The sequence below is a fragment of the Melopsittacus undulatus genome, chromosome 3, assembly GCF_012275295.1.
Source record: "Melopsittacus undulatus isolate bMelUnd1 chromosome 3, bMelUnd1.mat.Z, whole genome shotgun sequence".
NCBI classification, from domain to species: domain Eukaryota; kingdom Metazoa; phylum Chordata; class Aves; order Psittaciformes; family Psittaculidae; genus Melopsittacus; species Melopsittacus undulatus.
Window position 1 is genome coordinate 99,393,297 of NC_047529.1, and position 141,372 is coordinate 99,534,668.

Sequence of the window (141,372 nt, forward strand, 5' to 3'; positions counted from 1 at the left end):
TGTGACAACCAACCATTCAGGAGAGAGACCTGCTCACCTCAAGACCAAGGAGCTAACTGCTGCAGGGAGTTCCATGCTGCAACACAGCAATCCCATTCACACAGCTCACCACATCCATAGTGGTTTTTAGGTAGGTGCTGGTAAGGAAGAAGCCAGAAGGCAGTGTGAGGAGTTACAAGGGACTGGCAGGAAGAAACAAGGGTAAGAACATTCATCCAAAGCAAAGAGGTGGAGGCAGGGACCTCCTGTAGAGGTGGTAGCTGTAGAAGGTGCAGCTAACAAGAAACATCAGGGGACTGGACACTCTCTACCCTTTAATGGCTTTAGGATAACACTGTGCCATCTCCCTGTACTCTCACAGAACGTTTGTGCTGGTCCTGTGGCAAGAACCGCACTCTTCCAGGAGAAGCAGGATTTGCTGTTGCAACTCATGCTTTCTCAGGCTCAATCCCCATATGCTCATGCTGAAAGAGGCAGCATTGTTCTGTCACTGGGATCAGGAGTGGGGTCTCTGATGATCCTGGATGGTCAGAAATCAAGTTCTCCAATGCACTGGTTGCAGCAATGCTCAGCGTAGGAGCTGTTAAACCTTTCAGATCAGCAGGATATGTGTTCTGCATCAAGTGTCCACGTAGCTTGCAGCTGGGGTGCATACAGCTGTCCTGCCACCAAAGCATCACAATTTACTCTGAGCAAACTTCAGTGCAGTAGTGAGGGCTCCCTGCATGCCCTTGGCATTTCCACTGCCCTTAGCGACGATGGGAGAGCCTCCTGCCTTCCCTTCCATCTGTGCACAGACAGCCACAGCCCAGTCAGCAGCAGAGAACACAGGGAGGCAGTTCTGGGGAAGACACAGAACAGTCATTTAGACTGGTGACCACTCTGCAATCTGGATAAAGCAAGGTAACAACATCCTCTCCTCACCCAGCCTGGGCCCTCCCTAACCTGAGGCAGTCATGTCTGTGAGGACAGATAAGGCTGAACTTACATGTTAATACTGTTTGCCCCTGGGGAACACACATTTACCCCTGGGCAAACATGGCCTGGAACATCTGTGCCCATCAGAGACTGAAAGCTTATCTGGTCCCAGTACAGTCATCTCATGTCCTCCCACTGTGTGATTACCTTCCAACACTGTGCAGAATCCCGGGAAAAGCCTCAATGGGGACCTGCTGAGTAGCAGGTCCAATCCCTCTTTGTGAGCAGGGTTATGCTTACCTTGGACACCTGACAGGCACAGAGCACCTCACCAGAAGCCTGAGGACTGAGCAGCAGGACTGATGTGCCAGGAGACTTGTCACACAGCTGGTTCACTACCTTCATGAGGATCTAGGAAAGGCAGGGAGAAGAGGGGTCAGACTACAACAAAGGTAACTGGCATGCAGCAGATCATGTGCCCGGCAGGTCCCTCTTACTGCAGGCAGCACCTCAGGCCAACAAGAATTACCTTGTAAGAATTACAAGTGGATTACTCACAGAGAGGGAATCAGCTGGGACAGTATCAACGATGACAGGTTGGCTGCAATGCTTTGCTAGCAGGCTTTGGGCTTTCTCTTCAGCCTAGAAGAGGAAACAAACAGCACTTGAGGGGCTACAGGTGGCAGAAGGGGCTGGATGGGGATCTATGCATGCAACATATATATAAAGGGAATGGAAGTGCTGCTCTGTGGGAGAGAGGGGACATGTATGTCAACACCAGTCAAAGTACAACTGGCAGACTGAAATCTCCACATGGAGACCTGTGCAACCCTCCTTCCTCAAAATCAAGCAGATATGAACCAAGGTCAAAAGTGGAATAGACAGTGACCTGTTCACTCCACAGCCTCTCTCCTGGACACACACATTGCCCTCAGGAGGGCTTCTGTGGCAAGATGCTCCTTTAAGAAAAAGATGGTTTTTGCTGAGAACACTAAGTGATCAATAAGCACTTCCAAAGGGCTTTTAATAATGCAATATCCATATGGCTGGGAGAAATGCTCTGCACTGCCACTGTCTTACTGTATAACTTCCTAAAGCCCACTGTCAGGGCCATCTTATCTTCTCCATGTATAAACAAGGAGGCAATGCCTATTTGCCTGTTGTTGTTTGCTGAAAGTGCTGGTATGGGGCTCTCCATCCTCACAGGCAGACACACACAGTGATTCTGCAGTGTCAAAAGCCCAGTCAGTAACTCACTGCATTTTAAACGATGGCCCTGGTTAATGCCAGTGAAATCAACCTAACACAGGGCTTGTGTTACACTGTGTGTGATTGTACCTGCTTTCTAATGGGAGCCTAGTGACCAAGTGGCTGTGAAGTGTGACAGAGACACCAGCTCTGTTGGTATGTGCCACACAGTGCTATCAGCAGGCTGCAGGTTAGCGTGCTGCTGCCACATTACCTGCTTCATCTCCAGCTTCTTGACAGCTGTGTTAGCTGTTCGCTGCAGCACTTTAAGGATGGTCTCCAGTTCTTTTCTTTGCCACTGGGGCATTGCAGTCTCAGTCACCACCTGCAAGACAATTTGCTGTGTAAGGACACTAAACTGTACCTAGACATTATCTGCTAGTTCTCTGGGAAGTCAGGCTGGAGCCTGGCTTCTTCACAGACTCTCCTACACCCCTACGTGATCAGGCCCAGCAGTCACTGTGGTGTGTAGCTTTCTTTTCAGCTGGGCACCTAAATCCTGAGAAACCTCTTTCAGTGCTTTACCCTCCCCACCGTTGTCTTCTCTCACATTCCCTCTGGCAGCCTGTCACCTGCAACAGAGGCACCTAGACACTGGCAGAAATTTTTGTGACCAAAGAGGCAACAGCAGATAGCAACTTGCCCCTGCTATTGACCATGGTAAGATCTGAACCTGGCAGGAAAGAAATCATGTGCCTCAAGTCTGTGCTGGCATCTTTCTGTTAAGGAGTGTAATCCTTACTTTGGTCAACTGGCCCACTTCTTTGGAGAGATTCTGCATCTCAGGAATAGAGGTGCTCCTTTGCTTCATTCGTAGAGAGAGAGAGTCCACTTCCATAGCCAAGCACTGGCCTACTTCCCGAGCCTGAGAGATGGAAAGAAAGAATGCATCAAATGCAGCAACAGATAGAATTTGTAGGGATGGAGAAAGTGGGGGGGCAGCAGCAGCAGGGTCATAATCAGTGGAGTGCTCTCGGGATCTGGTGGGAAGACACCTACAGAGGCTTTAAGAACAAATGTCCTAAAAAGACTCTATTCAAAAGTTTCCCTCTAGACTTGCAACTGATACTAGACAGTCACACCCTGGGGAACAAGCTGTCGTGCATTCATGCTTCCTCAGTATCTCACACCAGCTCATTGGGATTTCAATGAGAAAAACTTGGCAGCCCTGTTTACTTCTCAGAGCTCATTTTTCATTATCAAAATTATTCATTATCATATTTAATTATCAAAAGGAATCTTGAAACTACTGACTAAAGAAACAAAAGAAGCACTAAAACTAAAGTGTCATCAGCTGTTCAAGCATCTGCCCATGGCAGGGGGGTTGGAACTAGATGATCTTAAGGTCCTTTCCAACCCTAACTATTCTATGATTCTGTATTTCCTGAGTTCAGCTGATCTTGGTGTATTGTTTCTTATTGCTTTCCCCATCACCAATGCTACAATTAGTAATAACCCTCTTTCGCACACAGACAAAAAACCCTCAAAAACTTAATACAAGCTTTTTTTCACCAGTAACAATCCTTATGCTTTGGAGCATTTCCTCCCTTCCAGATTTCAATGCCCATGATGGTCCTGTAAGACTTTAGACCAGGACAGCAGAGAGTATATAAGACAAGCTGTGGACAGTGAGAATTGCTGTGTCTAGCATGGACACATGTTCCTTGTTTCAAATCACTCACTCTCTTTGATTACTCTCCCCTGTCTGATTAATACAGGTACACAGCTTGTCTTGGGGTCTCTCCAGGTCAGCACATCCAGCAAAGCATGCAGATGTGCCCTGCAGCTTTTCATTCCTCTGCACTAAGAAAAGCCTTCCAAGGGACACAGATGCAGAGGGGACAGCCAGCCAAAAAGCAACAGATTTGCAAGGGTGGGCTTCGCGTTTAGTCTTCCCAGTTCCACCGACAGTGAGTCACTCTCCTCTGACTGTAGCCTTGAAGGAAGCAGGCAAACTCGTGGGGCCCCCTGACACTTCCAGATATTTAAAGGACAGTGTGATCTCAGAGACACAACAGCAGGTTTCTTACTTTTTATAGAGACCGGAACCACATTTTGGAAGAAAAAAAGACTAAAGAAAAGAAGCAAAAGGGCTGTACAAATGAGGCCAGAGCCCTGTAATCATGAAGTGCAAATCCAACTGTGATATGTAGGAGGTGAGCAAGAGGTGAAACCAAAGCACAAAGGATCAAACCTTTGTGCACATACCCAGGGATTAAGATTTGTAGTCCAGAGGCGATACGGCTAGGTGATATATATATCAAACAGCTTCCTGGTATTTTTGTGCCAAGTGCTTATCTTGGAAAAGGGGTCTGAGGCACAGAATGAAGGCCAAGGAGACTAAGATGGGGGGGGGGGCGGGGTGGAGGTGAAGAGTGAGGTATGGCAACAGAGCTGATTTCAGGGGTGAAGAAGGAAGGCAGATCAGGTGCAGCAGGGATACTCCAGCCACAGCATAGGGAAGCTAACTGACTATGCAGGAACCGACAAAATTGATTCCTTTTGGCGTTATCTCAACATGTCAGAAATCTCAGCTCCCCCTTTCTTACCTGTTTGGCTTGTCTCCCTGTCACTGCAATGACACGGCTAATCCCTTTAACAAGCTGACGCTCATTGATGATAGACAGATCTTCCACAGCTCCAGTTCGCAGAAGGTGCCTGCAAAGTCAGCAGAGAACAGGAAAGAAAACAAGCTGCTCTCTGGGAACAGAAATCAGGAAGTCAGCTTTCCTTTTAGAGAAGGCTCAAGTCCAGCAGCTCCTCACCAATCCAAATAGCTTCAACCTTTTCCCATGCCTAAAATCCTGATGGTACCCTGTCATGCAGCAGACAGAAAGTTGAGGCTACTCTTGAGGAACCTACATGCTACCCACTCAGCAGGCTGCTGTCAAATGGTGCATAACAGCCAAGTTCTGCCTTACTTTTCTTTCCTTCAGCAGTGGGATGAATTGGGGTTTTTCTCTTCTACTTGGCTGCTACTAGATCTTGTAAAAAGTACTTTTTTCCTCCAACTCCACCATTCTCTTGTCAGGCCAGCTCACAGAGTGGCCAGTAGACTCCAGTCATAATGTGTTTGTGCAGACACAGAGCACTTTCTTTCTTGGCTCTTCAACACTGGGTATGAAAACAAGTACAGTGTCTTAGATGCTGTTACCACAAGTAATCATTTCAGCTTCACAACAATTGATCATCTCTGCTCCCATGCAGTTTCTTGTCCCACTACTCCCACAAGAATGATCTCATGACTAGAAAATTGTTCATCTTCAGCTGTATCTACTCAAAGGCCAGTTTGTTCCTGTTTGGGTTTTTTTGTGTGTGTCAGCATTGTATTGAGATTGATTAACTCTCCTTTGACTCTCATTACGGCTAAAAGCAGAAGAGGGCAAAGATGATTAATTAAAATAATCAGAGTGGTCTCAAGGTCTGACAGCCCTCTCAGATCTTCTGCTGGGTTCCCAGCAGACCTGCAACCCCAAAGCTTTGTAATGCTGGTGTAACTGGCCACACACTCCTTTCCCACACTTTGCTGGTGCTTTGCTGCTTCCACATTGGTTTCAGACTATGAAGCAAGGAAAAATGCTTTGTATTTCACTTGAGTTTTCTCACCCTGGGACTTCCAAAGCTTCATAACTAGTACATCCTGTCCTCACAAGATCATTCTGGTGACGAAACTTAGCTGCACAGGGACACAGACGGGAGCTTGCAAGAATGTCTCTACCTCAGCCACCAGTGCCCACAAACACAACTTCTGACTGCAAGCAAAAGTCACTTACGTCCCACAGCAGAGCTCCACAGAGGTCTGCAATGCAGCCTCAGAGTCGCAGGTCAGCACACTCTCCACAGGGACCCCCAGGGACACTATCCTCACTGGATCTGGATACCCCTGACAAGGAGATAGGGATTCAGCAGCTAACAACATGGTCTTTCAGGGGCACTTAAACACTAACTACTGCCTTCAGGTGTCTGCCTCATTTTTCCCCTGTTCTAGAGTAGCCCCAGAGTCAGGGCTGCACTGCTTTTTCCCCACTACCAGTCAGTACAGGGAGAAAGAACAACTGGGTGACACACACGCTTTTGGTCAAGAAAAATGAGCAGAAAGCCTGTGCATCACCAGCCTCCACATTTTACAGCAGTGTCCCAAGATCTCATCTCTCTCCCATTTTCCTTCCTGAGTTTTGGGAGTCATTTCCTTTGCAGAAATCCATTGCATCAACATCTCTTGTGACCCAGATGATCGCTGCTGAAGGAGAACGCTCATGAAGATGCATTCTGCCATCCTGTCGTACCTCATTCACTGTACGGAGTCCCTGAACTCTTCTTGCCAGTGTGAGGGGGACCTCAGCCATATGCACAGCCTTGTTTTGTTTGATCACATCCTGGACCACTTGCTCTACTTGCTGCAGCTGCTCCACAGTCACAGGGCCCTGAGGAAGTAAATCAAGACACTTTCAAGGGAAGCCTCCTGAGAAGTATAGAACAAAGAAGGGAGAACTGGGACAGCCCCCTCCAAGGAACAGCTTGGGGACACCATTTCCCCCTGCATCTCATCTTCCCTACTTGTAAAAGGGAATTGAGAGCATCATGACCCTCCCACCAACTCCTCCCATGAGGGATAATGATTTTTGATACAAGAGAATCAACCAGACTCTTCAAGAGAGATGCTGCAGTGAGTGACAGGTTACCAGGGCCAGGGCTCAGTCTGATCCAACAGCTTTCAGTTCCTGACTGCTCTCACCTGGAGGACATCAGGAATGTGCCACAGCCAAGCTGGTGATTCTTTCAGACACCTCTACACTACTCAAGTAGGTCTCATGACTGGTTTTGCTAAGTCCTTTCCCTCCTGATCCTCATTAATCTGCTCAGCAAGCCCTGCTCAGAGTCAGGCCAATGCAAAGCAGAGCCAGGCATGTCCAAGTTTCCTTGTTCAGATGAACCATGACCTGTCTCTTAAGGAGTGATTAAGGCAAGAGACAAAAAAGCCCTGGGGAGAAGGCCAGCACTGGGATGTTGGTAGTGCTGAGAACAAGCAAACACAAGTCCAGAGTCACCTTGGTGTCAAAGTCGAAGCGCAGCCGCTCTGCTGTCACATGGGATCCTCGCTGCTCTGTGTGCTCACCCAGGACGTGGCGCAGTGCGAAGTTCAGCATGTGGGTCGCTGTGTGGTTTGTCATGCATGCCAACCGCCGGGCCTGAAAGCATAGACAGGTTGGCAGGGAGTGCCGATTCTCCACAGCTCAGGGGAGCAGGGGTGGTAGTAAGACAGGGGAAAGGCTGCACATGAGGGAATGGGAAGAAAAACACTGGGTAGTACAGCTGTCAGATTAATTTATGTCACAGGGCAGATCTAACTTCTTTTGCCATGGGATCACCTCTGTAAAACAGCAAAGGGTAGGCTGGATACCTCTGGACAGACCAGTGGCTGACAGAAGATTAGAGTCACTTGTGAGGTCTCCTTCCCACTGCACAACATGATGAAGAGCAGTCTCAGGAATAGATGGGACAAGGCTCTGATGTGCCCAGGTTACTCAGGATTCTCAAAGTAAGGTTGGGAAAAGGTTAAAAGCAGTGAGTTATCACCTCATCCACAAAGAGCTGCACTTGATCACCAGCACGCAGGGTTTCCACAGCAATGACCTCATGGACCACGTAACCACCACAGAGACGAACTGATTCTACAGGGAAGAGTATGTCCTAAGCAAAAGGACAGAAAGATGAGCTTTAGGACACAGGGAAAATCGAAACAGATGCCTGCTTATCTGACTGGGAAACACAACCCCCACTGATCCCTAAATGACAGTGACAGGTTGGCAAATGCAGGGAGAAATTTACTGTGAATGCACCCAGAGAGTCTCAGACCTTCCCTGCATCCAGCCACTCACTGCACAACATGCTGAGACTGTCAGCTTGCAGTGGACGGGCAGAAATATCACCAATGCTAATGAATCCTAACAAGGATGCTTGTCCATGAGAAAATGGACAGCAGCTGCCAAGGCACTTGTCTCAGGCAGCCAAGGTGCCATTTCTGCCTCACTGGGCTGGCAACAGAAACTTGATCCCCACTTCAGCTTGAGAAGTGCTGAGCAAGGCACTATCACATTCTGCAAATCTAAAAAGGCAGCATCAGTGCCCACGGGTGATTCTCAAGAGCTGGAATGTGAAAGGAAAAAAAAACTGCACCCCATGTAACTTCCCAGGAGAGGGTCAAAGTTTTCCCTCTGGCAAGGTTGAAGGAATATGCTGCAGAAGTGGAGGTCATCCCTGATGCTTTTTGGTAGGATAAGAGTTTTTGCACAGGGTCTCAGGTGGGGCACTGCTTGCAGCTGTCCAGGACTGGCCATAAATGTTACTCAGCTCACAGACTCTCTGATCATTGATTGCCTTCTCTCTGCATTGCAACCTCAGCGGACAAGAATGCAGCACACTGAAGGGAGACCCAAGAAGACTTTACAGTCTTGCTCTACAAGACAGAATTCCAAAGGGCTGACAGAGACACCAGAGCAGCAGGCACACCTCTGCAAAGATATTGCTGCTTCTCATTCACCCTACCAACCCTGATGCAAAGCCAAGGGAACTGTCACAGGTCAGCAGCTCGTAGATTAACACAGCAAACCAGGCCATCATTTGGGGTATTCTGCCTGGCCTCAGTACTCACAGTGGCCTTGAGTTCAGGGAGCAAAGGGTCTTACCTGCTGCCCTAACCGTATCATGTAGCCTTTGTCACAGTCCTGCCCGCCCTGCTCTGCATAGAAGTTAGTCCTGTCCAAAATGACACCACAGTGTTGCCCTGCCCCAATCTCCTTTTGGAGAGACTGATCTCTGTACAGCATCAGGACAGTGGCCTGGCATGGGCTGAACTCTGTCAGGAGAAAGGAGATGACAGCAATTAGTGCATACACACTGTCAGATTGCAGCAGGAAAGGAGGGACCACTTCCCTGTGCCAACCCTGTCAATACCCAGTCTATTCTGAAAGCTGGCACTTTCCTTTGCATTGGTAGGAGTGGAACAGCTGTTGGCAGAAAGCACAAAGAAGCTGTCGTTTGGAACTACGTCACCCTCCACTTAATGACAGACCTGCTGAGTAGTAGGTAAGCTGGCAGGGACACCCAATCTAGCTCCACATGAGCCTGATAGAACAAGATGTGGCACAGACACATCTGCAGCTCTCTACACTGCAAGCTTGTTACACCTGCCTTCCCTCTATGAAGGGATGACTGACCTGGTGGACAAGAGATAACAGCGATGTTGCCTTCCTTGATGCAACAAGCTTCTAGCATGCTCTTCTGTAGGCTGCCTGAAGCCAAATTTAGGCAATATGGGCCGGGCAGGTAGACCATAAGGTGAGTACTGGCTGGGCAGCTGACCCCACACAGAATTGCTTAATAGTTCAATATTCCTTTACTAGTAGAGCTACTTGGTGGCTGATATTAGGGGATGTAAGATTTGAGATGGTTCTCTAATGACTAGACACTACAAGATGGGATGTACCCATATCCTGCTTGTGTATGGCAATGAACTGCTGGGGACTGGCTGACACACTGAAGAGTAGGGCTGCTTTTCAGAAGCATCACAGCAGGCCAAAGAAATGGACTGACAGAAACCTTGGGGTCTTCAGAAGCAAGCTGAACACAAGTCAGCAGGGTGCTCCTACAGCAAGGAAGACTGCCTGCCTGCTGGGCTGTATGAACACAAACACAGCAGGTCGAAGAAAGTTGTTATTCACCCCCATTTAGCATTTGTGAGACTACACCTAGGGTGCAGGAAATTCTGGCTGTAAAGAAATAGACTTTCACACTGAGTGATAAAGAACAGGGAACAGAGAGATCTCTGTCATTAAAGATACTGAAAACATAAATAGAAAAGGCTCTGAGCAACTTGAGCTGACTGTGTAGCTGATGTTCCTTAGATAAAGATATCCAAAGATCCTCTCCAACCTGAATTACTCCACAATTCAGAGACTGAGGAGGTGAGACAGCTCTAGCTTGGAGATTTCAGCCAATGTCACTGCTGGGCTTTTTTCCTCCATTATGCTCTTGCTGTAGGATATATAGTTTGATTTGCCTCACTTTCTGCTTAGTGTGGTTGCCACCAGCACCCTGGGTGTGAGGGAGCTAGCTGTACTCAGCTATCTCTAATTGTTTGTGACAGCCACACCACCTCTTACTCTCTGTGGTTTAGCTTTATGCTTTCCCTAGAGCACCAGCAACCTGTTACCCTCAATAAAAAGCCTGCACTGGCATCTAGTGGTCTGCCAAAGAAATAGCAAGTGTGAGGCTTTAAACTGCTACCTAAACCCTTTGCTAATTCTTCATTCTTCCTAGCACTCACACACAGAAGCCTAATTGCTGGCTAGCAGTCACGGCTAGAAGAAATCAACAGTCTCTTTTTCACCACTGCACATAATACTAGATCACAGCTCACAGCCTTGTCACTGGCTCTTATTGCTGCTAGTGTGTCCCCAGTGACAAGAAAAGCAACCTACTTTGGGACGAGGTACAGGGGCAGGGAAAAGATATGGCAGCAAGGTGGACAGGTTTGAATCAAAAAGTGCATACTCTGCACGCATGAGGTTAGGCAGTAGAAGTAGTCTTGTGAGTGATTCCAGTGCCCTCAGGCAGAACTTGCTTTACAGACAGGACCTGGCCACTTACCGTACTGCCCGTGCAGCCCAAGTGTGTAGGAGTACTTTGGAGAGTCATCAGTAACAGGCACGTTGTTGCTCTGCAGCTGAGCCAGCGAGTGCACATCAAGGTGTGTGTTTGTGTCTTCCACCTGTCCTGCCTGTGGGCCACGAGCTTTCCGCTACGGCAGAGAATCACAGAATCAACTAACTTGGAAAAGACCTCTGGAGTCATCAAATCCAACCATTACCCCAGGACTGCCAAGAGCACAAATAGAGCGCACCACTGAGGGGTATGAGCAAATGATGGGAGCACTCAAACTGATAACTGGAGGTATAAAGCTAGCAACAACTTCTTCACCTTCCTGGAAAAGGCTTGTTTAGATCCCCATTCCTTCAAACCTCACAAGCACTCAATACCATCCTGTACTAGTCTTGAGGCAGGCCGTAAGCAACAGCTAACACAACCCTTCTGGCACAGCTTGCTGTGTAGCTGTGCAATTTACAGACCATTATGCTCAGAAGACTAAGACCTTGAACCAACTACTGCATGTGTGTGTGTGTGTGTGTGTGTGTGTGTGGTGGGCAATGCAAGTCTCCCAGCACTACAGAGACCAAAGACATTTTGTAAACTCTTCATAAATCACTTATTGTTTGGGCTGTCTAAGCTGGCTCTGCTCTGGGTGAGGAGTTGGACTAAGTGATTGACAGGACACTCCTGAACCATAAAATGCTATGATAACCTTCACTTTGGCAACAGTCATAAAACACTTCTGATCTGAAGAGAATCATCAGCCAACACCTCTCAGTCCCACACCCAAAAGCAAAGGCATTGTGACCCCACTGAGGCCTCAGACCTACTTCCCCTTCAGGGAAAAGGCACATGGCCCTGTAGTGCATTCAAAGAGCCTCAGCAGTGACAGGAATCCTGCATCTGTGCTCACAGGAGAGAGGGAAGGCTCTGAATTATTTTGACAGAGTGAGTCTCTCTCTTACCTTTGCATCTTCCAGAGCAAGTTCATTAAAAGCAGCTGAATCCAAACTGATTCCCTTTTCTTCAAGCATCAGATCAATCAGATCCAGAGGAAATCCCAGATTCCCATAGAGAGACCAGGCTACTTCAGCTGTAGGACAAAAAGAAGGACATGAATTCTGTGTAAACACAGAAAGCAAAGGTATCTCAAGATCTGCTTTGATGGGACCAGTCTAACGTGTGCCTTGGTAACTGGATTCATATATGAACTGTAGTCATATGTGTTATGCCCAACCAGTAATGGGGAAGAAAAGCCATGCACTTGTTCTTGCATGAGACTGAGTATTCATGATGCCCCACAGCCCTGTTCCTGCTAAAATTCAGTGCAGCACATCTAGACAGGCAGCTGTGCTGGTTGGGTCTCCAGTTCCTTCTTTCAGCTGTGACTTGTAAGGACCTAGTTAACTGGGCAGTAAAACAGCAAGGGGATGTTTCTAATTTGCCCAGTGCCTAGTTTCTTGTGAGAACAAAGTGCCAGAAGACAACTGTAGTCTGGAGAAAGGAGCAACATCTTCTCTGCCAGGCTACTGAAAACAACTGTGAGACCCGAATGTCCACCAGTTTTGACTGCAATGCTTTGTGAGGGCCTGAATCAAACCATCTTTAAGTTCAGCTTGTCACAGGAGAGAGACTCACCTGGGAAGTTTGTGGAAGGCTCCATCTTCTGCACTGTCCGCTCAATGATGCGCCTCCCATGCTCAAGGGAGGACAGAAAAGCAGCCTCGTTCTCATTGATGATATCCATGATCTGCTCGAGGATCAGAAGAAGGGTTAGCCACAACACCCTGGGGAGTTTCCCAGCTCAGCTCTGCTACCATCAGCTCAAAGCAAAACAAGCAGGTGCCCAACACAGCGCCTGCTTGAACCAGCCTTTTTGTTCTCTAAGTGTCCATCACAACATCACTTTGATGCATTACTGAACAGTGCCAAAGTCATTGTGGCTCCTATCACTGCTCCTGTCAAGGAAATACTGAGCATCTGCCTCGGGAAAGTTTTAGGCTGACAAATGCTCCCTGTCAGATGTTCATGTTTGTGACCCAATTAAAACTACACGTCTGGAACAGCCAGCAGAATTGCTCATCACAGTTGGTGTCAGCAGAAGCAAGCCAGGACTAGTCTGAAATCACCAATCCACTTTGGACAAAGAGTACCCAGGCTAGGACAGACTGTACATGCTCTCAACAAAAGTAGCTTTTTTAGAGCAACAGCTGCATCATACTAGGACAAGCAGTTCCTGGTAAGGATCTAGTAGAGCTCCCACAAGAAAATCTGCCACAGATACCTCTCTCACCCACGTGTTCCCAGCATGTCTCAGCCCACCATGAGAACCTGGTTATGGAGGAGTCTATACAAACTCTTTCAGCTAAGTCCCAAGGAAGGGCTGGCTTTGCCTGACAGCAGTGCCTCACAAAGATAATGAGAGATGGGGCTTCTCTCCAGGAGATTCCATATCACTTACCTGGTCTGTATTCTTTGTCAGCTCTGGATAAGCATCTCCCTGTGGAGTGAGCTTCAGTTAGTGATAACATCCTCAGCATCTTCATCAGGGGATCTAACAGTGTGCTAAAAACATTACAAAGGCTTCTCAAGGATGTGAGTGTGAAGGGAGCCCTAGCACACAGCTCCAGGGCCAGCAGCACAGGGAAAGAATCACACTTAGGAATTTCAGCTGCTATCTCTTGGCTCTCTCCGTGACCTGCCTCTGCTAGCCTCTGCACAGCATCTCTTGGCAAACACATGCATTCACCATAGGAAGAGAGCATCATCTTTTAGGATGCTGTTAGTACTCACAGGGACCAATTTCAGATGGTTTAAATACGATGTAACAGCTTGGAAGACACAGCATTTAAGGAACAATGTGTGCTTGCATACACTTACACACATACTTGTGCTGACAGTACCACTGGTCAAACAAGGGCCCCTCCCATCACAAATGATCAAGAGACAAGAGATTTTTACTGTTGTGATGCACAGCACCAAATACACCATCTTGGAGCTTCAAGGTTCACATCCAAGATTGTCTCCTGACAGCATACAGTAAAGGGACATGGGGCTGAACAGGCCATGTATGATACTCTTTTCCCCCAGGGCAGCAGTTTTTACTCACCAGCACTTCCACTACAGTAGGCACCAGGGAGGCCAAGAGCCCAGGTGGGGCATGAAGGACTTCAGAGCAAAAGCGGACAGCCCTGCGCAGGATCCGACGCAGCACCAGTCTGAAAACAGGGCAGGATTTGCTGGACAGCCAAGTAAGCAACCCTGCCCAGCTCCCATATCCAGCACACCACAGCTCCTCTGGCCTTGTCTGCCACAGGCCAGCTGCTCCGGACACTCTACACCCACCCAAAGATAAGCCTGCAGGTCAGAACCTCTCGCCTTCCTGCCTCCCCAGAGCTCATGCACTCCCTATATTGGGCCCACACCAGAACCTCTCCGGGGCTGTCCATATTCCTTTCTAAAGCTAACTCACTCCACCCAAGGCCATTTTCTTATGTTCTTACTCTGCTCCAGAGAAGCCAGGGTAGATGCCATCAGTGATGCATACGCACAAGGTGCGCACGTGATCTGCCACCACACGGTAAGCCATATTCACACGGCCAACATCAGCATCCCCGACCAGACCTTGGTATCTGGGCCCCCTGCAGCCCTGAAAAAAAGCCAGTAAAGAGATAGATCAGCAGCAATTAATGGCGGCAGAAAGAAAAGTTTTAACACATGACGCAGCCAGCTACACTTGACATCATGCTTCTCAACTACCTCTGAACCATGTGCATTTAAGATGCACCCATTAAATTCTTCCAGAGCATTACAGACCAAGACTTCCAGGTCAGCCACTGCCGTGGCACTGAGGAATTTAAGAAACTGGAGGAAAAATGCATCAGCAATGCTAATAACCTAGCATATTTCCAGCCTGGAATTCTCCCCAGTTTCCCCAGAATGCTGCTCTGGACCCGGCTGGACATACTTCCTTTCTCAAACTACTACACAGTGACATATGTAGAGAAGGCTGCGCCATGGCACCAGGCAAGAAGTCTGCATTCAGACAGCTTCTGCTTACCTATGACTCTAAGCAGAAGCACTGTTACCTTGTGAATGGCATCCAAGATGGGAGTGAAGAGATCTGTATCGTAGTTGGAGCGTTTGTTCTGCAGAACTGTCACCAACCTTTCCAGGCCCATTCCTGTATCCACGTGATGCTGTGGCAAGGGAAGCAGATTCCCCTCCACCTCTCTGTCAGCCAGCCAGGGAAAAAATAATGCAAAAGAAAAGCAAGGGTCAGTTCAGGGGCGAAGAAAAGGAGCAGGTGACTCACAGAAAATGGGAGAGTGATGTGGGACAGAAACAGCTGGTGACCCAACAAAAGGAAGTTCAGGGATAAGACTTAACAGCAGCCTGCCTTGTCAGGCAGTCAGACAGCCAGGATCTGAACATCAGATAGTCAGGATAGACAGCAACATCGGGAAAAAGGCCGTCTAGACAGCAGTCAAAGGCCACTTTTCCATTTGCAGGTGTCTCCAGGCTGCTGCAGACCTCAAGAGACCTCTGTGATGCAGCAGTGAAGGAGAATAAGCAACAGAGGTTGAAGAAAGAGAGGACAAATAAAACAAGGGGGATCAAAACCCACACTGGACACATATCCAGAGCTTCCCTTCTTGCTCCTGTACTGTAACCTACTGGAAAGCAGTGAGATGTCTGAGAATACAGACATACAATTTTGGAGTCAGACAAAGGGGAAAGACTCTGGAGTTCAGACTAGATGCCTGGTACCTGTTGTACTGCATGAAGACCAGGTTCCAGATCTCCACTACATCGGGGTTGCCCTGGTTCACCAGTGCTGCAGCATTTCTGCCACCACCCACGTGGTCATAGTGGATCTCTGTGCAGGGACCACAGGGACCTGTGTCCCCCATCTCCCAGAAGTTGTCCTTCAATGGAAAAGGAAGCACGTGACTGGCAGGCACCCTGGAAAGGCAAACAACATGTGGGGCATGCACACAAAGCACACAGATCATAGAGATCTAGATCATAGAGAAAGCTGGAAGAGAGGAATCCTTTGTGACTACTACAAACACAATAACCAAACACATTAGGATTCCTTTGCTTTTATTCACACAAAATTATTTTCCTTAGCAGGAATAAGCTGGACCAAACCAGACAGGATCACATTCACTGCCCAGAATGGCTGGCAAACATAGTCTGGCTCCTGCTGACAGAGACAGGGTCTCCACTAATGAGCTGCCTTCCTCCTTGGAGTGAATACCAGCACAGCTAAAACCTGATCACAGTGGACAAGGGTGAACACCAACAGCAGCACAGAGCTGCCTGCCTTGGGCTCAAAACCCACATACAGCCTGGATGGAACAAGATACCAAAGCAGAGCAGCACTCCCTGCAATGGCTTCACACTGAAGCAGCCATTGCTAGCTTTCAGGGAATATACTTTCTGCAGCTCATGACAGAGAAGAAGCAAAGGATCAGCGATCCTTCACACGCTTCATCCAGGCCAGCCAGACTCAGGTACACATCTCCCCAGACTGATGACATCTGAGAAACAGCTTAAAGGTCAAGTGCCCCAGAGCACCCAGAGCCCAGGCAACTTTTAACAGCTTAAACAAAACAGAAACAAAACGAGTTTAAGACACAACTTTTGGCCCCTACATCTCATTCATGTCAACTAAAGAGCAAATGGGGGACTACAGAGACCAAAGTGTCAGCCCTACTGCTCAAAACCTCTAACATGCTTACCCCAGACGAAGCCATATGTCCCTGCACTCCTCATCTGCACTCAGCCCCAGTGAGGAGTCTCCACCAAAATAGGTGATGTAGAGACGATCTTTGGGGATCCTGTAGACCTCTGTCAAGAGCTCCCAGGCCATGCTACATGCCTCCTCCTGAGCAGGCAGGGAACACAAAAGAAGCACAGTAATCCAGGATGCAGAACGATGCAGAAAGGCTCTTTAGAATGAGAGTCAAGCTCCAAAGAAGTTAATTTCTGCTGCTCTCTCCCAATTTTAAGGCATATCGCAAAGAGCAGGATGAGGGTCAGGCAAGTGAGAGAGCTCACTGCTGCCTGTGTGAAACTGACATCACTACATTGTTGGGATACCTTCAGGATCACAGCACTGTCTACAACCATGTATTTACTAGCAGTTACTGCCAAAAAAAATAGCATCTTTTACCATTCTCCCATTTTCAAACCTTGTAGTAAGAAGCACCAAATGAACTGGTAATCTTTTTGCAACATACTGAATGGTCAGCATTGGCATTCACATAGAGAACTGTGATTTGTAAGTGCTGTTTGCAGCTTTGACAGGCTGAGTGCTTCCAGAGCCCGCAGGGCACATTTAGTGGTTCAGAACACCAGCTCACTACCCGTACTCCAGGCCACAGAGCTCCCAAGACATAACCTGGAGCTTACCAAAATACTTTCTGCACAGTCTTACGTCACTACAGCACAGCTCTGAAAGAAAGACTGTCATCCCCCACAAAGAAGGCTTGCTCCTATCACCTCACCTTAAAGTAATCCCCAAAGGACCAGTTCCCCAGCATCTCGAAGAACGTGTGATGGTAAGTGTCGCGGCCCACGTCCTCCAAGTCATTGTGCTTCCCTCCCGCTCGCACACACTTCTGGCTGTTCACCACCCGCCGGTGCTGCACCAGTTCGCTCCGGGGGTGCGCCGTGCCTAGGAAGATGGGCTTGAACTGGAAATCAGGGCAGAGAAACATCTGCTATTGCTGGATGCCACTGGCACTGGGGGCTGTGCCTTCCCAGCCAGAGGTGAATGGGAGGGCAGCAGTGTGATAAGTCCATGTGGGAGCCTGCCCTGCCACAGTTGTAGGCCCCTCACTACAATTGAGATGTTGAATTGCTAGAATGGGTTCAGAGAAGGGTGCTGAAGCTGGTGAAGGGTCTGGAGAATAAGCCTGATGATGAACAGAACTAGGGGTGTTTAATCTGGAGAAGGCTCAGGAGTTACCTTATCACTCTCTACAACTACCTGAGAGTGTAGTGAGGTCAGGATTGGTCTCTTCCAGGTAACAAGTGTCAGGACAAGAGGAAATGGCCACAAGCTGTGCCAAAGGAGGATGAAATTGGATATTAGGAAAAATTTCTTCACAGAGAGGGTGCTCAGGCATTAGTGCAGGCTGCCCAGGGAAATGGTGGAATCACCATCCCCTGAAGTGTTCACAAACCATGTAGATGAGCCCCTCAGTGACATGGTTTAGTGGTGGACTTGGCAGTCCTCCAGGGGTAGAGGTTGGATTTGATGATCTTAAAGGTGTTTTCTAACCCGGCTGATTCTATGATTCTACCCCGAGATACGCCGCGCTCCTCGGGAGCCAGCGGTGGGACCTGCGTGGGGCCGGATCCCCGGGGCAGACGGAAAGAGGAGGGGACTGTGGGGAGCACCTGGTTCATGCCCGCGTTGACGAACAGGAGGCGCGGGTCGCCGCGGGGCCGCACGGGGGCTGAGGGCAGCAGGCGGTGGCCGTGACGGTCCTGGAAGAAGCGCAGGAAGGCGGCGCGGACGTGCCCGGCCGGCGGGCCGTCAGCTGCCCCGCGGCGGGGGCTGCAGCACCAGGCCCACGGCACGGCCAGCGGCACGCTCCGCCGCAGCCCGGCGGCCGCCATGCTGGCGGAGAGCGGCGCTGCGGGAGCCGGAAAGGGCGGGGGCGGAGGGGCTGCCGGGACAGCAGAAAGGCATCACGGGCACGGTAGCGCCGGCGCTGGCTCGTAAGGTGCGCGCGCAGCCGGTGGGGGCCGGTCGGGGCTGATTCGGTAGCGAGAGCGCCGCCGCAGAGCAGCGGTTGCTCCCGCCTGTTCCGGCGGGCGGCCATGGCGAGGCGGGCGTCCTCTCGCTTGGTGTGGTGCCTGCGCCGGGTCGGGGCCAGCAGTGACTGGCTGCTGCTGGAGGCCGGCACGCAGGTGAGCCGGGACACGACGGGGGAGCGGGGTCCGTTACCGGCGCCCCTTGGCCCGAGTCTTGCTACAGCCGTCCGCTCCGTGGGGAGCACCCCGCGGTGGTGGGGCTCAGCGGCCAGAATAGGCGCGTTTCAGCGCCGGTAATGTGCGAGGGGGCGGAGGGCGGGTGTTCGGGTCTGGCTTGCCAAGCTGGGTACTCTTAGGGCCTTTGAACGCCGTCTCGTATGGGAGCTGGGTGTGTGACAGTAACCTAAGAGGTGAGGAGTGCTCAGCCTAATTAACAAGTTGATCATAGAATCATAGAATGGTTTGGGTTGAATTGTCCCTTAAGACCGCCCAGTTCCAACTGCCCCGCTATGGGCAAAGACACCTTCCACTTGACAAGGTTGCTTCAAGCTCCATCCCAGCCTGGCCTTGAACACTGCCAGGGATAAGGCAGCCACAGCTTCTCTGGGCAACCTATGCCAGCTCCTCACCCACCCTCATAGCAAAGAATTTCTTCCCAATGTCTAACCTGAAATTCCCCTGTTTAAATTTAAACACATTGCCCTGTGCCCTTTTGCTACAGTCCCTGATGAAGTGTTCCTTTATGGCATCAGGTACTGGAAGCTGCTATGAGGTCTCTGCAGCTTCTCTTCTCCAGGCTGAACAGCCCCAGTTTTCTTTGTCTTCGTGTGGCAGGTACTCCAGTGCCCTTCCCATCCTTGTGGCCCTTCTGTGGACTTGCTTTGACAAGGTTAACAGTACATAACATATTTGAGTTTTGTGACTTAAGGTATTGAGGTGTATATTTCAAGTCTGTTTTGGTTACTTTTCAGAATGGTCGAGGAATGACCCCTTTTTAGTGATCTGTTTGTTAATTGAAAAGCCTACAATGGGCCTTTGTCCTCTTTCCCTTACACCCAGCAGGCCAAGCCCTATGTTGTGGGCTGTAAGAGGGTTCCTGCTCTAGTTGTGGAAGTTAGGTATGGAATTCAGGTAGTTGGGTGTCGTGGGTTAGTGCTGGTCGTAATTCCCTTTATGCATTGCAAAAGGTACCCCTCTTCACAGCTCTTTAAGCAAACATATAGTTTTCTTACTCTCCCATCATGGATTTGAAGCCATGAGGTGTGCAAGTGCTCTCAGTGAATGACTTAATACGTCTGCAAAACTTGCAGCCTGAGCTGTGATAGTTGTGCAGATTCTCTTCACAGGATGTTATTACTCTGATTTTCTGCACAGTGATACAGTCCCTGCCACAGGCAACAGCAGGACTGCTGGCATCCTGGTGCTGCAGGCAGGCAAGGCCACAGGCTGGTGTTTCAGCTGAAGCCTCTCTGGGATTTAAGTGCCAGTGCCAAACTGCCTTGCCAAGGCAGTGACCTGCCAGGACTGCTGTGGGCAGCAGCAGCCAACTCCAATGGGCTAGCCAGTAATATCTGAGACCCTTGCTACAGTTTGCATGATGAACTTGATCAATGGGAAGTTTTGTGGCCAGCCATATTTGGTCTTGCTTGTACTGGTGCTGAGGAGGCCGTGATATGTGTGGCTGGGTGCTAAGGATTGCTCACATGGATTAAGCATTTCTGCTGCAACTGCAGGGACAAGTGCAGAGTTCATAACTGAATCCACCTGAAGTGTGGAGTCTTTACCCACCTGAGTGTCTGTGCTTTTTATAAATGCATTCCATGTTGACAGAACACCAATAGATATGAAGCATTAAAGAAGCAGGGACCAACATGGTTAAGTTTGCTTGCATGATCATAGAATGATAGAATGGCTTGGGTTGAATGGACCTTAAAGATCAGCCAGTTCCAACACCCCTACTGTGGGTAGGGACACCTTCCATTAGATCAGGTTTCTCAAAGCCCCATTCAACCTGGCTTTCTTAGTTTGTTTCCTTACATTTAGTTATAACATGGGAGTCCATGTTCTTGCTTTGAATTCAAGATGAGACCTGTTCAGGTAATGTGTAGTGAATGAACTTTTCTTGACTGTAGGATCCTGTAGGAATTGGGAGGTATGTGGGAGAAAAGGAGGGAAGCTTTGTCTAAAGTATAGAAAGCAGAGAGCACTTTTGTAATATTCTTCCTCAGATTTAACTGTGGGCTTCTGCTAAAAGGTGTCTGTGCTGCTTTGTGTGGCTGCGTGTTCCTGCTGTATTGTGTTGGATCCATGCAGTTGTCTAATGATAAGCTGAGACCCTGTGCAGTGGACAGGCGAATAAGAAGAGTGTGTATGATTATCGGATCTTGCAAAGGAGGCAGTGAAGGGAAGGAGAGCAGAGCTGTACCTTAAATGGCAGCCTGAAGTTAAATCAGATTTAATAAGATACTGTGAAATGGTACAATTAAATTATGTCCCTTTTCCCAGAAGAAGCTATTATAGTCTAATCTGATTATTCAGATCACTTTCATTGCTGGTTATGAACTGCATGTAGCTTAGACTCTGAGTGTGTGGTTGATGGTGTGATTTAAAACAGTATTGTGTGTTTAGGGCATGGTTGCATGTCCACATTTTTGATGGCAATTTTTTGGGCTATTTTTTCCTGATTTTTTCCTTTTCACAGACAGTTGAACAGATGCAAGTAGCAAAAGAAGAGGGTAAGAAGTAATCTTGAGACCCGCAAATAATTGCACTGGTTTGAAGAAGTTAGGTGATGACTAAGGTGGGACACAGCTGGAATGAGAGGGGCTTAGAGCAGTTCTGCTGCCAAGGAAGATTTCCATAAAACCAAGGCTGTAATCTGCCTTAGGGCAATCAAATTTTCCTCAGTGGGAGGAAAAAAAGAGAATACTTCAGACTTTGTAGGTTTTCATTTTCTACTCTAGAGTTTAAATGCTCCTTAGGAATAGCTGTAAGATGCTGATTTAGATTGATTGCTGCTGTACTTAAATTGAAATGACATAAACTGAATTTACTATCTTGTTGCTGATTGCAGTTACTAAACTACTTTATTTTTAGGTAACTGTAGGCCGAGGATTAGATCTCACGTATCAGCTGGTGTCAAAAACCTGCCCCTTGATGATCTCTCGTAAGCACTGTGTTTTCCAGCAAAATGCAGAAGGGCAGTGGACTGTCACAGATAACAAGGTACAGAGACTGATTAAAGACCTTATACTTTGAGATTTGCTGGAGAGAATGCCTTGTTTGGGCTCAAGCAATGTATTAGCTATGATGTAATATAATATAAGTGTGATAGAAGGTCCACAGGAGTGTGCCCTGCCTGTTGTGTACTTCCAACAGGAAGCTTCAGTCTGCTGCAATTGTGATGTAAACTGTATTGCTTTCTGAATGTAGATTTCTGTCTTGGGTTAGCATTTTTCAGACAACTGTAGTGTTGCCAAGGACGCTTTTAGCCTGTGAACCTGTTTTGTTAAAAAAAAAAAACAAAAACAAAAACCCCTGAATTTTTGGCAGTATTCAAAAGGATAATGTTCTTGTACTCCTAATGAAAGGATAAACTGATACTCGTTACTCCTTATTGTAGTGACACAGTCGCTTTAGTTATAATCAACTACAAGATTTTATTTTTAGAAAAGCTATGCTATATGTTATGTTCCAGTGTTTCTTCTGAAGGTCCTCCTTAGCTGAGTAGAAGTAAGTGTGGACATTGGAGTCCTCAGCTAGGTTTCACTGTAATTTCACTAGCCTGTTTTTTATATCATGATCTCCCCTTTCTCATATAGGCTGAAAGCTGTAAAATGAGTAACTTGCCTTAAAAGAGCACTGATAGAACAAAATTAGTCTACATGTTATGGGGATTTGAAGGCTGTTTAGGTTAACACCACGTTAGTCAGATAAGAGCTGCTATTAGTGGCCCCTAATAGTGGCTACTATGAAAGTTACACAGCTCTTAAAGAAAACTCTATTGGAGTACTTGTATAAGCTTACAGTAATTGAATGATTGGAAACAACTGTGGTAGATTAACAATTAACTCTTCCTCCATGTTCTCCCTGCTACCAGTTTAAGTCTTTGAGGTATGTTAGTTGTTAATGATTCTGCAGTTTATCTTAAATGCAGAGCAGTTTATTGTTTTTCAAAACTATTTCTTGAGCTAGTCTTGTATCTCATTTAAAACCCCTTTTCTGTTTTGAACATTAGCTCTAACATTTTCCTTCTTGTTTGTATTCTCTCTGTATTTATGGAGAACTGGTTTTTTTTCCTGTAAGCAGTGTAAGGTATGCTCCTTTTTCTTTTCTAGTTTCTTCTTGGATTTCAGGTGACATTAACTGTCAAGAATAATCACTGCAGTATTCTATGTTCTTGGCAATGATCTATTCTGGTTAATTTTTATTTCTTAAGGATTTGGGCAGTTTTTTTCCCATTGGAGTTTATTCTTTTCCTTCTGCACAAGTGCATCTATTAATGTTGTTCTTAGTGCTTGTACAGAAAATCTGTGATGCAGGAATAATGCACAGTAAGTAATATAATGTAATAACTAACAAATGGGACACTAAGCCAATAAATTGGATATTACAAAGTTTATTTAAAGAGGTGGTTTGTTCTGATTGCAACGCTGAAGGGATTGGATATGTTTATGGCTGCCAGAAATAACCTGTAGAGGACTGTGTAACTGCATATTAAATTTTGCTGATTCTCTCTTCAATGGCAGAGTCTAAATGGAGTCTGGCTTAACAAACAGCGTCTGGATCCCTCAAAAGCCTATACTATTGCTGAAGGAGACCGTATCCAATTGGGGGTGCCTTTGGAAAACAAAGAGAGTGCTGAATATGAGTATGAAGTAATTAAAGATGAATGGGAGAAAATCAGACCCTTTTTAGCCCAGAGAAATGACCTGGGGAAAGCTAAGTGTTCAAGAACTAAACGTAAACTGGAGGAATTGGAGACATCTGGATCAGAAGGCCCCTCAGATTCCAGATCCAAGAGAGACAGAGTGTCCTTTGGCAGGGAACTTTTGGGTAAATCACGGGAAAGGGTAGAAGAGGTCAAACAGTTCACAGAGAAGATTGACGTCAAGCTGCCTTCTCCTGGACCAAGTGAGGAGGATAGGGGTCCAGTGTGTAGTAGCCCTGCGCAGGCTGAGAAAGCTGTGTCTGTCCTGCATAAGGACCAGAAGGGCTCTGGTCTTGGAGAGTCATGGACTGTTTTGGAAAAGCTGAGAAGAACTTTAGTAGATATAACAGAGTTAAAGGTGAAAGTGCAGGAGAAGCAGGCAGCAGTTCTGAATGTGAAGCAGAAGCGCAGGAAGTGTGCTCAGAAGGATATCCTGGCAATGGAGCAAGAGCTGCGGGAGTTGCAGAATCAGCTGTGCATGGAGCAAGAGCATCACCAGCAAGAAGTGGAAGAGCTGAACAGGACATTCTGTGAAGAGCAGCAGAATCTAGAGGTATAATGATGGTAATCTTTTTGGCCTGTGTCTTTTAATTTATATTAATTTCTAATATGAGACATCCAAAATAACATCTTGACCCATACAGTAACAAATAACATTGCATGAAATATGCTTGTTAAAATTGTCATGGAAGTATTTCACTTCCAGGCCTATGTGCCAAAAGGAAGTGCAGAGACAGAAGGGATTGGGCTGCATGGGGAATTAGGAAAAAGGTGCAAAATGATATTTTTTATATTTGTTTACAAACAGGTAAATTACAGCAAGACAGTAAAGCTTTTCAGTTGGTAAAAAAGTGTGGTTTTAAATAAATCAAAATTCTTGGCCTGATCTCCTGTGGTTAGAGAGGACAAGTTGAAAAGAATTCACCCTAACTGTGAATTTCTTTTGGTACATGGCTATATTAATGCTCAGTTTTCATGGCAAATCCATTCGTTTTCCAAGCAAGTGAATTACCGTATTTTTTAATCCCGGGAGGGAGGGAAAAATTATTTTCAAAAAACCCTTTCTTGAAATCTGTGTCTTCAAGCAGTATGAGTATGTTGATAAGTAGCTTTTTTTAGATAACAAACTGAAGTTTTTTCTTTAACCCTTCACAGTAAATGATTGCTCTAATTTGTCATACACATGTACAACACACTAGAGCAGGACATCTCGGGGTTTGCTGAAAACCAGGGTTGTTTCTGTCAACATAACCTCTAAAGAGAGTGTGCAAAATAGTCGTTTCCTGTCCCTTGCTTTCTTCAAGTACTTTTTGTTTTATTTCCTCTTCTCCTTCCCAACACAGGGAATAAAGGGGCAACATGGAGAAGAAAATCTGAAGGAACAGCTGGCCCAGGTCCTACAAGAGGCAAGTAGTTATGCATCTAGATTTGGTCTAACTGTATAACTGATACTTAAATCTTACTGCTGTGGCCTCTTTGTAGAGATCTGTTTAGGGAAGTTTATGGAATTTTAACCAAATGGAATTTAAAAAAAAAATCACTCTTGGTCAGGAATGTTTTTGGAAGAGATTACCACAACTTTGGCTTTCTAGGCTTTTTCCAAAAGGTCTTTCCTTTTTGAAAACTAATCTGAAAGCAGCTTCATGCAGACACAGGTTTTTTGTGATCTTTATGTGTCAAATACCCCTGGATACTGTACTTTCAAAATGGTGATCATAAAGTCTAACTGAAGTGAAAGAGTAACCTGGGGGAGGGAATGAGCAGTGGCATGACACTGGGAAGGTCATAAATAATGGGCACTACATTCCAGTTTTAAGTTAAGGCTAAACTGCCTAACATCTCAACTCGTATAGACATGTGTTGCTCTATTAGGAGGAGATTAGGAGAAATGAGTGTGCTGAGCATCATGATTATGGCCACGTATATTTAATAGGATAGCTTATAATGGCCCTTCTATAATTTTTGGAATTGTATTGTTACAGCATCATGCTTTGATGGAAGAACTAAGCCGTAGTAAAAAAGATTTTGAGGAGATAATCCAAGCCAAAAATAAAGAACTGGAGGAAACCAAGGTAAGGAATAACCAAATTCTTAGTTCTATTCATAAGTGAAACATGGTATGCTACAGCAGAGGAAATGGTTTATTCACCATTGGTCTTGACTGTACTTTGCCTCTTAAGGTGAAAACCTCCTGTACTTTGAGGTGGCAGCTGACTCTAGTTTCCAGGATTGAGGAGGACACACCTTGCCCTGTTCCTAAATTGGGGTTGAACAGTCATTGCTCCATCTTTTGCAATCGTAAAGAAAGCCCAGAGCACCTGAACTGTGTTGTGCATAAGTGAGCTCACTCCACCTGTTCTTAAAAAAGAAATTTAAAAAAAAGTGTGCTTGGAAAGTGAGGTGCTTCATTTTCAGTTAGTGTGTTCAAGTAAAACTGTAGTGTTCCAGCTGAAACAACATGGAATTTGAATAATGAATGAGATAAACCACATTTCTCTCTGTCCTTGACACAAGGTGATGAGTGGAAAATAATGAGGAGATCCTTTCCTGTGTCTTACCCTTGGAAATGATCACCAATGGAAATTACCAAACTGGGAACACCTTTGGCTGTTTAGGTTTTTTTGTAACTCTTCCTTTTTCAAGTATAGCTTCAATTGGAAGAATTTCTCTGTTATTTTTAGAAGCTAGAGCAGGTACCTAGGAGCCTAATTTAACTCCAAACAACAACAACAACAAAATTATCGAACAGTTAAATGCAAGTAAGTGTTTAAAATTCTTATGCTTCCTCATTTTAATATTTGAGGCATTATGTCTGTTGGGTGTTCTGCTCTTTACATCTGATGTAAAAGAACTGTTCTGTTGACTTACGAAAACACGTGCCAGGAAGAGGTTGAAATAGATTCTGAAAAGATTGATCCTGCCAGTAGTTTCTTTAGACTGAAGGGAATTTTGGAAACAGCTGCTGTTCTTGCTTGTAAAGTCTCTACAGGGGATGGGAATATTCTCATTACTGACATGACTACAAAGAGGTAAGAGGTTACAGATCTGGGTATATAATAGACTTGACATATGGAGACTTGGATTTTTCTACTTGTACTACCTTCCCCTGCATGCACACTTCCTGCCAATATTATTGTTCTTTGTTGGTATGTGACCATATGTACTTTTCCACTAGGAGGAGAAGGAAAAGGTGAGAGCCCAAAAAGAAGAGGTGTTGAATCAGATGAATGATGTTTTGGAGAATGAGTTGCAGTGTACAATCTGTTCTGAGCACTTTATCGAGGTATGTTGAAACTGGTACAGGTTTCCAAGTGGAGACTTGAGAAGCTTTTCCTAGCTTTATTAAAGCAACAGTCAAGCTTATTTCTTTACTTGGCTAGTTTAACAGTCTCAACAGACACACAGTGAGTTCTGGGTAAGGGTGGGACCAGAAATTCAGTCTGTCTACCCTAACTCTGAGCAGCAATGTCAGCTTTAATGTTGCTACCTGCACAGAGATGAGTGCTTAATACTGGGATGCATATAGGCTTGCAGCAGATTTGGGTGGCTTTAACCTGCTGTTGGAAGCTTGCTTCAGGAAGAATAATTTTGTAGTAGACCTTGCTTTAAGTTGGCTGGGGTTGGACAGCTCCAGGTCTAGATGTAGGAGGAGGTCAGTAAAGGAAGGGAGGTGCAGTGTTCAGTCAAGTCTTGAACCTTTTATGTTGTTCAGATGAACTATTTCTTTGAGGAACTGTCGTACTTTAGTTTTATTTTAGAAGTGATAGGCTATGTCTGAAACATAGACTTATTTCTGTTTGTTTTCCTAGATCTTCAGTTTTATTATTAATTTCTACTACAGGCACCTTGATTTGTTAGTTGTCTACTAATTACTGAAGAGTTAGCTGAAATTTTAATTTCTGGTTTCTCAGTAATAGAAGATGCTCTTCTGCAGCATCTGAGTTTTTCCATAATTCATCCTTTTCAAGTTTGGGAAATTTATACTAGAATTAATGCTCTTTCCTCTGTGTTTCTGACTTGCTATGGTTTACGATGAATTCATTAACCAACTCACAGCACTTGTCTGCACTCTGGCATGGGCAAGTTTTTGTGTGTAATCCCTATGAAGGCTGAAGCAAAGGTGATTCAGGCTTCTCCCTCTGCTTCCCTTACAGGAAGTGTTCATCTAATGTTTTTCTGACTTCTTTATTTTTTTCTTGACAATGCTTGTGTGATCATACTCTGATAAGTATCCTTCTGTTGAATTCCATAGGCAGTCACTCTGAACTGTGCACACAGCTTCTGCTCCTACTGTATCAGTGAGTGGACGAAACGTAAAGTGGAGTGCCCTATCTGCAGGCAGGAGATCAAATCAAAGACACGCTCTCTGGTGCTGGATAATTGCATTGACAGGATGGTAGAAAAACTGGATGTGGGAATGAAAGAGCACCGCCTGACCCTTATCAGAGAGCGGAAAGGTGAGAGGTGGGTGGATGTGGCATGATGAGTACAATCTCTCATTCCATCTATTTTGTACAACTTTCTTTGGCACTTATATACCAAAGGGATGCTCAGAAAATGCAGCAGAAACACTAGAAAATTAATTTTAAGATATGTTGTATAACTAGCTTTACTACGCAGCAAAATAAAATTAAATTAGGAGAAAGACTTCAGTATGAATTCCACAGTTGAGCAGGACAGCTTAACCATGTTAATACTTACGCTGTTTCAAAGAGATCACTAAATAAATACAAAACTATATGGAACCAGGCACCTTTTGATTAAACTGCCGACTATATGATTGCAAAAACATCAGCAAAGCAGCGATGAGAAACTGAATTCTCTTCTGTGTGTTAGGTTTGTGTAGGGAATCTGAAGGGAATATTGATGTGTGACATAAGCATAAGGCTGAACTGGCAGTTCTTCTGCCATGGTATTTTTGTGAAATTGAAGCTATTGTGGCTTAAATGCATAACCTCTTGCCTAGTTGTAGCTAAAAGACTGTGCATGATAGCAATGGCTTTAAGTAAAACTCCAGTATGGGGTATTTCTAGTCTGCTTTTCTATTCCAGATTTGTTTCTGGAGCACTTGACGCTGGTATTTAGGTGCTGGAAAATGTAGAAGTGTCTTCCTGCTACCCCTGAAAACATTTCTTTTGCTGTTTTCCCTTAAGTAATTGTTTTGTTTCCCTCTTATAGAGGTGACTGCATGATCCTTCATTTTGCAGTGTGTCAAGCGTTTTACCTAATAAAAGGTGCTTTTGAAACATTTCCGATTCTCTGTTGTGACACAGATTGACATTCCAAAGCAGCGTTAGTTCAAACTTGAAATTACAACCTATTTAAGCAACTTGGCTGATTGCCTCAGTAAATGAAACACTGCTGAGAGGCTTCCCAGCTCGGCTTCCTGAATTGCTTTCACCTCTGCAGACCTAACTCTGCTCTTATATAATATGCACGTCTGCATTTTGTTGTAGCGCTACTGACATGTCTCATCCAGTAGCTAATGGTGATCAGGTGAAGCAGTATGTTCATGGGAGCCTGCCTCACTTCTGTCTGAACCAATGGTCTTCATGCTTGTTTGAGCTAAAAGGAAATAAGCTGACAGCCTGCCTTCATATGGGATACTCTAATTATTTAAATGGCTGTTAATAGGAAATCATTTAGCTTCACCAGTGCACTTCAGGAGGAGGGATGAATTGTTTCCATTAATCTTTTTATTCAGTGATGGAAACATTTTGTTTGCGATGTGGGTAACTATATGTCTAGGAAACAGGATTTCCTAAGGAGAAACCAGCTGAAAGAGGAATAGTCATGCAGGTGGCACTTCAGAAGCTCAGAGCTTCCTAAGAAGCCTTTCCAAGAGCCTGAGTAGAACAGGCAGAAATAGGACAGCTTAAATAGGACATGCTCTTAAATGTATGGAGGTTTTGATGGGGCCGTAAGGGTCCTGAACAACCATTGCTGGTTTGAGAGCTACTTACTACATTTCTCTCTTCCTTACCCGGCAAGGCACTGTTAGCCACTTCCATTGACAATTGTGTGCCAGTGAAGGGTTGGAGAATGTGTCCTCATCTGTACTGTGGAAAAGGCATACAGGAAACTTAAGAAAAAAAACCAGAAAACCTCCACAACCCTTTGTTCTTTTAGTGCTAAAAACTGAAAAGGTCTATGCTCTGCAGCTTGAAAGATCTATTGGAGACCGAGAGTAAGAGGCTGTAAGTTTCAAAGAGAATTAGTAATTTTAGAGTTTGTGAGTACAGTGGTTACTGCTGACTATCATATCTGTGTGTTTTGAATGCAGAGAAACAGAATGCGTTGGTGAAGACAGCCACAGACAATGACAGCAGTGATGCGTCTCCCATCTACTCCATCTTGTCGCTGAGCAGCTGTGACCATGAGGACTCTAAAGAGAATTATTACTATAATGAAAGCTACTACATTATGTAAACACTCTTACTGCAGACTCGTTTGTGTGTGTGCCGCCCAGAACCAACCTAGTGATGTTTGACTGACTGCTGGTTGAGTGGACTGGCCATCTCGAAGGAGAGACTTTGAAGAGGCTGGAGCTGAGAACTAGCAGCATTTGGAAGAAGGACCTTATTTTTTAAATGAATGTACAGGAGCTTGGTCTCTAGAACAAAATTGGGATTGTGAGAGATCAAACTGCCATTATGCTAGATGATTGACATACAAAACTTAAGAGTTCCATGATTACTTGTGACCTTCTCAGTGTAATGTAATAGTTTGTATGCATCCCTGCCCTTTCCTTAGTGAATGATATGTTTAAATGTGTACATCAGCTTCCCTTATTTCAGGTAGCAGAGGGAATGGCTCTGTTTGAGAACTTGACCATCTCCACCAGCAGGCACGAGAGGTGTATTAGGAAAAAGTGCCAATGTGGGTTTTACTTTTGAATTTCATCTGACAGTTAGAGTCATCCCAGGCCTCTGCCAGTAATCGAGGATGGCTTGTGGACTCTGTCAGCCTTAAGTGCTTAAATGCATTGTAAGCTGAGCTGCTGGCCATCAGTTTGCTCTATTGGCATTACCCATTTCCTGTTAAGATAGGATGGAGAAGACTAAATCTTCCAGAATTTCTTAGCTAGTGCTCTTCTCATGTAGTATCTTTGGTTTGTTACCCCTTCAGGCTTTTTCATAAAGGGTTTTAGAATTGAGAGGCAGCACATCCAGAAGTTATTAACAGTGACTTCAGAAACACAGTTCTTGTCAGCAGCAGAGAGGAACCTGTCTCTTCAGAAGTGCTGCTATCTGAATTAGTGAAATGTCCAATTGGCAGGGTAGGAAAGCAGCTTCTGTAGGCAACCACAAGGTACAGAAGGAAGCATTTAGTTATATTGTTTACAAAACATTGCTGTTGAGCTGTGGGTTTTACTACCCTCACAGCAAATCACTCAAACTGAACAAGTCTTAACTCATGAATTTGTCTGTTTTCAGTGGCACATGCTTTAGATTTGTTACATGGAAAGGACTGTTTTACACTGTGAAAAGAGGATGGGGGAAACCCTTTTAATCTGCAATATTTCCTTGGCTATTTGTATGTACTTTCTGTGTTTATTTAACATTAAGAAGGAAAATACAAATTCATTTCTGTATTAGTCTTTCTTGGTGCAGCTACTGAAGTGAATGTCTTTCTCCCAGTAGTCTTAGTCTGTGTTTTCTCAAAAAGAAAAACAAAAACAAAAAAAACCCAACATCTCATTTTAATGACTGTGCTTCATGTTTTGACTGCTGTAAGTAGTGTGACTTTTTTTAAAGTTATTTGAAAGACTTGCGTATTCAGGATTTGATGAAAGACAACCCAACTCTTCAAGCCTGTGGCTACTCTAACGGTAGTTTAGCAGAAAGAATCATACCTCTTCTCCTAGTAAAGAAAGATCCCATTAAAAAGGTGTGTGATGATGATGATGCTGTCCCAAGGAAGTAATGCATTCTGAAAGATTTGATTAGTAGAACTTAAATAGGAGGTAGGTCTGATCTGTGGATCAGGCAGCTTCCTTAAAATCGTAATGTAAGGTTTCTTTTGTGAAGGAGTCATTACCGTATCTTGAGTTTTCCTCTTTCCCATGTTCATTTTTTATAAGCGCTGATGAAAGTTTATTTTGAGAATATAAGCTCTCTAGAATATCTGAGAGAAGGAGATTCCTCAAAACACTTGTGAAATAGGCTGACATTGGAACCGGCATTCTTGGTGGAGAGGAGCGGGAGGAAAATAGTAATCTCAGACTGCAGGTTCTTCTAATGTGTATCTCTTCCCTGCTGCTGTGCTATTTTTGCTGGATTTATTTTGCTAAATATATTGATTTTGTTATACTGACGTTTAAGCATATTGCAGAGAAGGATAATGCTTCTCTTAGTAACACAGTAGTTGTTTGGTGTGATTTCTGAGCGCGTCCTCTTTTTACTAGAGTATGAAGGATGTAAGTGGTGTACCAGACCATTTCCACTGTTAACAGTAGGTGCATAGTACATAAAGGTCCACAGGGAGAGATTAAGTAATCCTACTGTTTACTTGCAAAAGCAGACCTGTCCTCCCAGCTCACTGCTGTCAGATACAGAGGTGATGACTAGACATACAGAAGTGTACAGCAACCTATGCAGCTTCTGGAAAAGATGTCTGTACGGTGCTCTCCTTTGGTCTAAGGTCTGGATCTTTCTTCTACTTGATTGTATACCTGAATGTCCCCTTAGAGATGTCATGGCCTGAACTGTTGCCTGTCTTGGGATGGTATCAAGCACTTCTAGTCTTGCATCTGGGATTCAGGTTACGACTGAGCTCATCACAGTTGATGCACAGCAGGCTTGATGGAAGTTCATAACTTGCTGCTTTCAGATGGAAGATAGCTTTCATGTAGTGTGATAATCAAACACTTCCAGAGCAGCATACTGTTCATCAACATCAGCAGGAATAGATGGGAAGGAGTGCTAATGGATTGCTGGACAGGACTATCACAGCAAATGGTGTGCAGATCAGTCTGACAGTCACTTTTCTCTTGCAGATGTAATCTACCACAACAGCGCATGCTGAGCCTTAGCAACACTGTCAGTTAACTTTGCAAACCATGTAATAGGTAATCTAATAATCCAGCTGTGCTCCCCCCGCCCCAGTTTAAGTGTCTTTCCAAAGCTATGCTCTGACAAGTCTGTTTTGCCTCCTGCTCACAGTCTTTCTTCCCTCTTACTGTTTTGGGTTTTTTTTTTGCCATAATGTCACATATTTAAACATGTATCTTAGAGCAACTAGATAATCATAACTACACTTCCTAAACAGTATACTCCTATCCCTATGTGCTGCTGTGTTTGTGTTTTAAGCTTAAGCATTTATGCTTGTGTACTGAGCTGTATGCCCCTGGGTTTCAAGCTTAATGAGAAGTACAAGACAGTTCAATCAGTGCTTGGAATTCTCATGGCAAACGATCTATATGCATGTATTAAGCTTTTACTGCATGAAAAGCTTTGTTGTCACTTGCTTACAAAACTTGTTCTGGCTCTGCTCAAGTAACGGAGCTGTGGTTAGTTAATGAAGCACCTGGTGCCGAGCAGGCTCTATGCAGGCAGTTTCTTAGGAAACCTGCGCTGCGTGTGGGACTAATGCCGTTTCCAACGGGCAGGGAAGGGCGGAGGCCCTGGCTGGGATTGGGGCGTGCTGCCTGCAGTCACTGCTATGGTGCTGGTTAGGCAAGTCTCCTTCAGAAGCCTAGAACCAAACCCCTGTTTTTCGTAGAAAGCGCTCCTTTTCAGTCAGTGGCAGAATTACATGGGCCTTGACACGCTTTTAATACATTTTTATATTTAGATTTTGTAACTGTGTATCATTTCACATACAATTCCAATATCTTTCACCCCTACCTCTCCTCCATCGGGAATGACCGAGGCCTCCGGCTCCCCGCTTTCCCAGACGGGGCAGAGCGGGTGGCTCAGGCGCCACGGCGGACGGGTCGGCCGCCATGCCGCGGCGCCGCCTGCGTTGCCTAGCGACCCCAGGGGTCCTTGCAGAGGGTTTGAGGCTGCCCATGCGCGCCTGCGGGGACAGACCCACCCCCTTGGTGCTGGCGCGGACAGTGCGTCACTGGCGCGCGCCGCCGTTCCGGGGAGGACCCCGCCGGGGAAGGGGGCGGTGCTCAGCGGCGTCTCCAGACGGGGAATAGAAACTGGAGGTGGTGGGGGAGGAACGGGCCGGGCCGCCGGGACCGTGCGAGACGGGGCCGCCGCCTCCTCTGCCTTCCTGAGTGCCCCGCACCAGCAGCGTGCAGCTCGGCTCCGGTACCGGCGGGCTGCGGGACCCCTGCCCCGGACCTGGTGAGGGGCGGTGCGGGCTCAGAGCAGCGGAACCCCTGCAGGTGGTGCCCCGGGGACGGGCGTCCCTCCCGGCTGCGTGTGTGCGGAGGGAGCGGGTGTCGGTCACCGGGCGTCGGTCACCGGGCAGGCGCTTTCGCGTGGTTTGAAATGTAGCGGGAAATCGTGCCCTAAGGGACCCGTGGCAAGGCGAGGAGTTAGGTGTGCCTAGAGGGGGCTAGGAGCGGTGTGAGCCCCTAGTGCGGCCGCCTCGTCAGAGAGGCTCTCGGGAGAAACGGGAAGTGGCGCCCAGTTTGTTTCGGATAAATAAGGAAAAAAAACCCCAAGAACCCAAGCTTCTAAATTGATGTAAGAGCAAGGAAATGTAAATTGATGTAAAAGATCTGCTGGTGGAAGGGAATAGGTTTCTTGGCCACAGTGGGATGATTTTGCAGTTGGAGTTCAGGGGGTGAATAGAGAAGCTGGTTTTAAGCTGCCTGTGTTTTTGGAAAAAAGTTTGATACCAGAGGTATAAAGAATCAGCGAGCTGGGGCATCTGTTCTAGCCCAGCGATTCTATGTAGAAAAATAAACATCAGTAGGATTTTGTTGCTTTTTATTGATAGCAGGGAGGTTTAGCCAGTGTTGTAAGCATGTGTGCCTTTTTAATTTTCACTTGTTTTCCTGTTCCTTGTTTCTTGTCTTCTGCAGGCCTTCCCAGATAACTTCTATTAGCTCTGTCTTGAGTGCTAGTCCTTTCTATGGGTTTATGCAGTTTATCAGCCACAGCCAGAAGCTTGATGTCTTGCCAATGATTTCTGGTCAAAATATAAACACCCCCCAGCTTGAGCACATGTATTTAATAGAACTCTGTTAGAAGTCCCTGTAGAAAAGTTCACAGAATGGTTTGGGTTGGAAGGGACCTTAAAGCTCATCCAGTTCCAACCTGCCTGTACAGGCAGGGACACTTTTCACTAGACCAGATTGCTCCAAGCCCCATCCAGCCTGGCCTTGAGCACTGCCAGGGATGGGGCTTCTCTGGGCAACCTGTGCCACTGCCTCACTACCCTCATGGGTAGAATGTCTTCCTAATATCCAATCTAAATCTACTCTCTTCCAGTTTAAAGGGGTTCCCTCTTACCCTATCACTACATGCCCTTGTAAAAAGTTCCTCTCCAATTTTCTTGTAGGTCCCCTTTAGATACTGAAAGACTGTTATGAGGTCTCCCCAGAGCCTTTTGTTCTTCAGGCTGAACAAGCCCAGCTCTCTCAGTGTGTCTCCATAGCTGAGGTGCTCTAGCCCCAGATCATCCTTGCAGCTCTCCCCTGGACTTGCTTGAGCAGGTCCATGTCCCTCCTGTGTTGGAGCTCCAGAGCTGAACTCAGGATTGCAGGTGGGGTCTCAGGCGAGTAGAGTAGAGGGGCAGAAACTTCTCTCAACCTGTTGGACATGCCCCTTTTGATGCAGTCCAGCATATGGTTGGCTTTCTGGGCACACTGCAAGTTCTTTTATTAATTAACATTTGCAGAGGTGGGCTCAGAGGTGTTCTGAGTCTCTTCTGAGACACTGGTTCCACTTTGCACATTCTCCATTAGATTGACCTTATTTCCTCTTTGCATGTGTGTGGTTGGATAAAATTATTTTTGATTTATTGCTAGACACCAACTATCATATATTTAAGTTATCAAAGTGCTGACATCTGAGTTATCTTCACCTGCTAGCATTTAATAGTAAGTAGGTGGTAGAGATTATTTGAAATTCAAGTCATCAGTAATAGAGATGCTTCTGCATAGGTTTCCTGTTTGTTTAGTTTAGGTTAGCAATTAAAAAAGGTAAGTTCAAAAGAACCCAATACCTTTACATAAAGCAAACTACAGTTGAGAAGCATGATACTGAAAAGTCCATTAAATGATCTATGCCACCATGCTGCTGTGCATTACCCTTCAGCATGCAGGAGAAAGTTAATTTGCTTAATGTTCACCAAGTGTGTTTACCTTCTTTCAGCAAAAATGAAGAGAAGGACAGAACCTGAATTTAGCAGCCCCCAAAAGAAGCAGAAGAAGATAGAAGACTTGGGATTAACCCTCAGTTCTACTTCAGATGATGAAACTCAATGTAGTAATCATACTACTCAAGGTAAGGCTGGAGATAAAGTATATTCTGCTGCTGGTAATCTAAGTAATAAGTAGGAATTGAACCAATCTCTCCTAAATTCTAACCGATAGCCTTCAGGGGCATACTTTCGTTAGGGGAAAACTAGATTATTGCTGTTTACAACCCTGGATTGGTGTGATTTTTTAAATTTTTCTTTAATAAGCTTTTTTTAAAAAACAAACAAACAAAACACAACAACCCTCATGTAAACAGCTTCGTCTGGGAACTGCATGAATTCAGAAATAGGAAATAGACATTAGGAAGGTGACAGTGCATGGTCCAAAGCAGTAAAAGTTCTTGTAATATATGAGCAGCATTAATCTCTTCAGTCCCAGCAGTTATTTCTGGTTTGGAAACTTTCAGTAATGAGGAGCTGTGGGTGTTGTGCCATAAAGAAACATTATAATCTCTCCATTGTTTAAAAAATAAAAATCAGTAATCTTCCCCATCTGCAGAAATGTGATACATTGAGATGAATGCAAAGGGCTGCGTTGACTGGGACTCCTACATTGTAGCACCATTGCTTTTGCTGGCTCAGTGTGGTTTGGGGTGGGAGTTGTGATAGCTCAGAGGTGTTTGGTTTCAGAAAGAAAAAGTAGGCAATTCATTTACTTAATTTGGAGTGTGCTTTCTCACCTCGAGCTTGGGGTATGCTAACGATGGGGCAAGTACCCTACACAGTTGGTGTTGCTGTTGCAGAGTGCTTTAAGCTCTCTCAGGATGGTACTTCAGGTTGCCTCATGGTCATGTCTGCTACTTCTGAGTCTTGGGATTTCCTGTGGTCATAAAGTGTTAGTGAGAAAGGGCCTCGACACATAAAGAAGCCTTCATCTTATGAAAATGGAAGGGGATGTGTATGGAAGATGAGTTTGGGAATAGTCATAGTGACAGGGTATGTGTGGCGCTCTATCGAGGCTGGAGGTGAGTGAGGAGGTCAGAGGTGAGGGGTGTGAGAGCTAGGGTAAGGAATGCTGTGTGAACTCAGGGCTAAGCTGAAAAATTAAAACCAGTATTTTTTCTTTTTCACCTTTTTGATTACTGAGTTCATACGTGAGTCAAAGTCTGTGAGCCTTAATGTTTATGAAACAAGTTGATACAGTTCAAGGACAACATTTTAGTTAGGGTTAGTTGTTTAGTAGTCTGTTACACCCATTGTGGTTTCTGATGAAAGCGAGAAGATTGGGTTACAGAAGTGATTGAAAGTCTGATCTCAACTGGACATGGTCTAGCTAATGTTAAAAGCAAGGAGAATTGTGATTTATGTAGTGGGTATTGCGTGTGAGGCACATCATGAGCCTCTGGAAGATAAGACACAGCTCAAAAGCAGGGAGCAAAGTTAGTTGAAACTGTGTACTGGAGAAGCAGAAAGCAGTAACTGACCCTAAAGCAAAAGCCTTTGTGATCCTGTTGAATTTAAAAAACTTTGTGAAGGAAAGAGAAATGTAGCTTGTGTGACAGACGTTTGAAAATCAAGATGGAATTGGTACACACAGAGCTTCCTTGGTTGTTGCCCATGAAGGCTTTCTTTGCTGCATCAGTTTCAGGTGAATTTCAGGTGACAAAAGCTTCTTTTGAGTGCCTGCTGTGTGTAGTGGTACTTACAGAATCATAGAATAGTTAGGGTTGGAAAGGACCTTAAGATCAATTAGTTCCAACCCCCTTGCCATGGGCAGGGACACCTCAACTAAACCAGATCACCCAAAGCTTCATCCAACCTGGCCTTGAACACTGTCAGGGATGGAGCATTCACAGCCTCCCTTGATTGTACCATTGGCTTGATTAACTTCTTTCTCACACCTTTGTCTCTGTCATGGTATTTTTAAACTAGATGGGTGTCTTCTAATGTTGTCTTTCACTTGAGTTTGTATGCATCAGGAAACTCTAGAGGTGAAAAAATATCTTGTTTACTGTAGTGAACTTGTGGATCTTTGCTACTGAGATATGTAGTGGAGTCAAACTGAAGTTTAATATGGGGACTAAGGGATTGAACTCTTCTTCCTGCAAGAGATTTGGTAGATGCTGTGTACTTCATGTGGATTTTTGGTTAAGTTAGGGATGTGTTTACACCTGTAGTTAGGTAGGAAACTCCAGTGTGTTTTATCAAGGTGTCAGTAATTGTCATTATTCTTGGGAGAGGATCTCTGTGGACTTTCTCAGCTCTTCAAGGCCACTGCAAAGACTAGGCACACTGCAGTGTGCTGTCATGGTGATGCTGTGGGCTTCTCTTCTGCTGTAATGGGATTTGCCCAGCCCTCTGTGGGGTGTGGAGTCCATTGGCTCACAGAGGTTTTGTGTGTGCCTGACACAGAGGGGCAGATAACCAGGTGTTGGTTCTGCATAGCCCATTTGACATACTGAAGTGTCATCTCTATGTGTGTTTTAGAGAGGATTTAATGAGTCACACTGTATAGTTCTTAATGTGATTAATGAGATGTCTTTCTTCCATTTTCATACTCACTTTTCTCACTTTTTTTTTTAATGTTTGTTTTCAGAGTCTTCCAGTAGCAGCAGTGGGTCTGAGAGTGAGAACGATGAAAAAAGACCAGTCTTCAGCAATGAGTTCAAACAAGACTCTCTTGTGGAGGGTACTTCATCTCGCTACTCAATGTATAACAGTGTCTCCCAAAAGCTCATGGTAGGTCAAAATAGTTTTGGACCGAACTCTAAGATCTGATGAGAGGAAAGTGAAAGGAACAGTCTGTTTAAAAGGATTTTTGATTCTGATTTGATCCTCCTTATACCAGGGTTCTCTGCTGCTTTGTGCCAGCTGCTGAGCAGCTGAGGGACTCTGGGAGAGCTTGACTGAAGGGGATCTGCTAAAAAATAGTTGATTCATGTCCGAGGCCTGGGAGCAGGGAGATGAATGTGAAGGGAAGGACCTCTGTGTTAGGCAGCTTGCTGAACTTGGAAAGAAGTCCTACCATGTTATTTTGCAATGATTGTATTAGCAAATGCCTTGTGAGAAAGGCCTTAAAGCCTGTGATTGACATTAATTTGTTTGGTCTTGGAGGCTGGCTGTCATACCCTTGTAGAATTACTACCTTAATTATTATGGTATTCCAAGTAGTGCCACTCTGCTTTATGTAGGGCCAGAAATTTCTTGGAAAGGCAGGGAACTGTGAACAATGGCAACTGTGACAACTTAACTTTAAAGGTGATCACGTGGATTGCACAGTGTTAGTATGGGGAATAAAGAACTTTTAGGAAGTTCTAATAAAATGGTTGAATGTGTCATGGTAGTTCCAAATTTAGCAACTTGTTCCTGAGCTTAAAGGCAATAGTAGGCTGTAGAAAAGATGAGTCTTTTTCGGCACATGCTGTTACAGTTATTTCCTGATATAAACTTTGTCACTGTGGTATCACAAGTATCTTGTAATCCTGAAGGAATTTCTATTCTTGATAACAGAAACAAAAATGTTATTTCCAAGGGCAGCAGAGAAGATGAGATGTATAGTTGTGTATTACTTGAGATAAACAGGAGGCTTTTATTTTATTTACTCGACTGGGGACTGAATTTGGGTCTCTCTTTGTTCTGTGCTGGTGCCATACTCACAGGAGCAGGGGTTAGCAATCTTTCCAAGGTTCTAGGCCTGCTTCTACCTGCCTTTGTCAAGTTAGAAGTCTGCTAGAAGCTGAGAAGTGCTGGCTGTTGCTAGGAGTGGGAACAGGGAGATACTGCCTCTGAAGGAGTGGAATGCTGCTGACCAGCAGGATTATATCTCTACATGAAAAAAAGAACTTTCTTGCTCAAATCAAAACTCAATGGGATCCAGAGTGTGAGAGGTGCTGATAGTACCTCTGCAGATCAAGCCTCTTGCAGATCTTTCAGAATGTGTCCATGTGCATTTTTGGCACTGGGCTGCAGTGTGCTGATTCTAGCAAAACACTGTCTTTCACTGCAAAGTTCTCTCTGAGCCAGTTAAGATGTATCCTTTCAGTTGCCACCATACAGGAGCTTTTGGTACTGGGTTGAGGAGGCTTTTGTTTGTAAGGCCTCATAAATGTGAATGTAAAGATTGATGTGATACCAAGTCTGGTTGAATTAGGCGGTAGCATTAGGTACGTAAAAAAGAACAAACAAACCAGTCCTTGATTACTAGATGTGCACTATTCTGTCCTCAGAAAACCAGTGTATAACAGGGTAGGTGGCTGTCACATTTGGTGTACATACTTCAAGGTCTGATTTAGAGCCAGGCAGAAAAGGCAGTGGAAAAACACCACGTACCTTTGCATAAAACCTATCAGATGTTCTTGTGTGGCTTGTCATACAGACTGGTAATAAACAATGTTTTTTGTTGCTTCTAACAGGAAGGACTATATGAATAACATTAATTCAAAGTGAAATTTAGGGATTATGTCTTTTATTTACTTATTGTCTTGTAGATACATAGTAGAAGGAGTGAAATTGATTGCATTCATGCTTTTGTTGTTGTTCTCTTGTTGCTAAAATTTATGAGGAGAAAAGCCTGAGAAACTAGCAGTTAATGATCATACTTCTTTTAACCTAAGAGATGGGTCTTGCATTCCTCCGTGAGTTTTAGGTGGAGTTTTAACTGATGCTTGAAATGTATGTGAGTGCATGTTCACAACCAAGAGTATCACCACAACATGAATTCTTTTGTGTACCAGCATTTTCTGTTTGATGAACCTTCTGTGCTTATTGAACACTGTTGTGAATGGCTGCAGGCTCCTCAGTACTTCTCCCTCTGAGCAAGCAGTCCTCGAATTATTGAACCTTTTGTAGTTTACTGTCATCTCAAACACTATTCTTCAGCTCTAGCTTTCTCGTGTGAAAGTGAAGGTAACTCAATATTAAGTTCTAAAACCACAACTGAGATTAAAAATGCTCAATGCCTTCATTTTAGGGTGATATGCCACTTTCCCTGCTATGTTTTGACCTCAGTACTACTACATAAACTCAAATGCACTTGCCTGAGTGTGCTCCCTTTGCTTTCTTTACAGGCCAAGATGGGCTTCCGGGAAGGAGAAGGTCTGGGAAAATATGGCCAAGGCAGGAAGGATATTGTTGAGGCCTCCAACCAGAAGGGAAGGAGAGGCTTTGGCCTGACCCTCAAAGGATTTGATGGGGAGCTCAATATCGATTGGCAGGATGAGCCAGAGGTAAGTACTTCATGTTTTGAATCCCTTTTCTGTTGCTGTGTTCAGGATTTGCCCTCAAGTATTATGTTCAGTGTTGTCTGGTACAACTGGCTACCATTAAGTGGCTCCTATGGCTAGACCCAGGCCTTATTTTGTGCCAGAACAGCATGGCAAAACTTGTTCTGTATCACGTCTTAATGTTTTTGCACAAAACTAGTTTCAGATGGATTGTTTCTGTGGTCTGTAGGATTTGTGTCTGAGTGTGTAGTAGTGAATGTGACTGGTAAACCCTAAAGAGCTTGAAAGCAAATTTAATTTTTATTTGTATATAATTTTTCATGCCTGTGTAGGTGAAATAAAAATTATTTTCTCTGTTTAATAGTCCTAAATAAAATGCTCAGATTTTTTTTCTGTGTTTTATCAAGCTTGTAACAGGAAAGAACATTGGGAAATAGAAATCACAGAATCATAGAATGGTTTGGGTTGAAAGGGACCTGAAAGCTCATTCAGTTACAATCTGCCTGCTATGGGCAGGGACACCTTCCAATAGACCAGGTTACTCTAAGCCTTGTCCAACCTGGCCTTGAACACTGCCAGGGATGGGGCAGCCACAGCTTCTCTGGGCAATCTGTGTCAGCACCTCACCATACTTACAGTGAAGAATTTCTTCCTAATATCTAATCTAAATGTCCCCCTTTCATTTTAAAACCATTCCCCCTTGTATCACGTCCCTCTCCAAATTTCTTGTAGTCCCCCTTTAAGGACTGGAAGGACAGGAACCCAGAAGGTCCTAGCCACTGTTAGTCAAGGGCAGCATCACTTGTCCAGTCGTATCTGGTGCATGTTATAGTACTTCACTCTTCATTCTTTGAATTGTTTTCAGTAGTTGAAAATAATATCGGAGATTATTCCTTGAGAGCCAGGAATTTGAGACCTGTTCTGTAGGCTCATTGGTTTAGGTCCCATCCTCCAGTGTGTTTCTGCAGCTCACAGCAGTTAACTGTTCTGTGTGATTAACCCTTGTGGATGATACCACTGTAATAAATATATGGTCAGTAGATCTTAGCAGCCTCTCTTTGTCGAGAAGTAGCATCATTTCAATTTTAACGGTGGGGGAAAAAAAAAATCCTTTTTGACATCATCAAAGTGTTTTAAGCCTGTATTTTTTTTTGTAACTCTCTCTTTTGCAGTGTCTCTAAAATGCACCTTAGGAACCTTCTCTAGGCTTTTGCTTTGTCTTGATTATCAGACTCTAATGAGAGGAGAGTGGTGTGGAGAGGTGTGTGTTTGAGTTTTATTTAGTTTTTTAAAAAATCCAAACAAATAATATTTTAGAGTAGGAGAAAAAGAACTGTATGTTTGGCCCCAAAGTCATAGCATAACACCTTATGCTGGACTTGGGAGGCAAACTTTCAGGGAGCAATTAGTTATATTTTGCTAGCAAAAATGTCTTTGGTTCTTCCCATGTCTTGCACTTGCAGCCTAGTGCCTACGAGGAGGTAGACTGGTGCCTCGAGTGTACCACGGAAATCCCTGATGCCCAGGAGCTGAAGGAGTGGATGACTGTGGGGAAGGTAATTTTTTACATCTTGGTACTTACCAGCCCAAGACAACACAGGACTGCTCAGCCTGAAACAATTGCCTTGTCACAGAGTTGTAGAACAACCTTGACTGCAGGAAACCTCTGGAGATTGCTGGTGCAGTTTCCTGCTTAAAACAGGTCCAACTACATCAAATTGCTCAAGGCTTTGTTTGAGTTTTGAGTGTGCCTAAGGATGGATGTTTCACAACCTGTTCATCTGTTTCAGTGTTTGATAACCCAGTTGACAAAAGAAAATTTCTGTGTGGCTAATGGGCATCTTTTTTGTGTGCAGATTGTGTCCATTGTTTCTTTTCCTATTGCTGCTCATTTCTGAGAGTCTAGATCAAGCTTCTCTGTTTCCTGCCATTAGGTACTTATAGACAGCAGTGGGATGTCCCTTTCTCCATTCTGAACAAATTGTTCTCTCAGTCTCTCATACACCAGGTGCTTCTGCATCCTTTTTGTCCTGGTGGCCCTTTTGCTGAGCTTATTCCAGTATAAGCCTTGTGCCAGGGGGAGGTGCTTGCTAAACTGGATGCAGTATTCGACATGTATTCTCAGGATGCCTAACAGGGAAGAATAATTCCTCAGCCTCCTGGCTGTGCTTTTGCTAATATAGCCTATTATATGTTTGGCAGCCTTCATCCATTATTGGCACGTGTTGCAGTCTGAAATGATATTCTGAAATGCATTCTGATATCTTTGCTAATTGTTACCTGTGTTCTTATCCTGTTCCAGAGGAAGATGGTGATTGAAGATGAAACAGAGTTCTGTAGTGAAGAGCTTTTACATAATGTCCTGCAGTGCAAGGTGAGTCCCTTCCTTTAGAGGTGAACTTAAAGTTGGGGGAAGTAAGTGAATATTGAAAAGGATTGAGTAGTTTACCTAGGTGATTGGCAAGAGCTCAGAACATCTTCTTTCACCTCCATGCCATTGGTATGACCTAGCATCCTGGCTATGACCTAGCATCCTGGCTGTTACCGTCTGTTCAGCAACCTGGTTTGCACCTCGGCCTTCAAACTGATGAATGAAGAGAGTCTCCTTTTCTTAGTTGGACCAAAAGGCTGAAGACTTGAATAAGCTAAGGAAATAAACTCCCTTTTCTTCTGTTGTATGTTCCATGTTCTCTCCTAGTTTTCTATCATGCCCTTCTAAGTTGCAGTGGAGTGTGAGTGTATGTATATGTACAAGAGAAATACCTTAGGCTGGGACTGCTTTTGAGGTGGCTAACCCCATTGTCAGGCTCTGGAACTATCAGTACAGAATTCTTCAGTGTCACTAAATTTGCTTAAGAACTGGGGTGGCTTAGAAGAAGAGTGAGTATCATCATGTGATATTAAAAACCATTCTGTATTGGTGAACCAAACCTACATGGAGTTTGCTTTTTAAGGAGAAAAGTGTGAGGGTAGCAAATGCTCATGCCTACCTATCCTTCAAACCTGTGTCAACCCAGCTCAATTTTGTTTCTGTCTGCAGAGTGTATTTGATGAGCTGGATGGAGAAGAAATGCGTCGAGCCCGAACACGATCTAACCCATATGAGATGATCCGTGGAGTTTTCTTCCTGAACAGGTTTGCAAAACTTCTAGTAGCATAGTCCCTTTCCTGTTTATATCCACTTTCAGCCATGGGAGTCAAGGTCGAAACTCAATAGATCCTTATGTATGTGATCACAGGGCTGCAATGAAGATGGCAAATATGGACCATGTCTTTGACTACATGTTTACGAACCCGAAGGACTTCCATGGGGTGAGGGCCTTTATTTAACCTTCAAATAGCAATGCTTTCTCAGAATGGAGAAGGTGGGGAGAAAAGAGAATCCTTAGGATACTAGCTGTGAAAATAGGTGCTTGAGACTTCTCTGAGTAGTGTAGTTCATGGTGTGTCTGGTTTGACTGCTGGGAGCTGTGTCTGGACCAGTAGAATTTCATCACTTCCCTTTGCAGAGGCCTTTGATAAAGGAGCGAGATGCAGAGCTGCTCTACTTTGCTGATGTGTGTGCTGGTCCTGGAGGCTTCTCAGAGTATGTCCTGTGGAGGCGGAAGTGGCATGCGAAAGGATTTGGCATGACATTGAAAGGACCAAATGATTTTAAGCTAGAGGACTTCTATTCTGCCTCCAGTGAGCTCTTTGAACCTTATTATGGTATGTAGTGCATGTGTGAGTGTTACCTGATGTTTTTGCTTATGCTGCAGCCTCTACATCAGGAGTGGGGCTGGTATTGGGATCTAAGAGAAATCTGTTTATAGGGAACTGTTTTGCAAGGTAGGATAGGGCTGTCATCCGAGAGAGTCTGGCACTGGTGAGCTTGCATATCAAGTCACATTTCTACACTTCTTTCAAGTCTGCTCTGGGAATGTGTGTCCGTTACCATAATTGGTACTTGAGTGCTTTGCTTATCTGAACATTGTAAAGTGCTTTAAGGTTACTTGACAGTATTTTTCCCAATTCATTAATGTCAGCCTGGAACACAGTGAGATGACTTACCACAGCATCACAGAATGGTTTGGGTTGAAAGGGACCTTAAAGATCATTTAATTCCAACCCCTTCCCATGGGCAGGGACACTCCCACCAGGCCAGGGGGCTCAAAGCCCCATCCAACCTAGCCTTGAACACTGCCAAGTATGGGACAGCTACAGCTTCTCTGGGCCACCTGTGCCAGGACTTAACATCCTCATAGTAAAGAGTTTCTTCCTAATGTCTAATCTAAATCTCTCTTTCAGTTTAACAAATTCTTGATGAAGAGTCCCTCCCTTTCCTGTAGACCCCCTTAAAAAATACTGGAAGGCTGCTGTAAGGTCTCCGCAGAGCCTTCCTGTCTAGGATAAGCCACCTCAAATCTCTCAGCTTGTTCTCACAGGGGAGGTGCTCCAGTGTCCTGACTTGCCCACAGGTCTTTTAGCAGTACCAGAGATGGAAATCTTGCCTTACTGGCCGTATGCTTCTATATCGGACCTCCCTTGGTCTGCTTTGGTAATTGATTGTGGACTCTTAGTAAAAACAAATAAACCAGGTTTGGGCTAGAGGCTGCACCTGAATCACTGTGACTTAGTGAGCTTCTCAGTCTGAAGAGGTTTAAGCTAACATGTTTTACTTTGAGACAGACTGAGCAGGTGTACACCCAGATGATTGCTACATCTCACCTTGTGGAAGGTAACTTGTTAAGCATGGTCATATGTTTGAGCCCTCTTTCTGCATAGCTTCTAGGAAGAGGAAGGGAAACACAAGGATTGCTAATATTCCTGCTTCTCACTTCACACTGTATAAAGGAAATTCTAGTGTGAATGTCTTGTACAGAAGAGGGTTTGCTTTTCCATTATTGTGCTTCCCCCCTGCTTCCGTTAATCACTGACTCTTTTTGACTGCCACTTCTGACACCTGACCATGAACTCTTGGAGAATAGTTAGCACTTCAGGATTAGATCTATTCAAGTGAAGGTTCATGGCAAGGGCAGCAAGGCAGATGAACACTTTGTTCTAACAGTTGCAGCATCTGGATCTTCATAACTCACTGCAAACTGGTGTTCTTATGGATAGAAGGAGATGCCTTGAGAAATGAATAGCCCAATGACTGATGCATTTTCTTCATCTGTCTATTACACTGTGAAGTCTAGTGAGATGTGTACAAACTCTCTTATAGTGATGGGAAGGAAGTAGACTACTGTGATACTTGTGAGGAATGGTCACATATTCTGGTGTCATGGCACTTACTGACAGGATGATTGACGAGGAATTTAGTTATCAGAGCATTATCATGCATCCTGAACTCTGCAGCTTTCTAGTCTTCCAGTTCAGTTAATAGAACTGTAGTTGCAGAAGATGTATAGGGACTAATACCAAATAGAAGTTCAAGCTTCTTCAGAGTTATCATTCTTGAGCTCTATACTACACCTTAGGCTAGCATTCTAAAACACCAAGCTGGAGGACAATGTATCTCTTTTTGGAAAGAGCCATATGGGAAAGCTGCAAACACTCATGCACAAACCTTATTTCCTTTTATAAACTTGTTCAGAGGGTTAATTTGGCATTGCTTTTTTTCAATTCAGGATTACATTGTGTTTGAAAATAGAGTATTGTGTTTCTTTGGAATGATCTGAATACTTAGCATAAGGTTGCTAATTCATAATGTAAATAATTTGCCTTGTCTGTGAAAACCTGTTATTAACAGGTGAGCTGTGCCAGTGAGGTTGGACCTTACATTATTTTTTAGTAGGTTCAACTATATGTTATTCCTACTTGGATGTGAATATTATGTAGTTGTGTCATCAGTTCTCATTTCGGGGAAGGGCAGTGAATGATTTGTCTTTTGCTGAGGCTAATGTAGAACTGATCAGTTGAGCATGGCTGTTACATGGCTTTGTCTAGCCTTGACCACACAATTTGGATAATTCTCCTAAATTAACTGGCATCTTCAGTGGTGAACAAGTTAATGTATTAATGCTTATTTGCCTCTCAAGGTCTGTAATTGCTGACTAAATGTTAATTGAATACAGTAGATCACCTGCACATCTTTTGTCAGAAAGATCTTTTGTCAGAACTTGCAAACATGTTAGTAATTGTCTTCTCTTTTTCACTTAGGAGAGGGAGGGATTGATGGAGATGGAGATATCACTCGTCCAGAGAACATTACGGCTTTCCGGAATTTTGTTTTGGACAACACTGATCAAAAGGGAGTGCATTTCTTAATGGCTGATGGGGTTGGTCCATTTCTTTATCTTCTTGCTCTAATGACCAAAAATGTTACCTCGGTCTGCATATAGTAGGATATTTGACGTGTGTCCGTGGTTACATTGTGAAATTCTTCAAGGCATGTAATTAAAATTCTCAGTGAAGAAAAAACAAGAAACTGAAGAAACAGAAATGATCTTGATTCTGTGATTTAGCTGCACAGAATCCTTTGGTTGACTGGCAGATGTGTGGATATACTAATCACATGCTATGTGCTTTGCAGGGTTTCTCAGTGGAGGGTCAGGAGAATCTGCAAGAAATCCTGAGCAAACAGCTCATGCTTTGCCAGTTTCTTACAGCACTGTCCATTGTCCGGACAGGTATGTTTTATGCATTCATCTTCTTTCTTATTCTCAAAGGTGTAGGTGGAATTGTGGAAGCATATTGACATGCTATGAAGTCTGCTCTGCAGTGAGGCTTAGTTGCACAGAACTGAACCTGTACATGTACATCCTGAGATGGTTGTCACAAAGCAAAGAGAACTGGGACAAATATCTCTGTCTGTCTTGCTTTAAGTACAGGCATGAGGTAAAATGCATTAGTTTAAAGCTCTTACAATATGTTATGTAGAAGACTTGGGCTAAGGTCACTGGTGTGATAACTGGACAGTATACCTGAGTTCTATGGCACTAGCTGGACCAACTGCTTCCTGAATACTCTAGCAGTACTCTCTGGTTGGAACAAAGAGTAGTGTTTATCCAGTTCATCCTTGTCTCTAACTTGTGGTTTTTCTCCTTTAAATATTCCATCTCTGTGATCAGAACAAGATGATGCCTCACATTGTCTTAGTTATACCTTATTGTTGCCAAATGATGAACATGACAGCTCCGTCTGGTTTTGATGATTCCCTTCTGCTGAATTTAGTTAGCCTTTGACACTGGTACAGAAGATAAAAACACTCGTTAAGTTATCATTTATCTTGTGCCCTATGTTTAGAAGTACCTAAGGCGATGATCTACTTGGCAGTAGTCTCAAATGTGATGTGGGAAAAGGAGCAACCTTCTTTAAGTGTTTCCTGTCTGGATAGATAATAGCTGTGTAAGACTGCTTTTTCCTTGGGGAAATTGTGAATCTTGTTTGAAGGCAAGGGGCACCATAGTCTCTTTTCTTTCTAGATGGTGAGTTATTCTGTTTAGAAAACATCTGTTAGTTTTCTTTTCCAGCCTGAGGTTTCCTGTTGCACATATTAGAGCTCAGGTTCCATTGAGACTTTTGCATAGCATGCTGCCATGCTATAGGGCACAGTTTGGGCCTGGAAGGAGAAGTTGGGGGCATGGAGAGAAGATTTGCTCATGAGAGAGCATGCATACTGATTTGATCCTGGTCAGGGAAATGCTTTTCGCTTTGCTGCAGAAATATGGGGAAGATGGTTCATGGAGCCCCACTGGCCCACTTCAGGAGTGTGGTTTAGTTGCTGTTTAGTTGTACAAAGATAGTCTTACCAGTTCTGCAGAAGATAAGCTTATTGAGGTGCCTGATATCGCCTTGATTCCTTATTATCTGTTGGAATAGGTGTGCTTCTTCTGGTTTGTTTTCTTTTTTTTTTTCCTAGGAGGACATTTTGTCTGCAAAACCTTTGACCTCTTCACTCCATTCAGTGTGGGACTTATTTATCTGCTGTATTGCTGCTTTGAGCGAGTGTGCATCTTTAAACCTGTGACAAGCCGTCCTGCCAATTCGGAGAGGTGAGATTCTTGAGCATGAGGGGACTATTAAAGAAACCCTATCCTCTAAATACAGTGGTGGATGGATTTGGGTAAGTCTAGTGGAAGCTCTGTGAGCTGCCTCAGTTGGCAGCTGTCTCGGAGGAGGAAACATTTCACATGCTTAGCGACTTATGATGTTTGACAAGGTAAAGAAGATACTGGCCAAATTACCTTTCTGGGGAGAAAGCAGGTGAACTGTTTTGCATGAAACAACTGTGGTTCCAGTCAAGCTAGCACATATTATATGTGTTATCATTGTACCTGTCAAATTTAGCAGAGCTGATTTACTACTTGAGGGAGATTTGTGGGCCTTTTCAATAAGGCTGAATTTCCCAGTCTTTCCAGAGCATAGGAAATGTGTAATGACTTTGTGATAGGTAAGGTTGCACCTTCCTAGGGATACCCAGGAGGAAGAAAATTGCTGTGATTTGGGAGACTGTCCCAGTAATGGGAGTGTGGCTAGAAAGTTGGTTGTGCGGAAGATGTGAATCCATGTGATCTCTCTGCCTTCCTCTACAGGTACCTGATATGCAAAGGCTTAAAGGTGGGAATTGATGATGTGCGGGACTATCTCTTCACGGTGAACATTAGACTCAACCAGCTGCGTAACTCAGATGTAGATGTGAACCTTGTTGTCCCACTGAATGTGATCAAAGGCGACCAGGATTTCTACGATTACATTGTCCAGTCCAATGAAAAGTGAGTGCCTGTGGGCAATGAGAGCTGCTGCCTGTAGGCAGATTAATCAATACGGCTTTCAGTAGCTTCTTGCACTCCTGGAGGTACTTTTTGATGACACTACACTGCTCTGCTTTTGCCTCCTAGGAGACTTAGCAGAGCAGAGGTACCTCATGCAGAGAAAAATATTATATACTGCTAGTGACTGGCCCCTGAATACTGTCTAGCAAAGAAAGGAGGCTACTGCCTAGTTCTTCCCAATGGCCTTCCTGACATTTTCAATCATGTTGGCAATGATTCATCACTGTTCTAAGGATCAGACTGGTTTCCTCCTGTTGTCCCAACACTCCTTCTTGTTTTGAACAGTAGAACAATCTTGGTGGCAGTTAACTTGCTTCCTGATTGACACTTGTTCTCTCTTTCAGCCACTGCAAAGTTCAGATAAAGGCATTAGCGAAAATTCGTGCCTTTGTTCAAGACACGTGAGTATATTCCTCTGGGTTTTGGTGAAGATTGAATTAAGCTGCTGTAAATGAATTGTTTTGCCCTTCTTTAATGTGTTCTTGACTTGAGCTGTTACTTGGTTTGGCCTTTGGATTCAGGGAAGTGAAGAGTGCTTTTGGGTAGCTCTGTCCGAGTTATTTGCAGAAACATGTAGGTGGCTGGAGGAGTCTTGAAAGTTGATGGTCTATTATCACCTTTGTTGAGAAGACTTCCAAGCATTGCATGATTTTCTAATTACTGTAAGTGGGTCTGCTTCTCAGCAGGAATATAAGCAGAGAAGTAACTTCCAGCTGGTATGTTCAATTCTACAGTAACCATCTGGGTGTGATTCATAGCTCTTCATTTTCTAGGGGCAATTCAAAGCATCTAAGTTACATACCTAGAATTACTTAAAACTGATGATGGGAATTCCGTGGGTAAAACTAAAGCCATTGCAATGCATAGCTGTTTCCCTGGCATAACTTTCTTGTTCAGGTGTCATTTAGAGATAATATGTAGTAGAAAGTTGAGTGAGTCTGGTAGCCAGGAGCCAATCCTAACACTGAAACTGTTTTATTTCTGTGGCTTTCAGTAGGCCTTCATTACTATTTGCGAGCTGTGCTATGTACCCAGTTTTGGGAGATTAGCGCAAGTTCATACTAATGGAATAACTTGTGAAAGTCTTGATGCCCAGTGATACTTCCATCAGATGGAGTGATAGCTGTTGATCAGTAGTGCAAGCCATGAAACAAAGCTGAACATGGGGACTGGAGGCGGGTGAAGGTTGGGAAAAGAAGACAGCATCCTGTTTTGTGTAACGAGTTGAGGAACAGTGCATGTTTGTCATTCCCAAGCCAAACACTGAAAGATGCATGTCTTATAGGGCTGGGATATGTAATGCTGCAAGAGTAGGGAAGCTTCACCATCTTAACAGTGTGCTGCCTTTATCTAGGACGCTGATGGAGCCACGGCAGGCTGAAATCCGAAAGGAGTGTCTCCAGCTATGGGGGGTAAGCAAGCTGCCAAGCAGGGAGGTTGTGAAGGTGTCTTGCTGTGCTGAAACAAGAAGGGAGCTGCAGTACAGATAGGACTTTATAGCCAGAGGTGTAGCATGCTGGCTTGTAGGAAAGTCAGAGACCATTTCAATCTTTATGTAAGCAAACAGGATGTTTCTGATTCATTATGTGTATGGCTTAACTGAGGAGGCTTCTTTGCTGCTGTTCAGAATATTTCATCATGCACAGAGTGAACTCAGCAGCTAGTTCCCAAGCAGCAGAGCTCTCCAAAAGGTCTTGTTGAGGAGTCTGCAGTTTCCTGAGCACTTGAATGCAGTGGGGCCATAGGTCTGGCAGGCAGTTTCACAGGCTAATTGTGTGAATTCAGTGGAACAGTATTTCATCAAAACATGCATAAAATCAAAGATATAGTCTGAAACTTTCTGAACTTGCCTCTTGTTTCCCAAGATATCTGGTATGCCTACATTAAATTTGCAAAGCACGTGAGACCTTTTATTTGACAGATTACCTCCTTAGCAACTGGAATTCAAAGAAAACTGGAATTCCAAGAAAAGGGATTCAGGGGCAGGATGTTCTGTCATGTATTGGAACCAGAAGGGTTCTTATGAATATGTCAGAATGCTAATACTTATCAATTATTTGAATTTGTTTTCAGATTCCTGATCAAGCTCGTGTTGCACCTTCATCTTCAGATCCAAAGTCCAAGTTCTTTGAGCTGATCCAGGTGAGGCTTTACCTGGAAGCTTGTTCCAAGTCCTTTCATACAAACTGAACTTTCCCCATAGGAATGAACAGATGAATAAGCTAGTTCTAGGGATCCTTGTTTTATGTAGAAGTTGTATTTGCTTACTTGTTGATGTATTGTACCTAATCTGCCTTTTCCATACTTTGCTTTTTAGGGGATGGACATTGATACCTTCAGCTACAAACCAACACCTCTGAATTCCAGTACACTGGAGAAAATTCGCCAAGTGTTAGATTACCGGTGTATGGTGTCTGGAAGTGAGCAGAAGTTCCTCTTGGGGCTAGGGGTAAGTGCTGAGAACAGTCTGTGAGTTTTGCTGGTTCATTTCAGTGCTGCTATTCTGCCTTGCGGTTTCAAGCCCATCCTTTCCTGTCTTTAAAGGCCAGAAAGGATCCCCATCAGCAGTCCCTCAGACTAGTTATTTTATGCTTCTTTTTTGTGACTCCACTGCTTTTCACACTAATTAACCCTGGCTTTGTAATTGCAGGCTACACAGAGACCTGTACACTTTCTAGTGTCTCTAATTATCTTCACTGTCCTTTTGAAGGTGTTCTATTTCTGGTTCTTTCTGTGCGTATGAAAAGTCACTGGCAGATTAGAATGAGTGTTTTTGTTCCTTTGCTGTAGAGATTAAGGTTCTTCCTTGAAAATTCTGACAAAGAAACTGCTTATGACAGCCTAGGACAAAAAGATTCTCTGAGGGCTGCTCTGCAGTTAGTCAGAGATCTCTCTTTCACCCCTGCCCTCATGAAGCTTTGGCTGAATCTGACTTGGCCTTCTACACACAGAAATCACAGATCTACACTTGGGATGGTCGCCAGTCAGATCGCTGGACAAAGCTGGATTTGAAAACGGAGCTGCCACGAGATACCCTTCTCTCTGTGGAGATTGTTCATGAGCTGAAAGGAGAGGTAGGAGTCTATTCTCTCCTTTACCAAATGGCTGCAAGCACAATGAGCAGTTTCACCTGTTCTCTGTAACATACTGCAGAATAAATGTTCCATCTGTGCCAGGTGCAAGGTTTCTTTTTTTGTATACGATCTTTAGAGAAACTCTTTTGGATTAAGTTAATTCTTTCTGTCCAGTGCTAGAGATACGGACTCAACACTTTGGACCTGACATGCTACTGCTGTTGTACATGCAGTAGCAGATGACATTGACAACATGACATAATGTGTTTATGGCTCTTTGAATACATAATTGCTCAGTAGTGGTTGCAGTCTTTGCCTTGGGGAAAAGATTCTCATGGTGTATTCACAGCATAGGTCATTGCTGCCTGGGACTTTGCCTGTCCTTTGGCATCTCAGATGGGGATTCTGCAGTGCACGCTTGCTGTGGTACCTGATTAGGAACAGAGAACTGGTGATGGCATCTGTGGTCCTGCCTTCTCTCTCTCTCCTCTGAGACAGAACTTTGCAGCTGGGCTACAGTAGTTCTTGGAGGATGGTGTGTTACTATACAATGTGTAGCAGGGAATTGTGTGCTTCTAGTATTGAGGAAAGGTGTTTTCTTGCTAGAAGAGAATGATGTCCTGTCAAAAAATAGGCTACATATCAAAGCTAAAAAAGCAAAAGCCTGATCAGTATATTTCTGTATTGCCCTCCACAGGGGAAAGCCCAGAGAAAAATCAGTGCCATCCACATCCTTGATGTCTTGGTGCTGAATGGAAGCGATGTTCGAAAGCAGCATTTCAACCAGAGGTATGTAGGATCTGGGAGAAGCTTCTTTCTTGTATGTGAGTAGGAGTAACTGAGAAACACCATACACAGTAGGAGAATGCTGAGTACAGGGAAGCAAGTGCATTCAGCTGAAACATTGCTATAAAGATGAATTGTGAATGAACCCGCTCTGAAGTTGAAGTATTTACAGCCTTTTCCAGCTGTATCGTCTCTGTGTTATGAGGGCAGGTCTTGTTCCTTTCTTAGTCTTGGGTGAGTCAGGCTCAGTCTGCGTAAACTGAGCATCCTGGGAATATGAATGAGTATAGCTGACAACTGGCTGAGGGAGAAGGGACAAGCCTCTGTTTCTTTCCCTGGGGGCATGGTGTCTCTACTAGTGCTGCTTTCCTGCTGATACACCAGTGTGTTCAGCAGCATGTGGGCTTGCAGTGGGAGCTATGGAGACCCATTCTGAATGAATAATGGGCAATATCACTTGGCACTGAGCTGGGAGGACAGGATGAAAAAAGTTGCTCAGTACTCATTAGGCTAGCAGTGGAGCATGTACTGAAGTGTTTAGTCAGTTATTCTGCTGAAACTGTTAGCTAGCTGCTGTGCCAAAGATCTTGCTAGATTTCTGGATTCTCCTTCTGTTTTCATTCAGGATTCAGCTGGCAGAGAAGTTTGTCAAAGCTGTGTCTAAACCTAGCCGGCCAGATATGAACCCCATCCGGTGAGTTGAGGACTCCTTTCTTCAGCCTGGTGTGCTTTGGTTTTGGTGTGTTGGATGATGAAGATAAGGAACTGAAGGAGACTTAAATTTCAAGCTGAAATTTACAGTTCTGTTATGTTCAGTGGAAAGAGGATGAAAGCCCTTAAAATATCCAAGATAAAGGTTGATAGTGGAGAAGTTGTGCCCTCCTTTCACATATCAGATAGTCTTGTTTTCATAATAGGTGGATTGGCTGGTGCTGATTTCAAATATGTGCTGTAGTAGGTCTATCACCCAGTTAGCTTAATCATTGCAAAGACTTCTGTGTCTTTGTCTGCCCTGAAGGATCAGCAGCAGTACAGAAATACTGACTGCTAATAGATAAATGAAGTGCTGACCAGTATTTACAATCTCCAAATGCTTAGCCTGAGGAGAAGGCTTTCCTTGCAATCCCATGAAAGTTCCTAACAAAGAGCTTCAGCTTTGGTTGCTTCCTGACCTTCCATTTCATTAATTTTGCTACAGTGGAGCATAAGAGCATCATTGTGCTGGGTATCAGATAGTTCCTGTGAATAAAACAGCTTCTGTTTCAGAGCTAGAAATGCTGTGATACTGTGAGAGAAGCTGGAGGAAGGGAAAGAGGATGTTCTCCTTGGTGGCTTAATGAATGATAATGAGTGGGGTCTCAGTGAAACTCCAAGACAGACAGTTGCAGTAACAGGAGGAGCTCAAAATGTTGGGGAGGACTGAAGGTGAAGTAAGGAGAGCTATAGAAATGGGTTGTGGGAGGGTCCTTTCCTACTCAAACTGTACTTTTTGTAGCCTGATGCTTGTAGCAGCATGTAGGAAATAGGTGGTGGGGGTGTCAGATCAGAGGCAGTGCTTTTGAAGCTTTTTGATTTTCTTTTTGTGTCTCAGAACAACAAAACCAAAAGCAATTTGTCGTAGTAAGAGTTATGGCTCTGAATAATCTTCACTGATTTTTACAAAAAGCTGGTTTTACCTCAGGGTAAAATACGAGTTTGTGGCATCCCTGAGGACATCGATGGGGAGGATCAGGCAGTTCAGTTTTACTGGGAGGATAGCATGCTGAGGCCAGAACCTGCCTGGGGCTGACCTTGGTGAACTTGCCTTGTGAGAAAACAAAAGCACCTGACTTTTGTTGCCATTCCTCTTCGGTATACCCCCTGAGGTAAAAAAGCAGTGAGGAGGCTCATATGCTGCTTTTGAGCATGCACTGTATGCACATGTCAGGTTTTCTCAAGCAGGAGAAGTATGGGACTGGATTGATGTGAAGGGTGGACCTCAGCCATGCCTGATCACCTCATGCTGTACAAAATGAACTGTTCGGCGCTCCCTGTAGCTAGGACACAAGAAAAGGACAGCTGAAATATCTTTAAATCACATTATTTGTCTTTTCTGCCCAGAGTGAAGGAAGTTTACAGACTGGAGGAAATAGAGAAGATTTTTGTGAGGTAAGTGAGCAGCACAAGTGAGACACTTGAGGGCCCACTGAGGTTATCAGCCACCAGTGCACAGGAATGTGAGGGCTGTGTTGATCTGTGCTTGAAAAGTCCTGGAGAAAGAGCTGTTAAAGCTCATGCAGCTGGTGGCTCAGAGCATCACCCTCCTGAGTTCTAATGCTGTAAATGTGGCCAGTGGCTTTAGAACAGTATGAGTATGAATGGCATTTGAGTTTGTGTGCAGAAGTATCTGTGACTTGAAAGATAAAGAGTTCATACCTGAAATGGGAATGCCTTTTGGACTGAGTGTGGTAGATGGTCACAGATCCTTCACTGCAGCACTTCATTTGTTATGTGGTCTAGACAGCTGTGGCTGGTTTCTCTAGCCATGTCGCGGGAGGCAAGAAACTGAATTCTCCAGGATGTGGTGATTTTGCCCTGTTAGGTGCAGTGCTGTGACCCTCTGGATAGGGCATGCAGGTTGCATGTTGGGTGCAGGAGGATACTAAAGGAAGAAGCGGAGAATCTCTATCACTGCCTTCTCTCAACATTTAGATTAGAGATGAAAGTCATCAAGAGTTCAAGAGGAATACCCCGGCTGTCCTACACTGGCCGAGACGACCGGCACTTTGTGCCCACAGGACTCTACATTGTACGGACTGTGAATGGTAGGAAGAGTGTGTCTCTGCTCTTATTTAACTTTCCTTTGTATCTTCAAGTAAAAAGTATTGATCAGGCTTGCTCCTGTTGTAACTGGGTAAAAAAAAATAATGGGAGTATTCCAATGATTAGAGATTAACTGCATGTAATGAGGGTAGCTTGGATTTGAATAAGAAGCTGTGGCTGCCCCATCCCTGGCAGTGTTCAGGGACAGACTGGACAGGGCTTGGAGCAACCTGGTCTAGTGGAAAGTGTCCATGCCCATAGCAGGGGTTTGGAACTGGATGAGCTTTTAAGGTCCCTTCCAACCCAAGCCATTCTATGATTCTGTGATAAAGCTTCAGGTATTTATATGATAGGTTTTTCTGTTGCATCTCAGTTAGCTATTGTTTGGATGATTTCATTTCTTCACATGACTGACTTTCTTTTTTAATGAGATCATAATTTTTTCATCAAGAAGATATTTTCCAGAGTAGTACTATGTGTAAGTATCCTATTTGGAATGTCAACTTTACATGCAGGGAGAAGGGATTTTTTTCAGTGAGTAGAGAACAGCTTGGAAAGCAGGTCTTCTTGGGGAAGGGGAAAAGAGTAAGAAAAGAATCAGTTATTCTTACAGATTCTTCCTTCCTGCTTGCACTGCATGTGTACTGATACTGTGCTTCCCTCCCATCTTGTCATTTTCTGTCTGATCCCTCTGACTCTTCTGCAAGATCCCTGGACAATGGCATACAGCAAAAACTCCAAGAAGAAATTCTTCTTCAACAAGATAACCAAGAGCACGACATACAACCTCCCTTCTGAATCCATTGCACCCTTTCAGTGAGTACAGGCCAGAGCTGCAGATACGGAAGAACAGATGTGTGTGTGTATGTGTGTGTGTCTGGGTATTTGGAAGGGAGTTCTGCTCTGTTCTTGTAGTCATTTGCACTGCAGGTGCAGCTTAGACACCAGCAGGGTGTGCTGCAGGAGCTGGCACCTTTTCATACTTTTAGCTGATTCTTGATCTGGATTCGTGGGGTTTGCAGTTAATTGCTATGAATAACATACATCTCAACTTTGCTCCCTGATCTGCAGCAGAGTGCAAGTTACTGATCCTCCCTGCACACAGGGAAATGGAAATTGAGCCCAGTAACTGTAATTTGCTGCATGTCTGTATTTTAAGATGCTTGGTTGGAAGTTGATAATATAAGAGCAAATCCCACTTCATTTAGCCCAGGCTGTGCAATAAGCTTTAGGCAGCTGGGAGCTGTTTAAAGAGAGTGTGGAAGAGAAAAGCAGTAGCTCCTTGGGAAAAGATGGAGTGGCTTGTCAGTGGACAGCCATTGACATTGTAGCTGCTGAACCCTATCTGTATCTGTCGAGTAGTAGGCTAAGTCCATGTCATTAAGTACAGCAAATTCTGAGTTTGTGATATTTCAGGGCTCTTGGGTGAAGATGTTCTGCACCCCTCATGTTCAAGTGGTCTTGAGAGATGCCCTCCACTACCAGTACCATGCCTCTGAGCTTGACAGGAAAGAGGGTTCCTGACATTCTCACTTTGAATCTCCTTATTTACCCTACAGCAGTGCTCTTAAGAATCCTTAAGCTTTCCTTAACCAGCTAAATTGAAGAACAGGCTTAAAAAGCAGAGGCACAGGATGCTTCTTCCATCCAGTGTCAGGATGGGCTTAGTGTTCTGCCTGTGGACTCTGAAATAGGTCAGCATGAACGGCTGAGGAGATGGAGGGAGTGCTTGGGTGGGACTCCAGAAAGGATATGTGGTGTTGTGGTTACTGAGTACTAATGTGTCTGTAATTAGCCACTGACATGTGCTTTTGTTGCTATGCTAGTACTGCTTTGTTAGAACACTGGCACTAAATAAGCTATGAATATTAAGTGTCAGTAGTTGTACAAAACTAAAGGCTGCTCTGTTGTCAGTAATTAGCAGCTCTGTTTTCATTATGGCTGGGACTGTGCTGATGCAGTGAGGGAGGAATGTGTGGGATGGATAGCATGACAGATGGCATTGTAGGACCAGAACTGTTAGCAGCCAAGTGGAGCTGGTTATTTCACACGAGGGGAAGAAGGGGATGATCCTAGCTGGTTTTGTGCAGTGTGAAGTGCTATTCATTTGCAAAGCTCCACAGGACAGCTATTACTGATTCTAGTAGGTTTGTGGTGAGTGATGAGATAGCCTTCCAGCCGCAGCATTCTGAATTCTTCATTAAAGCCTCTCCATTGCCTGCAATGACAGTTTCTTCTCAAAAGCTTGGAGCTGGGGGAGGAGGAAGGCTTTTCCCTAATGACATGTCTCCTTCCAGCAAATACTGAACTAAATCTTGACTGAAGCTAGAATTAACATGTTTGTTTCCATGGCTATCTCTTAGGCTTGGAAGTTGCCTTAAGGACTATAGAGTTTGTAAGGTGAATGAATGCACTGGTCTTTTTCTAAGGCAACCCTTAGGCAGAATATCTCTGTGTGCCACCCATTGCTAGGGCAGTTGTCTCTCTAGTGCACTTTGTGGCCAGGATACAGTGTTTTCCCTCCTCTCCCTTGCCAAACTAATGTTGCTCTCCTCTCTGCCCACAGTGTCTGCCATTACAGCCGCCTCTTTTGGGAGTGGGGGGAAGGTGTCAAAGTGCACGACTCTCAGAAAAGGCAAGATCCAGAGAAGCTATCCAAGGAGGATGTCCTGTCTTTCATCCAAGCGCACTTCCCCTAACTCTGCTCCCTTGAGAGGTGCAGGGGAGGCTGAGCCCAGCTTTGATTCTTCAGGGACTGATGAGACTGGAGCGCTCCACAACTTCTATCCTGGTCTTCTCCAGAGCTGATTTTCTGGAGGTGATTAAACCAGCATGTTGTATGCAGAAGGCACAGAACAAGGCTCTACCCTGGCAGTGTATATGAGTATGGCCCAGGTAGCGCCTGCTGCTGGAGTACGCATGGTGACCCCTGGAGCCATGGCTGAATGCCCTTTTGTTCTGACCTACTGCATGCATGAGGCCAAGGGGCTGGCAGTTTTGTTTGCTCCTGTTCAAACATTCAGTGAGGTTTGTGGAATGCTGTGTGTGTGCCAGAACTCTCCAGGCTTACGCTTCCCTGGCAGTGTGGGAAAGAGATGTCTTGGTGGCAGAGCTGGGCCACAGCACACTGAAGGGGCCCTGCATCGTTCCTGGTAGTTACCTGTCTCCTTGGCCCATCAAAGGCCTACACTACCCAGTGGAGCATGTTAACTCATTGGTGAATGCTGGGTTTGGGATGCAAGTATGTATTCTTGCTGGTGTCTCCAACATTTCTGCTTATCAAGGCACTTGGCTGCCCACTGACAATTCCTATGTGATGGTATCCTGTTGGACAAAGGCCAGTGCAGATGATGAGTAGAGTTCCTGGCACAGATTTGATATACTCTATGCCAAGGCTTTCTCAGACCTCTAGAAGCTGCTGTGATGAGGATTTCCCCTCTCCAGGTCAGTGACTGATCCTGAGCCAGCAGTCTGTGGTTAATTTGTGAACATGTCTATGCCTCATACTTCCAAGACCAAGGTGCTTTAGTTCTTGGTACTCTACACTATTACCCACATCTTCAGGGAAGAAAGTGGATGCAGAAGGAAGACAAAGGAAGGTTGCAATGCTGGAGGTCTTTAGAGGGAGTGATGGCAATGGCTTAGTTAAAAAAAAAAACAAAAACAGGGCTTCCGTGAAAAGAGATCTTGACTTCAACCATGTTGGTCAGAACTTCAAGCATCTCAACTTCAACCATGAAGACAGAAGAAATCCTGTCCCCTGACTGTGCCCACTGAAGCGTTACCTGACTTTACTTTTTAAATGTCAAAGCGGGCTTTGAAACTCTTCATGTCTCATTGAGCCCTGGAATGGCATCTGGGGTGAAGGCACAAAGCTGTAAAACTGTCAGCATGGTATTTGTGTCAACAGTGCTCCATGTGCACTTAGGAGCTGGGTTCATAGTTGTCTTCTGCTGCATGTTTTACCTTCACTTCTGGCTTCCATGGCACTGTTGCCAAGTCTTCCACATAGATCAGGAGATAACACAGTTGACTGCTTTTGGCCAAGCAGCAAAATTGCCCTGTCTACCCCCTTTTGGTTTTGTTCTTGGCTTTTTTTTAAACACAGATTGACAGTAGGGAGGAAACTGATTAGGGGTTGAACTGTGCCTTAAAGAAAGATATAGTTCTAAAACCTATAGCACTTGTTTAGATTCTTGTTTCTTTCCACACCCGTATGTATGATTTGAACAAGCTTTATGTAGCAAGACATGGAAGTTTTCACTTATAGGTCCATGGGTGTCCTGCACCCCACCCAGAGAAGCCAGCACAAGGGTGGTATGTTGAAGTCCGAATGCTTGGCATCATGTGTTAAGAGCTTTCGTGTTCATTCTCAGCACGCAGTTCCTACTTCTTTCCTTGTTATCCTACAAGTAGGCTGTTCTGTCTGAGCTTGGAGCACTTCCATGTCTTCCCAAGCAAACTGTCTTCATATAACCATGTATTAATTCTCTACCATTTAGTAGAAATGAAATTAACAGCTGCAACACCAGAGAAAATCATCTGTAGGTTTGATCACTGCAGAACTGCGCCCCTGGCTGAAGGAGCAGCACAGAAGCTGGCATAGTCTGTAAGTCAAAGGAATCTGGAGGAGGCGAAGCTTGGGAGGTAAGCTTACAAGCAGGTAGCCCTGAATACTGTGCAGCAGAGCTGTTCTGTTTCATCTCAAAGCTCTGGCCAAAGGAAAATGGGTCAGAGCTCTTCTTTTCACACTGGTGATTACTAGTGCCCAGACACAGGTCTACCAAAGCAGCTGAGGGACTGCCTGCTGTTAATGCAGCTCCCAAGTGTTGGTAAAATGGTATGAAAGAAACGGTGGCTCTTACCCCCAAAGGACAAGAAGTCTGTCACAGGCAGGTTTTTTCTTGTTGGCTAAGGCAAGGTAATTTCATGAGGGATGCAGAAGAATTTGTCCCAGTGGGCAGTAAGGAACCTTCATCTGTGGTTTCTAGGCCTGTGTGCAGCTGGCTTTTTAAACCAACCAGTAATTTGAGTTTGGACACTTCCATCTGCCTTGAAGCTGTTCCAATACCAGAAAAGCATGCTGCTTCTTTTGCCAGGCTCCTTTCGCAGGTGGTATGTCCTCCATTCCGGCTTTGGTCTCCTGTGGGCTGGCAAACACGAGGGTGACTAGGAAGCACACCAGGGTGAGTGTAGTCCTCTGAGGGTACATAAACCCCCATTAGCCTGCAGCCCAGCTCTTATGAACAAATACTCCCTGTGTATGGAGTTGCCTCCGGCCCCTCATTCAAATTTGCTTTTTAGTTTTATTTTTGAAGCACCGAACCATGATTCTGAATCCCCCTTCAAGAAGGCAAGCATGAGCCACTATGCTACTTGCTTCCCTGCTACAGGGTAGATATTGAGGGATTATGTTGGGAAGCGGAGGTGAGGAAGGTCTTGCTGAAGAGAATGTTGATGTACATTAATTGCACAATGTATTGTCATTAGGCTGTATATCATTTTGTGTTGACTCCTGCTTTCATTGTCTCTGTTACCAATACAGCCCTTTTAGTTCGCAACAGTGCTTGTTCACTTTGCTTCCCACAGAATTCTGTTTGGCAGCATGTTAGCGTGGAGACAGAAGTGCCTCGCACCATTGAATTTTCAAGGCGTGCCCCTTTTAATGGCTTTCCTGAAATGTCAGAGCACACTGAGGGCTACCTAGTGTATCTTGCTTCACCAGAGAGTGGACTACAGGTACCAGTTCCTAGCACTCCTATGCAGCATATGAGGCTGCTTTTCCACTCAGTGCAAACACTTGAGTAGATTCCATGCCACAACAAACCAATCTGCTGACCAGGTATGTTAAATGCCTAATCCCTTCTAGGCTTACTATGGTGCAGTGTGTGTCAGCAGGGAGAATGTAAGATGAGAAGAAAGCAGAGGCTGAGAGATATTACAAAACAGGAAAAAAAGGAAACCAAGGAAGTTACAAGGTTTAATTATTTTATTTAAAGCCCTTGCAGTGGCACTTCCATCCCTAGGACTTGATAGTTCAATTTGTTCTTCAAGTGTTGATTCTCAAAGGCACAGAATGGCTACCAAGCCTTGATGCACTGGAGAGGTAGGTAGCTCTCAAAGCCCAGGTACCCACATCTCAAGCTGGATGTTGCCTGCTTACAGAGAGATACCTACCTCCCCATCTGGTTTTGTGGAGGTAGGATTCCTCTGGTCCTTCAGGTCAGTGTGGAGGAGGTACCATACTTATTTAGATCAGCTCTGGGAACACCTGGAATCTTGGTCACAATACCAAAGTTACCCTTTGAGAGTTTAGTGTCCCTTCAGCTTATGGCTGAGTCACAGGAACAAAGGTGGCATGTATTCTGGCAGGGCTGGGCAGAGAGCACTTGTCTGAAGCCACAGAGGTCCTCTTCAAAATAGAGAATGTATTGCCTTCCTGCATCAGGCTGGATGGTCTACACTGCATTTGGAGTAAGACAGCACCATCTTCAGCTCTGCTTGACCACGCTTCTAGCCAGAAGTGTGCTTGGTTTCTCCTTTGTCTCCTGTCCCCCTGCTATTCTCAGAGCAAGATTCCCTGCAATGAGGCTTGGAAAGGATGAGCAGTAACAGCAATCTGAAATGCTGATCCTTACCCTTGGCAGAGGCACAGCAGTGAGAGGAGGAAGAGCTCTTTGCATGAGAGTCATTTGGTCAGCAGGGAGAATTCTTGAGTGCAATCACACTGTCCAGAAGGCATAAATAAGAGCAATCAGCAGTCCCACAGACACAGCAAGGGCAGCATTCTTGCGGTTCTCCTTATGAAGCGCACTCAGTTCTTTCTCTGGGAAACAAACAAAAGCCTTGGCTGTGAGTGTTCTCTGTGTTGCATCTGCATCTCCTTTCAAAAAATGTCTTTAACAGCACAATGCTACCTTGGTCATGGGCAACTCTTCTGAGATCAGTATGCAAAGCTGCCAATCAAAGATGTGCTGAACAGGAACTGAACTAGCAGGAACCCTTTCATTTGCTCTTACCCTCTCAACCTCAGTAGCTGCACTTGGGAATACTTCAGTGCCAAACCAGCTCCTGTTTGCAAATGATCTTGTTCTAGGAGCCTACTTAGGACAGCATGGGTCATTAGAATAATTGCTTGATCTCTTAAAAGAATGTGGAAGACTAATAAGAGAGCTATTTCTACTGTCTTTTAGATGTAGCAGTCTGCTAAATATACTGTAGCCACCACTGAATGTTGCAGAATCTGGGTTTCCTCTTGTCCCCCCAAGTGTTGAACAGGTCTGAGGCTGGACCCTTAACTCTGTTGGGGCCTGCAGCTTTCCCTGACCCTGGTTTACAAAAGGGGAAACACAGTTGCAAGGATGAAGGAAGTGGCTACCAGAAGGAGGAGTTCTACTGATCTCTGCTTCTGTTCCATTTGCTTTCCCAGAGTCTGATTCTCGCTAGCTCTGTTCCACAAGACTTTGCTTGGTGGTACAGGCAAGAAGTGAGGTCTATAGCACTACACCCTGCACGGCCACACAGCTTAACTATTGTGTGAGGCAAGGTTGGATGCAGACTCCAGACTGCTTTTGCTGCTGCAGGAGCTACATGGGTTACTGTCGCTATACTTTCCGTGAGCAGCCTCCAGTGGGAATACCCTGGTGCTGCAGGTTTCCATACTGGTGCTAGCATCAAAGGAAGCTTTTAGCTGTCCTTTCTGCCCCTGTTCTTCCCACAGGACAAGCCTGCTCATGCAACCACAGAGCAAACTGCTTGAAATCTGTAAGGTCACAGAGGGGGTGGTAAGGGTAAGCAGTCATGTAACCCCAGGCAGCTTAAACAGAAGGAGCAACGCTGTTGTCAGCAGTTGCTGTTTGTGGCCTAATATGTGTCAGCTGGAATAAGCAGAGATTTAATCAGAGGCCATAGCAGTGATCTAAACAGTATGCACATGCACTGTCTGTTCTGTTCCAAGAGGAGCAGCCATCACCATTAGGTGAGGCTGTTGCTGCTACCTGAGCAGCCTGCTACATTGCTCTGTTCATGGGCTAGTGGTGATAGGTGGCTGCTGGTAAAAGGGTGGCAGGAATGTGCAGGGTCTTATGCCATTTCTAGTGGTAGGTCCTTAGGGAACAGCTTTGAATCTGTTTAAAATAACTTAGTCATAGAATCACAGAATAGTCAAGGTTGGAAAGGACCTTAAGATCATCTAGTTCCAACCCCCCTGCCATGGGCAAGGGCACCACACACTAAACCATGTCACCCAAGGCTCTGTCCAGCCTGGCCTTGAACACTGCCAGGGATGGATTTTCTGGAAATAGCCATTTAACATGAGTTAAAATTACGAATTTGCTGACCATACCACAGTTTTCAACTTTCCAGACCTAAAAGGATACTTGTGCTTCCTTCCTCTGTGTGAGCTATGGTGCTTGCACTGCTGCGGAGTATTGTCAAGCAGTCAACAGCCTGAAGACATTAAAAGCAGCATCCCTAGTTGAATGGAAATGCTGTCAAACCTGTGGTAGCTCTGAGGGACTCTCATTTCAGCTCTAAAGCAGCACTTGCAGCAAGGACAGACCCTTGCTCCCTGGAACTGGAGGCAGCACCTTAGTGTGAATCCCTATGCTTGTGTGCTGAATGACCCCAGAAGCTGATGCAGTGAGAACTTTCCCCAAGGAGGGCAGACTTTGCTACACTCCAGAGAGCATGTGCCAGCTTGCTTAGCAGCCCTCAATTAAAAAGCAGGGGAATAGAGGGGGGATGTTAAAAGCCACTCAAGCCAGTCTAAAGACTGCTAACTTGGGCTAAGTGAAAGGGACATCTTTTCCCCCCTCATTAGCTGATACTGTTTTTTTTTTCCTCTCTGATAGCACAGCTTAAACAGGAGGATCCAGACTCCTATTATAATATGCTGACTAAATTTCCCTCAGTCTAACTTTCTTTGGTTGAACCTAAATTCAAAGGCAGAAGTCAGAGGTGGCGGGAGCTGGAAGATGAAGCTAAGCTGCAGCACTCATCCCATCCAGCCCAGAGGGACCATTTTTAATGAAGCTCTTACCATAGTTGTCAGCTTTGGTCATTAGTAAGTTTCTCTCTCTCTCCAGTGACTTTCTGTAATGAGAAGACAAGTTCATTTCCTGCAAGGCAAACACTGTCTATTTCTTTGCTTATATGATGGAAGAGAGACTGTTCCACTGCTAAGGATATTTGCTCACAGAATGAGCCCCTCACCCTTCACTGTAGAAGGGTGACAGTTTAGAACACCCCCCCACCCCCTCCCAGCTGTGCAAGAGATACAACAGTCTTAGATTATTTTCTCCTTCCCACAAACTGCCTCCTATCTCTCCTTTCAGGACAGTGTCAGTGTATGCAAGCAGGCTAGAAAGGGGGCTCTGCATGTGTCAGACAGCCTCCTATTCTGTTCCCCCAGGTGGGGTCAAATTCTGCCACAGTTATGGAATGGGGCAGGGTCCCTGCATGCTCTCGGCAGCATCCTGCCCTTCCAACACATCTGGAACTCCAGTTCTCACCAATTTAAGCTGGTGTCCCTTTGTCAAAGGTATCCTTTTTATACCCATTGGTCTGCTCAAGGCAACAAGCTGAATCCAAGCCCAGTGACAACCAGTTAAACAACCTGTGACTAAACAGAACACTCCAGATAATAACAGTAAAGACTAAGGGCAACAGAACCCTTGTCTTAAACTGCACAAGATGATTAATTAATATACAGTTTAAATACAATAACAAGCTGCCTGAAAGCAGCAGCATTTCCACTACAGCAGCGAGGACACAGTCAGACTCTGTGCATGTAAATAAACATGCTCTAACAAATTATCTCCTGCTTCAGAGCAGACAGAGAAAGCAGTAAGTGTAACCGAGTTTGTTGTTCCCCCTGGGGCACAACAAGAACCTGTAAGAGGAAAGAGACCCAAATCTATATGTACAGCTAGTTAAGTAAGGGATGGCAAGAAAGCAAGCTATGCTGGAGCAGCAGGAGAGGAAAGGGCTCTTCAGGGCAACTGGAGAGAAGCAGCATGGAGTGCAGCCAGGAAAGAAGTGAGAAGGAAGATTTACCAACATGACTGAGCTGCTACTTAACAAGTTGCTTTGTGAAGAGAGTCAAAGGAAGAGGGTTTGAGACGTGAAGAAACTATGACAACTGAACTTCAAAATGGTAAAGCAGAACTCTCCTTTGTGTGCTACTCAATCAATTTTTATCATGGTACCTTTCTCCAGGGTTTTTTTAATGGTCTGTATTAAGGCAACAGAATTTCTGATTCCATCTCCATACGAGGTGCAAAATTCACAAAGGGCTCCAGGAATCCCTATTCCTATTTTTTTTTTTTTGCTCTAGGTGCTGTATTTCAGAGAGAAATCATACAGGTATCTTCCATCCTGTCAAGTTAACACAACTGTAGGTTTGGTTGCTGGCCACCTAAGAACCAGATAAAGAATGCACACAGTAAACATAAGAATTTAGGCCTAAGAAAAAACTATTGAGATGAGGAGCTAGAAACAAGAAACAGGACCTGCACAAATATGGATGGGGATATAAAACCCCAGTAAAGGGTGGTGGGGTGAGAAAGAGTGGAAAGGATGAACAAAGAAGCTGAGGCAGGTAAGTATTGGGGTGTGGAGATGTCACTACTGCTGGGATCATTTCTAGCTGGGTTCTATAGGACAGTACTGTAAAGCAGACACCATGACCAACAGGATGGCTCCCTGGGCCTACGACTGAGCTTCCCAGCCTTTTTTTTTTTGCTAGGAACAGAGCAGCAGGATGGTGGTGACTGGAAGAATGTCCTCGAGCAGAGAGATCTGAGGTTCAGCTGGGAGATTTAGGATCTCTTCCTTCACAGTCTAGAGAGACAGTTCTGCTTCTGTCTGCTACAAATGCAGGTCAAGTTCCTGCTTGAGTACCAGCTCTAGAAGCCTACAGTTGCCTTTTTTATGTGACAGATTTCAGGGGAATTATCCCTCTTCCCTTTCCCAAGGAAAGATGGTCTGTGTCAATGTATCCATACATCCTGACACATTTGCAACACAGGAATAGAGCAATTTCCCTCAGTCTGGTTTGGCCCTCAGTATTAGTCACTGCATATGTCCCCAACTAAATTTAGGCAGCTTTGGCAAGGCTTGAGTAGCAGCATGCAGTGAACCTCTGTCAGACTCGCAGAGCTGTTTCCTAGCAGGCCAGGAGCCAGCTCTGCAAACAAACTGGCAAGTTTTGGGTGCTGCTTAGCTGGTTGTGGTGCAGGTTGGAGTCAGGCTGTTGGTAAGATAGAGCTCTCTCCATAACTTACTAAACTTATCACCATGGCAAGTTCCCCAGATAAGCTCCAGGTTGAGGCAAGAGGGTCTTGTCATGGGGAACCACACATTCCCACCCCTTAAAGAGCCCATGTTCAGTACTACAGCAAGTGAAGCACACAGCCACAGCTGTGAAACGAGACAGTCACCAATACCTTCCTTCAGGGCTGAGCTTCTCCCTGCGCAGTTTAAGATCCACCTCCTCCATGCTCTGTCTGCAATGTGCCAGCTTCTCCTCCAGCCCATCGATCTGTAAAACACCACAACAGTCCCCATCGTCTCATCTCCCAGCTAACATAGACCCATGCCCACTCAGATGCGAAGGGTGGCACCTCAGCCACTCCACCTCCTTCCTCCCCAAATCAAAGGAGGAACTGCCTCAGCTATGTGTAAGGATCACAGCACAAAAGGCCCACTGCCTCTCAGATCAGCCTTTATTATGCCCCAGGCTACTGTGACATTGTAATCCCAGCCAGCAAAGCCATCTCTAACACTCCCACTTGTGTGGCCAGCAGCTGGCCAGCACCTTTTTCTAAGATCTAATCCTGTTCCAGCCTGTTCTAGTTTCTTTGTATCTGGCTGCAGAAAGAAAGAGGGGATATAAAGCATCTTTATGGAATTAAAAGAGGATAAAATGAGAGGAACTGGCCTTGGCCAAAGCCTGAGGTGCAAGGTTTTTATTTAGTGCTGTGAATGGATACAGAAATTCACAGCTGTCTGTCTGGGTGAAGAAGGGACAAAGAGGAAACACTGATACCTACCAACAGCAGTCTGCACAGCATGCTCAAGAAAGCATTCCCCACCAGCACATTTGACCTGCACCAAGTCTGGCAGCAACATGTTCCCGTGCAGCTAAACACTGGTTATCTCCTTGTGTCTCCTCATCCGGTTTCCTAACAGCCACCCTGCTCCTGTGTCTTCCTGTGGAGGGAAGTAACTGTGGATAATAAGACGACTGATCCACTTGTGTGCAAATGGATTGCCCAGGAGGGAATCCTACCATGGACAACAGTTCTCCAAGGAATCATTCCTCTCTTCTGCCTGGCAACCAGAGAGCAGACATCTTTAGGAAAATGTTTGTCTTTCAGGCTTGCTTCCAGCAGGGTAACAGCGGAATTGGTCAGATAATATGAACACATCCCAGCCTGAAAGAAAAGGGCCTCAGTGCCTGGAGGTGGCATGACCTCTCTTTTTAGCTACTTAGCACAACACTCCTGCTGTGCCTAGTTCTCCAAGCAAGGCCAAGGCCAACTGCTGGCTGGCAGCATGGGCTCTCTGTGGTGGGGAGCCATCACTCACCAGAAGCTGAGAGGCAGCATGGTCCTGGGTACTGAGGTGAATGAAACACCATCTGCCTGGACATCAGCCTCAGAGGTGACCCAGGGCACAAACACACCCACAAACAATGATATGGGAAATAAAGACAGTGATCCCTAATTATTGCTGCTTTGGGGATGAGATCTGTCTTGAGCTCATTAGCAATCTCACACCTTCTGCTCAGGAAAGGCAGACAAGTGTTATAAATAAGCAGGATGGGAGAAGAGGCTTGATGTAAAGGGGAGAGAACAAAGCACTGTGAAGAAGAGTTTATCCAGTCAGCTGAACAGTCTCACTGCAAGAAGCACAGTATTGCTGGGGAGGGGCCACATGTAACAAGGCTCAAATTCATCTTTGCGTCTTACCAGACAGAAATTTCAGAGTCCTTTGTTATTTGGCAACTCTACCAGGGCTGTTGAAATGCCATCAGCACAGCTTCCCCTGAGCTCAAAGGAAGCACCAAGGCACATCACCTTATCCCAGAGCACAGAGAATGGTGGTTTGGTTTGCTTGGATGAGGACACGGATAGTTTTGAAGAATATTAGCTGCAAATTAATTTGGTCAAGGCAGATAGTTGTTCTCCACATCCAGATGTGCCAGGTAAGAATGTTAATTCCAGCTGCTCACCACCATCTCTCATCCACTACAGCTCAGTGAGCAAGATGCATTGCCCCAGTCTGCTTCAGGGCCAACCCAGACCTTCACCCAAGCCAGCTCTGACCATGCTTATCAGCAAGCTGATTTAATGTCCACTCAAATTTAAGAATAACCATCTCCCTTGCTAGTTCCAACCATGTGCAAATGACTGTGCCTCTGCTCCCTTACCTGCCAGAAACCCTCACACACACAACAGGAGGTAATTCAGCATCTGTTACCTGGCTGCTCCTTAGCCAGCAAACTTACCACCATGCACCATGCCTTCTCTGCAAACATGTTTAAAAATCATGTTAAATAATACAGTTTCATTAGAGCTTTGGCTGCTGCCAATGCCACCACTAAATTATCTGTGTCACAACACATCCTACTCTTTCCTCCAAAACTGCTGCTCCTTCTCAGTTTGCAGTTGCCCTCACTAGTACATTCTCTGCCCGTCATTCCACAAGACATAACAAGAGGATATTCCACCTACTTTCTGCTGACTAAAACTCTCCAGATTCCACATAATACTTTAAAATTTTCCACTGGTTTTACAGCTCTTAAATAAAACCCAAAATCTGTGTCTCCTGATGGACACCAATAGTTTTGTTAGTAAAACACATGCCCCAGAACTGCACCATCAGCTTTGCTGAGCTGTGGGTGCAAGGGGCAGAAAATAATAATATAAATGAAGTGTAGGTGAAGGAACAAGTACTTATTTCCTCCAGAATCTATTTTCTTTCTTCAGGCTAGTCTGGGGCATTAGGTAGGGCTTGTACAGAAGGCCAAGACTGAGGAGCTTCAGATGTTCCCCATTCACCGTGCCTCGGTTTCCCTCCTTGTAAAATTGGACAATACTATCTGCCTTCTGGAGGTGTCTCATTTACAAAAGAAGCCTCAGCCACTGACCAACTACAGGCAGAGCCCTATCTTGGTATGTCAGTGCCACTGCCCCACTTGGGATTTGGGATGTGTTCCTGCAAGCTAGGAGTCTCTCAGCAGCTCAGCCATGTAAGACAGTCTTCACTGTAGGGCAAAGGAAACAGGAAATAAGCACAGGCAGGAGTCAGAGTAATGCCTGGGAGTTACTGATTACTCCCTGGGCTGCTGAGCAAACTCCCAAGAGGGCCATAGCCTGAAAAGCTGTAGCACAGGAAAATCTGCAGAGCTTTGGCATAATGCCCTGCAGCAGCTCTCCAGGAGAACAATGCTAGAAGCGGGTGCATACCTGAGCTCATTGTGGATGGAAAGCTTTCCCTTCTACTAACTAATACATCAGAAGGTTAGTTGGGATATGTACCTAAGCCTACTGGAAACCTGCATGAAAACAAGGTGCCAAGCTCACTTAGCTGTACTATCACTGCACTTCACACTGGCTTACCATTTTAGTGGCAATCTCAGCACAGTGGCTTATAAATTGCAAATCTGAACCCTTGCTCCTTCTAGCTCTCCTCTCCATGAAGAGGATCCTCTGGAACAGAGCTGAAGGGCAGCATACAGAAAGCTCACATAACAACCCCTCAGCTTCACATGGCCTGTAGCAGGGACACAGGACTTCACTCTCAGCAACATCTTCAAGTAGTGTCAGTTAAAGAGGCAAATGAAACGGGAGCTTCACATCCAAGCAACACTGCAGAGCATGCAGAACTACCCTTCTGCTGCTCAAGAGCCACTCCAGAAAGTCAAGTCCCAGAGGCTTTGGATGCACACAGGGGTCTAAGACCAGATGCCTTCCTTGCTTCACAAGGTATGACAAGGCATTGAGCCATTTTTGCTGAATTCTGGCAATACCCACTTGCAATCTGGAGACCTTTTTAAACTGGAGAGACCTGAAGTGGATTCCAATCCAAACTGTCTTACACACTTATTACAAATCTCATTTATTGGGCTCATCTTGGGCAGGGAGCCTGAAATGGCTCACATTAAAGGCAGAGACAGACAAGAGAAAAAGCAGCGGCTTTGCTTACAGAGTTGAGCTGGATCACTTTTAATACATTCTGTAATGAATTAATAAAAGCTTTCTTTCCAGCAGAAAGGCTAAAAGCACTTTTCAAGAACTGGCATCCACCCTCCACTTTTATGAGTTCCCTAATTAAGATCCTGGCAAAGAGCCATATCACACATATGTCGACATCCAACAGCATTAGGTAATGAGGTTTTCATCTTCTGACCCTCATAAAACAGATCAAAGCCAACTAAAGAGATGGGGGCAAATAAAAAAAAAACCCTTCCCTGAGCAGCCTTCTTATGCCTTGTCACCTGCCAGCACACTTGAGCCATTCTTTTCACAGAAGAATTAATGGCTCCTGCATCCACAAATTCAGCTGGATAATTAAAATCAGTCCAGCAGAGTCGAGTTTTGTTTGAATTCAAACGCTAACTTGCAGGTCATGGACACACTTTCATTCTCACCATGCTCTTGGAATCATTTTGCATGATGGCAAACCATTTTGCAGACGCTGTGCCCACAGCATGCTTGGAAGTATTTACCAGGCAAAGCCACTACACAGCAGAAAAAGTCTAAGATAAATCCTACAGATCAACCCTCTGTGTTGGTAAAGGAGAAAGGGCTGGATCCTCCTGTCTGCAGGCACTGCCTAAGCACAGGGAGTTCTCTTTGCAGTTTCTAGCACCACTTTTTTGCTTCCATGATTTTTTTTTAGTTGTTTGAGGCACAACTGTATTTTTAAGGGCTACAACATCCTCTGGCCATGGAACAGCCACAGGCTGTGGGAGGAACCATCCTCTCCTGTTTGTTCTGAGCTTGTCAGCCACTTGTTTCATGTGGTAACCTTAAGTTTGTATTGTTAGTGTATGGCCATTCTTTGTTTAAAATTACAAATAGCATGCAGAGGATATGGACCTAGACAGTCTAGCCTTGCAGTCACGTTTTCGAGCTTAAAAGGACCCGGTATGCTTAGTTGTTTCTTGCATAGAAGTTTTCCAGACCTCTGATCATCTTGCCACTCTCTTAAACTCCTCCTGTTTTCACTATTTTGCTACATAACAGACCAGTCCTCCCAGTTTCACTTTCCTGACAAGTCTTGTCATGAAAGTTGTGTGCAGCTCAGCACTGTCCATAGATAGAGCTGCCTGTCGAAAGACTACAGAGCTATATAAAAGGAAAAGTGGTAAGAGTTTAAACAATCACAACATTAGGGAGACACATTTATATCAATTTAAAACAGGACATACCAATTACACCTGCAATTTGTAAGTGCAAACTAATCTGATAAGTGTGCATATAGAAAATTGCATCCATTTAGCATCATGACTTCAGTTAAACAAGCATGACTATGCCTAGATTAGGCCTTTCATAGCTACCCATGCATCATGTCATATTAGGACTCATTTGGAAAGTTTCCTTTACAATCATAACAGTTCAGAAAGTAATACTGAACCAAACAAAATGTTTAAATTGCGAAATCAGTATCTTGGTTGTCACATATTCTGACACCTGAAAAACAGCCCTTACATCCTCTGCCTTAAAGGAATTATGTTTTCATCCTCCCTAACTTCTATTCAGTGCCTTTCTCATCACTGCAAGGAGGAAGGATTTTATCTTTCAGTAGTACCTTTGCATTGAGAGGTTAAGTTTTCACCCATAACACTCCAAAGAACAGTTCTACAGTCCTGTCAAAAATAACACGTTCGATCAAGACAACATATAAAAAGTAAAAAAAAAAAAAAAAATCTAAAGCTACAAGTCTCCAAACACTTTGCCAGATTATTCTGTAGCAGCTAAAATCAGTCCCTTTTCATTCTGTGACCAGCAGGTCTCCGACAGGCTCACCCTCTTTACCACCTCTTTATCTGTAAGGTAGACTCTACCACCTCAACTCTCCTTGTCTGCCACATCTCAAAAAAACCACCCAAAAATCCATTGTTTCCACTCTTCCTGCTAGGCTCACTGAAGGGAAGCTTGGACAGTCAGCAAACTCCCTTCTGGGCCCTCTCTGGTGGTTATATTTGGGTTAGGGTGCCCAGAAATGTCTGCTTCTCCAACAAAAGCCTAACTAGATGAAAGAGACCAGAAAACTACTATAAACTGAGCTTCCACTCATGATATAGAAGGACACTGGCTGATGAAACATATATATGACATTCTCCAAGTCCTTTCCTTGTAATTTCTACCATGGCTATCTTGATCTGCTGCACACATACTCAACTTCAGGACAGAGAGAGGTGATCAGTAAGATTCATTGAAGAATCCACGGGACCAGTGGATTCAAAGGGCCCCTTTCAGCCATTTGTCAGGAAGTTCAGTGGTTTCCTGAACCCAAAGTTGCTGTCCCCAGAGTGTCCAAAACCCACAGACTCGAAGTACGGGCTTTCCACTGCCTCCTCCAAGTCAGTCTGGATAACACTGTTAACTGCAGCAGCTGGAATGAAGTAAGCTTCAGAGAGACCTTAACTGACATGTCTCAGTTTGTGACTGCAAATATAAAGTTTAAACAAAGCTTACCAGCAGCCCTCCTGCCATTCAGGAGATTATGAAACACCCAACAATAAAAAGTCAGCTTTAGAATAAAGTCATGCTCTTAAAAAAGTCTCTTCGCCTTCTCCTGCAGTGATTTACAGGCAGCTCATGTGCTGGTTTATCACCAGGTTCCTCCAAACCAGCTGCCTGTGCCCAGCAGGGTGCTGACCTCCACCACTACACACACAGGCCAGGCTGGGCATGTATTTGCTAGCTAGAGGCAAGAGCTTCCCACGACATCCTTCATGGGCGCACACACTTACTGCCTCTACCTGCACTGGCTCACAGGCTCACTGGGAGCAAGGGTACCGAACACCATCGTTCGGCCAAAGGCCTGGAGCAGGGGACGCAGCAGTCAGCTCTCCGCTCAAGGGAGGGATCGGCTCGGCTCAGCACAGCTTATCTCGCCTCAGCCTCCTCTACCATCGCACATTAAAATGGCGGCCGGGCCCGGTACCACCACAGAGCAGGCTGGTTGGAGCGGTGCCCCTGAGCCCCCACTGCCCCAGCCCTCAACGATACCCTCCACAGAAACACTTCCTTCAGCGGTAACAGCAGCCCCACCTCCGCCCTGCCAACCCGGCCGCGCCGCCCCTCACCTCCCGAGCCACGCTCAGCCCCTCTCGCCTCCTGCCCATGGTCCCGGGCCGGTGTCGGGCCGCGCATGCGCAGGCTGCCGCTTTGCGCCACCACCCGAGCGCGGCCACGTCTGCAGGGCCGCCGCCATCCTGGTGAGGGGCAGCGCTGTAGGGCGGGCTCCATCTTGGGGAGGGCGCTTGTGCCCGGCCCCATGCAGCGGGAGCGCCCGGTGGCGGCTGAGGCCAGGTGAGCCTGGTTTGTCGTGGTTAGCTAGCCGTGACAGTCAGACGTGTCCTGCTGCTTTGTGCCCGCTCTGTCCCCAGCCAGCTCTGCCTGCTCTAGCCGGGTCAGTTGAGGGATGGCTGGAGGAGGACTGGCAGGCCGGAGAGCTGATGTGGGACCTCTCAGAGCTGTCTCATCTTGCTTCTCCACCACTCAGAGACCCCTGCTCCCGCGGGGTGGGCGTCTCCAGTGTGCTGTATGGCCAGGTGCTCTGGGCTTGGCAGAAGGCAAAGTTGGACTGGGAGAGCTGGTGATTGCTCTCTTCTGCCAAGTAACAAGTGATAGGACAAGAGGTAATGGCCTCAAGCTGTGCCAGGGGAGGTTTAGACTGAACATTATGAAAAATTTCTTCACCAGAAGGGTCATCAGGCATTGAAACAAGCAGCCCAGGGAAGTGGTGGAATCACCACAATCCCTGCAAGTGTTCAGAAACTATTAGGTGAGGCCTTTAGTGACATGGTTTAGTGGTGGACTTGGCAGTCCTGGGGTGATGGCTGGACTTGATGATTTTAAAGGTTTTCTTCCAACCTAAGGAATTCTATAATTCAATAATGAGTTGTTTTATTTTTTCCCCAAAGGGAGCCAGCTTGGTCCTGCTTTGAGCCCCTCTGCTGCTCAGGCCACTCCTGCCCAGCTCGTGTATTGATGGGGTCCAGGGCTTAGCAGGGAGGAAGGCAGTACCTCAGAAAAAGAAGACACCACCAGGGCCGCTGCTTTGCTGCATGTTACAGTCATGAGAACTTCAGGTTGTCCTTGGGGCTCCCATCCCAGACAGTAGCTTCATGCTAAAGCAGATCCAGGAGAAGGCAGTGGTTTGATCTACAGGAGACAGCACTTTGTGACCGCCAGCCAGTTTATTGCAAGATGTTAATCACAGTGTTACATATGCATGAGAGCTTTTGTCCTGACCCAGGAAAGCTTTTTATGAAACACTGCTATCTTGTATTAGAAGAAAAAAAAAAAAGCACAAAACACCGCAGAAATGCATCTGTCTTCAGGGTAGGACATGACTGCTACATGACAGGAAACAGCAGAGCTATTTGCTGACCAAAAAAATGGAAGGCTGAGCAGCAGCGGCATTTATTAGAGATGCAGACTGAATTTCATTTTGGCTAAATACTCTTCTGCTGACTGAAATCTTGCTAGAGTGGAAGTAGTGCAGACACCTATCATGGAAGGAGTGATAATACTAATGCCCTAATTAGTGTGTTTCACCTTTCTTTCAAAAATCCCCTACATTTTTTACTATGGGAAGTGGTACGTGATGGTAACAGTATCAGTATCATTTTCTCTCTGCAGAAAATGAGGAATAGCTCTACTTGCTTTGCTTCCCAATTTGTACTTGCCTCTGTGTTACAGAGCCTACAGAGCTGAAACCAAAGGAGCCAGAACTCCCACCTCCAAGGGGAGACACAGATAATGGTGTTCCAGGCAGAAGCAGCTCAGTCAGAAGGCAGTAAAGAAGCTGAGTAGGACCCAGTCAGCACCCCTGGGGAAAGCACAGCACCAGGGCAGGGAGAAAATGAAGAAGCAGGAGAACATTGTTTGTTCCCCTCTTAGACAAGACTTAGTGATTGTAAATACAATCTTAATATGCATAGAGGTTTGAAGAAAACCCATCTGTTGTGGTTTGCAATGGGATGAAATAGCCATCAGTTCAGCAGAAAACGTTTTCTCCTTTACAAAGGAGAGTATTGATTCAGGGGAGGACTGTCAGTGCTCAGGTATGTACTTCTCCACAGACAGACATACAGATACCATTTTGTGGCAAGTATGACTTTTGTTGTCACATCTTTTGGGGAGGCAGAAAAGGGGGACTGGTTTTTCCCTCACAAAGCAGGCCACCATTCCCACCACTGCAAGCAGTTGTTTTCAGTTCACATGTTACTACTTCTGGCCCTCCTGAATACATCATCTGATAACCTCATTATTCCCATGTCCACGTCTTGAGTCTGCCCTCAGCTGGCACCCTCTCTTCAGCCTCTCCTGTGTTATAGCTTAATTTCCTTTGTAATGTCATTCATGGCACCTACATGCTGACACAAGAAAAAAAAGCCTACCCTATCCTTTTCCTCAACAAATTTATAATACTTTCCTTTTTCAAACCTGAACCATGGATCTGGAAGTTTTTGACATGCAATGACATCAGCTTTTGTGTTTTAGAATAGCCACAGGCATGAGTATGAATTTGAACTACTCCATGTCAAGTGGCTGCTGATGGCCACAAGCATATTTAAGCTGGAAATCAGAAGTTTCTGTTTGTGACAGCAATCAAATTATGGAGCACACCTCCTGCCAGAGGGGTGAGAGGAAAAGAATTAGTTTTCAGTAGGCTCTGGAACGGGATGGTCCAACATAAAGCCTGTAAGAGGAAGGCACAGAATGTGATGACATATGGATGAACACCAAATAATATATCCAGTAATGAGACTACATAAAGCTCTGATGAGGCCCTGCTCAGGGTCTCTGATTAGCCTGTCGCTACTGCATTGGGGGTCACATCCATGCAGCCAAAATGAGTGAAGTGGCATTAAAAACTAAAAGTCACACAAGTGTGAGTCTTCAGACTTCAAGACGAGCATTCAGAAGTCGTTCCATCTATGTGCCTAGAGGCAGGATCAGATGCTGTCCTTGGTTCAGCAGTAGCAGTCATTTTTTCTCCTTCTTGGTAGCTGGTGCAGCACTGTGTTTTGACTTTTGGGCTGGGAACGGTGCTGATAGTACCTATGGAGGAGGTAGGAGGGAGGAGGGGAGGCCGGGAGGAAGCAGAGACAGGACACCTGACCCAGGCTAGCCAAAGAGGTATTCCATACCATAGCACGTCATGCCCAGGATGTAACTGAGAGGGACACGGAAGGGCTGGAGCTCTGGGGGGATGGAGGAGGTATCAGTTGGTGCTTGGTCAGGCAGGGTGGGGTGAGTTGTGGGTGGGCAGCTGGTGACGTGTTGTATCCTCTTCACTTGTTATTTCCTTTATTATCACTATTGTTATTATTGGTGGTAGCAGTAGTTAATTGTGTTATACCTTAGCTATTAAACTCTTCTTATCTCCACCCGTGGGAGCTACATTCTTTGGATTCTTCTCCCCAGCTCTCCGGGAGTTGGGGGAGAAAGGGGGGGCGTGAGTGAACGAGCTGAGTGGGTGGGTTTAAACCACAACAGTTCTTTTTTGGTGCCCATCGTGGGGCTGGAGGGGTTGAGATAACGAGCTGTGTGGCTTGGTTTAAACCATGACAGTTCCCCCAATGCCGCCCTAGCAGGTGTTTGCCTTACCTGCCCTTAACACGTGCCAGTCATGACCTCCTCAGGACCTGCCACACTGCCCGCTGACTGATAGCTGGGAAGGTTTCCCTCCTATTTATAACCTAATTGAGCCTGTTGTATCTTGACCTGATCTCAAAAGACATGGGGAACAATTGGTCAGCATCTTTCTTACAACCTTATGTATTTGAGGTTTAGTATCATCTTCTGTTTTCTCCCTGCTGGACTCAGTCCTCTTCCTTCAACACTGCATTTTGCACCTCTTATACTGATGTTATCTTCCTCCAGTCCAAACCTAGATTGAGCCTCTCTAAGTTGGGGTATTGAGAAAGCAAAAACATGCCTCCTTTGTCTTACCAGCAGTATGCCTTGGTGATAGAGCCAAGGATGAACTTTTCCCTTTTATTCAATACCTTCACAGTGGCAATTCATATTCAGTTCCTGGTCCTGTAGCTCCTCAATCCATTCCCTCAGTGCTGTGGTCTAGCCAGCTGTTCCCCATTTCTTTACTGGTGCATTTATTTTATTATCATTATTATTTCTTTGGCCCCCAAACCAAGAGGGACTTGGAACTGCTTGAGCAAGTCCAGAGGAGAACATGAAGATGCTCTAAGGGCTGGAGCACTTCTCCTGCAGTACAGACTGAGAGAGTTAGGCTTGTTCTGCCTGGAGAAGACAAGGCTGTGAGGAGACCCTGTAACAGGCTTCCAATACCTACGAGAAATCTGGAGAGGGACTTTTTACAAGGGCATGAAATGACAGGGAAAGGGGGAACAGTTTTAAAGTGGGAGAGAGAAGATTTAGATTAGACATTAGGAATAAATTCTTCCCTGTGAGGGTGTTGAGGCACTGGCACAGGTTGATCAGAGAAGCTGTGGCTGCACCATCCTTGACAGGTGTTCAAGGCCAGGTTGAATAGGGCTTGGGGCAACCTAATCTAGTGGAAGGTGTGCCTGCCCATGGCAGGGGGTTGGAACAAGATGATCTTTAAGATCCCTTCCAACTCAACTGTTCTGTGATTCTAAGATTCTAATTTGTCTCCTAGTGTGACTTAGTTTTTGTATGCTTGGCCAGCTTTGTATTTTTCTAAACATACTTTGTTTCATCATCTAAATCATTGAGAAAACCAGTTAATAGATCTGACCAAGCACCCCTGGGACTCATCTCTGTAAGTGCTCCTGGTCTGACAGCAAACTACTGGTAACTAGTTTCAGAGCACATAATGATGACAAATATCATACAAGATGGTTTCAAAAAGCCATACTACTCTTCAGGATAGCCTGCATTGCTGGACCCACTCTCTCCACTATTCCATTTACTGTGGCAAAGAAAGTTAACCAGTTTGATGTGGTTTGCTCTTGGCTTTACTTCTGTTGGCTCTTTCTTACAACACAATTATCTTTAAGTGATAATAAATTGATTATTTAATAATATGTTCCACATTCCTTGAGTAGATGGAGGGATAATGACTGAGGGCTGAGGAATCAACGTTTTCAAGAAGGTTTAGGGTCACTTGCTGATTTCAGAGCAGTGCTGACTTTGAGGGTAATTTAATAGAGCAGACATTAAGTCTTAACTAGTAATTAAGTCTTTACTAGTAAATTAAACAACATCAGGAAATGTTCCCAGAATACAAACTCAATCATTAGAATTAAGTGTCAGCAAACCTGGCATGGTTTGGCTTGGTCCCATTAGAACTGTCCCAGACAATTTCCAGGCATGATTTGGGAGTTATCATCAACAGAGGACCATTCCCAGTAGGCTTTTGCATGAGGTCACTGTGTTTCAGAGGTGAAGAGAGTTTAATAATATGGATGTGAGCCATTTGGTGCTGGTTTGCAGTATGTGTCTAGGAGAATGTTTCTGTGCACTCCTGATTTACTGCCTTCCTACCTCTTTTTGCCTTCTCCATCTACAAGATTCACTGTGCTTTGTAAGCATAAATGAATCAGTCGTGTGACAAGTGTGAGGGGAAGCTGAGGCCAGACATCTCACTTTATAGATGTGAAGAGTGAGGCACTATCTGACCTAATCTCCTCAGCCAGTAAGTAGCTGGGTTAGCACTGAATCCAGGGGCCTGACCTCTTATCCTTGGCTATACCATGGGGAGCGGTTGTTCATACCCCAAGCATGGCCTTCCCCAGCTTGTCAGGCAATGCCTCATGAACCACGAGACAGGAGAGGGCCTTCTAGGGACCTTCTGAGAACAATTTTCCCCACCACAGCAGGTGTACAGCTCAAGTACCAGGTCTCCTCTCCAGTCTCAGCCCTGCTGCACCAAATGCAGCTGGTCATCATGATCATAGAAGGAAGGAAGTCACTGCCCTGTGTCAAAGCAGAAGCCTGTCCTGTCTGCAGGGGAAAGCTGAGGTGAGTGCATGCAGGGTGAGTCTTCCTCTGTGTGCGTGCACCCATGAAGAGATGGAGGAAAGCATCTTGCTGCTGAGGCAGCAAAGGTTGCAGCCAAAGATGAGTGATCTCAGGTACAAGATGACTCCCAGCACAAAGGAATACTCAGGAAATGTCACCAGGGGCAGGGGTTGATCTCCTAGAGAAACTAAAAATTGAGTGCAAGGGAGGCAGACAACAAGCTGTGAGATGCTTTTAGCTAGAACTGAGCTATGGAGCTTTGGTTTTCTCCGACTTCCTCTTTATAGGACCAACACATGAATTCTCTCCTTCTCCCCAAGACCTGTAAGCAGGGATGATGTTGGATCTTTGTGATGATGACCAGGAAATACAAATTCCAGTGCAAATATTTCTGCCCCTAGCAGGGACAACTGCAGAATTAAATGCCACCAGGGAACAGAACAGCAATAGAAAATGCTGACAGCTTTTTGTAGGCTAGAGGATGCTCCTGTAGGGTGTGGTGTTTTTTTCCACTGTGAAGAGAGATGTAGAGAAGCCAACGGACTGCATCTTCAGTTCTCTGCTCTCACCTTGACGGACTCCACACAGATTCTGGGAACAGCTTGAGATAATAGAATTAGTTAAATTAAATTAATCAAAACAACCTACCTGGAGACAAAACTGGCATTGGTGAAGTGCAGAGTTGGGCCAAGAAGAGCTTCTGTAGCCAGGGCTGATGTCTGCCTTCATCAGTGGATTCTGTTTGGATGAAATCCTGTGTCCTGCACGCCTCAGTCAAACATGAGGGGCTCTGATGAGTTGTGTGCCTCATGCATGATCATGACTGTCCATGCAGTGCAGTAATTGCAGTGGGAACAGATGGAGTCCTGCTTTTCACAGAGCCAGGCGCAGCATGTAATTGTAGATCTTATTCTGAAGCTGAATGAAGCTGAACTCCAAATTATGCTGTGATAGTGTGGAGGACACGGGAGAACTGGAGCAATGGCTTTTAGAGATGGTATCTAACAGGGATCCATGGGTCCAGTGAGTGTGACCCACTCTGAAAACCTGGGAACAGGGGTACAGATATACCCAAATGAATTACTGGAAATTGGAGATTCCCCTCTGCTTTAGTCTCTGCCCATTTACCCAGGACGTGTCAGCCCAAGTTTTCTTATGCCAGGTTCCAGTTTGGAGATACTTTTTGGTGCCTGTCCCAGACACTTACAGCTTGGGCATAGTCCCTATCTATTGAACAAGGGTAAGAACACAGTTATAAGAATAAATATCTGATTGAGTGTGAAGTGCTCAGATATACTGTGGGGATGGGTCCCTTATAAATATCTGAGAACAGAGTGAGAGATCCAAGCAGCTTTATGAAGTGCTGTGTTATTGGGGCCACAACCCTGTGGCTGAGTTTATTCTGCAGTTAGCAGAGGTGCATTCATCACAGAGACGGGTGCTGTGGTGCAGAGGTTATACAGGGTCCTGAGGTTGCCTGGGAAGTCACAGAGATCTGTGTATTTCTGAATCAGGGCATGACTGAGTGGAACAGTGTGCCCTGTTTGTAACGTTTGGCAGTGTTTACATCAGAGGAGGGAAAACACAGCTGCTGCAGTACCCCAGGACAAATTTGCTTCTGACCTGCATGTGGGATCTTAAGAGAGTCTCATGAGGACACCCCCCTGGGCTTCTGTGCTGCTTCAGAATTGGGTGACTGGTTTTATAGCTCTGTTTTTAACTTAGGGTCCCTCAGCTACATTCAGAAGAGCCTAAGTCCATTCCTAGAGATTTATTCCCTTGAACAGGCTCCAGAGAGTTGGGAACTACTTATTTTGCAAATGGGCTGTAGAGATTTAGGGTGACAGGTTAGCCTGGTGAGACAGAGGTTACACACACATCTGTGCTGGCATCAGAGGCAGCAACTGTGTTTCTGGTCCTGTGTGGGGCAAATGCTTTCTTGCTCAGTCATGTGGTAACCACAGTCTCTGTTCCTGCCTCAACCCCATTTTCACCTGTTCTACCTCTGCTTGGCAGTCATTAGGAGTTAATGAGCCAATGCCCAGTTCTCTTCTGTTTCCATCTTGACCTTCCCACTCAATTTATATGTGGCATTCACTCATGTCCTTGTCCCGAGGGCATTAAGATCCTCAGTTTTGCTTGGTGGTGCTGTGAAATGCATGAGAAGTTGAACCACATCTGCTGTTTGTCAAAAGCGCCATGATCTCTACCTGGTTCCCATGAGGAACTTGTCCTGCAAGGTTCCAGGTGCTGTTAGAGTAGTGAAGTGCTTAAGGGTTTTGCAGCCTTGCTGACAGAGGTGGGAGAAGGCAAATGTGTGCTTCTTCCTACATTGTTTCTTCTGCACGTCTGTCATGTGGTGGACAGACTGCTGAGTACTGTGGCTGATCCAGTCAGAGCTGTCACTTGTTATGAGAGAGGACAGCCACATAAATATATTCTCTGGCCCAGACACCTTGCTGTGAAGCTACGCTGAATCTGTCCCCATCTGCAGAAACAGTGAAGGGCTTGCTCTCTAATATCTGCCCTCTTGCTTGCACTCTCCTGTGGTTTTCTGGATGGTGGGATGCACTTTGAAAAGAAAGTGCTTTTAGCTAAGCACTGTTCTTCCCAGTCATCATCCTGCTTCAAGTCCCCTCTTGTTTAGCTTAGTGCTTGGTACTTGTGGGTAGGCCCCTGTGCTTCTAGGGGATGTGATGGACCCTTTGCTTTTCCTTTCCCCTGGGCAATGGGAGAGAGGCTTGTGAGGACAGGGCATGTTCGTGGCTCCCTGACCAGCAAGGGGAACGAGTTTGCTCCTACACTGAGATGTCTGCAAATGGGAGGTGACAGCCCTCTGTGTCCTTGCATGCTCCTATGTTGTTTAGGTAGAAAGAGAGTGATTATATCTTTCCAAGTCTCTGCTAAGCTCCAAGGGGATGCATAACTTGCTGCCTTTCATCAAGGGGCTACTGGGGAGTCTGAAAATAGCATTATTGCTCCCGCTATCATTTCTGCTTTCTCAAATTACTTCCTGGGTGACTGGCGAAGACAAATGCCCCAGAAATGGGAACCTGACAAGGAATCTGAATGCCCCTAAGTCTGAGATGGCCAGAGAACTGAAATCAGACAGACAGGCACACATCATTAGCTGCTAGCCTGCATGAAATGAATTGAGATTTCCTGTGCTGGGATCTAGCTGGCACCCTAACGAAGACTTCCCTTCGTTCCTGCAAGCAGACAATAAAATCCAACCCAGATACACCCCCAGCCTCCCCAGCCATTTCTATTGTATAAGTAGTCTGGGTCTTGATCAGTGTTTCTTTGATTATCTCTATGCACCCACATAAATATACCATGTGTGTACACACCAAATCCATCTATTTATCCACCTCACAAACCATTTTGCTGGGAGACAGCATGGTCTTCTGAATTTTTTATGGCTGTGCTTAGGTTGGAAACAATTCAAGGGTCAAACACTGTGCTATATCTCCAGTCACCTTGCCCGTCAGCACAGAGCATGGGTCTCTGATACTTTCTGAATCTCTGATCACCCACGGGGCACTAAATTACAGCTATTACACTGCAATTCACTGTACAATTTTATTCTTTGATACACTACCTGCCTTTGTCTGTCTGCATAGCAGTGAGAGGGGTATGCATTATTTACCAGGCTAAGTACACTGCTACTGCTAGTGCTGGGGGAAAAAAAGAGAAGAAAAAAAAGATAAAAGAACTGGAACAGGCTTGAAATATAAAAAGATGACACAAATACAGCTTCCTGGGAAATGGCTTTGTGGTTATATAAAACTTCCGTGAGATTTTGCAGTCCCTTTTCCCACCCTACACAGGGGTGTGCCCATGGTCTCCCAAAGCTCTTCAGGAAGAAGAGAGGTACAGAGGGCAGATGGGGAGTCCATTCTGGTCAGTGCTCTGGCTTCATGAGGACCCCATGGCAAGCCCTGTGCCTGATGGGGAAGGAGAATGAAAAGTGCAAGGTGAGCAGAGTAGGATGCTACTCCTCTCTTCATGAGATACTCCAGGGCCTTAAATCGATCTGTGTTCCTTCTGTTTTGGCCAGAAATCCTTCTGGGCACCAAGAAGCTATTCCTGTGTAAATTCAGTTGATGTATTCTAGCCTTTCTCCAACCTAACCATGGTTTGTGTTCCCTCCAGGTTGTCCTTTGAACCTACTGGGGCAGGGATTTAGGGAATAAAATTCCAGAAGATTTCCATTCAGTGCAGAGATGATCAGAAAAGATCATAGTGCTCTACTTTGGCAGCTTGAGGAAGGCAGGCAGTAGCTGAGCTTTGCTGCCCTGCATTGACTGCTGAGTCCTTTGTGCTTCCTTCCAGGGCAAGGGTCTGACTGCAAGGCAGCTTTTGGAGCTCTGCCTGGACAGAGCTGGCTGGGTGATGCTATCCATGGTTGACTGCTGAGAGGCAGGTTCAGGCTTCTCTGCAGTGTAAACAGCTGGCAGAGGTGCCAGGGCAGAGCTGGATGAATCTGGCAGGAGAGAAGGACTGAATGGCAGAGCCAAGGCCAGCCCAGAGAAGGAGAGCCTGTGCAAAGCAGGCTTGCTGCTTCTGTCTGGTGAGAGGAGGTGGGATGCTCCGGTGACCAAATTGTTGCTTTACTTCCCAAATGCCCTGCAGATGTTCCCTTCACCTCCCCCTCATCAGTGGCAGCAAAGCCAGACCACCTTACTGTGGCTCTGGTTTAGGTACTACACAGAACACACAGCCCCTTATCCACCAGGTTGTGAGTATGCTTCATGCGAATTCTGCAGGGAGAGTGAAAACAGCTGTGCACAAGCTGCCTGTTGGCAGAGCTGAGCAGAGTCACGCACTCAGACCAGCTCCTGGTCTTTTATTTGTTGAGATAAGCTGCAGCCAGAGTGGTTTTAAATCTAGTCTGTGGTCAGGAAAATGTTTGCTCACTGCCTGAATGTCATGAGGCAAATGTAGAGGGAAGAGAGAGCTGGGGCTCTGATTATTGCAGAGGTGGTTAAAGTGGCATTGGCCTGTATTGTGGCAGTCGGTGCTCTGATTGTTTCCACTCTCCCCAGTGACTGGGGGCCTTATTCACGTTCTGTTCATCTGCTTTCCATCTGAGCTGGCCCCATTATTGCTCAGCAATACAAAGTAGATTGCAGGTTGCTTTCTCCGTTTGGCCCCCAAAGCAGTCCTTACAGGAGATGGATTTCTGATTGAAATCCTCTCTGTCAATTGCTGCTGGGATTCTTCCAGCACAGCATGAAGACACTTCTTGTGAAATTGCTAGCAAGAGAGGGCTGTGTTTCCACAAGGCTCAGGCTCCCACTTCCTTCCTTTTCCTGGTGATGTGACACTGTCCCCGTTTCAGAGATGCTTGGCCCCTGAAGCAGGACCGTCAGAGCAGCCCATGGAGGAGTGCCCCCAATCCTCTCCCCTCAACAAGCAAGAATGTGGGTTGCGCCTCCCTAGATAGGCATCTTCCTGAAATCACTGCTGAGAACTGAGTACTTTCCTGCCGAGGTGAACCAGCTCTGAGTGAACCGCAGAGATACCAGTTGTCTTCCTGTCCCTTTGGGGGAGCTGGGCTCAGGCCACCTGATGTGTGCTGTGCAGGGTAATGTTGCCCTTCCTTGGGTCAGAGCAGTCCTGACTGTGGGAGTAGGAACTGAACCCACACTTGGATGAGATGCTTACAGGGTCTCTGCCCTTGCTGAGAGCTCAGTCAGCCTTTCAACGTTGCCTCAATATTGACAGTGTATTTTTTAGCCCAGTCAAACTGTATTCAAATATGGGATGCTCTAAGGGGTTGGGTGAAACTGTGCATACTCCTTAAATATGGTCTAAAGGCTGGATGGTCCAAGGTGCGCTGGGGAGGAATGCAGAAGCATCCTTTTTGTATCTAGTTCTGGAGGCTGCTCTGACAGAGCAATGTGGATACAGCCTGAGAAACTTTTTAGCTCAGCTGGGAGTGGTTCTGGCACAGTTTAATATGCTCGTGCTTTCTTTTGAGGGTAGCACCTCAATCATCAGGATGCTGGTTTGAAAGGGGAGTTCCCTTTGCTGCAAGGTTTTCTGTCTGTGGACAGCAGAGGCTGTGGCTGTATGAAGCAGGCTAATAGCCTTATTACTTTTTCTCTCAGATTGTCTGTCTGATTAATGTTAAGAAGTTAAACGTCAGCACCATTTTCTCTATTTTATCCTTCACCTGATGTTCTCTACTTCTGTCTCTTACCTGAGAAAATGTTTAAATGTCCAAAAGATCATCTGTCTTTTCCACTAGAGCAGCTGAAAAAATTATTCTCCTGCCTTACGTATTAGGGATAAAGTAGCTGCCCTGATTAGGCTCATTCCTCTTCTAGGAAGAATATGACCACTCCATACTCTACGGATGGCTCTGAACCTGGGGCAGCTTGCACATCTCCAACATGAGGCCAGATGCAGCTGGCTGCACTACTCTGGGCTGTGTCTCACAGCCATCGCCTTGGCTGTGAGCATGGCATTGGCAGGCAGTATGGGGACCAGGGCATGGAAGAAAGCAGTAGGGGAACGAGACTGCAGCACAAGGCATGCATTTTCTAATTTGGGATTTGAACTGTGTGTGGCACATGCAGGTGGGATTTCAATGATTTTTGATGACTTTACAAGAGGACTCCACTGTTTCCCCAGATTTCACAACCTGGAGAGAGAAGGAAGTTAGCCAAACTACTTAGCTCCAAACTCCAGTGGCCAGTCCTTGAAATGACATCAAGCTGATTACTTCAGAGATGCACTCAGGGCTAGGAAGAGGCTGGAGAAATGGCATGAAACAGCGTAAGACATCTATAGGGGAAACAGATAGACAAACAGGGTGATTTTGTGTACCAGCTGCTAAGACTGACAAACATGGCTTAGCCATATTTTGCTCTCAGGTGGAGCATACCAGGGTGTTTTCCACACATACTCATCTCTGCAGCTCATCTCAGAGAGGAGTGCTTTGTCTTGGTTGACATGCAACCCAGTGAGCACCATGCCTTACTGATCTCACTCGCACTAGCAGATGCTCTTTTGAGGGCTTTAGGGATAAACTGACCTGTATCTTACTGGAACACGTTGACCTTCGCCTGGAGCACCAGCCTCTGCTGTATTAAGGTTGTTGTAAATTCCTTTAAAGAAGGAGGATGAAGGCTGGGACTGGAGATACTGAAATACTGTGAAAGTGTTAGGTCCCAGAGCACTCCTGCCACTCTGCTCCTGTAAGGTGGATTCCTTCTCCTGCAGGGAAATTTACAGATGGAGGCTATTTGGTTCCTTCCCTGAAAAGAAGATGCTGATTCCCTGCTTTTGACTCTGGAGGTCTCTGCCAGCATCAGAGTCTGCAGTGGATTATAGACAAAGAGCCCATGAAAGGTTCCCTGTTCTCCTGGGATCCTATATGCAGATCCATGGGAGTGCACCAAAGGCAACACTTCCCTATGCAGGCTGTCCTGACTTTGGGCAGCCCTGGCAGCTGACAGCTTTGTCCAAGCACTCTGCATCCAGTGGTGCCCAGCATGTGGTAAGAAATAGATGGTGTTATGGAGAATCCAGCTTGAGGCTGTGTTCAGCCTACCTGCTTTTCCCTGGCAGCCCCGAGGGACTGTGGGGAGTAGCGGAGCATGGGGGTGAACTGATGATGTCAGGGTGAAACAGCAGAGCATGGGAAGCAGTGGCTGCAAGCATTTTGGCTCTGTGCTTCCCCACCGCGGGGGGCAGAGGGGCTCTGGGAGCAGACAGTGCTACAGAGCCTGTCTGCAGGAGGAGTCCCCAGCACCTAGCCCCGAGTGCATTACCCTGGAGGAGAGTGGGGCATGGCTGGGACCTCCTCTGTCCTTATCTCTGCTGGAGGAAATGCTTTTTCCCTACCAGGCATATATTTGGCATATGAAGGCAGCAGGTACACCAGGTGAGGTGAGACCCACTCTGTGAACTGTCTGGATTGAGTCAACACTTCTTCCAATGTGCTCACTGGGAGACCTGACTTTTAAATTAGCAAGAAGGATTTTTTTATGACTTCTCTTGCAGTCCCTCACTGGCTGCCAGCTCTGCAAGCAGCAGGGACCCAAAGCTGCCATTTGAAAGCCCCGACAGTGGGAGACTGGCAACAGAAACACTGGATGCACTGCTTGGAGAAGCCCTCAGAGCTGTTCAATTCAGAGACTGACAACTAGCTAATTTCTGCCTTCCCTTACTATTAGGAAATTATTCCCTTATTATTAGGAAACTGAAAGCAGACACCTTGCCCCTTTGAAATGTCTCCTGGCTTTCCTCTCCCAGTCTCCATCTCCAGTTACCAGCATCCCAGGCACCTCCAGGAAAATGAATGGAAGAGCTGTGCATGGCAAATCCATGGGCCTTAGCAAGAGAACAGACACCAGGAGCTGGTAGCAGTTTGGTTTGGAAGATAACATCCCGAATGGTAGCGCTCCAGGAACACAGATTTGGGCAATACCTGCTATGAAAGCAAAATTTACACAGCAGGATGGTAGTTGCAGTTCACAGGGAGCCAACACCTCATTAATTTTCTGCTGTGTGTAAAATAAAGCTGGCTGTTAATGATATTTAGTCCTTCTTTTGCACCTTCCCTTTGAGGAGCTTGAAAGCATTTTGCAGACACTAATTAGCAATGGGTTGCAATTCCTTGGGAAACAGAAAACAAATAATCAGTCTTTTATATCTTGGGAAACTGAGGCACAAGGACAGTGCATTTCCTGCATGATGCCAGGAGAACACAAAGCAGCAGCTGAATAGTTTGGAGGCCCTGGGAGGGGAAAGCAACCAGGCCTGTTTACTCAGAGCAGGCCAGTGTGGGAACATATGCAGCATAGAGGGATCCGTAGCCATTCCCTGAGACAACAGGCCCTGAGTTTGTAGGAGCAGCTTGCAGGACTGTAGGAAATCCTGACCCTTGCTACCTGCCTCTTATCTTGAACTGCAGTAGCTCTGGCTGCCCTTCTCTGGCAGAAAGCTGGAAGCAAGCATTGATGAGTAGAACAGTTTTGTCTGTTGAAAGGCAGGCTGAACCGAGTACCTGCCAGAATGCTTTGAAGGCTCCTCTGCTAAGGGTCAAAGTAGGAAAGAGGAGTGAAGAAGAAATCTCTCTGTCCCTGGGTGGCTGGTGCTTCTCTAGAGTTACTTTGTGCAAGCTTTTCTCACTGCAAGCTCAGGACTTGACAACATGTCTCCACTTGGTGGGCTGCAAACCCAGCACATTCGGCAGCAGATGAGCAAGAGACAAATCCTCCCATCCTACCCAGTGAAGGCACCAAATGGAATGCTTTTAATTGGAAGAGTGCCGGGAGCAGTTGACTGGTCTTTAGGTGTATCTGAGGTGGGTTTGATGCCCTGCCCATGCTTCAGCCTGGCTGTGAGAGGGACATGTGGGTGGGAGGCAGACAGTGTCTCTTTTGTGGCCACTCTGGAGATTGCTCTTTCAGAGCTTTACAGGTCCAGCCAGTGATTTGTAGGCCAGACAAACCAGTAGCTCATCCACCTGCATAAAACAGGCCATAGAACTTTATGCTGGTCCCTTGTATTGGGCTGAGCTGCAGGAACAGTGACACACATTAGCCATCAAAGACTGCTCCCTCTGCTCCTTTCCACCAAGATCTGTTCCTCACTGCCAGCTGGGAGGATTTGTCTCTCCTGAAGAAATGTTCCTGGCATTTGATTCCTGGCTTCCTCACCTCTGCAGTGACAGTCTCAGTGTTTCTCACCTGCCCTTTCCCTGAGCACCGCTTCCACAGGACCTGTTTGCCATGGGCTCTGCTTGGGTAGCCACCCTGAGACCTAGCATAAACCCTGCTGTGAAGGACAATGGGGTTTTGGACACAGGAGGGAGATGGGAAGTTATTTACCTTTCCTTGGTCTTATCTAGGTTCAGTAAAGGAGATCTTTCATGCAAGGAAAAGGCTAATTGTCCTCTGCTTTATTCAGGTGAGAAGAGATTCTCTTGGAAGAGTCTATTTTCTATTTAGAAAAATCTTTGTCAGCTAATGTTATTAAGGCCTGGTGAATGCATGGCAGCTTCTGTGTGAAATGAGTTTGGCAAGCTCATTTCACATCTAGGCTGTAGGTGTAGCTGTCAGAAACAGGAGCTTATCTCTCTCCTGGCTGTGGTCAGTAAAAAAACCAGCAGGCTTTGAGATCTGGGGCCTTAAGAATTGGGGTCCATATCCACTGCCAGGCAAGGCAGAGGGAGGGAAGCTGGCAATGTTCTTCTTGAGCTTGTCTTGAGACAAATCACAATGTTTCTGAAGGTTTCGTCTGCCTGCCTTGGGGGCTACACAAGAGAGCCCAAGAAGAGGCATTCCAAGGTCTGTCAAGATCAGTTTATAGGCAGTGCAATGACACCATACCTTTGCTAGCTTGTTTTAGAAAGGTTTACTGGCTAAGGGTTAATAGCTGCTGAAAAGCCTCCCCCCAGGTAGGCTCTTACCCTGATATAGCAACAGCATGGCTGCAGTATCCTCTGATCCATTATAGCCTTATCTGGAGTTCCTTATACATCTTCTAAAATCCTGTTAATTCATATCTTCCCAGAAGACAATCAAGCCACTTCTGGCTTCATCCTACTTAGCTGTGTATATAATCACCTACAGTAATCCACAAGGATGGTCTTGATAACTTTCTTTTTGTGTTAGATAAAAAATCCACTTTATCCTCTGTAGGAAGAACAATTTTATCTCTTTCTTCCTTTTTTGTTTAGACAGATTAATAATTTCCTGAGTTTATCACAACCCCCATGGGTGCTAGACTATTCCCCACGCCTGTTATACTCTGTACTGTTCATACTCATTACTGATACTAAGTTCAGCATTATCCAATAGTTTAATACCACTCCATCAGAAATAGTTGGGTTTTATTTGCTTTGCATTCTGCTCTTGTTTTCTTCCTATTGTATTTTTTTCACTTTAGTATGAGATAGGTTTGATTTGTTCCCTGTGGGCGGCCCTGTGATGTGACTTGGTGTATCCCTCAACAATACCTGGGAGCAAGGGCTACTGTGTTCAATTGCTCTTGGGGTAGGAGAGCAAGCAAGCATCTGCCATTTGCCTCAACCTGCAAAGATGAGTTGTTTGGTACCTCACCTTAGATGTGTCTGGCCCCACAGAGCCCTGGATTAGGCACCTTGGCTTTCTGATAGTGAGAGGGAAGGTCACAGCTAATGCAGACTCCTCTGGGACTCAGACATCCACTTCAGCCTCTACAATCCTCCCCCGAGAGCAGGAAGCAATTCTTGAAACACAGCCTCTCCTCACACTGGCTTTCAACTTCTCCCCTGTCCAATGCAGGAACCAGGAGCTCATCAAGCCATGCTGACAGCTAGCAGGTTCAAAAAGGGAAACGTCTCTTTGTCATATGTCATGTAGCTAAGCAGTCCTTGCTGTGGGGTGCTGTGTATGCTTAAACTTTACTTATGTTCAAGGGGAAGTCAGATAGGTTCATGGAGAAAGAATCAAATCAGTGTTCTAAATACACAGAAACCAAGGTATTTGGATAGATGAGCTTTGGCATGACTGAGTCAGCCTCAGGGTGTTTCTTACACTCCTGACCTCATGGGGAAAACAGGCTCAGCTACCAGTAATGTGCTTGGGGGTTCAAGCCCAAATCTCACAAAAGCCACCAAGCTGAACACCAGAGTTGGTGGCAATTGATCATTCCCCAGTCCTTCTCTGGGGCCAGAGGTAGAAGAGGCTTGTGCCTGTTCCTTCCTGAGCTATGGTATTGCAGGGAAGGCAGCAGCACTGTTTCTTTCCCTAGGGCTGTGCTTCTCAAAGTGGCTGGTTCTGGCAGCACTCTCTGAAAAGGCCTAGCAGGGGAAAGAAAGCAGGTGGAGGGTTGCCTGGTTGATGTATTGCAATGCTTTTAGCTGCTCATGGAGCAATAATTGTAGCTTATAGACTCTGCAGGGATGTTTTAAGTATCTGCATTTTGTACTCACATACGCTGCTTAATTCACATGTTAATTGTTCAGTTCCAAATAGAGATGGCCCACCTGTTTCCTTGCTGTGTTGGGCTGCCTAGGTAACCTTAATGAAATGTTTTGCATTCTTGGGATGAAGGATGGTCCACAGAGGCAAGAGCTGATGTGTGATCAGCCCTAGGCAGGGAAACGTGGCCTTAGCATGAAGGCCTAGGAGATATGTTGCAACTTTTCTCTTTGGGATTGATGGCACACAAAGTTTCTCTGCAAATTCACTCCTCCTGGAAAGAAAGGGTAATGTAACCCATCTCACAAGGAACAATCAATGCTGATCCCAGTGAGCAGTGGTAAATGAGGCTGAGCTTTTCTGAGAGAGGGTAAATATTGAATGCAAAATGGCACAGAGACAAGTCCAGTCTCCTCTGTAAATCCACAGAGGTCCACCTAGGTCTTTAGCATCTAGGTATTTACTCTTCAGTTTCAGATTACTGAAGTTATTGTATAACTTTGGCTTTCAAATGAAAATGCTAAAGGTATGGATGACATCAAGATGACTCGCTGAAAACTGGCCAGCTCTTCAGCCAAGGGGGGATACTTTGATCAGGTTTGTAAGATATAAAGCAACAGTTTCATCTGGCAGAAAGCAGGCTGAATTCTCCTTTCCTCCAGAGACATCAAGTTTCTGTGGCCTTGGGAACTGGCAGATGGCTGAACAAAGCAGAGATGGAAAAGAAAAGCAATTAAAATTCCTTCCATCAGAATGCTGGAATTATAAGACAAGTGTGGCTCTGCCATCCCTCAGCCTCATACCTGTCCTCTTTCTCTTCCCAGCACTAAGAGTTGCAGAGAAGGAGGTGGCAGCTACTGTGATGGTCATCCATAGCTAGAACAGAGCACATGCTGGAGGCATGGCCTCTCTCCCTACCTAGTCAAGTAGCAGAGGTCCTACACTGGGCCTGGAGGAGTTAAAACCCCTTACAGAGAGATTTTATTCTGTCAGGTGTAACAGTGGATATTTTCATTATTCATATAGATGGCTTTTCCTGTTCTGAATGCTGCTAAGCCTCTGTCCTCGGTAAAATCCCGTGACAGTGAACTTCAGAGGTTAATTATTCACTGTGTAAAAATAGGCTCTCCTTTTATCAGTTCAAAATGCATTGCCTTTCAGTCCAAATTACATGTCCTCTCTTCTGGTATTATTGGACAGTCTGTATAAGGGAACAATTTACTTCTGCCTTTCCAGATCTTATTTTGTACCCATTTTTTCCATCCCTTGTGTTCATCTTCTTTCTATACCCTCCTTACCCTACCTCAATTTCCCTATCTCTCCCCATTCAGTAGCTCTACTGGCTTCTAATTGCTCTTGCTGTGCAGTCTGTTCCTACTACATCATTTTGGAGGCAGAGCTGCCTTAGTCACACCCAGAAGATGGGACAGACCCTTGTGTGTCCCAGGCTTCAATCCCACTGAGATTTTATATTTTATTTTATTTAGTTTCCTTTTATTTGTGTTTTTCAAATGCTTAGCAAATGCAGCTTCCAGCTTTCTTTTCTGTAATCACGTGTTTTGAAAATCTATAGGGAGAAAGCAAGCCAAGATGCTCAGGAAATAGCATGAAATAGCATTGAAATTCCCCCTTTTCCTATCCATTAAATAGTATAAGACTTACTGAAGAAAGGTGAAGACTGATATCACAAGCTCAACTGGCTTTCCATGGTTTCCTCCAGGACTGATGAACACAGACACTCTTGTGTAATCTGAAGAGGTAACAGGGGTTCTCTTGTAATAGAGCTACTTAAAGAGAGGAGATTGCTAAAACCTTGCAGCTGTGATCATTTGTTAATTCTATTACCCGTGTAGGTGCTGTTGCATTTGAAATCCCTCACCAGATTGACCACTGATTGTGTTTTAGCAGTTCTTTCAGCCTGGTTTTGATCTTCAATAGCTGCTTACATCTTCTTTTGACTGCGCTGCTTTCAAATGGTGCCAGTCAGTGTGAGGAGTGTGGATGAAGGCTTTTTGAAAGTCCAAATAAACCACCTCAGTTTTCCTTTACCTGCTATTTTGCTGACATGCACAAAACATCCTAGTAGCTGTGTGAGGCATGAATACTTTTGCTGAAGCTGAAGCAGTGTTGGTTTGTTCCTGTTATATCACCACTGTCATCTAGATGTTTTATTCTTTGCACTTTAATTATCTTTTCAGCTAATTTGCCTAGTTCAGAGTAAGGCTCATTGGTCTGTAATTCCCAGGATCACCACTAATGCCAATTTTAAAGATAGATATGCTTTTACTGCCCTCTAAGCCTCCTTCAATACAGTAGCTTATTTTAATGAAATATAATAAGCATTAGAAGACCTGGATAAGCGACTGAGGCTCTGTGCCTTCCTGATCTGTGGATGCATTATGTTCTTCCTGCACCTACTCTCTTAGCCTCTCAGTTCTTTGCAATTCCTTTTCCATTTTGCATGAAAAGCATGATCCTGGACTAGCCTCATCCTCTTGTTCTCCTGTCCCCCAAATGTGTGCTGAGAGGGATGCTGAGGAAATATCACCTTGTTTCCCTGCAGTGTCTTCCCTTACTCTAGCAGTCTCTTTCAGTCCCTTGTAGTTAACTCTTGGCAATGTTTCCTGCTCCTGGAAATAGCTTGAAAAGAGATTTCCCAGCAGTTTTGATCCATGGAGCAACAGCTGTGGTCCTCCAGTGGTGATACAGACAAGTACCCAGCAGATATAAGGTCTCAGGTGGGCAGCGTGCACTTCTTATGCCTCTTTACATCACCTCTTGTGAGGTGAGGGGAGAAGCCCCAGAGAAGAAAAGCTCTTCAGGATTTGAAGACTGCAGGGTTTAGTGCCTGACTAAGGTGAAGGGCTGAAGTGCTTGCTGAGGGTCTCAGCCAGGTGAAGGACTGTGATGTGAACACTGGGGAGGGGGGGGGTGAGAGGGTAAGACAGAAGTCTTTTCTATTGGAGGCTCAAGGTAGTCCATGGGACCTACAACACCAGGTGCAGGAGGCTGAACAAGCTTTGCAAGGGCTATGTCAGGGGCTAGCACAAGAGTCCAGCTTCCCTCAGCACCACAAAGATGGTGATGCCCGTGCTGAGCGCCTTACAAATGACCTTATGGGTGAATAAAGCCTGGGACAGATTTCTTAGTAAAACTGGATCCTTTATGAGGCGTAAGTGGAAGCAGGTACATTGCCTTTTTCTTCACCTCCTCCCATGCTGAACTGATCTTTTCAACTAGGATTGATTTATCTACATAAGAATGACATTTAAGGGCAATCTGTTCACATTTGGTACATAGCAATTTATAATCCATATCTGCACCTTGTTTAATCCTGCTGCTCTAAAGCAAGTCTCTTTATCATCAGCTGGAAGGCTCAGTAAGTGAAATGATACATCTTTGCTCATTAAAAACACAACTTCCCTTCTCTATGATGAGTATGTAGCGTAAAACATTTTAGCATCCCATTTGCTTTTCATTTTCTCATGCTTGCTATCTGTCAAATGAGTCTTTTGCCTCTTAATATACTGATTTTGTACGTGTGTGCATCTGCCTTTCAACAGCCTTCTCCATTTCTGTAGGCTGCTGTATCAGAAATCCAGTGGTGGTTTTCAAACAGTGACTCAGATGACCCTCAGCTGAATTTTCTCCTACCTTGTCCTGGTAATGTCACACCTTTCATAGACGTGTCTGAGACCTCTTAGTATGACATTTAAACATATAATCTGTCTTGCCAGCACAAGATGAGCAGTGATGGCTAATAACACATTTAAATCCCACTGTGATCATCAGCAGTGTTGTACCTACCTACATCTGTTTCCAAATCTGTCTGGAGATGGGCAGACGTGGTTTAATGCTATCACCTGCTGTGCTCCACAGGAGGCAACCAGCTCATCCGACTTGGATTGTCTAATGGTTAAGGGTAGGATGGAGAAGGCACTGTATGTTTGGTACCAAGCAGGGACTCAGTGCTTCCACTTTAGCCAGTGGAAATGGGGTAAAGGCAGCCAGCACAGTCTGAAAGGCAAAGCAGTTCCTCAGAGGTAAATGCTACACAAGTCTATGAGCTATGCAGAGCTATGAGGCCTGCAGGCTGCCTTGGCAGATATGGGATTTAGTTGCCAAAATACTGATGCTTCATGCTGTTTGAGACACCTTGGGGCATCCAGGGTGTTCTCACTGGACACTTGGCTACCAAAGGAGCCCAGGGAGAATGGGAGTCCGCAGAGCCATTATACTAGAATGAATGTCTTAACTATGTGGGAAACATGTTACCTTGAACTTCTGTGCTGGGTTCAGCCTGATTTTGAGATGGGAAAAGGATTATTAACATCAAGTATTAAGTGGTCATAGTCATTGATATAAGACAGAAGGCATTAATATAATTTCAGGGTATGAACTCAGACAATGGCATTTGAACATCTTCACCCTGCTGCATGATGTCAAATTGGTTTGGATTGAGAGAGGAAAAGATTAAAAGAAATTGTAGAGAGCTGTCAAACTTAAAATTAAGAGACCTTATGAATGCCACTAGAAATGCCCCTTTTTGTAGGCACTGAACAAGCATCAACATCTGCTGCTTTGCTCAGCAGGATTTTTTGTTCAGAGAGGGGTAAAAACCCCATAAAATAGAGGCATGTTCTGATATCCCCAACAGATAGCCAGATACCTCATTTCTATCCATCCACCTAATGGCCTGCACACTGTCAGTGTCCTGAGGACATATACTGATGACACAACTTCTGGAGAGCTGGATTATTGCACAGATACTTCCTGGACTTTATTTCTGTGTCTGCATAGAAAATGATCTGGCAGCAACATGTAAGAAATCTGCCTGGGTGGCTAAGGGACAAATGAGGACAGTGTGTTTAATTCTAAAGTTGATGCTACATGCTGTCCTCATTTGTTCCTCAGCCAAGCTACTAGCATGTTTTTCTCTTAATTTGATCTGCTACTCCTAGCCTACTTTATTTCTAGCACAACATTTTGCCACAACAGTTACCCATCTGCCAGCTGAACAACCTTCCTTAACGCAGGGAATAAAAGAAAACATTTCCTGTGCTGGAGTTCCCAAAAGCCCTAGGCCAAACCTGTAGGTAAAGCCTGCAAGAAAAGCAGTCCTGGTGCCACCTGGGAGAGTTTCTGAGTATCCTTTGCCCACCTGACACTGCCTCCTTACTGCTGTTCTGGACCATCTCAATTTGCTTTTTTGGCTAGAGGCAGCTGTATTACACTATCAGCATACTCTCTCTCTTTAGATGGCCAGCTAAGAGCACCAGTTTAGGTACCAGACAGCCTACTGAACACACCAGGGTGGAAGCAGACTTCAAATGTGGTCAGTTTGGGAAGCATGGGTAATTTGCTTTTCTAAACCCAAAAAGACTTGCATGCAGATGAAAAGCATCTGGCATGGGGCTTTGATACACCCCTCAAACTGAGTGGCACTTGATTAGAGATTAGCAAAGGTAGTATCTATAGTCAATAAGGGTGATAAATGTGCTCTGAGCATGTCCATGGCCATGTCTGACCTCAGCAATCTTTAAAGCTTTTGAGCAACTTGTGAAGGATGGACAAATTAGCAGAGGTAAATGGAAAAGATCGTACAGTGAAACGAGCATTTTGTCCTGGGCAGATCATGGCAGAGCATTCTGGTATCTTTGTTTGAGAAGGCAGCTGATTTTCTAAACAAAAGAAATGTGGCAGATCTCTATGCTTCAGATACATTTTTATATGATGCCACTGAGAAACCCATGGAGCTGAGGTATTTGGGGATCAGTAGAGCTGACAATTAGGGTAAAAAATGGCTGAAGAGGAGATGACAGTAGAGTGTGTTTCACAAGAGGGCACTGACCACGCTTAAGGGTCTAGCATTGCTTTGTAAGGATGAATCTTATGACTGATCTGATGTTTTCATTAATGGAAGCATAGGTGTCCCCTGGTAGAATTTGATACTCAGACAAAGGTAGGAGACATCAGCAAGACAGAGGAAGATTGGAATGTAATACAGCAGAAATTGAGTCACTTTGAAGACTGGAATAATAGAGAGGTAATAAGGTCTGATACTACAAAATGCAGTGTCAGAAAGTGTGAGAAGCTGCTTATGAAAAGCTCAGCTATAGCTGGGGGTCCATGTCTTTGAAATAGTCAGGAAGATCTCTATCTGACTCTGCCACTGCATCATACTGGCTGGCTAAAATGATTTCTCATCAGTGTGTACAAATACATGAAGGGAGGGTGCAAAGAAGGCAGAGCCAGGCTGTCTTTGGTAGTGCTTCAGCAGGACAACAGGCAACAGGCTCAAACTGAAACATGGGAGGTTCTTGAGCATCAGGAAATACTTTTTCACCGTGAGTGTGACAAGCAGTGGCGCAAGTTGCCCAGAGAGGTGGTGGAGTCTCCATCCTTGGAGATATCAGAAGCAAGGGGATTGGACAAGATGACCTCCAGAGGTCCCTTCCAATCTCAACCACTCTTGATTCTGTGTGAGGACAATACAGATAGGAGAAAGGCAATTGCCAGTCCTCTAGAATAAGGTATTTCCTGCAAAGAGTGGGAATTATTACTGCCATCAGAAGGGCTCTTTGCAAATAAAAATAGGCTGGAAAAAGGCTTTGTAAGCATCAGAAAGGAATGATGTTCTGCAATAGCTTCTTACCAGGTGTAATGGAGAGAAAAAGCTCCAGTGGGGTTTAAGAAGGAGCTTGTCAATGTGTAAAAGGAACACGGTCATTTGCTTGCAGAGGGAGCAGGGGATTGGGCTGAGGGATTTAATTTGCAAACCTGTATTTTTAAATTGTCAAGAAGGACAAATCCTCCTTTTAGGGTATTTCTCCAAACCTGAAGCTTCAGAGAGGATCCCTTGGTATCAGCAGGCCAGTGTTATGTTTTATGTTCTTTCATTTTCTAGATCATAATTTTTAAGCCCTTACTGAAAGTTCAGCTCTTCCTAATGGCTTCCCAAATTGGGAAAAAGTACAGACATAGCAGACTTTTAATACAATCTTCTGTGCTTTTCTAGGTTGCTCTAAGTCTAGGTTTTGGGAAATCAAACATGTCACTGTAATCGTCCTGAGTTGCCTTATTGATGCCCCCTGCCAGAGATGTGTGCAGTATTTCCTGTTGTCGAGTGCTTATCTTTCCCCATAATATACCAAATGTCTTGTAACAGTGCTCTCTGGGAAAATTACTTTGTTCAGCAGTTTCACACCTCTGGTCAACTTGCTAAGAAATCAAACACTCTGGTGGCATGAACCGTGAGCTGAAAGTCCTAATTCTGCACGTTGCACCAGGAAATATTTGTATTCCCACTCAAAATTTTCCTGCTCAGCCATGGAGGCTCATGTGTTTCTTGGGTAGCTCTGCTTCTCCTGGACTTGTCACCAGCCTGCCTGTGGGGGAGGCTGCAAGGAGAGAGGTAGATGTGTGCAGGTCCTATGACACTTGGAAGTGACAAGAGCTGGGGGAGAGGAGGGTCAGGGACATCTCTGTGAGCTCCCAGGTGCAGCTCCATTGCTCCTCCTCCCTCTGCTTGCTTTGCATCTGTATATGCCTGGCTTGGACCTCAGTGTGTGCCTTGCAGTCCAGAGCCTCCTGAGCACTATGTAGCTTGTGGCAGGACTTGGAGCATTATGGAGCTGAGGTTTCCAAGAGAGCAGCTGATTCCAAGTAGGTCTGGACATACATACCTACCCCAGCCTCTGCTGTGAGCCCTAGGCCAGCCACTGCAGCTAAACTCATTACTAGGAGTTTCTAAACAGAGGAGGGAGAGAGGAAATTCAGGTACCTTCATCCGTACAAGGCTGTGATCAGTACATCCTTGTGTCCTGCTCTGCACTGGGGAACTGGTCAGTGTTACGTCTTATTTTGGGCCAATGGAGGAGCTGTAGCATACAGTTAACCACAAGCAAAAGGGACAACAAAATACCGATGTATCTGTCAGCTGTGAAGGATAATTTATCTTTTTTCCCTTGGTATGGAGGTGTGTATTTTACTGACAGCTTTAGCTGTTAAAGAGCAACAGAAAGAGGTTTATGCTAGGACATGATAATCCATGACACGCTGGGGATCTGTGCTACTCTGATCTCTGCCTCATAGATAACAGCAATGTCACACTGCATCTCCCCAGTCAAACAAAACCACCACCACAGCAGCAGCCCAGATGCTGCAGCTCTAAGTAATGGTGTCATTGCACTCGTGACTATTACTCAGATATATTCTTCTTTCCATGAATATGCTGTGTGCGTTCAGCTTTCCCAGCTGAAGTAAGTGGTCTGATCAGCTGGCAAGGCAGCTTACAGAGGCTGTTTGTTAGGTGTTGGTTCAGCTTTCTAGTGCTGATGGGAACACAAATAATCTGAAAGATTAGACAGGATCCCATTTGCATCACTCCTGACTCCAATGGCATTTGTGGCTATGGCCAGAGTCCCACCTGGCCAGTCTCACACTGGGTGAGAGGTGCAGCACCAGGGACCCCTTACAGCTGGTGCACAGAGCCTTCTCCATCCTTGCCTTGCTCTGGGACCCCCACTGGAGCTGAGAGCTGAAGCAGATGGGGGTCAGAGCTACCAGCCTTCACTGTGCACCATACGGGTGGAGAGGGAGCAGTTCACAAGCCTGGCAGTGTCTGCTCTCTGATGAAGGCTGGAGGAGCTTTTGAAGTCTTATGTTCCCGAGCTAACTTCTTCTCTTTGGACAAGGCCTAACAACCACATTTATTGTGCCAATCGTGCAGTCAGTGCAAAGGGGATACTGAATCCACTAGCAAATACTTCATTTACATCTTGTTTCCTCCCACTGTTTCCAGTTTGCAGAGCTCACTCCTGGCTGTGTTGCTGGCTGACTTGTTTGAAGTGCTACACTAATGCAAGCAAATGACGGTGACAGGCAGAGGGTCACCCAGCAGATCTACCCAGTAATCTGTAGATTCCTCCTCAGTGGCTGTAACCTGGACAGCTCTGGCTCAAGAAGCCTGTGAAGGCAGCATGGCACACAGCATGGAGGTATGTGTGGAGGTATTACTCTGTCAGGGTGCTCCTGTTGCCCCTTCAGAAGATGGGTGCATAGCAGGGTCCTGGCCACATACTCAGGACTTCTCTGCAAGCTTCCTGAATCCTTGGCTGCCTAGGAGTGCACAAAAGCTTTCCAGGTGAGAAGGACTATGGGATCAACCCAGGATGCTGCTGCATCTCCTAGCTTAGCCCAGAGGGACTTAACTGCAGAACCCATGTGCCCTGAGGCTCACTGGTGCCCATTAGAGCAACACCAATATCAGTACCTGAACTTCTCATGTAGAGGTGACTCCTGTTTCTAGGGACAAGATCTGGAGCTGTCTGTGCCCTCATTTTGCCCAAAGCCACACCATGCTTGCCCACTATCTGCACTATTAACTACAGCCTGGGCTGGGAGAGTGCCCCAGAGTAGGCAACAGGCTGTTATATGCTGAATAAATTGAGCCCAGACTGGGTCAAGCCTGAGAACAAGGGATGTCCCAAGCTTGGTACCTCCTACAGACACTGCAAATGTTTTAAGCCTGAACTGCCACCAGCACTGTGGACAAAAACATGTGTATCACAGAGCCCTAAGGGCTCATGACCCTCACAAACTTCTTCTTGCTTTTCTTGCAGCATACAGGTTTACAGAAGTGAGAGACACTTCCCCAAGGAGAGGTATACCTTCAGGTTTCTTTCTGTCTCCTTTGGAAGAATCCAGCACAGTCCAGTGCTGGACCCATCGGTTCTTCCTTTTAGTGGAAGCAGGCTGAGCTGCTGCTTTTTAAATCTCAGGAGACTGGAGAGAATATTTCAAGACTCATTGCACCAAAGCCTCCCTTGCTTCAGAGCTTTGATACACAAAATACGGAAACAAACCCAAGTTTCGCCTTTTCTAATTACTGCTCAGTGCTTGAAATATGTCTCTCACATTTCTGGCTGCCATGGGAAGGTGGTGATGTGGAAAGCTGATGTATATTAAAGAGAGCCGATTTGGCTCCCTGTTGCTGGCTCTGCTTCTCTCCTTAGCGCCTGCAGTACACCCTGAATTTCTGTAGATGTTGCTGCATGCCTGCAGTCTCCCAGCAAGGCTTTTCACAGAGGGAAGTCCACAAGTCCAGAGCATCTGGAGGAAGCTGCACTTTCAGAAGGGCTTCTCTGTCCCCACCATGGCTCCAGAAAGTGAAGATACAGGCGTAGAGGCTGATCTCTGCTGTCTGACAGTAAGTCTTGAGGAACCCACTAGCTAGGATAGATGGGAATGGGTGCTACAAGGTCACTGTGGCTAAACCTGATGGAGTTAAGTTTGCTGAAAATCATTGCTAACCTTGTGTGCATTGTCTGTGCCACTGGGTTCCTCAGCACTGGCCCCACACTGGTGGGTGATGCTGGGTCTGAAAACACGGCTGTTTCTAATGGCATCCTTCTTTCTTGGGGAATCAAAAGGTTTGCAGGTATTGCTCTCCTCAGTGTGTCCCAGAGCATTCATACAAGTCTGAGCCTGGCCTTCCTCAGCATTGCATGTACTCAGGAGCCCAAGCATGAGGCCTGGGGGTATAGGGAATGCCTTTTATAACCTTAGATTGATGTGGCCTCTGCAAAGTAGTCTGCAGTTACCAGCTGAAACTCATGGTGTGCAAGCCCACACACTCGCTGCGACAGGTCCTGCCCTGGGGATATTAGCTGAAGCCAGGTTAGAGATTGATGTGACTGCTCTTGATTGAAAGCTGGTAAACAGGAATCAGCTGGGTCCTGGAAACCTGGAGTAAATCCCAGCAGATGGGAAATACTCCTTTGTGACAGATGCAAGACCTTAGAAGCAAGGAACCTTCAGAAACAATTACCCTGAGATGTGATCTGTGCCAGGCACAAACAGAGTGACTGAGAGACTCTTGCATCAGTGCTCTCAGTGCCGTGTATCATTGGGCTCCTCAGCCCTATGGGATGGACAGAGGTGTCAGGGGGGGAGGAAGAAGGGAGTGTGGCAGCAGGCTGCACAAGGTAATGGAGATGGTGGGGCTCTGTCTTCTCATTTCTCTATGCCCCTCCCAAGTGAGTCCACCTTGTTTAATTTACACAGGTCTCAATCTGCAAACACAGGATAAATTTATCATGGGAGAAATTACTCTGGTTTAAGAAACCTGACAAAGAAAGGGTGATTAGTTTAAAGAAACAGCCCTGACTGAAAATCACACAGTCAGAGCTGGAACAGAGGACTGACATATTCATGTCAGACCTGACCAAGGGTAGTGGTCAGATCTGGGTCTGATCTTCACTATGTGACAGGTGTGGCACAGGTGTTTGGCATATTTGTTTGTAGGTAATGTTTCTTTTCAATGCTTATGTTCTGAAATGAAGGGTGTGGTGTTTTGAGAAAGCTGGCAGTGATTGTCACTGTCATGGAGCAGGGACAGAGCTGTGAGCCCTGAACTGAGGATGATGGTACTTGGAATAATCAGAGGCAGGTGCAATGGAGATGCCATTATAAAACTATGTCCCTCTCCTAAAATGATGGCTGCCAAAGGTCTTTGCACTAAGTGATGTATCTGACAAAGGTCAGGATGGAGGGCTTAGCCCTCTATGTGTCAAAGCAGCCAAGCCTGACTGCCGGAAGGGGAGTATCGATATGTTGAAGGGAGTGCAAATAGTTATAAGGCGTGAGGTGTCATTTGTGCCATTGGCAGCGAGCAGAGCATGGAAGAAATGTACTCCTCTGCCCTCCTCCATGCAGTTATCCCAGTTCTCTGCTCCCTGCCTGTGGCATAAGTCGTGGATGTCCTGACGAATACAGCAGGGATCACGGGGTTCTCAGGTTGGGCTGACCAAGAGGAGAACCTGTCAGTTTGATAAACTTGCCACTTGTGGTTTAACACAGCAGGCAGCTAAATACCACACAGCCTCCCTCTCAGTCCCCTCCCAGGTCCATGGGAAGAGAACTAGAAACAAAAGTAAAACTTGTGGATTGAGATAAAGGCAGCTTAATAAGATAGAAAAGGAAGGGATAAGAATAATCACAATAATAACAATAATAATTAATTAGAATATACAAAACAAGTGATGCACAATGCAATTGCTCCCCACCCACCGACTGTCAAATTGTATGGAATATCCCTTTGGCCAGTTTGGGTCAGCAGTCCTGGTTGTGTCTCCTCCCAGCTTCTTGTGCTCCTCAGCCTACTCACTGGTGGCGTGGTGTGCAAAGCTGAAAAGTCCTTGACTTAGGGTAAACACTGCTTAGCAGCAACTCAAACATCAGTGTGTTATCAAAATTATCATTCTAAATCCAAAACACAGCACTAGCTAGCAGGAAGATTAATTCTATGCCAGCCAAAACCAGGACACACTTTTGCCTCAGCCCAAATCCCAGAGCTGAGGGATTGTTGTTTGTCCTGCCTGCCTCAGGCTTGTGGAGACCGAGGTGCTCAGCAGAGCAGATTGGATGGTGTGCACTCGAATGCAGCAATTGTGGAGGAGGCACAACAGGGCATTCATGCCCTGCGGGCATATGGGCTCACATCCCGTGCAGGTATATGGGATCCAGCCAAATGCGCATCCAACTCAGCATCTCAGCAGCTGATGGTGCGTGCTTAGGAAGAGTGTGAGAAGAGGACAAGTGTGCAATGCAGCTTCTCCAAAATACTCTTCCAGCTTCCAGCAGTCAGACCAGAGGTCTAACCAAGAGCTGCTTGGTTAAGCTGTCATTAGGTTTGTCTTCCTTGACTTTCGTCCACCACTTTTTAAATTCATATTGATGTTTACCATCCTAAAACCCTGCGGTAAGAAGTCCCGCAGCTTAACAAAGCATTGCATGAAGAGCCACCATTTCTTTATTGTTTTGGACCAGCTACTTCCTACAATCATTTGATGCTCTCGCAGCTAGTTCAGGTATCAGAAGAGACAGCAGATATCTTTGCCTTTGGCAAATGCAGTGAAATCTGCACAGTCCAGTTTAGATCCTGGAAAGTCTAAGGGCAGGCTTAGGCTACATTCAGCTCCAAGGCTGTGGATTGCCCATCACTTTTAGGATTTACAAGTTATGTGGACTTGGATGTCACCGTGCAGCAAATAGAGATCTTAGCAGATACATCTGTTCTCACAAAATGCCAGGCCAGAGTCAAGGTACAAGCTGCTCAGGAGGTCCTTGCTCTGCAGGCAGAGCTTGAAGCAGGACTGGGTTGAAGAAGTTGGCCCTTATTTTGAGTAGCCCCCCAGATCACCCTTGTATAAGATGGGTGCACTGGGGAGTAAAGGAGGTGGGGAGCAGCCCTGGCAGGCATGGGCACCTGCCGGGTACCAGCATCAGTCAGGCTGCAGAATATAGGCAAGTTTGGGGGGAAAAGTGATAGATTTTTATTTATTTATTTGTTTATTTTTAAAGAATACTTTAGCACTTCAAAATCCTGCTCAGAAATCTGCTTTGTCAGAGGCTGGCCCTGCCTCGCAGAGTATGCTCCGTTTGGTTTCTTTGTGCTTCAGAGCAATCTGCTCCTACACATGTTAAGAAGCACTTAGCAACTGACTAAAAGAAAGCCTCAGAAAAGGAATAACCTAAGGATTTAATAAACTGCAAACGAAATTATATAAAAAAAATTCCCAGCCAGTGGAGTTTTCAGTGATTAAGAAAACACAATTTCCTGTAATTAAATCTTAACAAGAAATGTTATTAAAAACACTCTGTCCCAGCTTTTGTAATAATTGCCCATTCCCCCAGAACAGTAAACAGAATTAAAGTCTGAAACACACACTGTAATCCATGTGTCATTTTGATCAAATTTGCCTTAATAACTTTATCTGGAGAGAAAAGTTGAATCACAGTGTCTGAAATGGAAACCCCTGCACAGCAAATGTGACATGTGGCTGCTGCTGGGGCAGGGGACACGCAGGATGGAGGGCGTGCTGAAACTGGACAGAGGTGGGTGACACTGGCAGGGCTGCCCTGTCCATGCACAGGCTCTCTCCATGGCTGCTGCTGCACTCTGAAACCTGAGGATTACCAGGATTAACAGCTCATGGCTCTACCCCTCAGCATCTCCATCCCAAATTTCTTTGGTGACCCAAACCCTGCTCCACAAGGGTCATCTGCCTGTGTCTGTGGTTTCCTGTGCTAGTGAAGCACTTGTGCTCTGTTTCGTGCAGTGTTCAATGGCACTTCTGTCACCAGCATTTTAGTACTTGTGCTGGGCTTTGTGCCAATGCATCCCTGTTCCTTTCTCCTTGGGTCTGGCTGCTGGGGGGCTCTGGCTGTGTGGCCACAGTCTTGCCCCTGCTGCTCTCCATCCTTTCCCTCTGCTTGCCCGTGGCTACAGCTTGCTGTGCCATTTCTGCCTGTACCACCTTCCAGCTGCATCTCCCTCTAGCAGGCCCTTGGCTCTTCTGCTTCCAGGCTTCTCAACACTCTCCCAGCACTGGCTGACCCTGGCTGCAGGTAGTAGGGAGGTTTCTCTCTCTGTCCAATTGCTATCCCCAGCACAGCTGGCTCAGCATCATGCATTGCCCCTCCGATCCCCTCCAAAACCTCCTCCCAAACATGGGTGATGGGAATAACCATGGAGCAGAGCGCAGCGTGGGGAGCACTGGCACATCCTTACCAGGTGGTGGAGATGAGCCGTGGGCTCTGTCAGCCAGCTGACAACTCCCAGCCCAACCTGAGATCATTCTGACAGGAGCTGGGCAGCCCACTCACCTGGGGCAGTTTTTAAGCTGGTAATTGGCTGTCATTGCTGTTGTGTCAGGCTATGCCACCCGCCCTCGGCAAAGCCTGGGAATGGGATGGGGAACCTGCTTGCACAGAGGATGGAAGTTCCTCACGTGTGCCATGGAGGTCACAGGTAGTGATGGGGCCGTGGCTGCACATGCTGGGCAGGGCTATCCTGGGTGCTCCTGCTCTACATCTTGCAGAAAATAGTCCCTGCTATGAGCAGGAGCTGTCTGCAGCTGGTGTGAAAGGGGAAGGAATCTTGTGAGTAGTTTTGCTGCAGAGAGCTGCTGGAAGATTTTCCTAGGAAAAGCAGAGAGAACTGGAAAGTGGTGGTCTGGTACCAAAGGGAGGACTGTAGGCTTGGATTCAGAGTGGTCTTGCTTCAGATGCTGTTCCCAGCCACAGGAAGAGACTGGTTTCTCTTGTAAATGAACAGATGTGCTACAGGGCTGCAGAGCCTCTGCCAGCAGTGGCAGAGCATGGCACTGAGCAAAACCTGGCTCCACTATCTGCAGGGATTTCTGACATTTCAGCACTTGCTTACATCCCCAGCTGGAAGCAAAATGTAGAAACTGAGGAGGTTTGAGGGGAGCAGAGAAGCTTTTGAACTACTATGGCATTTTCTGTCAAAGGACAAACACCTGGACATGCTGTACAATTCTCTTCAGTAGGGCACTGCACTTTGCCACACAGCCTCATTGTGCCTTTGAGCTGTAGTTTAAGAATCTGCCATCCTTGTTCTCTTCTAGTGATCCAGCTAGATGTACCCCAACCCTTGTACATCCTATGAGATCCTGTAACTTACGGAGGCTCAAGTCATCTCATTGCAGGAGATACAGGCCAAACCAAGCAGAAAGGATTCAGTTTCTCAAGGAGAATCTGAAGTCTGAACTATGAACCTTCAAGGTTCATGGGTTCAAGCCAGAAAGACCCAATGAACCAGTTGCACTCTATCTCCTGGCCCTGAGTAGAGAACAGATCCTGCCAAGGTGATGCTTGCCAGCCAGCATGATAAATAAGAGGAAGAATGATATTGAAACACTATCTATCTATCTATCTATCTATCTATCTATCTATCATCTATATATCATCTATCTCTCTGCCTATCTACTTACCTGTTTTTCACTCTAACCTCCCATCTTCTACAGTTACACTAATCCATCCATCTTTCTCTAACAGAGAAATGCCCTGTTACACTGTTTGATGGCAGCATCTCCCTCTCTGAATAATGTTTCTGTAGGGGCAATCATCACAGTATCAAGGCATCACCTGCCTACACAAGAAAAGGCTCAGAAAGTGCTCTATACCTGTGAAATATGTCGATGAACCATTTTCTAGCTTTGAAAACCTCCAGACAAACACAGAGCAGATGCCATCTCTCTAAACAATGGCTTCTTGCAGAAACTAAGTTATTTGCTGTATGGGATCCAGCAGTCCCGCTACCCTGCAAAAGCTGCACGTTCCCACTGGACTCAGTCCTGCATTATTTCAGGAGGTGGCAGGGCAGACTCCACAGCCCACATACTCCATCAATGCATTTTGCTGGCCAATTTCGTATCTGTCAGAGTCTAAAATGCCTTCTGCTGTCAGAGCGTTTGAACAAACTGCCAAATCCTCGCTCCGTGTCACACTGCTGGCATCTGTTGCTTGTTCTGGCAATAAACCAGTTTATACTGTCACGATCCAACCCAACAGTTCTCCTGAGTCTGTGCAGGATGGCTCAGGAAGGCAGTTTCCTTCCCGTAAGGTTTTTATTAAAAACAACATTGGAGAGAGGAGTTTCTGTGCTGTGATAGTGAAAGCAGTCAGGGAATTGTTGGTTTTATATAGCATATTGTGCAGCCCTTATTTTATGTGTGTTCTTCCTGCAGGGGATGGCCTCGATTCTTCTCTTCCTACTGCAGGTGTAAATGAGGAGTCTTTTTAGTGGAGTTACCCTGCTGTGAAGCAGGTGTAAGCGAGAGGAAAATCAAGCCCCATCTAAAAAGAATTGGCAAAGATAAGGTCTTGGGAGCATGTTGGAGATTGCTGCTTCAGTAGGTACTTGAGGAATATTCTCTGTCAACCCAGACAGCAGGGCCGTCAGCAATAGAAACCACATTCAAATAAAATCTTCCTCAGCTATTCAGTGGAAAGCAAGGCTATGGCAGGGCCGGGCTTCAAATAACCAGGGCAGCCTCCATGGGAATCTGCTGACCTCTCAGGGGAGGGCTCAGTGTGACCAAGCAGCTCTGATGAGAAACTGGAGGATTCTGCGGCTGGTTTGAGTACACAATGGCTTTTGAAAACAGGCAGCTCTGAACCTTCCAGCAAAGGAGAAATTACTTCAAAAGAACCAGTACCATGAGTGAATCAAACACATTGCTTTGAAACAGCTTCTTGTGGCATTTCAGCACCTGAAATGTGCAGGAGATTGAGTTGCTTCCTGCCTGATGTGTCCGCAGCAGTGTGTTTAGCTGTGAGACCCTGGTAGTTAGGGTCCAAGGGTCTGGGAAAAGTTTGTTTGGACTAAAGTTAGTGTGGGGGCCTCTCAGCTGTTACCTGCTAGAAATCCAGCTCAGTGGAATGAGATATTCCCAGTATTTCATCTTGTACCCCTGTATTTTGAAAGTCTGGCTTATTGCCCACTGGGAAAAGATGTGATTGGAAGCCCATCTGGTTTCAGCCACTACTGGCTAGTATATCTTGTCCGTGTTGTGCCTTTTCTGGAGAAGCCTAATGCTCACCTGCTGCCTCAGGTTACCCCCGCCCCCCCCAGCACCCCTGCCATTATTAAATAGGACAGTGACCTTTTAGAAACTAATCCTACAGTCTTGCCCATCTAAAATCCTAAACCTCAGAGATCCACCCCTAGGAGACAGAAGTCAGACCAGACCTGTGCTGATACAAAGCTGCAGCATTAGAGGTGTTTACCCATCAAGGTAAATGCTGATTCCTGCACTGGGGGTGTCTAACACTGTTGCCGTGGTCCTGCCCAGCAATGTACAGGCTTCCCACCTCACCTCCTTCCCCTGGCCCTGCTAACAGACAGTGCTTGAGCTCACTTGGCTGTTACCTTACTTCCACGCTTCCGCATCCATTGCTCCTCCTTCTTGTAGGCAGCACAGTCCCCCCTCTCTTCCACATCCTCTAGGGAAGCAGCTGCATGATGTGATTAAAATAGAAGGCTGGAAGGAAAGGTGACTACTATGAGTAGCAGGTACTGACAAGAAAACCTACAGAGATTGTGTGCCTGGCTCAGTTTCATTGGGGTTTTAGCTTTGGGCTGGTGTTGATCTGAGGTCATGTTTTATAGTCATTAAAACAAAACAAAAGAAAAGTGAGAGGTGTTGGCCCTTTTTAGGAATTCCCCTCCTTTGTGTTACTGCAAAATTCTAATTATCTCCCTCTGCACTTTGCACTGATCTTAGGACATTAAAACTGAGATCTTGAGCTGAGGATCATGCTCTAATTTGGCATCGCTGTTGCACAGTAATACAGCCCCCTCGGCACTTTTTGCAAACCTTCAATTCTCCTTCTAATCCTGCACTGGCTATAGGGGCAGCAGAGCTCTCTGGCTGTGGCTGTTTTGAACACCATCCACTGGATCCCTGCCTGTCCTAGGAGGCCCTGCAATCAAAATGACATTCTTCAAAGTCAGCATGCCCTGCAGATGTATGCATGTAATTAGTAACCTTCTTATCCACCTGAATTTTTGGTATCAACCCTTCCTTCCCTTTGAAAATGCCTCAGGAATGATCCCCCTGTGGCCTTTATCATCTAGCAGAAGCCCAGATATCCTACGGATTCAGAAGGAATGTGAAAATATCTGTTTTTCTCTGAGTGGACCCAATAAAGGAAAGATCTGTGGGACTTTGAAGCTGAGGAATTCCTTGCCAGAGGATGTTAAGCTGCCAGAGTTTATACGGGTCCATAAAGAGACTGGGCCCAGAGGCAGCTCCCAATGAGTATTTGTGCTCCTCCTTAGCCTTGACACCAGTCTTTCTAGCCCAGGGGTGGGCTGGGCTGATGCACAGCTTGCAGGCACACAAAACCAATGTGTGTACCCATCTCCTGCTTCTCTGCCTGCCCGAGGGCCAAGTACATTCCTGCAGAGGAGTGGGGAGAGCAGGTAGGTGCACCAATACATAAAGCCGATGCAGGTCAACTTTAACGTGCTCCTTTTCTGAAAGCCACAGACAGCCTTTAAAGCACAAATGTGCCTGTCTGCTTTCATTCGTTTGAATTTTGCCTGGCTCTTTGAAAGCTTTGAAAGGGCTCCAAGTTTGTACTGTGTTATGCATGTTCAATAATGCATTTCCTGCTCACAATGTTTAAATTGTTATCTTCATTGTTATTTATTAAAACATCTCCAAGAATGTCTGGACATTCATGGCTCTGCATCTCAAGTGATTCATTAAAACACCCACTTTCTCTGTCAGAAACTCCACTCTTGCATTATGTTCTGATCTCCAGCATTGAGTGGGTGAGAGATCCCATGCAAGGCAGGATAAAATCTTTATCCCAAGGCACATCTAGAGGGCAGAGGCATCTGTGAAAGCCTTGCGATGGACGTGAGCATAGACTTTCAGTTCTCCCCTCTTGTTTACAGGTAAGCCAGCTCTCCACTAGTGTTAACCCCTGCTTGCAAGGCCTTGAGCTGCAGCTGCCCTGCCCTGGGCTCTTCAGCAAGGCTTAGGAATTTCTGTGTCACACCTTGATAACCTGGCTACATGGCTGCTGCATCAATGCCACCTGATGCCGGGCTCAGAAGATGGGCAGGCAAAGCTGGCAGGGAGAGACTGCATTGATACCTGCAATAATCATGGTGAAAACCTCATGTAAGAGCAAATGTAGGATTTGCAAACCCAGGGAAATGCGCTATCTTCAATCAGCAGTCCCCTCTGTTTAGCACTTGTGAGATCACATTTGGAGTACTGTCCAGTTTGGGAATCCCTGGGAACAGGTACCAACAAACTGGAAGTAGCCAACTGGAATGAGGTGGTTGGTGGCTGGAGCACCTGGCATGTGAGAATTGTCTAGAAAAACAGGGAGCTGTTTGCTGTCACCAGCGAACAAAAGAGCAAATAAGATGGAGCCAGATTGTTCTCAGAGATGCACAGCAAAGGACAAGGGGCTTAAACTGCTGCAAGGGAAATTCTGATCACACATAAAGCAAAAAAGGTCATCCCCATGAGAGGTCAAGCTGTAACGGGTTCCTGGAGAGTCTGTGGGGGTCTCTGTCATGGAGTTATTCATGGGAGGCTGGACTCAGTGACTTCCCTGAATTCTTATAGCTGTCTTAACTGCTGCTTATTGGAGGCAACATTTAATAGACAGCTCTTCTCATAAGAGTTCCCCTCTTGATCTCCAGACAGAGCTTGCTCTTCAAGCTGCACCTCTTGCCTCCTGCCATCCTTACACAAAACACAAACGGTCAAGGAAGATGTTTCTTCCTTCACAGTGACCCAGACTTCCCCTGCCTAGATTTTGGTCTCCCAAATGCAGGCTCCACTTTGCTCCCTTGCAGATAAGACCTCCCTCACCCCAGCCAGGTGTCTCAGAAGGAGCTTGGCCTGATTGGTTGCAGAGTTCCCCAAATCTCTAGAAGAATGACTCTGCTACTAGACTTTAGCTTGTTCTCTCTGTCCTCCAATTCAAGAGGGAGCAGCATCAAATAAAGCTAGTAGGAGCTGGGCTTTAAAGAAGAAAAAAAAGGCATCTCTTCCCAGAAGATGTAATTATTCAGCCTTACTCTTTGCTGCAGAATGTTATGCTAAACTTTCCATTAAGTCCAAAAGAGGAAAACCCATGGGTAGTTGCTAAGCATGAAGAAACTGCCTCTGTTGCAGGAAATCTCCATGTTGAAAACGAGTGGTGAGGAAAGAGATTAAGAGCAAGTTTTGTATATGCCTTCCCTGTTCTGCCGTGGCTGCTAAGGGACAGGACCCTGGGATCCTCTGGGAACCCGTAGGGATGTTCTTATGCAGGTAATAACATCTTCCTCACTGTAAAACTCATCCCATTGCAAAACAGCTAGCAAAGGACCTACTGACCATCTTCTCTTAATTAGCTAGACAAGGAGCAGCCTGGGTCCTATGTTTCTAAGGAGGGCATGCCACTTTGCCTTCCCCAGGCAGCTGTGCACCTGCTTGCTCTTACCTGGTCAGCAGAGATTTATGAGGAAAGTGACATTTGACTATAGGTGTGCAAATAAGCACCGCTCTGGTTTGCTACAGGAACAATAGCATTAAAACCCCACCAGCCCCAAACCACAACAAATCCACAACTGGAGGTCATTGTTAAATCCATTATTTTTCAGCTTCCTGCTGAAACGAAAACCAGAAAAAATTATCTTGTGTTGAGTAAATGACTCAGTTTGAAAGCAAACATTCTGCTTAGGGACCTAATAAAATAGGTCTAATGGGCTATTAGAAATCTGTACAAATAAATGGTTATTTCAACAAGAAAACCTGCAGCAGCTAATTCAGCAAATGCTGAAACAAAGCCTTTGAACTTCTTGGTTTCATTCCCCTCAGCTGCAATAATTTGCTGATTTTTGCAGTGATCCATGACTTGGCTTGGTTAACTCAAAAATAGATCTTTCAGTGAGAAACAGTGACCCTGAAAATTGGTTCTTTCTCCTGCTCAGGACCACCCCTGAAATGTACTACAGCTCCTGCCACACCGAGTTTCAACCGCTGCAGCAGCACTGTGTCCTTGACACTAATCAGCTCCCCAGAACACCCCTGAGACACTGCTTCCCTGGTGAAGGTCTTCTGAGACAAAAACAAGGTGTCACTGGGCTGTCTGCCTCATTCCAGCCTTGTCCTCATCAAGAGTCCTTCTCATTTTGCTTCTGAAGTTTCTAGGCGGCAGTGCTTGCCATGGCCCTTGCTGCCTGGCACGGGAAGTGGCACTGCAAAAAGCAAGAACAAGGGTTGTAAAAGCCTTGTGGAAGTGTGTGTTATTTAGGAGGGATTATGGCATGTGCCTCATCTGGCTGGAGGTTCTAAGATCCTGTGATGTTCATGGAGACTCACAGGATACCTCCACATAGCAGGGCTCAGCTGCCTTGAGAGTGGACAGCATGGATGCTGAGCATTTGTTTCTAATCTTGAAGTGCTAGGTGGCTATGACGATGCTGGGATGCTATGAATTTGGAGGGTCACTCAACAGCGGCACATTTCAAGAGCAGGTGAAAGCATTTGATATGTCTGTGCTGTCATGGTAGCTCAGGGCTTAACTCTGAACGTCAGCTCAAACTCCCTGGGTACCTTCACTGTGAGTCCTGAGGAGCCTTTCACTTGAAGGCTGCATGCAGATGGCATGGACACAGCTAGCTTGAGCCCCTGGCAGGGTGAAGATGGGCCCTGCTCAACAGGCACGAGGAGATGAGCCAGAGCAGTGACATTTTGCATGCTCTGCTGCAGACGGATTGTGTGTCCTTGGGAAAGCAATTTCCTCCATCTGTGTCTTGGCTCCATCTCCGGTGAGCGGAGCACGAGGAGGGTCACCCGTGTCCCTGGGGCTGAATTCATTAGCGACCATGAGGAGCTCAGTGGTTTCAGTAAGGAAAGCCCTGGGAAAGGCAAAGTGGTGATGAGTCACTTGTGAACACCCCCATGCTCGCAGGGATCCGGGCGCTCGCTGAACCAGCTTCCAGGCAAGCAGGAAGAGTCCCTTCTCTCAGCTGTGCTTCCTCTCAGCCCCCTCTCGCCTCCCAGAGCTGAATGCAGAATTAACACACTTATCACACGCTGTCTGGAAAAAAGAGATCTCCATTTAGAACAGGCTGTATTTGCAAACATCTGAGCCCAAAATAATGCAAACAAACTGTTGCATGACAACTCTGCTGGTGCTTTACATCCAAAGCCCTTTGCTTAGGGTGGAGAATGCTACCCCTTTGCCTTGCTTTTCACTGTCCTCCGGCAGGTGGTGCAAAACACTTCCACTCTCAAGTATCCAGTTTTTCCAGCAAAACCTTTTAAGTGATACCAAACGAGATCTCAGCCAGTGGCCCATGAGCATCACCAGCTACCCCAGTGCCCACGCCTGCTGCATGGTGCTTGCCATGGTGGTTTTCTCTTCATGGTGTGGCTGGGATGTCTTTGGTGCTCTGATCCTCAGGAACAAGCTCCTTTTCCAAAATGGCATTGGTAGTGCCCCTAGCCATACCTTCCAGAAATCCTGGTGGGGATGGGGAGCAACATGAGCTGCCATGACCCTCAGAGCTCCCAGCTGACACTATTAAAGGCTCTGCTTCTCAATGTATGTTGTGGTGGGGTTTATTTTGCCATGGTGGGGGTCTGCCCTGTGGGTCTGAGGCCTGGTGAGGTGTCTGCAGTGGAAGAGACCCCTGTGTGGAAACTTTGGGGGATCTAAGCCTGTGTGGTGACTTGGTGAACAGTCTGTTAGACCCAGTTGCCTGCTGGAACTGACCCGTTCAGATCCCTGGCAGTGGAAGGGTCACTCTCAGGTGGATTATTTGCACAGGCAGGAATGGATGCTAAGGTGCAGAGGCAAGTGGGGAGAGCTGTTTATTTTTAATCTATGCCAAGCCTTCAGAGCCAACTGCCTTTGCCATGCTTCTTCCTCAGTTCTCCCTTTGTCCCATCCTCCCTCTTGTTGTCACTGTCACAGGCTCTCAAGGATGATGGATGAAAGGCCTTAAAAGCAGCTGGTTTCACATTTCATCATTGTCACATAAATCGCTTTCCTCTTTGCCTGAAACCGCTCCTGCTACCAGCAATGCCCTTGGCATCCCAAGGTGTGCTCTCCCTTCTCCGGCACCCAGCCAGGGACAGCACGTTGGAGTCAGGGGCTCTGTAGTTTAACAGAACCTTGGATGCTTCAAGAGGAGGGATTCATCACAGCCCTCTGCTTCTAGCAGTTGGAGATGTCTGGCTTACACTGTGGGGCAAAGGGGTGATGTGAGCCTGATGGGGACATCCACTGGGAAGTGACTGAATAGCTCTTATGGGAGAGGGAAGGGAGCTGTGCTGGTGGCACAGGGACACGTGGGAACACCTTGGAACCAATATGTGCTTGTGCAGTGCAGCCTCCTGCTAATAGCTCTCTGCTCTGCTCACAGGGAGGGGTGGCAGCTGCTCTTCTGCTGCAGCAGGCAAGACAGTGACTCCTTTGGGGTTTGGCACTGGGTCTGGTGTCCCCTGTGGCATCAAAGACGGTTCCTACCATGGGCAGCTGCAGCACCCTTGATGTAAGGGGCAGAGGAAATCAAGTCCTATAGGCACTGCAGTGCTGGCACCGCTAATGCCCATGGATAACCACACTGCATCTCCTTGTCACCTCTGTGTGCCCAGGCATGGCCAGCTCTCACCCTGCATCCCCCTGTGCTGGCAGGCTCGAGTCCAAGCCATGCCTCCCATTCAAGCCCTGCTCCTCAGGAGGGATCTGGCAAGGCACTGGTGAGAAAAATATTTCCACTGTTGCTTCCCAGGTTTCCTCTGCTTACAATGCAAGCAGGTGAAGAGCTGGGTAGCAACCCCCTTTGCAGTCAGCTGTGATTGAATGCTAAGGAGGGGAGGGGAGGCGAGGGAAAGGAGAAGAAAAGAAATGATTGAATAAAAAGAGTAAAATAAGAATCAGTGTGAAGCAGGAGAAGACATTGTAAATCACATCCTGCAAAAGGAGGCAGAGAGCAAATGCTTCAGCCTGGTCTGAGCCACCACCAGTTATTTATTCAGATAACATATTATTAGAGAGGAGACACTCACATCTGATAAATATCTCCCAGTCCCAGAGAAATATGAAAAGGCAGCTGGCTCGGCTCCTATCAGAACCATTCCAGATGTTTTCAGGTGGTGTCAGACGTGCTGCTTGGCATGACAAAGCAAAGAGACAAAAAGAGAGTGAGAGAAAGAAGGAACAAGAAATGTCATCATCTTATTTTTAAAGCACAAAAGGAAAAAAATTGTGTCTTCCCATATTCAATGTTTCCCCTGGCAGTTTGTGGTGTAGTTGTCATTAATAGCTGAAACAGCAAGAGAGAGGACTCCTATTTACTAGTGTTAATCAAGCACTAATTGGTAGTTTAGACATTCTGAAATTATTGTGGGGAACATTTCCACAGTGTCAAGAGCCCAAGCTCCATTCTCAGAAGTGCCTCCCAAATCCGATTTCAGCATCTGACTCATTTAGATACCACCGAAGATTTTTACCTGAACAGTCACAGCTGAGATTGGAGCATAAATTTTGGTGCCAGGCACTGCAGCAGTGGCCATGCCCCGGAGCCTCCGATGAACGTGACTAAAGGTGCAGTGGGAAGCTCAGTCACCCTTTTCCACAGCTGAGGGATGGAGGATGCAGGGATCAAGGATGATTCCGGAAACAACCCAGGCTGGTGTGTGTGTCCACAGACTAGCTGTAAGCATGCCACCGCACCGTTCCTCGCAGCGTGCCTCTTGGGTGGTGCTTGCTGATGCCTGCTGGCACCTCCAGGCTCCTGCGAGGCCTCTGCCACTCGTTTTGTGCTTTGGTGATTAACCAGCCCTGCTGTGAACCCTGATGAAGAGCAAGGAAGGTTGTGCAAGGTAATGCTGTACCTGCAGAGACGGCTCGTCTGTGGTTAACACTGTCTGAGGGGAGGCTGGAAGCTGTTGGAAGACCACTCTTTCTGCCTTGGGAGAAAGAAGAAGTAAGCTGCAAAAGGAGCATCGAACATAAACACAAGTGGTATTGAGGAGAGGGAAACATGGAGCTGGGATGCAGCCGGAGACAGTTACCATAGTTACTCCCCATCCCTGCAAAAAGGGAGGCTTAGGCAGCTGCCCACTGCTGGCACAAAGAGCAGAGGTATCCCTCAAGAGTCCAGGCAGTGGAAGGCAACTGGGGGGGCATTTTTCTGGTTTGGGATGAGGTGAGGATTTCCAGGCTAACTGGCATGTCCTAGTCCAGTTGCGGAATTGAGCTTAGATCTCTTTAAGGCCACTGGAAATGGTACATGGAGGATCCCATAAACTCTTCACCCATTTTGATTATGCAGATTGTCTCTCTGCTTTTGAGGTCCCTGGTGCCAAAGAAAACAGCCAAGCTCGTGCTGTGCTTTGGGCCATCAGTGGAATGACACAGAGCACACTTTACCTGCACTCAGTATGAGCCTGAGCCCCAGGAAAGCCAGCTGGAAACTTGAGTTGTGCTGCTGGATGACTACGGAGAAAGGACAGTAACTTTTCACCAGCAACAAAAGACCTTTGGGTCACATCAGCGTACGTGCAGTGTCACCTCCTTAGCCACTGACTGGTTTTTCTCCTCAAAGGGTAAGGAGCAGCGTGCTGGTTTGGGACTTGGGTCTCAGCGATCAGCCCCAGCATCAGCTAGATGCACTCCAGACGTGGTGTACTGGGTGCCACAGTGGAAAAGGGCTGTTTTGAGCTCAAAGACAGAAAGTCTGTGGATGCAGAGATCTGAAGCAGAGGTGTCCAGAGAAGCTGTCAGCTGGGGATGATGCCAGGAATCCCTGACCCTGGGAAGGGGCTCAGCATGGCACATGGGCTGCCAGGTCTCAGCACCCTCCAGAGGCTGTAACTGAGAGCCCTGGTATCAGCTGGCTGGGACCGTAACCATGGCAGCAGCGGCTTCTGCATCACAACATGGCTTGGGGACACTAAAAAAAAAAAAGAAAAAGGACAAAAATAAAATATTAGAAATTCTAATAATTCTATGATCTTGCTGGCAGCTGAGGTTTGCTGAAGTGCCTTTCACCTAGGCAGGGCCCACCCCTGGGCGCCAGCTGAAGATATGATTTCTAACGGAAGGCAACCATGTGCTCTGGGAAATCAGGTCGTGAGCATCCAGCTGGAGCTCGGGAAGGGGCTCCACCGGCTCCTGTGCTCTGCAAGCTCTCATTACACTAATAGGGAGCATGGAGGGGCAGAGACACCCTTGCTGTGCACTTAATAAAGTGCCTGAAGCTCCTCTACCTGTTTTTATTACAGCAGTGTCAGCGCCGCGGCGGCAGGCGGGGGGTGGCTGAATTGCTGTTGAGCAACACGTTGAGACATGGAGCCAAGCAGAGCGCTGCATTGTTCAATTAGTTTTTGACAGTCCTTTCCCCAGCATCTCACCAGGCTGCAGCTCCTGAGAGGACACATCCTGCCCTGCTCCTGACCCCACTGCAGCCCCCTTGCACTTGGGGCTGATCTTGCTGGCATTTCACTACCCACAAACAGAGGTGAGAGCCTCTCCATCATAGAGTGACACCATGTCCTTTTCCCTACCCTTTTGGCCTTGTTATTCTGTTTGCCCTCCTTCATCCTGTATTTCTGTGTAGGGTGAGACAGGATTTTTGATTATCCTATGATCACAGAGGGCAGGAAGAAGAAAGACTGGGAGATACCTAGAATTAACTGATGCAAACTCAGGGATATGCATATACATGCCCAGCTAGGAGCCAGCATGCACATGCCTGCTCTGATATCTGCATACGCATGGCTACGGTACCTCTCCTGCTGTGAGGCAGCAGGGCAAGGGATGCAAGCAAACTCATAGCACACATACCTTTATCTCTAGCCAAACAACAATGTCTTTGAGCTTAAACTTGCTGAAAGCATCACAAGCTGAGATCCTCCTGCTCCCTGTTAGACTTCCTCAGGGCTCTTGGGCTGCTTTTTTGGGTGCAGGGAGCTCACACTTAGAACCCCATCTTGCACTGCAACCGTTGAAAGCTTCTTGGGTCGGAGACATGAAGACAGCCTCCTGTGGGAAGGGAGGGGGCAGGCTGTCATCTCTGATGAGGAGAGCACTGGGAAGAAAGGAAGAGTTTCCTGCCTGACACCCGCTTGCTTCTTCCATCCATCGCTTCTGTTATGGACTATTAAAAATTAACCAAATCATGTTCATCATTAACATGCATAGCTTTTGTTCTCCAGGCTCCCAGTCCCCATTTGCAGGGCTTTTGTTATGTATTTTTCAGCACTTTGTCTCTTTAATTGCTCACTTCTCTCTGATGTGCAGGGCTGTGGTTTGCAAGTCAGCTGCAGGGAACAGAGGGGCATTTTTATTGCTCCAGACTGGAAGTCAGTGGAAGAAAAGCCTCTGCGAGCCCCAGCCCAAGCAGGCCCTGCGGTCTCTGGTGCCTGTGATGGATGCTCCTTGCCTGCTGGTGGGCAGACAGCTCTGGAGTCTTCAATCCACTGAGGGGAAGAGGGAGGGTGTATTTTCTGAAGCAGGCTGCCTTTGCTCCTTTTCATCCCCTTGCTGGCACACACAGTCCTGCGGCTTTTCTCACCCCCTGCTCCTGTAGCTGTTTCCAGCACTCTGATGTGCACTGTGGGGCTGGGCTGTGGGTGCTGCTGTGCTGGAGACTGTGCTCAGCTGCTGGTTTCACTGCAGGTGGTTGCATAGGAAAGAGCAGCAGGACCGGGATGGAGGTATCCCCACAGCTCTTTCCTGATGTTAACCTCTTCCTCTCAGTCTGAGAGTTGCCTTTCCTGAGGTTTGGCTGGGCCAGGCAGGCCTCCTAATTGCCTGTAGGGTCTGGTTCTCCATGCGGAATGAATGCAGCATGGTAGTCCCAGCAGCTGGGATGGGAGCTGTTTTGGTGCTGATGCAGTGACTTAGGACTCTGGTCACAGCTCCTCAGCACGATGCTGAGCAGAGCTGACAGGCAAAAGTGAAACATCTGCTTCAAACCCTTGTTCTTTGCAAGCAGAGCAAGTCAGCAGTGAAGAGCTCACCTCTTGGAAGAGATGTACACAGGAGAGAGGAGCCAGGAGCTGGGGTCTCTCATTTGGGAGCAGGAGGATGTTTGGGATTGCATTTACTAAATTTACTGAGTTTACTGTGAGGGTGCTGAGGCCCTGGCACAGGTTGCCCAGTGAAGCTGTGGCTGCCCCATCCCTGGCAGTGTTCAAGGCCAGGCTGGACAGGACTTTGAGCAACCTGGTCAAGTGGAAGGTGTTGCTGCATGTGGCAGGGGGTTGGAACTGGACCTTTCAGGTCCCTTCCAACCCAAACCATTCTATGATTCTGTGATTCTATGAATCCTGCCCTTTGGTAGCTTGGGCAGAGAAGAAAGAGTCTGTTTCCTTTGGGGTATGGATAATTAGTAGTGCTAAGGTTGTGACTCAGCTCTTTGATCAACAAGAAAAGCCTGAACATCATGTTTCTGCATTTAATTCAAGTGTTGCAGACTGCAGTTCAACAAACCATGCTATTAGGATGGGCAGAGATAATAATTGTTTCTTCTGCCCTGAACCTCTGCAAATCACCCTGGTGTAGGAGGATCTTTAGTCTCAATTGCCCTAGTTAATCTCCTACTGTTTTTTATCAGAAAGGTGATAGATTCCCAAAGCACCCATGGGTAAGAGCACATCAGTCTTTGGGAAGGACTTAAGTCCCTCTGAAGACCATGTACATCTTTTCCTTTACTTCATCAGGCTTTGGATCAAGGGTCAGACTCATTGTGATCTCTGCCTGGCAAGGTGAAGGGCCACGGTGATTAAAACAGCCAGGCAGGGACCCAACTGCTGTGGTGATGGCAGGAAGTTTTAGGAGGGGAAGGACTGGTGTCATCATTCCCTCTAAGAGCTGTAATGCCCAACATGTAGAAATTTAATAATTAAGGAGGTGCTTTCACATATGGGGTTTTTTTAATAGTCTAACAGCGTGAAATCAGCCATTCAATAATTAATTGACAAAGTGGAACTGCACATGCCAGCACCAGAGCTGAGGGTGTGGGCTCAGCCTCTGCAGACAAATGAAGTGAGAAGTAATTGCTTGATGAAGAAAAGGAAGATATTAACATCAGATTTGTCAGGTCTCTCATAGGAATTCATCATAGTGGGTCTGGGACTTCAAATGGGATTTGTGCTGCTAATTCATCACTAATTAACACTCTAAATTGGCCCACGTGTGGGGGAGGGAGGGACCTGGGGCTGGGGCTATTCTAGACTTCAGTGAGAGCAAGAGGAAGGAGACAGAGAGAAGTCTTTATTTGTAGGGGATGATTCAGAGGGTGTAAGAAGGAGACAAAAATGGACTGCTTGTGCTGGACAACATCTGCATGCGTGTCATTGGGAAGTGTCTAGCAATGTTGGCATCCAGATGGATGGGATTTGGTTCCAGCGAAAGGTGTCCCAACTCTGCTCCTGGCTGTCTCCAGTCTCCTTCCTTGTCATCATTCTCAGAATGTCTCTGGTCTTGTGGATGTTATGACTGCTCTGCCTGGACAATATTAGCAGTTCATCCTGACTCTGGTCCTATGCTGTCCGAGCCTCCTTCCACATACAGTAGAAAGAAGTAGGTACCACAGTGAGGGTTGGCACCATTTGCACACAGGCTGGATGTGGCTCTGAAGTGCTGCTGTAATACACTAAATAGCAAACCTCTCAGGTGCCACCTGAAAATGCCAGCTCTACATGCAATAAGAGGTGGCACCTCGAAGTTGCCCCAATAATTTGTCTGTTATCTGTCTCTGTATATATGTTACGTGAATTAGGTCTCTCCTAATTACTTGCTACCATGTGGGACACCTCAACTAGAAGAGACAGTGAGGGCTCAGTCTGTGTGCTCTAACCTGGCAGCTAAGGTGTGCTCTGCATACTCTGATTACCTGGCTATTAGAGGAGTGTCACTTTTTCCATGATTTTTTCTTCTTTTTTTTAAAATTTTTAAAATTTTTCTTTATGAGAAAGCTCAAAAGCCTATTTCAGCATGATAAGAACACTAAAACCTTGAAAAATGCTCCTGAGAGGGCAACTTACTCATTCCCAGCTCTAAGTTTATTCCCAGGGCAACAGATTAGTAGTGTTTAGGGCTGGAAAGGATCACTACTTTAATCAATAGATTAAAAAAGATCACAGCCATTAGTGCCAGGCTTTGATTTTTACACTGCCACTACATTTTATGTGGCTGCCTTCCCATCTGTGGCATTTTAGAGCAGTCAGGAAATGTCTGTGTTACCACAATACTATTTATGCTCTAATCTTATACTATTCATCTCCCCCTTTGTTATCCCTTATCTTGTCAGATATTCCTGGATCTGTGTCCTGCTGCGTTTCCATCACTCATAGGACGTATCAGGTAGAAAACAGTTCCCCAAGGGGCTGGCGGTGTTTGTGTGACAGCTACAAGGCAAAGCAAGGACAGTCTCTGTGCTACGTGCTCTTTAGTCCAGGACCAGCAATTCCTAATATTGGCTCAGGGCTGACCAGGGAGGGACATTGTTTCCCCAGGACTCAACTTAGAGACCTGAGCTAACTGATCCTCTCCACCTTCAAGGTGATGGTATGCGCAGAGCACTGGCCAGATTTGGAGCACCGGGACTGGCTGCCAAAGTCTTCTTAAATGGGACTGCTGGAAATCAGTCATAGAATGGTTTGGGTTGGAAAGAGCCTTTAAATCTCATCCAGTTCCAACCTCTTGCCACAGGCGGGGACACCGTCTACTAGGCTGGGTTGCTCAAAGCCCTGTTCAACCTGGCCTTGAACAGCCAGGGAAACAAGCTCATATCTGGTGAAGAAAAGGTGCTTTTCTGCTTTCCCCACCTTATACGAGCTGAGCTACTTCTCTGTCCCCACTCTGCCTAGTTTTGATCTTTGGCTCACCCAATGGTGATAACTGAAGCATTCTTATGAAGGACAAAGCCACAGGCTCCAGGTGATACACACTGCTGTCAGCTGCTGCTCGGAGGCAGGGAGCGCTGCAGAAAGGGCAGTGGCAAGAAGTACCTCTGTGTGTCTTGTCTGCAAATAGAAAAGAAATGGATAGAAAGAACAAACTCATTTTCTCAGAAAGTCAGCTCCAAAGGTCCCCTGAACTTGTGTAATCTCTTTGCTGCCTCAATGTGACTAGATATGTGTGTGGATGGATGGGGATGCTGCAGCAGGACAGAAGTGAAGGCACTGACAAATTACAGCATTTCTTTGGGTAGTTTATTCCAGAGACCTTGCTCCAGCTTCTAGGAAGGGAGTTACCCTTGAGGGAATGCAGTGGGATTTTAAAGTCTCAGGAGGTAAAACCTTCCATAAAAATGCAATTGGCTTCCAGTCAGGACCCTCTAAAATGCATCTTGTTGTGCTCAGGGCTTTAGGTTATCTGTGGATTGTGTGCACAAACACACCCCTTCCTCATATCTTAGGCACTGAAAAGGAAAATTTAGGTGGAAGCTGTTTTTATGACTTCTGGAGTTTTTGAGAGATAGAAAAACACAAGGAAACTTCACTGGAGAAAGCCACAAGTCCATTCTCTGGTTTCCTGGTGCAAGTCTCTGTATAAGGTTTCTCTGGTTTTGCTACAGATGGTGGGCAATTTCTGTCCCAGCCTTAAATTTACTGCCATTGAGGATCTCTACTCTGTTATGTTTCCAGATGGGAAAATGAAAAATGCCCAGATGAGGTCTCCAGCTCCATATTTCTGTCTCTGGAGAATCAGTCTTCATGAGGTCTCCTTGGCCATGCTGATGTAGCAGAAAGCCTTCAGAAAACTTCATTTTCTGCTAATCAACAAAACTTCTTCTGCTCAGATTTTCTCCTTGGGTTTCAGGGTAAGTTGGGAGTCTTAACAGGGTTTGGGCATCATCTGTAAGTCCTGAGCAACTGTCATAATTTATGAGTAACTTCTCATAAATCTGCCTTAGCTACAGCATGATTGATTTCCGTGTTGGCTTGTGTTTTCTCTTGTAGTGACATAAGTGATACCCTATTTCCCATGCATGAATAATCAGACATGGATTTGAGGAGAGTCCCAGCACAACGAACACTGCATCTTTTGTGACAATCCTGAGGGCTCCGTGAGGTCAACAGCTCACCTGTAGCTTGATGACAGCACTGAAGCCCTTCTTCCAGAAAGCACCAGGAGTTCCTGGATGGTTATCAACCACCAGTGCTGTAACTCCACAATGGTGCAAAAGATGGTTCTCTCTAAAGCTGATCTGGGATGCACAAGTCAGGACTGATCCAGAGGGGAACCTCACAGCAGACTAGGAATATCTGTAACTGATTCTACAGCCAACCTCTTGTGGCTGCTGGGTTCTCCTGGCAAGTTTCCTGTCCTAGAGTCAACCGAGGACTTGGGTGGAGGATGTGAGCAAACTTCCTTGTCAGTGAGTACAGCAGGTCAATGCAGCCCTGGAGAAGAATCCCAACATCTCCAACTACTTCCATAGTGGAATTTATAAGACAGCAGAGACAGTTGATTGCTCTGTGAATCTCTTCGAGAGTTGTGTTTTGGTGCAGCAATGAAGGTGAGTACAACCTGGAAAGAAATGACTGGATAAAATGGTTTTGCTTTTGGTGTGTGCTGGGTAAATGGCAATTGGTGGGAAGAGTGTCATGACTGTGGATATTCCTGTCCCTCTGGGTGGGACTTCTGCTACTTGCCATATACTGTGTCCTGCAACATTTGAGCAAGATACACGAGGGTGAAGGTCTCTGGTTCCTGGAAGGCACAAGATTTCCAGTGAATGTTTGAATCAAACAGGACTCAGCCAAACTGGGGCCTGTTGAACTAGAAGGGACTCCAGATAGGGAGGTGGGACTCCACTGGCTGACAGGGATGCTGTTTCCCTGTCTATCACATCCCAGAAATGCTTCCCTGGTCTCAGACAAGAGCTCCAAAACATATCTGAAAGTGCTAAAAGTCCTGACCCTTGCCTGTTTTAAATAGTATAAATCAGACTCGCACTTTCCTAGCAACATGGAGGCTGGAGAGTCCTTGTTTTATTATTGCTTCACTGTCCAGCAACTCTGTATTAAGCCTATTACATTTACATTCCTGGTTTCTGACTGAGGAAAGTGGGTAACAGTGCGGTGTACCTGGCAAACATATCTGCAACATTAGTTTAGCCTTGTGGCTCCCTGGAAAGACCCAGTGAACTGCAAGCAAAAGCAATATATTGGAGTATTGCAAGAAAAAGCAATACATTAGCTAGGTACAAGTGATAATGTTTCCCTGCAATAGCCAGCTCAAGCAGCTCTAATAGCTTTCTACTGACTTTCTGCTGAATGAATGACTCTTAGCTCGAACAACAGAGATGTATCTCTGGGTAAGGGAGGTTCCTTCATAGCAGAGGCTGCTGTGAGCTCTGTGAGGAACACTTCCAAAGCAGAAAATCTGCAGTCAAAATGACCCTGACATATCCACTTTGGTGACATTGAAAAGAAACCTTACAGCTTCATAAATCAAACTGCAGCGAGGAAAGGAGGTGGAGGTTGCGAAGCCTGAAACTGGACGGTTTAGCCAATGGAAGGAGCTCCTTGGGCTGTAATGCTCTGAAGTCAGCATTATCAAACTTCTAGGAGTAAGCGATGGTGTCCTGGCTGTGTCTGATAGTAAGAGGATGGATGGGCTAGTAAAGTCCAGACAGGCAGATCTACAGCTGAGCAAACAGGAGTGAATGTGCAGTATATATCAGGGAACTCAGCCTCTTTTCCTCCTGGGGGGAAGCAAGCCATCTGCCATCTCACTGAATCCTGTTAGCATTCAAAATAATTGGAGTATATTTGCAGAGCAGGGAGAAAAACATATTTTTTATAAGTGACACCAAAAAAATCAACTGCAAGAGCCTGACCTGCCATGGCTTGCACCAAGGCTCTGGCATTATCCCCAGAACATCTGCTGTGCTCAGGGGAGCATGGCATGTGGCACTGGAAGGGACCATCCCTACCCTAGACACTCCTGTCAGCTGCTTAGCTGCTTGCCTGCCACAGGGATCCTGCCCAGGAGCGCTCCCCATCCATCTCCCTGGGGATTGGTGCCTTCTCCTTCCCTCCAGTTTCAGGGATTGGGTGGGTATGGTGCAGGTACCACGGAGAACCACTGGAAAACATCAGCAAGAGGTGGAGGAACATCCCATGGGTGATACCACATTGCTGACACCAATGGGCACAGTCAACAGAGCAAGAGCAGCTAGGGACCAACAGAAAGGGGAGAAAGCTGTGGTGTGCCCTGGTCCCTTCCACAGCCCAAGGGTTGAAGGGAGCAGGGGTGCAGTGTGTGAGGGACCATGGTGTGGGTAAGGCACAAAGGGCAGGAGTGACTCAAGCCTCCTCAGTCCATTGCCTCTTTGCCCTCAGCAAAGTGTGTCCTGGCTAAGAGGTGCCAGGGTGGAGCAGGATAGGGGTGTGATGTGGGGAAGAGTGTACCCTGGGAGAGTGTACCCTGCTCTGAGCATCAGCCAGGTTGCTGGTGATGGCAGCAGGGCTGTAACTCTCCCCCTTGTAAACACTCAGCAGTTCCTTCGTTTAGGCAGATTTAAAAGGATATCCAATGTGCGTTTACAAGCTCCCAGCCCATTAAGGAACGGGTTCATAAAGCAGCGAACAAAGGCTAATCAATATGCTGAGTGCGGGGGAGGGGGAGCCTGAAAGCATTCACTTATCAGGGGGAGGCTGCTGGCCTTATAAATAAGGAGGGTCTCTATGATGGGAGTGGACCCAGGGAGCAATTCAGCACCTTTCATCTCTGGTTGCCCCTAAACGCCTCTCTCCAGTAATGAGCTCGCTGCTCCCCTTCCTCCCCAGTGGAGCCAGGCGAGGAGGAGGAGGCAGGCAGAGCTGCTGCTAATGGTGACTTGCCACAGGGATCAATAGATGGGAAGCAAATTAACTGGGCTCCCGTGGGAAGGGATTTGTTGATATGTGGGGTGGTGAGGAGTGACACCGGATCGCATGGCTATGCCGCTTCACAAATACCAGCCTGTAATGAACCCCTGAGGGAGTGGGAGGAAGGGGACCCTCCTGCCTGCCTAGGATGCTGCCTTTTCTCACCCTCCTATCACCATGCACACTGCTTTGATGTCCCCCTTAACAAGTTCTCTCACTGCCTCTCTCCCTCTGTAAGGTGCTGCTCCCTCCAACAGAACTTCTCCTGTAGATGCTCCTGGGCAGAGGGAAGGGTCCTCAGAGCTCAAACCCCCCATGCTTAGGGCCTCTTACAGAGGGTGTCCTGGGGGAGCTTTGCCATTTGAACCACTTCCTAAGAGGCTTGCAACAATCCTGCCCTGGAAATGTGGTGTCTGCTTGAATAAAACAACCCTGGCCTTTTTTCTTAGCCTCATGGACACCATGGCACTGTGCTGTAAGGTGGGGTGGCAGACAAGGAAAGGTTCAACCACCCACCTTCCTCTCCTAGGCCTGGGGGAGAAGGGACTGCTTCTCCAGGCAATGAAGCTGGAAAAGCACCTCTTTTCCCTGTCAAGCAGCCAGCACAGGAGGCTGGAAGGGGAGATTGCTCCCAGCCTGCTGCTCCACAGAGCAACCTCATGGATGAGGCTGCAGTTACAGAACAAGCATCTTCATGAGAAATAGCAGCAGCCTATGTGAACTGTTGCTTGACCCTCAGCTGCTCCAGCTGCAAAATTAGGGGAACAGCCCTAACTGTAAGGAGGTTCTCCTGCCTTCACTCCTCACCTGCACATGGGGAGGCTGGCATTGTGGCTGCTAGTGCTGGGGCTCTGCATCTTGGCTGGAGCCAGCAGAGCAGGCAACAGAAGGGTAAGAAGCGATTGCCTGCTGCACCAAGCCTGTCTGGGAAAGGGCAGGAGCTGCAAGTTGTGGCACCTACTGGAGGGTTTGAGGGGGAAATCTGCACACAAGTAGTGATTTTAACAACTGGAACAGATTCAATTACCTTCATCGTCATATTAGGCAGCCCTGGCAGGAGGGTGGGTGGATAGGAAGAACAGCAGCAGAGGAAAACAGTGGGCTGAGAAAAGCAAGTCTTGAGCACATACAGAGAGCAGGATGACCCTGACAGACTATGAGTCATGTCTGCAGAGCAGATCTGTATTTAGTACCTCTCCTTCACTGCAGACTTTGGGGTGCAGCGTAGCACAGCATCAGTCTGCTGCTGAGACAGCAAGGGACTGGATTTCCCAGGGCAGTCAGACAAGAGGAGGGAGCCTTGGACTCCTGGAAGCCACCACTGGCCTCCTTGCAGGGCGGACCTTGTGTTTGAACAATGCTGAGTGCTCCTCCTGGAGCTGACCAAGGAGACCCCTGTGGTCTTGGAGCTGCCCCAAGGTAGAAGTCATGAGATGGGCCCGATCCCAGTGAGTGCTGTGGGGGACATCTGAGTTCCCCTGGGAAGCTGGGGAGAGGGATGGCATGCATGCGCTGGAGGTGCATCCCTGAGCACACACAGGTGTGCTCTTGCTCTTGCCACAGGTGGAGGAGGACATGGGACAGAGCCCACCAGCCTCTTCTGTGTCAGGCAGCATGGGCAGACTTCTGGTAGCAAGTGATGTGAAGGAGCCAGGGTGATGTCCTGAACATGTTGCCTGTGCTGCTGTGTTGGGGAATGTTCCCCCTGTGCTGGGAAAGGCAGCTTCTCCTCAGCTGCCTGACAGCTCATGCCCTGGGGGGCTCATTTGGTGCAGCTCCAGCAGTGAGTTCAAATCGCGTTTAATTTTGCCCACATGCACGAATGCGAAAAATCCTGTTGTTTCTGCTACTCACTGCTTGACTGGCTGCCCAAACAAACAGGCAAGATAAAGCGACCCTTGGCATCTCTGCTAAGCCATGGCCAAGGCTCGGTGGAGCAAATGAACCTGCAGACAGAGAACAGAAAAGGATTTGCTCTGCTTTGGCCGTCATCCTTCCAAACACTGTTGGCACCCAAAGGAGTGGGGTACCCTCAGCACCCTTCTTGCTGGGGGGTGTGCAGGAACAGGACCAGCTTCATGACTGGGGGGGAAGGGAGTCTTCATTTGGGACACCAGAGCAGTGAGTGATCAGGATCTTGATTGCAGGAATAAGAACAACATCTCTTTGGGGGTCATCTTTTGTCCAGCTGCTTGGACTGCAGCTTGTTCACCTGCCCTCATCTTCGCTTCCTTCTCTGCCCATGCTTTAAATCCCTGGTGTCTGTGGGCATGCTTAGGGAGGTGTGCTCAGGACCATGCTCTTAACATCTTGAAAATGATCCTTCTGTCTCTCCCTCACTGCCTGTTTTCTCATCCCTCCATCTCTCCTTCCCACCTCATTGCTGATCTCCGCCTGCCTTCCACAGCATCCCTCCTGTCTCTCCTATTTTATCTCATCCTCGCTCTGCAACAGAGCTGGGCTTTCAAGCAGCCTATTGTCAGGAACCTGCCACAGGAACCATTAGTTGAAAGCCAAGCGGAGGCCTGTGATGCTGAAAACATGAGGCACGGTGGTGGAGAGCAGGGAAGGAAGAGCTGGCCTGTATTATACAGCTCTACTCCTCTGCCAGGTTCAGTGACCCCCTCTCTGAGTGTCAGTCAGACACAAAGCCATTCCTCATTAGAGGAATGAATTCAAGCAGTCTCATTTGCATTCCCTAATGAAGAGCAGGGCCCAGCCACATTGCCCCGCTATTACCCTCCCCCCCCCCCCCCCCCCCCCTCCCCTCAGCACCAATCTGGGAAGCACAAGCGTCTTCTGGGGTTTCTGTTCCTCTAGGAGCTGGGAGTGAGGCCAGAAAAGGGAGGGTGAGCACAAAAAGAAGGGACCTAAGAGAAATGTAAAGGTGACAGAGTTTGGAGAGCTCCTGGCTCTTTCAGGCTGTTAGGAAGCAAGTGGGAATGAGTGTACTGTCAGCATTGCCTTGTTGACATAGCAAGGGCTGAGTGTGAGGCTACCTCACCTCTTGGTCACTGCTACAGGTGAAGAAAAAAGCGCTGCATGCAAGAACAGAAAACAAGATTGGATTTGACTCCCTGCCTCTCTGTGCAAAGCCCTTTGTGGTCAAAGTGGTGCTTGGATTTGGAGACAGCTTCTGCTGGGACAGTTTGGCAGATTCTCCCTGACATTATCACTCTTCCTTCAGCAGCAGTGCAGCCTGGCTCCTTTCCCAGCACCACCTGAGCAGTTTACCCACACAATGTTCTGCCCTAGCAAAGAGCCAGTGTGTGCTCCCAGGTCTGCTTGCTCTCCCTGTGGTACACATGATCACAGAGAGCCTTTGCTTGGGCAGAGGGAGGGTGCCCACAGGATGAGTGTGTGATAATGAGATGATGTAAGTCCATATAAGCAAGTGCTCAAGACTGAAAAAGGCAGCATCCTGTCGCTCTGCACCTGTTAAGTGCTTTGAGATTTTTGACTATAACATTCGATATAAATGCAAAATAATTATTATTTGAAAAAAAAAATTATTTCCTTCTGTTATACTCACATGCACCAAGGAGTACGTTCCCATTGCCAAGCATTTGTGCATAATAATACCTACAGAAGGGCTTGTCTGATGTGTTTATTCAGTGTAGATAAGTTAAACGCTGGGGAATGAATGGTTCTGCTAATTGAATTTATTCTTGTAAATTTAATGCCATTCTAGCCAAATACGCCATCAAAAATGTGCATGATTTTGTTCATCTGCATAGTCACCACTGCAATTCAGAGGACACATCTGAAATCCTAGTGCATAGCTCAGGGAAATGGTCTTTCCAGCAATCCATGGAAATACTGTGTGGAATTTCAATATTTGTATACCCAGAATGACTACTTGTGTTCTTATAATAGAAGGATCAGTGACTGCAATTGTAATGCTGGAATGTGCCTGCTGTGAGAGAAAGCACAGTTTCTTAGTTTTTCTTACTCCTCACATACAGATTCCTTTGAGGCTTAGGATCCCTGTGCTTGTTCTCTGTCCAGAGAGGATTTTAAAGTAAAGAGGAAAGTGCCAAGGAAAACTTATAGGTTTTTCTATAACTGTGTTTTATGTACATTACAAGAATTATATCCGGGCATAACTCAGCACTAGTCAGGCATATTTTGCTCTAATTCAAGCTGGTTTATAGCTCTTATGGAGAACTGACAGCAATAAATGAGCTGTTTGTGCGGACGCTATTAATTGATTTGGAAGTCCTGAGTACAGAGTTTCTTTTTATATCAGAGTGCTGGTAAGGTCTGTTATGTCCCTTAAAGCTCCTCATCCATGTCTCACACCACAGTGGGTCATATATCTGCTGCAAACCTGATGTGATCCTTTTGAGCCTGTTGCATGGCAGTTCAGTGAGGTGGCTCAGAGGTGGAGAACGCTCCTGCTAGCCCAGCAGTAGGAAAGAAAATAAAGCAAAGCAGAGAACATCATTATGCCATTGCCCACTGCTGTGTGCAGTATACAGCTCTGGCTCTCCAGCTCAATTGTGTTTTATATAATACAGCTAAAAAGGACTCGAGCAGGGCAGCAGCAGGGATGACCAAAGGTGGGGAATGATTTGAGTGTGAAAAATGATTAACTGGCTAGGACCCCCCTGCCTGGGAAAGACAGGTAAGGAGCTATGAAACTGTGAGTACTTTGGAGAAGGAGAAAAAGGAACAATTATTCCATCCCAGCATCAGGACTGGACGGTCAGAGGGAAGTGGCAAGTGACAGTTTCAGAAGAGAGCAGAAAAGATGGCTCCATGGTGGAACATCACGGAACGCTGGGCAGTGAGCATCTGGAACATCCCAAATATCACTGGACAGCCCAGTGGAGGAAAAGTCCATTGTGAAGTATTAAACATGGGAATCCCATGTGTGACCCAGGATATTTTGAAGCCAAAGGTGGCAGGGAGAGTAATCTGGGGGAATCCCATAGCCCTCATCTCTTACCAGCTGGAGACAGGGTGCTGAGTGGGATGGGACTCTGGTCTTACCTGGTAGGATCATTATTGCACTTTCATGTCCATTGCTCGAAAAACACCCCATGGCAGTCAGCTCAGCTATAGGAGCTCTAAACTTCAGGGAGTTATGTGACTATTAACCGCTTTATCTTCATGCCATTAAGTATCATTAGGTCCCTACTATGGGTTTAGCAAAACTCTGATGAGCCAAGAGAGAGAAATAATTGCAGCCCATATGCCTGAAATCATCCATCCCACTAAGGGCTGCAGTTCAGCTCATGAGCCATAATCACACCAATTAGCCTTTGTTCCATTTAACATTAGGAGGCCCACAGAATTACAGTTTTTGTAATTAACCTCCTAAATAGGGATGCATCCAAAACAAAGAAGATCCCTATGTCGCCCAGGCCTGTGTAAAGGCATGGAGAGAAATGAGGGTTATTAAACAAAAGGAAAGAAGGACTAATGTCCACTGAGCTCTGCTGTTGCCTTGCAAGAGGAAGGGCTATCTGAACCCTCTGGGCCTGGGAGCCTCCACAGTGGCTGTTCCGTACCAAGGGTGTTGGATCCAATGCCAGAAAAAGGAGGGACCTGGGACTGGGAACGGCAAAAGGGGGAAGCTCCCAAGACCTAAGTAAAAGTGAATAAAGGAAGCTCTCTCCCCTAGAGAGGTGGGCCCCAGCCCCTCTGGGAGCAAGTACCTGGCTGAAGACCCATATGCTACTTAGGACCTGGTCTCTGCTGTACAATAGAGGATTAGATGGCAGAAGTGGCCTTGGAAGGGGAGGAAATCACGGAGCAGCTATTTAAAGGTAAAATGGTGAGGATTCACCGAGCAGCAATGGGAAAGTAATTGAGCTAAACTGAAATGTAATTGGAAAATAATCATGGTGAGCAGCAGTTTAACACATTTTATTGTAATATGAACAGAAGTTGTTTTATGCGTTTGTGTTCAGCCCCATCCCAGGGCTCGTGGTGTGCTGTCTATAATGCAGACAAAAGACTTTTTTCTGTGGCTTGGGACTGAAGCCAGAAGCAGACTCTGCTCCCTCATGCCCACTGCCACTTCTGTCTCCATAAGCAGTGCCAGGGCAGAACGGGAGGAGGAACTTCATTTCTCGGTGGGAGAAGGATGGTGGCACCACCCGCAGCAGGAGGTGGTGGCTGCTGGATGGGGGCACAATGCAGGGGTACCCCCCTTGCTTACTCCATGTTAGTCAAGAGTATTTTCTGTCCATGCTTCCTGTGTGCTGTTCTGCTCCAGAGCCACTTATGCAAAGCGTTCAATAAATACCCCCTGAAATGTGGAGGAGATGAACAAGGTAATGTGAAGAATAATGAAATGTCCCTCAGCCTCCGGGGAAGCAGTATTGACCAGCCATGGAGAGAGCTCATAATGAGGCCCACTTTACCCAGAGAGAACAGTAATAGCCTTCCCTTGTGCAGCCCCCCCTCGCCATCCCTGCAAATTGTGTTTGCTCAAGAAAATGATTTGTGCAGGAAAGGAGCCAGGCAGCAAGTGCAGGCTGGCGGGGCTGGTGTCAGGATAAGGAGGAAGGTTAGAGGGAGAGCCAAGGGCCAGATGCGGCTCCCCAAGGTCAGTGACAAGCACTGCTGTGTAAAATCCCCTTTGGACCCTGTCAGGATCCCAGGGGCAGCAGACCTCAGGAGTGAGGGACCCAGAGCTGAAAGCATGGAGTAGATCATGCTCAGGGAGTGCAGCCCTTGTCCCAGTCATGTTTTCCCATTGCCTCACCCATGTCTCTGTGTCCAGACCTCTGATCTTTGTGCAGATGTTGTGCTCTCTGCACCACCAGTCCCTCTCTGTCCTGACTGTTACTGCAGCCCCTGTGTAATGCCTCTGCCTCATCCCTTGCTGTGCTGCAGGATGCCTCTGGGTTTGCACAGGGATGTGCTGGCCACCCTCCTGTGGCCTCTTTACCCACCACTGTCTGCTGTGAGCTCCCCTGAGCAGTGGCAGAGCACCCGGCAGAGGAGGTGTTCATGGGCAATCCATCAGCCCCAGCAGGAGTGTAACCCAGATACACAGTGTGCACAGTGGTATGGCTCCCACATGCAGTGGCTCTTGTCTTCTAGTCCATAACCTGGGGTTCCCAGCAGTCTCTCCTGCACCACAGTGCCTCTCATTCCAGTAGTCATGGAGATTTCTAGAGCTGCTTACCTGGTTTTAACTGTACTGTCTGCTCAAGGCAGCATCCCATCTATGTTAACCCTTATTGTGTTATCCCTTTGCCTTCCATTCCTTATTTCCACTCCTAGCCCTCTTGTTATCTGTGGAGGAAACAGGCCTCTATCACTTTGCCTTGTTTTTTTTTTTTTTCCTGTTCATTTCTCTGCCATTTACTGTCAGAGCTTCCTTTGACTGCTCCTTTCTTGAGCAACATCCCAGTTGGGACTGTCATCTTGTTAGACTGCAATTCCCTTTGCCTTGGTCCAGTGTACAAAGGGCCAGAACATCCCAAATTGAGCTGGGATTCTTGTCTCACAGACACCAAGGTTACTGCAATCTAAGGAGTATTTAAGCCTCTGTGTATATGGGGTGACCCACATTCATACAGTGCAACAGGTAGTTCTGCAAACTTCAAAGCTGTCCAAGTCCTTAAGCTGGTGCATTCAAGCACCCACATACTGCCTCATTTGTTTGGCAGATGGAGGAGGAAAAAGGAGTTAGTTTTATTATCATTATTATAGTATAATGTATTTCCTCAGTGATACCCAGAGGAGAGACTCCTTCTGTGTAAGGATCATGGCTGACAGGAGAAGGATGCAAGGGAAGCACTGGACACTGGAAATGTGAGATAAGGAAGGAACCTGCTAAGTGTGGTTGGGAGATTTGAGACTGAGCGTGTGGTAGCACACAGGTACACAGTGGTCTTCTTTCCTGCCACACACTTTTGTGGTCCAGTATATGGACAATTCAGACTGGGTTTTTCACAACTTTGTGGTGTGCTGCATGGTCATACCCAGCCCTTGGAGTGAGGTTATCCTCTCACTGAGCTGTGGACAGTCCCATGCTGGCACCCTCAGGGGATGCCCAACTTCCTTATCCTGGCAGGGTATAGAGGGGCTGTGTTTCAATGTGCCCTGGAGAAAGTGCTCTGGAAGCTGTCAGCTTAAAGCAATTTGGAAGAGCCCCCGTGCTGTGTCCAATCTGTTCATTAAAGTGGCAGCTGATCTTATTGTCATTCCTAACAGATCAGCTCTGAGTTTTCCAAGGTTTCTGCTGAGTCCATTGTTAGCTTGGCCAGTTGCAATGTTCCGCATTTATCCTAAGGAGGTTTTTTTGGCTTTTTTTTTAAGTGGTATTTTTCTTTCTTCTTTTTTTTTGTGTTTTTCTTTCTTTCTTTCTTTCTTCACTGTGGTTTTGATCCTGCTCAGAAAACAACTTCTTCCTCATTTTGCATTCATTGCGGCTTCACGTGAAAGGACCTGGCAAAACCCCTTTGGTCATGAGTGTCAGAGGGATGTGAAGCAACTAAAACTAAACCAAACTGCATGAAATCAGAAAAAGCCATGCTAAGGTCAAACCAGACCAGATTCAAACAGACCCCATCACACCTGACTTTGGAACACCAGACCAGATGTATTTGAATTAATATTTGAGTGAAGGGGAATAGAAAGGCCTTTGGGCATGGGAATAAAAAGATTTTCTTTCCTTCTTCCACTTGACTCCAGGAGAAGCCCTGCTCTGCTTTCATTAGGAAGTGGGACTTCTGCCCAGGTGCCGAGCTTCCCTAAGGTGAGTTAGCTGCTTGGAGGGCTTGCCACAATGCCACAGTATTTTGTGGGGTACCAATTTTCTTTTTGTAGTAAAAGCCAAATAAAGGGAGAGACTCATCCTTACCTATTATTTACTGCCTTAGGAATCTCTGGAAAAAAAAAAATGGAAATGGTACCCATTGGCATCACAGCTCTGTCTGTGACTTCTCTGCTATGGTTGATGCCAGATGATAACCTTATTTTTTCCTACCTGGAGGTGACACACAGCCCTGATCTAAATGAAGGGGTTAGGAAGCTATGTGCCTATGCTGTGTGATCAGTCAACAGCACTGATTCATGGCCTTGGTGCTTTCCACACAATAAGGTATCAAACAGCATTCCTGAACAGGAACAGTGAGTGTTAAACAGAACAGGTCTTTGGAGATCGGGTATTTACGAGACTGTCGTTATCAATTGAAGTCCCTTATTATTTTTTTTCCCATAAAACCAAGGAAACAAACAACCCATCAGAAATGATTTTCTGTAGTATCAACACTTAGGATAAAACCTCTGGTTTTAGACTCCCTCTTCTTCTCCACGCTTCAAGTTGAGCTCATTACATTTCACAGCTAATTAGCATGCAGCCTGCAGGTTCCACAGCATCAGCTAAATATAAACCATCCTTTTATTTTTATCTTTTGTTTGAGGGCTGTTGACAGAGCTTTTTGTTCACTTGAAAGGTAGAGGATTAGCCATGTGAGGATCATTCCTCATGTCTGTTTCCTGTCATCCCATTAGCCAGGCACATGTCCAAGGCAATTCACTGGGCACTGCTTCAGACAGGACAATGTCAAAGCCAGACTCCAGGGAGTGAGCTCCTGGGCTCCAACCTGGCCACAGCCTAGTGCTGAGGACCGGAGCTCAGCTCTCATCAGTCCTGGATTTTCTTCCCTACCTCTTGACTGTTACAGGGCAGTTACCTTTCTTCAGGAGGAAGAGCAGCTGAGGCCTATGAATAGAACAGTTACAAGGGGGTTGATTCCAGTTGATTTCCATTTAACCAGCTGGTACCTGTAAAATTCTATGAGATTTCCTAAGAAATTAGCCTCTAGCAGCCATGGGGCAATGATACATGTCCTCTCCATGTGCTATCAGGCTTCTGCTAACAGAGCTGGCCTCTGTATCTGGCTTGTCTGCCAGTTTGTAGTGCTTTAGAAGCGATGACATTCCAGGCTGGGGAAGGCTGAGCACAGCCTCTGCTGTTAATTTCTCATCATTTGGTGCCCCCTATGTCCTTTTTATACCCATTAGGAGGACAGGGTGACATTAAGGGAGCCACAGACTGCATTTCAAAGCCTAAGGGAACACATCTTGCCTGAACTGTAAGCTGGCATTTCACCCACCCTGGGATTTAATGTGGAGCAAAGACCCTCTGGCCATGATACACAACTGTTTTATAGAGCACAAAAGCAGAGCATTCTCCAGCTGGGATAGTAAAGGGAGGGATTTTTTTTCCTGCAGTGGTTCCTGTTGGAACATGTCACGAAACCTTTTGTCAGAGTCTTTAAAGAGTGCATTTAACATTAATTCAAATGGAGTGAGACTTTGCAGAGATTGAAGGGAAGAAGAATGTGGGGGATGGATAACTTCCTGTCTGTGTCCAGTGTCACCAGTGTTTCGCATGGAGAAGAAAGAAAAAAAATGGACAAGATCCCCCCCCTTCCTAGCATGCATTGTTTTGTAGGAATTTATAAAGCCAAGGAATCTGGATTTGTCAGTTCAAGAGGAGAGACCTTCACCCTGTTGAGCTGATAACTCACCTTGCCTCTGTCATGCTTGTAGATGCTTCATCCCAGCAAACCCAGAAAGCTGGGCAGTCCAGCTTGCATCCTGGTCCTATGCTGCTGACCCAGGGCTGTGCTGCTCTCATGTGAGGACAGCAAGGGATGAGGATAAGCCATCTGCTGAGGGGATAGCAGGCACAAGACAGAAATTTCCGTCTCAGCTTTGTCTGACTGGCAGCCAGGGCTGTTGGATGTCCAGAAATCAGCAGGTCACTGCTCAAGGTGTTAAGTCTGCTAGAACCAGGGCTGATGTGTTATGGGCTTTCTGGTGAGCCTGCTGAAAGAGAAAGTGGGTGCTTTCTGATAAAGGCTTGTTTTCCAGGTCAGATTACATGGGTATTATAGGGAGTAAAGGATGAAGTTTGATGATAGCAATGAGCATAGGAATCTGTATGGTAAGGTGTCTCCTACAGGTTGAAGTCTTCTCAGAGGAAAGGAATAAAAAGTAGTCTGGAAATGAAGCACAAGAGAGCTGGATCCTGCTTCAGCCTTGGGAGAGGGAGGAAGGGAATAGTGTTTGGGAATCTCCATACTCTGCCAGCAAAGCCTTCTGGTGCAGTACAGGTCTCATACTACATCACTGACAAAAAGGGAAGCCAGAAATCCTGTAGTTTTACCACTAGCCTGACTCTGCTATATTTTCATTAAACCCAATATCATTGTTACAGTAGAGCCACTAGTTTCAAAACCTTTATTCCTCTGTGCCTGCTCCAAAGTTTATCCATATGTTAACTGTGCAAGCTGGAGTTTTCAAAGCTAGAAATATGCCTTGGGCTGTTTTAATGTTTCATCTAAAGTGGGTCATCCATTTCTGAGGAGAAGATTAGAGAAAAAACAAACACCACTGCTTAGACCACACTGAACAGAATTCAGACAGATGGGTGGTTGGAAAGTGCAAGCTTATATGTTGGAGGCAGGAATCGATGATTGTAAAACACCATTCAACCTAACTAGAGCTGTCCCAGTGAAAAGCTATGCATCTTGGAAAACAGCTCGGCTCATGTGTTTTCTGTAGATACTGGTTGCAGCTGGAGTGTTCTGTCTTCTGAAGCTCCTGTGTATGCTGAGCTTGCTCCACCTTCCTCTGCCTCCTGCATTCCAGTTTGACAGCACTTCCAACAAAGAATCATAGAATCATAGGATAGTTTGTGTTGGAAGGGACCTTCTAAAGTCATCTAGTCCAACCCCTCTGAAATGAGCAGGGACATCTTCAACTAGATAAGGTTGCTCAGAACCACATCCAGCCTGGCCTTGAATGTCTATAGGGATGCTGCATCCACCTCCTCTCTTGGCAGCCTTTGCCAGTGTTTCACAATCCTCTCTGTAAAAAATTTCTTCCTCACATCCAGCCCTAATCTCCCCTCTTTTATTTTAAAACCGTCACCCCTTTTCATGTTGCAACAGGCTCTGCTAAAAAGCCTCTTCCCATCTTTCTTACTGGCCACTTTTAAGTACTGAAAGGCCACAATAAGGTATCCCCAGAGCCTTCTCTTCTCCAGGCTGAACACCCCATGTTTCAGCCTTTCCTCATAGGAGAACATCTGCATGGGTTTTTCTTTGGTGTGGCTGTTACACTGTTGTCTCGAGGTAAAGTTTTCAGTCCACAATTCACCCTACAGCACTGCCTCTAAAAGATGCCTCCTCACCTCTGTGTGCTAAGGAAGAGTCTCCCCTGAGGGTGCAGGAGGCAGCTCCCTCTCCAAGAGCTGCTGCACACTTGGGGAAACACCAAATCAGGGAAATGCAGAGAGCAGGAGGATCTCATGCTGCCCAACCCAAGGGACTGGTTTGCTTCCTTTCTGTCACTGAGCTCCTTGCTGTCAGTGAAAGGTTGCATAAGGTGAGATGTTCATTGGAAGCAACTTGCTCCTCCTTTTCTGAGTAATAAGCCTGACTTGTGCTGTCCATTATAAGCAGATGGATTCCTGCTTTAAACACACAAAATCCTATGTAAACCCTGACAAAATCACACTTTAAGATCTTTGCAAATCTAGCATCCCAAATTAATGATATTTTTGAATGAATTTGGCTTTGTTTCCATCCCTCAGTTCATCAGGTATGACGATAATAAAACCCCTGAGTCAACAGAGAAAGTGCAGATGAATAATTCATTAATACCTGTGGCTCTCAAATGCTATCATGAACAGAACTTAGAAAAGGCTTTGGGAAAGGGCTTTTTCCCGACTGAAGGCTGAAAGTGAACCCGAGTCAGAAAGGCTGAGGCAAAACTGGGGGATTGGAATGATTGAGATCAGTGTGATCAGAGGGAAAAGACTACCTGTCATTATGGTCCCTCAGTCTGGAAACCTTCTCCCTGGTCCTTCTGAGGAGAGAAGGCATGGGGGTACTTGTCTTGGGGTGTTTGATGACAGGACTGGAAAGATGCTGAGGAACAACCATGTCCTGGTATCCAGGAACGGACCAGATGAGTCATCTCCATCACAGCATCCCATCCTGTAATTCCCTCCTAAGCAGGAGCACAGGGCTGAATGTGAGAGACAAACGACTCTCCTGCAGAAAATGTGGTATTAAAAAAAAGGAACTCCACTGAGCTCTGGCTCTGCTCTGTGTGCCAAGCTGCAAGGCAGGACAATATCAGCTTAAGTCACCCACCACTATGCTTCTGGCCTCCATTGCTCCTGCTCCTTGTCCACCACACACCGAGGTGTTAAGCTGAGAGCAGTCTGCTTGTGCTATCCACACAAATGAGACTAGCCTGTGAGGGAAGGAAGAGCAGGTATTAAATATTAAGTAACATATAACCATTAAACACTTTTAAGACATTCCAGTATGGGTGTAAAAACGTAGTGAACTGCTAATCAGTGGGTTATCAGCCACATGGTAGTTCACATCAACAGAGTGGATCATACACTTGTGCACGCAGTGCAAGACAAAATCATCCCCAGAGCTCTGCTCCTCCGCTCTGCACCCTCCCTCTGTTTCTGATCCCTACAGAGACAGTTTCTCAGCCCTCAGCATTCTGCCTTTTCC

At 46.2% G+C, this 141,372-nt stretch overlaps 4 protein-coding genes across 6 annotated transcripts; 2 read left to right on the forward strand and 2 right to left on the reverse strand.

Moving 5' to 3' along the window:
- Positions 1–294: 294 nt before the first annotated feature.
- On the reverse strand, positions 295–18,450 carry AARS2 (alanyl-tRNA synthetase 2, mitochondrial). Its single transcript, XM_034060956.1, has 22 exons — positions 18,229–18,450; positions 17,331–17,519; positions 16,563–16,708; positions 15,586–15,780; positions 14,904–15,048; positions 14,319–14,464; positions 13,925–14,033; positions 13,277–13,315; positions 12,454–12,565; positions 11,781–11,908; positions 10,816–10,966; positions 8,853–9,022; positions 7,744–7,857; positions 7,215–7,355; positions 6,453–6,590; positions 5,940–6,049; positions 4,716–4,824; positions 2,909–3,031; positions 2,381–2,491; positions 1,477–1,560; positions 1,219–1,329; positions 295–841 (listed from the first exon to the last, which is right to left on the reverse strand). The coding sequence occupies exons 1-22, from the start codon at positions 18,448–18,450 to the stop codon at positions 677–679; spliced, it is 2,958 nt and encodes a 985-aa protein (XP_033916847.1). The 3' UTR covers positions 295–676.
- Positions 18,451–18,586: 136 nt separating this feature from the next.
- Positions 18,587–31,104, forward strand: RNF8 (ring finger protein 8). Of its 2 annotated transcripts, none has more exons than XM_034061157.1 (8): positions 18,587–18,744; positions 21,685–21,813; positions 23,337–24,071; positions 24,862–24,924; positions 25,501–25,590; positions 26,694–26,801; positions 27,771–27,982; positions 29,802–31,104. In XM_034061157.1, the coding sequence occupies exons 1-8, from the start codon at positions 18,655–18,657 to the stop codon at positions 29,839–29,841; spliced, it is 1,467 nt and encodes a 488-aa protein (XP_033917048.1). In that variant the 5' UTR covers positions 18,587–18,654; the 3' UTR covers positions 29,842–31,104. The 2 variants fall into 2 exon arrangements, with proteins under 2 accessions (XP_033917048.1, XP_033917047.1); XM_034061156.1 differs by having other exon boundaries at positions 27,771–27,975.
- A 2,565-nt stretch (positions 31,105–33,669) lies between these two features.
- CMTR1 (cap methyltransferase 1) lies at positions 33,670–64,983 on the forward strand. The gene is made up of 24 exons (XM_005145330.4): positions 33,670–33,816; positions 35,797–35,928; positions 38,439–38,581; positions 40,909–41,067; positions 42,528–42,620; positions 43,367–43,438; positions 44,105–44,199; positions 44,304–44,376; positions 44,574–44,772; positions 47,206–47,324; positions 47,579–47,675; positions 48,908–49,040; positions 49,581–49,760; positions 50,165–50,221; positions 51,175–51,232; positions 51,894–51,962; positions 52,138–52,269; positions 52,772–52,894; positions 53,592–53,683; positions 54,306–54,374; positions 55,781–55,828; positions 56,372–56,484; positions 57,190–57,298; positions 59,049–64,983. Exons 2-24 carry the CDS (start codon positions 35,802–35,804, stop codon positions 59,179–59,181), a joined length of 2,493 nt encoding a protein of 830 aa, XP_005145387.3. The 5' UTR covers positions 33,670–33,816; positions 35,797–35,801; the 3' UTR covers positions 59,182–64,983.
- On the reverse strand, positions 62,450–74,878 carry CCDC167 (coiled-coil domain containing 167). Of its 2 annotated transcripts, XM_031045666.1 has the most exons (5): positions 74,808–74,864; positions 68,536–68,695; positions 67,930–68,024; positions 65,523–65,575; positions 62,450–63,308 (listed from the first exon to the last, which is right to left on the reverse strand). In XM_031045666.1, exons 2-5 carry the CDS (start codon positions 68,554–68,556, stop codon positions 63,205–63,207), a joined length of 273 nt encoding a protein of 90 aa, XP_030901526.1. In that variant the 5' UTR covers positions 68,557–68,695; positions 74,808–74,864; the 3' UTR covers positions 62,450–63,204. The 2 variants fall into 2 exon arrangements, with proteins under 2 accessions (XP_030901526.1, XP_005145386.1); XM_005145329.2 differs by lacking the exon at positions 68,536–68,695 and having other exon boundaries at positions 74,808–74,878.
- Between the last annotated feature and the right edge of the window lie 66,494 nt (positions 74,879–141,372).

Bases quoted from the DNA above. Each gene is read 5' to 3' on its own strand.
- AARS2 (XM_034060956.1), bottom strand. From the start codon at position 18,450: ATGGCGGCCGCCGGGCTGCGGCGGAGCGTGCCGCTGGCCGTGCCGTGG. The intron at 12,566-13,276 runs GTAAGTGATATG...ATCCTCGAGCAG, and splicing joins TGACAAAGAATACAGACCAG to ATCATGGATATCATCAATGA. The intron at 7,356-7,743 runs GTGATAACTCAC...CTATGCTTTCAG, and splicing joins TGCAGCTCTTTGTGGATGAG to GCCCGGCGGTTGGCATGCAT.
- RNF8 (XM_034061156.1), top strand. From the start codon at position 18,655: ATGGCGAGGCGGGCGTCCTCTCGCTTGGTGTGGTGCCTGCGCCGGGTC. The intron at 21,814-23,336 runs GTACAGAGACTG...CTTCAATGGCAG, and splicing joins GGACTGTCACAGATAACAAG to AGTCTAAATGGAGTCTGGCT. The intron at 27,976-29,801 runs GTGAGAGGTGGG...TTTTGAATGCAG, and splicing joins CCTTATCAGAGAGCGGAAAG to AGAAACAGAATGCGTTGGTG.
- CMTR1 (XM_005145330.4), top strand. From the start codon at position 35,802: ATGAAGAGAAGGACAGAACCTGAATTTAGCAGCCCCCAAAAGAAGCAG. The intron at 47,676-48,907 runs GTATGTTTTATG...TTTTTTTCCTAG, and splicing joins ACTGTCCATTGTCCGGACAG to GAGGACATTTTGTCTGCAAA. The intron at 52,270-52,771 runs GTAAGTGCTGAG...TTCTACACACAG, and splicing joins AGTTCCTCTTGGGGCTAGGG to AAATCACAGATCTACACTTG.
- CCDC167 (XM_005145329.2), bottom strand. From the start codon at position 74,846: ATGGGCAGGAGGCGAGAGGGGCTGAGCGTGGCTCGGGAG. The intron at 68,025-74,807 runs GTGAGGGGCGGC...GGTGTTTTACAG, and splicing joins GGCTGAGCGTGGCTCGGGAG to ATCGATGGGCTGGAGGAGAA. The intron at 63,309-65,522 runs GTAAGAGCTTCA...TTTGTTTCCCAG, and splicing joins GACCAAAGCTGACAACTATG to AGAAAGAACTGAGTGCGCTT.